We start from the raw sequence: 144,179 nt of genomic DNA, 5'->3' as shown, positions 1-144,179 counted from the left end.
TAACATTTAGTGATTATTGTTATGTTTAATCATTTAAATAAATTTGCAATCGTAACAGTATTTTGATATATATACTCAAAAAAAATTATAATTAAAATTAAATTAAATTTTTCTTGGTATATTATTTAAATAAATACTTAAAATATATTATAGGCAAAGTACGTACCATACGCACGAGAAAAAAATTATTAATAAAGAAATTTTACAAGGAAATTATAGATTGTACAGTGCGGAAACAAGATATGTTAATATTCACAATATGTAATTGTCGCAAGATACTTAAAATGAGAAATTTATCAAATATATTTCCGCCAATGACTATAATATACATATTTAATAAGTTAATTTTAATGCATGAATTAATAACATAATATAACATTTATTTAAAAAATCAAATCTGTAATTAATTAAAAAAGTATTTTTGAAGTACGTCAAATTTTGCGAAAAAAATATGATTTTAACAAAATTAAGAACTTTTTGATAATGTTTTTTTATTAAATTTATTAAAAAAATAAGTTTAGTAATAAATAATTTTAGTGTACTAATCGTCAGAATATAATTTTGATGTTACCGAAATCGATGGCAAATTACGTTTATATTAAAAATCAAGTTCCAATAAACATTTTAATACGAATAAAAAAATTAATAAAAAAATGTTTTTTATCATATAAGAAAAAATAAATTAACTACAGGCATAAACTATGTTTATAATTGATTCTAATTATTTATTGCAGAATGTAATTTAGAAATTTTTCTGCAAATATTTAACATAAATTCGTAAAATATGTCCAATATCAAACTGAGAACGAGGTAAAATATTTCGTTTTGCGGATTCTGATTTCGTAATAACCATCGATAATTCCAAATCCTGAATATTTCGCAATAATTTTCATAATATACTCGCAATTTTGTAATATTATAAACATTAAATTTCCAGCGATAGCGGATATTAAAATTCGCGAGCGAGAAGCTAATATTTGATCATCGATTTAGCACTTATTAATAAAAAGTGATAATTTTTCAACAAGTTTTGGATTGTATAAACTAAAAATTGTTAATCATCTCACAATATTTAAAATAAAGCTACAAAATATTTTATAAAAAAGAATTTTTTAAAAAACATTATATAGAATGGCTAAATTAGAATTTTTTAAATATGAATTACACGTTAATTAGTGAATTTGGTCTTATCATATGCATACTACACATAAAGTATGAAGTTGTTTGATTATTGATTTGTCATTCATTACATGACATATCCCTAAAATTTGGTACCACTTTTAGGAACACTCTGTATATGTATATACATATTTATATGTATATGTGTGTGTGTATATATATATGTATATATATAATATGTGTTTTGTCAATTTTGTGTATAATTAAAACAAATTCTGTCAATATCAAACAGATATTCAATAAATTTAAATATTTTAATTCAAATATTAAATACATATATTTGACTAATAACTGTACGGCAATTAAAATCCAAATTTAATTTACCTTTGCACATAATATCTTTGAATTAGATATTATCAGAATTTATGTGTTTACAATTAGCATTACATAATTGATTGCATATTTCGTTTCTCACGTAAATAATAGTTTCATTAATATTTTATGTACAATATATGTAATTTATAAATTTCATAAAAAATATATATTTATGCCTAAAATAAAATTCACCTAATTACTGTATTAAATTTTATGAAATTGTATTTAAATTTCTATAAATAAAATTTTATATTAATAGGTATCATGTTAAAATTTTATCTGATTATTAAATAACTACTTCATATTTCTTTGTGATATGGGTAATTTTCGTTCAAATCAAAATTCTTTCTCAAATATTTCAAGGAAAAAACAATTTCGATCACGAATATCAAAATTATTTCGTGAATGTCAAGGATTAAATTTTTCAATATGAAAACGGATATATGAATATTCAAACACTAATAAAAATTGCAAAACGCAAATCAAAAGAATCTTAAATCCTTATAACATCGTTACTATCGTTACGTATGCCTTCGTACTCGTATATTCATGCCCGTATATAATCCATATGTAATGTCCGTTATTCGAATCTCACTAAAAGTACTTTAGGTGAGAAATGCATAATATCTGTGAATGACGTGAGATCCGAAAGGGATAATGAATTCCGCTCATAATATTAATATTGCTGTCAGGAGAGCAATATACATGCAATATACGTCTTTATGAATTTGAAAATTAATGAACTTTGTTAGGATTATACATTCTTAAAAGTATTTTTCTATAATATGTAAGGATGTATTATATGTCAGATTAAATTGTAGTATTTTTTCAATACAAAACTGATTGATTTTTAAATAATCTTTTATATCATCTAAAAGATTCTTCTATTTCACGTCAAAACATTTACGAAATCTCATGTCATATTATTATATATTCTATTTTTTTCTCTAATCATTTTGTAAATTCCAGATAAAATGATTCAAGCAAACAATTAATTTTATGGAAGTAACAAATTAAACTCACCTCAAGGTTGCTCCGCCGGTGCATGATGTCTGCCAAATCTCTTCTCAAAATTGAGTTGATATCCTCTCGAACAGAACACTCGCGTAAAACATTTACGAATAATACGTGCACTACAATCGCGCACGAACTAATTATAATTATTAATAAATCTTACTTGAGAACGTTGTAATGGTCATCTATAACAACGTCTCAATGAGATCTTATACTATCAAGACATTGAAGATGTAATTCCCTCTCCTCAAATAGGAATTCAATTGAATATAAGTTTTTGAAAAAAGTTTATTACTTCGATAACTTAAACGGCAAATAAAATTATATTTCCCATTACGCAGAACACTATTGCCTACGTTTGAATGATCTGAATGTCACTATGCGAATCATGGAATAGCGACCTTGGAGGGCTTGAGATAATAGCGCGTAAATCGTGCGCGGCACAAACAGCGGTCAAAGTCACATACCTTTGTCAAAACATGTAACGTATAATAAAATAGATACCAAACATTCTGTTTTCTTTGACAAACGATTATAGACATGATTTCGCAATATCATATCATTTCTCCGATAATTTCTTTGAACGAGTACGTGCGCGAAGTTAGTAGTTGACGCCATTATGCGCGCGCGAATCGTGAAGTCAGTTGCTCTCGCACGGAATGATCGTAACCGCCGCCGTGGCGCCTGCCGTTTTCTGGTTTGAATGTCGGCGCGCGGACATAAAGTATCGAGGTCGTATACCAGTCAATGTTGTCATAAAATTTTTAAACCTTTTTAATACGTTTAGTTAAAATATTCAGTTCATATCATTTCATTAATTTCGGTAAACATTGTTATTATAAACTAAGAATCCTATTTCTTAATGACATTATTACACATTGTCTTTGCGCAGCTTTTTTGCCATGTACAAAATTTGCGCATTGTAACGATATTGTTGTAGTCATTAAAAATGATACATAGAATAGAGTCCTAAATTTAACGCTTATTTGAAAAATAAAACTTATATTATTGAGATGGAAGAAAAAATTTATGAATAAATTTATTTTTATTTTAAGTCAAGTTTTTATAAAATTGCCTAATTTTAATAAAGAAAATGTAATTTTATTTCTGCAAAATGTAACGATGTTTTTAATATATTAATCATAAAATTTCACTTTTCTTGTGACGTAAAAATTTAAAAGAGAGAAATATGTAAGAAAACTATGAGACTATGTCCAAAGTAAACGCTAATATACGAGAACTATGTGAATATGTCGAAAATAAACTATATGACTATGTCGAAAATAAACGATAATAATAAGTTCGCAGCTACGAGAGAAGAATGCGCGCGGAATATAGATCGTCGCTGTTTATATACACCTGCCGCGTCGCGCCGCGCCCCGCTATACAATAGATCATCGATGATCCGTTTCTCCTGGCGCTGATCCGTGCGTCACCAATTCGCCGTTTTCTTACAAATAATAATTTAATTATGCGAGTTTAATTTTCCAATCCTGAAAAAAGATAGAGATAGATTTAGATTCTTAGATTTGTAATGTATTTACTAATTTTTAATTTAAGATTTTAAATAGAGCATAATTACCTCAAATATTTAAATTTTTACTAAGCACACAATAGATTAAAATTTGCTATTAATTCTATCAGAATCAACTGAATATTTTAATATTCATATGTATACCATATGTATAACATGTAAAAGAATGAAAGATAAAGTCACTGAATTAAAAATCTATATAACTGAATTGCAAATATTAATAATAGTTGATAAATTTATAATTGTGCTGAAAATAGAATATTTGGTATATATGTATGTATTAATCATATAAATGCGCATTCATGAGCACGAATACGTGAGCTCTATTTGGATTATTTTTAAGTTAAAAGCTTTTCTCGATATTTTTATGTTAAGATTTTCGATAATAATCTCCAAAATACGTTATTAAAATGTAATATTTTATAATATATATAATATCGAACATCTTGCGTACATATTATTTTACTACATAGCATCAATACTAAACGGAATATTAAATCTAATGGATAAATCGATAACTCTTGAATCGTATTTCCGTATGATTACCTAAGCGTGCAGCAAGTAACTGAGGGTGCTTAAAATATCGCACTTGCCAAGCCTTTTTACATACAATTGGCATTTATTACTGGTCATCATAAATAACAGCAGCACCTGATGGCGGCGTGTTAGTATGAGAAAGAAAGAGAAAGTCTCTTATACCATTACGTTTATTACCGCAATTATCGTTATCTGCTCATTACTGCAGGAAGCGACCGAGGGGGTGGTTTATAAAACAGCGATCGTATACATGCACGTAGTTTCACAAAGTACCGGCCGTCATGGCGATAAATCAGAATTTATACTGAGCACGAATACCTCATATGCACCTCCTTCTTCTGTTGAATGTTAAACCAAGCATTACTTTCCCTAATTTTCAACGAAAAAATTTAACGCAAAAAAAAACTATTATACACGAAAAAAAGAAATTAGCTTTCCAATTGTTTAAATTTATTTTAGTATCTATATATTTTTGATGTACCAGTAACTGATATGTTTATTTCTCGCTGTAATTATATTAATTGCATAAATTTATATTAATATTTATATCTATGTGTAAATATTATGGAAATTAAACCATTAAAAGTGACGTAATTACAATTTCATTACGTCGTTTGTGTATTATTTATTAATTTGTATAGTTTGTAAGCTCTAATTTGGTATTCGGTGATGAAGTCAGACAATGTATACTGCTGTATACCTATCAATCCTTTAATTGCGACAAATAGGAACTAACAAGCTTTATAGTTGTACGTGCTGCGTATGCGAAACAATGGCAATCTCTATAGAACAAACATGCTGAGCTACGGTTATTGTTCATCGTTCAATTAGTCTTCAACATACTGGAGGAGAAATTATTGATCCTTTACAATCTTTCGCTTTGTAAATAACCGTCATTACTTTTCCTTTTTTCGGTTAATAAAGATTTTGGATAAAAATGATCTATTTACTAATCTCGTACACTCGTCAAGTCCGTCATTGTTTACGATGCAAGTTTATATTATCGAGATTGTGAGAACAGTCGCACATGGTGGTCAGGGACTAATTCCAACTTAATACCCTAGAAATGATGCGACATTGACAACGAATTAAATGGAATTAGCGAGTAAATTACATATCGATTGCCCGCGATCCTTTACGATGTATGCTGTACACGAACCAATAAATACAATATATGTATGTGTTTAAAATTTAAAAAGATTAGTGTGATAGATTTGATTGTATAATTCTTTTAAAGCTGATATTCATGTAAAGCAATAAAATATTTTAAATTATAAATGAATACGACGTGTATGGAATATTAATTTTTTTATTTTGATTGCGGACTTTAGCCAGTATCAAATTATTTAAATTTCATTTTGTAATGTTTATGAATTGTTCTTATAAAAGTTTAATGCAATAATAAAAAAATGTTGTATATAAATTGTACAATAAGATACATTTAAACGTAATAAAATAATTTAGCATTTTAATTATACATTTTTAATTTATGCATTTATAAAAATTAATATACACATACAAAAAAATATCATTTTATATTGCTAAAAAAGTAATTACTCAATTTACTTTCTTTCTTTTTAAAAAAGTAAATTATATAACAAGCAAATCGAATTTATTTCAATTTCATAATTTGGATTGAAGTATTAAAGTTATTATAGGATTCAGAATATATTTTAAATTGATACTTTGATTTATGATGGATTTGTGGATACAAAAACTTTTAAAATACTTGAAACAATTATTACTCGCGTATAGTATATATTTGTTGCATGTAGCTATAGTTAATAATACGCATATGCATCAAAAAAGTAAATATTTCACTATTCCGACGTCATACGTCTATACGTATGTACATGACTTGCAACAGGAACGAGGAGAACGGAATGGCGTGGCTCGAACGCGACAAACGAAGGAGAACGGAGTCTGGGTACAAGAAGGGAGTAGACTCCAATTACGACGTTTAGGGGTGGCAGGCACGAAGGGGCATCCATGAAGCCAGCCTCAGAGCCCCGAGGCTGTTCCCGATTTTCAGAAAGGGAGCGACCGACAGTCGGCAGGCAGCAGCAGCCGCCTTGCTCGATCTCAGCAGCCGAGTCGAGCTCGTTAGATTTTCCCTGTTCCCTTATATCCACGTTATCCGCGTATCAGCACGATCCGCTCCTTTTTTCGCGACTGGCATTGTCTGCCGTTTTGCATCCTGCTAATATAACGTGAATCTCGCTACGCTGCACTGTCGTGTCTCCGGGAAGACACGTACCTTCATTTTTATCTGCCCTCGAGTCATGTCGATATGCATGTACGCTGCCCGATGTCATTTATTTATATATTCGGATTTCATAAATAAAGACTGCACGAAAAGAACAGTTTTGCTGAATTATATCTGAAAATTTAACTGGATAAAAATAATTTTATTGTCCCATCAAAATTAATTATGTATGTCACTGCTAGAACATTAAAAAATGTTTTTTGCAGAATTGCTCATCAATCTCATCTTACTTTGATGATTCAACAAAATTATTTTTAGATCTGTGTCTACCTGGATTTTTAGATAGATATTGCAAAATCGTTCCTTCCGTGGGAGAAATAAAAGATTGCTGTGATTAAGGAATTGTCTGCAAAAAGCTGCTATATTGTTCAATCAATTATTAAACAAATTGTAATTATTGCGCGCGTATTTATAACAATTAGAGCTAGAATTTCTGAGAGCGAGCGAAATAATAAATAATATAGATTTTTATGAAAAATCTTGGATATCATTGGCAGCTTGTAAAAATAATAAATCCTTCTATCGTCTCGAAACGAAACCCGATTGATATCTATACAATTTTCAACATGCGCAAGTTTCATCTCGCGTGCTTATATTTTTAGTTTCCAGTTGTTCGAACGGATAAAGAGAAAAATCAGAGAACGGAGAATGGTAAATTTTCCATCGGTTTGGTAAAAAATCGATAGAGCTGGCAATAGCAGATATTATTTCATGCTTCATCCACTATCCAGTGTTTTGCATGTAAAACGAAAAGCGCGGAAGCGCGTCGTCGTTCATATACGATCGTTCAATCTTTGCCATTATTTTGCATATGGACTGTGTTATCGATACTTGCAGGTTCTCTTGGTATTACGCTATGTCTACCTTGCACAGCAACCTGCTGTGTCCGTACCTCTCGTCTCATTCGAGCGTCTGAATAAAGACGAGATGATGATCGACATGGCTGGAGATCGCGTTACAAGATCTCGGCGATGCGTCGTCGACTGAGAGATGAGGAGGTTACACGGCGTAGTCCGAGAACAAGGCGCTCCTTGAATACCATCACGACGGATCTCGATCCTCGCTAAATTGTGCTACTCGTTTAAATTTGCATTATCCGATCGTCGGCACGACACTACCATCCTCTGTCGTTCCTCGTGCGGATCGATGTGCGTGATTAAGATAAAGAGATTCACAAGCCTACGGGTATATACAGAAGCACCTCGACACGGTAATCAGCTTTTGCGCGAAAGACGGAAAGTCGATCGACGAAACACGACGCATTTATCATAATATTCAGATTCGAATAGGAATGAGACCTTAAACTTACTTTTAGTTAGAACTTCCGGAGGATGAAATATTGTCAATCGATAATCTTGCCATCAATACGTGCTCTCATTCTCATTAATTCTCCATAGAAACTGCACACAGAAGGAATGATTTAGCAGTTTAACTAAAGTATTTAAAATAAAAATTACAGCTAGAAATTTTTTTAATTGTCTAAAAATTTAATTAAATACAGATCTGAAAATAATTTTGTTGGTTCATCACAATAATTATATAGGACACTCACATTGGTTGCCAGAATGTCAAAACCTTTTGCATAATTGCTCATCATATTTAAGATTCTGCATAATTATTTAATTGTTCCATCTATTTATTCTTTGACTTGTTTCTAAATTTTGTGCATACATAGTATAATACTTTTTGTTATTACACATATTTATAAAAAATGGCATTTTTTTATACATTATAAATTATGATATATAATTTAATTCTTATTTCACGATCTTTTTGCTCAAAATTAATTTGCACACGTCCGTTGCAGCGCATATTTTGACATATGTCGCTCCGTTTATTAGGTAACGCCAAAAAAGCGTAATTATTCCTCGTTTATTAGCTCTTTTTAACTGCTTTTAATGTCGCTGTCATATCACGCGACGTGCAGTAAATCCGTAAATAATAATCGAATTGTCGCTGGTGTTTTTGACGCATTAACGAACGCAGTCGTAAACTTTCATTGAATCACTGCTGCTTTCACCCACCCGTTTGTTCCTCGTCTCGGCATAGATTCCGCGAGAAATAAAGTTATTACACCCTCGTGACTTTTATCCCCTTTCTTCCTTTTTCTGCATCTGCGAGAACCGCATTCTCGATCTCGGCACAAGCGTCGTTATTATTCGCGTGTCAGCCCGCGGACTTTTTATCTCCTTTCCGCGAGACTCAGCGATGTATCCTACTTACACCAACTTATGTTGTTCCTCGCAGTAGAAAGCATCTTGGCGTCTTATTGCTCCGTTTCGACGCCATTTATACTTTTTTCTGCATACTCTTCAATAAGAACAACGCCGATGCAGCTAAAATTACATTATGCTACGGGAATGAAAAACGACGAGAAACGCGAAGGGTGTAAGAGTGTGGCGGCGCGCCACCAGAGGTCCAAAAAGGAAAAGATTCAAAGGAAGAGACTCGCGCCAATTCTCGCATGTACTCGAGATACGTGAGGTCAATTCATATAGCACCTCGCTCTAAGACACCTCCAGGCGTCTAAGGCAGGCTCTACAATGTCTTACTGATGAGTCCAGTAGTGAGAGCCGGGTTGAAACACAGCAGTGGAAGACAACAATATTTTCGCATAAACTATTACACGGAGTCAAAATACAATTACAGTATAACTTTGAACCTCACCTATACATTTCCCCTTTATTAGCAGATATAACGCACATATTCCATCAATGGTAAATTATGTGTTACTGTAATTGTATTTTGACTCCATGTGATAGTTTATGCGAAAATATTGTTGTCATCCACTGCTGCGTTTCGTCCCGGCTCCCACTACTGGACTCATATCAGTAAGGCATTGTAGTGGGAGCCTGCCTTAGACGCCTGGAGGTGTCTTAGAACGAGGTGCTATATGTATAGATCTCACGTATCTCGAGTACATGCGAAAATTGGCGCGAGTCTCTTCCTTTGAATCTTTTCCTTTTTGGACCTTTGGTGGCGGGCCGCCACAAGAGAAAGGATACAGCGAACTACGCGAAAAACGCGATTTTCGATAAATCTTCCTTTTGTGTCCTTAGAAATATTCACGTTTTCGTGGCAGAATTGTGCTGGTTAATAAAAAACTGCTACAAAGAATAACTTCGAGCGATATTATGAAACAATACCGTTTCAAAAATATGTAAAATGACATCGTATTATTAGTTCAATTACTGTAAATACATCAAAAGTAGTCATTAAAAATAGTTTAAATTATAAAAAAATTGACCAATTATAATCGAGCATTCGACTATAGTTAAAATACAGTAGTAAAATAGTACACATTAATAATGTGTGAAGAAGTCATATGAAGTAAACTTAAAGAAAATAAAATTATAATCTTGAATTTGAAGCAAACGAAGATATACTCGTATAAAGATATATTAATTAATGCAGTGTGTTTAACATTAATCATGTATGTGTACTTAATAAAAAAGAAAAAATAACCGTATTTTTTGTATATCACATGTTAAAACAAAAATTATTTCTTAAGTTTTACGAGTAAAAATCAACAAATTATCAGTAATGAATTTCATATAAAGTCAAATTTACGACTATTTAAAAATTAAAACATCGTTAAAAGTTTGCCTTGTAATACCAAAATTCCTCGACAGGTACGTTGCACGCAACTTCGCTGAAGTTACGATCGTCGATGTCTTCACTGGAGTTGAACGTGGCCATGTACGCAAGCGTAATCGTGATCAGGGCTGCGTTCGGGCAGCGCGCTATCAGTGCCATTTGTGTAGTACTATCCTTGTCTCACGTCTAATGGACGAAAATATGAATGAAAATAGAATGACACAAATAGCGCTAATAGCGTCTCCCCGAATCCAGCCCTCGTCATTTGTCTTCTGAGCATTTATCGCGAGCTAATAATAATAATATGATTAGCTAGTAATATATGATTAAACATGTTAACAGTAATAACACGTGTACTGTTATAAAAAAAATGCTTCGTTTGTACTTACGATGAATAATACGAGTAGATTGTATATTTAGGTAGGTGGTATATTTCACAATTTCTTTCACTTTCCAATTACGTCTACGTTTTCGTCTTTACCATCGTTTCGCTGAAATATTAAATTAATTTGTAGCTAATCATATAGAATATAATAATTACCTTCTCTGTGTGTGTGATGTGTGTTCGCGCGCGCGCGTGTGTGTATGTGATATAGATGCCAGGCTTGCAGCATATTAATGCATGTGCAGCTGGTGCAGCATGCTAATAAGATATAGAGGTTATAGGTTGGTACACACATTAAGCATGAGTCGTGTTCATATATACATATATATATAGAGCTCACGCTTAGTATGTGTAAAGGTATAATCTCTTCATGCTGTTAGCATGCTGTAGGCGGCTGCCACCTGGCATCTATGCCACGTATTTGGAAAATTCTTGTACTTACGTCTCAATATAAGCTCTGCTGATTTGTTTGATTGGGGACTTCAGATTACGATGGCATTATGTTAACAGAATAGCAACAGAATTGATATAGAATTAGATATAAACATATGCTGTTGACAAAATGTGTTAAAAGAAATATAACAGAATGCACAAATAAAACTACTTAAATGACAAACGCAAAAGAAACAGAACAGATCTGTGATATACTCTGACAGCAGATTGTTGATAGAAACCAGACAGACCCTACTCACAATGTGAAGCTAAACTATCACTACAAATGAAACGGAATCTGTTCTGACACAATTTGACGGCAGAAACCAAGCATGCCAGTAGAACTGCTCCATTTCTGCTGACAATCTGCTATCAATTCACGTCGACAAGCTATGTAAGCAGAATATGAGCCTAACAATAGATTTGAAGCAGACTGTTATCATGTTCTATACGAATCTGCTGGTAGTCTGTTAACAAGCTGATATTTTGCTGACTTCGGCCGACATTTTGTAATTGTTGCAGCTGCGGTTGGAGTAGAGGTCTTGGTTGCGTTTACTCTTGCAGTTGTTGCTTTTGATTGGGTTGCTGCCATTGCTATTCTCGCAGTTGCTGCTGTTGCTGTTCTCATGGCTGCAGCAGCTGCTGTAGCTGTTGCAATGTTATTTCATTAATTTTAATTCTCCAGCAATCACATCTAATTTATTGTGTATTTGTGTAGTAATAAGTATATTCCTGTAACACATATATATTTACATATATAATAGATAATGTAATAAATATTATTAAATGTGTGTGTGTGTGTGTGTGTGTGTGTGTGTGTGTATGTGTGTGTGTGTGTGTGTGAAAGTGGACCGAGAAACGTTGCTAGCATGATTGATTGTATCCATAGGTATAGACTATGGGTATTGATATTCTGCTAATAGCATTTTCGACCCTACCGGATTTGTACTAACCTGGATTGAATTAATGACGTTTCGTACTCTCCTATTGGTAAAGCATGTAACATCAACCAGTAGCAAAACATTTCCAACCCAGGTTGGTGTAAACTCTGTCGGACCGAAAATGCTATAAGATCAAGATCGCTTTGATAATAAGGAAGGCATGACGTTCATCACTGCACCATGTAACTTTTACACGAATGACTCCCGCGCAAGTATAACTGCAGCACAGTATTCGTGTTTGAATTACATCAAGTATTCGTGAATTACATATTAATAAAATATTTAATATATTATTTACGTGGGAAAGGAAACGGCCGTTCATGTAATAACTGATATACGTTGACGTTGCTGTTTGTTCGATAATTAATTAAATGTATATGCCGAACTATCGTGCGCGATCGCCTAATTCAGCCACGACATGTGTCGTGCGTTATGGTACAGATGTGAAAATGTTGATACAGCGAATTACGACAGCAGTTTATTAACGCTACCGCAATTAACAAATTACAGCTGACAGCCTGGAGAAGTGCGAAATTTCTAATCTGGCATTTAACGGTTAAAAATCTTGCCTCCTCATGTAATACGCGTTAATAATAATTTCTCTTAAATTTCTTTTCTATTATTTAAAAATATAAATAAAATGCAGAGTACCTTCGGAATTATTTGTAATGGTCACCATATTTTTTGTGTTAACTTGTAGAAATATTTCTAAGAGGCACATTTTCTCGTACCAAATCTTTCCCCGTGCCAGAAGGCCATGTAACTTTTTGCTGTTTCTCCTCGGCGTTATTCGCCATTTCTCTCAACACTTCCCTTCCGCGTCCGTGGTCGAGAACTCCTCGTTTCTATCGCATGGGAAATGTAACGGCGATTATTTTATGAGACCTCGTTAGCGTACTCTCCTCACAATTTTCTTGCGAACGAGATTACAGATAATTATGTCAATTAATAGCACGTTATTAAAAGCAAAATCTATTTACTGCTTAATTCCATGCTTTTCCTCCCAGATTTATATAGCTGTAATAAATATATTTCAAAAATATAAATTAAAGCTAGTAAAATCGGTTGGTGATAAAGTGGAACAAAAGTGGAGTAATATACTTGTTTTATAAAAGCTTAATATTATACTGTTAATTAAAATCTTGTTATACAATATTGCTTTTGTCTGCATAGCAGGATGCTTGACAAAAGAATCATATTAGAAATTGTTTTAATAAAGATAACCAAATTATAATAGACAAGATTTATATAAATTCTAAATTATTCTTAGGATGCAAAAATTCTACGAAAAATTATTTTTTCTAAAAAAATATCTAATACCACCTAATGTTTTTAAGTAATAAAATATTTATTTTTATTCAACAATTACTAATAAATAATAAAGATATTACTTTTGCAGAACAAAATTTAAAAGTATTTTTTTACAGCGTGTATTCAATCTTACATTTTTTCCTTAACATTTGTTATATTTCATTATCTCTCTCATTTTATTATATTCTTTATCTCAAAATATGATATTATTTCAGTATGACTATATAATAGTTTTTTTATCTTATAAAGACTAAATTTATAAAATATTGATGAATTTCTACATATATCTCATATAAAAATGACTCACTCTGTTTGAACTTTTTGCGCATTAAGAAAAATATTTCTCAACATATATTCGAATAAAAAACCCAATAAATTTAAAGAATTTATCATTAATGTTAACAATCAGACTTATGCAATAGTTTGTACAACAGAAACCGCATACGTACATTTGACGTACACGATGAGATGTTAGAACAGCTTATGAAGTGAAACATACGTTTGGGAACTGCAAATTTTCTTGAAAACCGCTATCTGTAACTTACGCTTAATGAAATGAAAACGTATATTACAAGGATAATAGTCACCTTGTATATGTACTGAGCCCCTTATATTTCTAACGGATATAACCAATGTATATATCACTAATTCCGAGTGTTTAATCTTAATCCGGCGGAGAATGAATAATGATTTTTGCGCCGCGTATTACATTATTCATATGCGTAATCCGCTTTTATATTCTGCAATAACAAACTGTATTTTCTCAACAGAAAATACGGCTATACAACCTCACAATTGTACATCTATGGATTTTCTATTATTATTTTTTTTCTTCTCTTACAATTAGTATAATAAATAATATTGTTTCTAACTGTGAGAATATTTAATGGCTTTGATAATAAAAATTAGTTCTCGTATTTTTACTATTATATTTATCACATTTTTATACTAAAAAAATTTTTGATTGAAAATGGACAAATCAGAATCTTTTGGTTAAATTTATTAGAATTTTGGTTAAGATAACCGCAATTATCTCTCTATCTCTCTCTCTCTCTGGTTGTGTAAAACAATATTTCTGGTAAAGTTTACAATTCTTATTTTTACCAGAATAGTTATCATTTCTAGTTATCTCGAATATATTCAACTAGAAAATTCTAATTTATCATTTTTCCACAATTATTATTTATTATTTAATTAAACTAGACTATTTTTCTTATATATGACATAATTACTGGAAAAAATCGTTATTTTAATTAGGATCCCAAGTGTCATTAACAACGACTAAATATACAATTTCCTCTCTCTCTTTCTCTCTTAACAAGCATCAATACCTGAATGCAAAGCGCATGATGAAGGCGTGACGTCTTCAGGAAACAATAGCATACCGTCGAGTATGCGAACTGGGGAAGGGGGTGATTCGAGTCGACGGAGTGCAATTGACACGAGAGCCACTTTGGTAATGAACTTACGGGGAAACATGCTGATTAACCGGAGCAGGACAATTCCCTCGCAAACTAGTATAATAAAGCAGAGTTGCTCTTTGCCCTGCGCGCTAAATGCGTATAATTGCAGTTCGCCATTCTATCGCAAACACTACTGACTACACGTTTAACGTAAGGAAAGTTTATTTTACCTGCCAGTGGTACAGCTCGAATGTTTTCTTTCTCCATATATTTATTATTTAAGCTGACACATCGGATATGCGTATAGCAACTTCGGTCAAGTCCCCGTGGGGATTTGTGAAAAAACGTTTTTCAGGGATGAGTCTTTTTTTTTTTATGTAATGAGACATTTCAAAAACTCGCGAATTACATTTTAGCGGTTTCGAAATAAAATTTCCTTACCAAGGAAAACCGCGTACCTTCCGTTGTGTCCCGGAAAAACGTTAGGGCTCTCGCAAAAAAATGTTCTCCGGAGAGATGCCCTTTTTTGCGTCATTTTAGCGGAGTCTGAGAATCTACTTTCCGTGCCTCAATCAAAAATTTCCGTTAGCCGTCTCGTTTGAGAAGATTCGAAGAACTTTACCTGCAGAACTTTATATGCTAGCAGTGTAATCTTTGGAGAGATTATTACAAGAATAGTTTTTTCCTCAGAAAGAGAGAAAGACATCCCTAGCAAAAGAACGTGAAGGAAGAGCACAAAAGCAAAAACGTAAGCAAACGTTCTAAGGAGCGTAGATTGGAACAATCGAATGTAAACGAAGATAAAACGTTTACAAAGCATTTTAACGCTTCTTTTACTTCCCATTGTTCCAAACTATGCTTCTTAAAACGTTTGATTACACTTCTGTCACTCTCTCTTTACATTCAACTCATATTTCGTTTTGCTTTACACTTTATTTTCGCAAGGGATTCTCCAAAATAATGTCTTGTCTACGTTTGGTGCATGATGATTGAAAACAACTTTACCTTTTTCTTAAATAAATACTCGTATTTTTTATAAAACCAAATATATCTTTTTATGTATGTATATCTCTTGCCTATATAAATTGCATCGATAAATTGTCTGTTACATTTTAATCTCGTATTGAAATAATAAATTAAATAAATCAACAAATAAATTTCCACGTTGAGATATACTATAACTAAGTCGTAAGTAAAGAATTAAATTTTGAAATAAACTCGTTTAATTACGTAGATGCGCTTTGCGTTGAATGGTTTTGCTGAAATTTAATTTCAATCAATATCGCTTCATTATTCGTTTCTTTCCTTTCGTTTCATTCTTTTCATTATACAAAACAACTACATCTTATTAAAATTAAATGTTTATTCTGTAAACAATCAAATTTTCTTTCTTTTTTTAACGCGTCTTTTTACAAGATAAATATTACATATAAGAAGTGAATTATTGTGTATATTCATTAATAACGTCATATTCTATTAAATGATTAATTCTTTTTAAGATTTTACGTTCCATCTGTTTACTTATTATTAATAAATCGACGGCATTGTTATTAAATCGACGACCAATTAATTTAATTGTATGAGATTATTATTCTAGTGAGATTGTTATGAGATTATTATTTCATGATGTGTTTTAAGTCGACAAATCTAATCGAAGTGCGGTCTGTAGAACTGATAATTGCATATTTGTGTATTCACATGAATATTATAATACTATAATAATAAGCATAAAAAAAGATCCGTTTTGACTAAAAATGATATTTCTCATCATCTTTGTATTTATTTATTATCTAAGAATTTAAACATTATGGATTTTATATGTCATAAGCAATTGAAGATCCAAGCTAGACTGTTATAGGCTTCGTATTCGTATTAGTTACATGTTATAAATATTTTATAAAATTACTTTATCATGATAAAACCTCAATTATTATACTTTGAATATTTGATTAATATTTGGGCTGTCTTGCATGCAGTGACGTAATTATCTCCCGCTAACGCCGATTCGAGCTTCCTTTTGCCCTAAAAGCGGAACGAAGATACTTGTTCACGAACTTTGTCCTTTTTCTTCGATGTACGTATTACTCTCAGGAAAGTTTGCCGGGGATTCAACGACGGTGGCGGCGGCGCAGCACTAAGTTCCTCTTGTTCCTATCGGAAGCTTCCGAGTTTCGAGTACACGGCGTAGTTTAAGCCGTAGCATCGATTTCCCCATTTGTGCTTTGATACGGTCACTACACGAATTCGACGCCGTCTGGCCATTTGTAATCCTATCCGTGTAACATACACGTTCGACGCGGCGCGCATATATCTCGCATTCGATCGCGTAATTACGAACTTCAAAACGTATTGCTTGTCAGATCGAGGATTTATCGCGTATAAAATACTCAGTTACCGTGGCGGAAACTGCCGGAAATAATCCGATCTAATAAATAAACGCGCATCAAAGAAAAAAAAAAACGTGTGTTTGAACCTATGATATAAATTTTAGAATTGATTATTCTGCACATTTATTCGAGAAGAACTCAAAAAATTTTAGTTTCCCAAACCGTCTACCTTTTTGGTGGCGACGGTGGCGTAACGATAATTTTACTGATTTTTTTTTTACAAACTTGACGGGATTAAGGGATTGGAATATTTAACGACGGGGTTGTTATTACCGGGTGTTGAGTTTTAATAAAATACCGCATTACGATTATAATGCGTCGCGTCATATAGTTAATGTTTTTCGTTTTAACAACGCGCGCTTCTGTGTTCCCCCGGCGGAGTGAGGAACGACTCGAAAAGCGTCGGATTTAATCCGCGTACGTGTAAACGATTAAATAAGATTTACCAGCGGTGCGGTCGAAAAATCATTCGGGTCGCTGCACGCGCCGTTCCGCGCCGCGTAACGCCGAGCCGGCAATATCGGGGCTTTTAATTGAAAACGCGTGTTACCGTGTTTTCCAGGGATTTCCCGGATTCCGGAATAATAACGCGGCTCATCGGCGCCCGATAATTATTTCGCACTCGACCCGGTTATCGGCTCGAAAATTCGCGCTAATTCCGCTCGTGTGGCTCTCTCCACAAATGACGCTTGCTCCATTGGGCGAGGCCTCGTTAACCCGGAAATTGCGTTTCGAAATACCGCTCCTCTAACATCCCTGCTCGCTCGTCCATTTTGCAACGACAATTGTCGGCGACGCAGGAAGGAAGGGTTAATTTGATGGCGATCTCTCTTCGAAAGGCGTAATCGCACTGTTCGCGTAGTAACAGTCCGCTGTTAATCGCATTTCTTTAGAAATATGTCTCGTGCAGCTTGATAAAAGAGTAAATTGTTGAATCTTTAAAAACTACTTCAATTCCTTAAATAGTTTAACTTATTCTGTATTTGTGAAGCGATTATCTTCCTCCATTGACTTACATTTGTGTACGGAAAATATATAGGAATGTTTGCAATATATTAATTCAGAAATAACATCTTAACTTGAGTTTACATGTTCAAAACTGTAACAGTTGAATATAAAAATGTAATATATATGATATAAAAGATATTTATTTTGTATACGATAATGATTTTTTAATTAAATTAAACTAAATTTTAATTTATTGTTTATCTAAAAAATTATATTTGAGGTACACAGGAATAAATATAATAAATACACAAATAGTGAAGCACTAGCCCTATTCTGTTCTTAGTAGATTACATAAACGTATAGAATATTTAATATATATAATATACGTGTCAAAATTTATTATAATTCTATGAAGAATTTTATAGCATACGATAAGTAAACGATTGCTGCAATTTTTACGTTGGTACATAGTTTTATTAAAATATGTATCTTAGGTAGTAACATTTATAGGCCCACAAAATATCGCTTTTCTGCAAGGCGACTTCATGTCTTTTCATCTATTCAGCTACGTCGTAAACATGTGACACATTATTTATCGACTGAATGAAAAATGTTAGAGGAATAAATATAACGTAATAAAAAATACCGTTTTATAAAAGACACCTAAAATATTGAAGTTACAGGAGCAGCCATTTCCGGTTTACTTTCTGAGTCTACAGTTAACAACGTTAATGAAGTGCACTTAGACTCCGCGGATTACGTAGGCACGCACAGATATTCTACCGAGATACTTTGCGACCTCTCGGAGCTTAAAAGCCACCGTAAGTTCGGTATCGCGCCGCTGCCGAAAAGCTCCCGTCGTTGCTTATTTAAATTTTCATGGTCCTAACTGCAGTAAAAATACTTCCTTACCAGCGGCTTAACTCTTGAAGATATGTACTCGACACTCCCGCGGATCGATACCGGCCAGGTACATATTTATGAGCGTAATGCTGAATTATTGCGAGATTCCTTGAGAACTCAGTTACGAGCTCTAAAGTCTGCGCGGCGGCAATGACTAAAATAGTTAAAGTCGCGACTTATTAAAAATTATGAAGGGAAGAGAAGCTCTGTATCACAATAATTATTAATTAATAATGATTCAAAATAAAAGTATAACTAAGGTAAACGTCCCAGTGACCCCGTACACTTAAATAAAATTTATTATTAATCTCAATTCCTTTTTAATTACAGCATCATAATTTAATTGTATTTAAAGATTACAATTAAATTATATTATATAAAAAAGCATTTGACATAATTTTACTTGCATTCTTCTTCTATTCTTTCCAAATCGACTTGTTTATCGAAGAAAACTGTGGCATTAGAAAGTTCCTTGCCTTCCTTGGTCTGAATTTAACGAATCCATTTTCTTTCCACATCTTTTCATCTCTTTTTTTTAATAGACTCGCCAATACGAGAGTACGCACGGCTACGCGATTAGGCGACCCTCCTGTACGCTTCGGCGATCACGCACCGATGTAGTTCTGCTTAATCTCGCGGGGATAAATAAGGAATCGTGCGCAGGAGAACAGGTCGCGAACAGGGAGTTAAGCGACGTGCCCGGGCCCTTCTCGTCCTGGATCGAAACGAGCGTCACGTTTCCACGCTCCACGTCCCGAGAATTCGAGTTCGAGCCATTACCAGCCAGAGATAGCGCACGGACCGCCAAAAAGAACGCTGGATTTACGTCCCGGCAGATGGCTACCCTTTTTTCCTTCCGGACGGCCTACTACGAATAAAACTAAACGGAAACGCGCGTTTCCCTCGGTTTTACCATTGTCACTATCGTTACCGGGCACGTTGGATTATCGCAGAAACTGTGGCAATAGGCTAAATGAGTCCTATTAACTATTTAGAAAATTAAATATTATTCAAAGACTATGACATTTGATCAAATTTATTTTAAAAGAAATTCCGTTTCTAAATTAATTAAGAAATGCACTTCCAAAATTTCTACCTAATTTCTGAATTAAATTGAATCAAATTAAATTATAAATTGAAATAACTTGTTGAATTTTTCATTAATGAATAATCAAATAAGAAATATCACATTTTACCATTTCTCATAGCAATATTTTAAATAATTCCTTTCCATAACTATCCTTTTTAATTATTTGAAAAATATTTTTTTGATATTATCTATGAAAAGATATTTTAAAAATCGTTACAAAAAATAGTAATATCATGTCATATTTATTTGATTATTCATTAACAAAAAATTCAAGAGCCTCTTTCTGTTTATATATAGTTTAATTTAATTTTAGTTTTAATCAGAACTTAGATAGCAATCTTTAGAAATACATTTTTTAATTAATTAGAAATAGAACTTTTTAGAATAAATTTGATCAAATACAATTCTTCGCATAAAAATAGTAAATTTTTATTATTAAACACCTTGGTTGCATGAAAAACTTTAGCTAAAGATAAAACTTAAAACTAAATTTCTTGGTAAATAAAGTGCTCTTAAAATAAATAAACTAAATTAATATTTGTCCTTGTTAAACTCCTAATATTTCGTGAAATTTGTAAAAATTTTCATTGAATTATTTTTAAATTAGTTAAATCGTTCTTAAATAAGTGTTTTCCGTATGATAGTCTTGTTTTATCGTACTCAAGATATTTAAATTTCATTGTAATACGAACGAGTTTCATATAATTCTATAATTAAACGCAAAAATGGAAAGTTTAAATGGATATGTGTAACTTATATTATAGTAAGATACAGATAATAAAACGCTAAAATTTTACTAGCATTTTGCACAATCTCTTGGAATCGTGCGGAACATTTTGAAAATGCTCGGATTTACACGATAGCGACGTTTAAGATACTTTTATTTAACGGGATATAAGATTTCGTCTTTATATAAATCTATACCGTTACAACGCATATACGTGGTCCGCCGATTTTCTCTGAGACTAACTTTTAAGCTCGCATAAGCTGCAGTATACTTTCCCCAAAGAGGAATCGTAAAAAAGCAAAACTTCTATACTTCCAAATCCCTGTTGCGTTATTGTCAACGAGCGAGTAGAATACATAGACTTACCTACAATTTCCTAATCCAGAACTCGATATCCTTTTGTAGCGTGACTTGCGTCAAACATCTTCGTGGAAGATTACTCTTAGGATTAAAATTTCATCTTTAGGAGTGCATTTTCTTAATTTCTTTTAGAATAAATTCGATCGAATACACAATTCTTTGTGCAATTTATATAAATTTTTAACATTAAATATCTTGGATGCTTATAAAACTTCTTTTCAAAGTAAATTTCTTTGAAAATAAATGCTTTTAAAAGTATCAAGAAGAACGTTCCGTTATATAGTCATTATTATCTTTAAAGCTTAATTCATTAAATATTATTTAATTTTCAAAGTTGTAAAAGTTCGTAATATGATATATACTTCGGCCTAAATTTCTGCGAAGAAGCGCTCCAACTTTGTCAAGAAATTATGTTCCGAAACTTTGTTCTTTACCAAATATTCTATATATCAGATAGTTATAAGAATAACGATGAATTATTTATTGCTAATATCGTAAAATAGTAACGGTTTGGATTCATCCTTTTTTTCTCATAAGAACAAACGAATAATAATAATATTCTGGGAAAGTCTTCTTCGCGCGACACTCGATGCTTTCTTTTTTCTTTCTACTTTAACCCCAACTTACATCCATGACCATCTTTCTTCCCAACAGCACTGCTGGCTGTAATTTGTGGAGGACAAGAACTTCCCAGAGAGGCATTGAACAACTTTTATAATGTTTTTTTGCACGTCGTAAACCGACGTGATCTTAACTTTTTCTCATATTATCGCTTTTCTAAAGGTTATATAGGTGCGCAAAAAGATAAGCAGAAATTATCCTTCTTGGGTCAATTTCGCTATTTATGACGTTATTTTATACAACAAAAGACAAAACTTGTTCATTAAACATATTTAATTGAAACAAGAAAAATAGAACATGTAAAGGATTATCAAACATTTTTAATAATCGTCTAGATAATCAATTAATTATTCGTGTAATTTGAGCCTTTTTTGACACAAGTAAAATTCACTCAAACATCCTTATTTGTGCTCAATTTTTATAAACATTTAAAGTTAAAAAATTATTCGTTAATGTAATTCTGGAAAGAGAGAGAAATTTTTAATTTTTCCACATCTTTAAAAGCATAGAATAGTAAAATAACTTGGGCTAGACAAAAACGAACGAGGTTGCAGACGAAGAGATTAAAAATATGACTACAGATAAAAGATTAAAGAGTTAAATACTTTGTATACAGTTTTGTTAAAAATTTTCGTAAAATCTAAATTGTATTTTATTTTAATTTCCCTGTGTATACACGTAGTGATTTTCCAGATGTTTTATCATTATATACACGAACATTTTCCAGTATTTTCGCCCGCAATTTTATTTAGAGGAAAACGCTATTGGCGACAAAAGGACTGCTACATCCTGCACCGGAGAAACGACGGCCAGGGGAAAAAGAAGGAAATCGATTAGCCCTAAACGTGGCCGCGCGACTTCGTCCTTCCTCCAATCTCCGAATCGAATCATGCGCCATGCTTGAACGAACTTACGGCACAGGCGATATAAAATAACGCCCGAAGGGGAAAAATGATCCTGCACCGCAGCCACAGCCGCGACAGCTAATTGCATTCGTTAAAGGGGCCCGCCCAGACCGCGTTAGTGCTTTCTTCGCCGAGCGGAGCACTCTCTTCCTCTCGGACCACTCGTCGCCCTTTGCTTCCTTTTTTCTTCCATCTTCAGACTACGTATTGCGCTCTCCGCCGGCCTTTTCCTCCGCCGCGCCGTTTGGCCACTCGTCGCAATTTGCGGGAGCCGGCGCAACGGCGAGAGAACTTCCTGAAGAGGTGTTACGAAAGTTTCGGATCAAATGAATGAAAAACGGTGGAGAAGAAGAGAAAACGGTTGGAGAACAGTGGTGGATTATCGCACAAGGGTATCAATTCGCAAGCTTCCTTTTAAAATTTCAAACTCAAAATACAAATTTCTATTTCATGAAAATTGATTAATCAAATATAAATATTAGAACGTCAAAAATATTAATATGTAACGTCAAAAAATGATGTTTAACATTTTTCAAAAGAGATCTTTTTGATGTGGTGCTTTGTCTGAAATTCTGCAGACTGCAGAGAATTTCTGACTAGATTTAATCCAGCATCGCTAGAAGAGAGAAGGGCGAATCGAAGGGGAGAATCGAGGGATCATACACAAGTATGGCACGTCGTGTGGGCGTTTTCGTTGCGTTTTATTGATCCGATACAGTCGTAAATGGTACAATCGGCAAATTCATCGGCGGTACAATCGATATAGTTATATGTATATATACATTTATGTACATGGCGCCAAAAGGCGTGCGCGCTCGCAGAAACGATACCCGGCGCAGAATAATGCTTCCGGATTATCGTTACATCGGAATATAACAGCGAGATCGAGCGCGAAGACCAAACGTCCTATGACTCCTGACCGAATCGAAAGATACAAAGTTGTAAAAAAGAACCGGCGGGGATATGAAAAGGGAAGGAAGAAATGACGGAGTAAGGGCAAAAGGAGCTGTGTCGATTGGGTCTCTAGAAGACTAGAAAACGTATACTCATTATTGTACACTAAAGCCGTGGCAGCATTGTTTTATACCTTATCTATCTATACGCTTTAACTCTCTGCGAACCAGGTGGGGTGTGACATACTCCAGCCAGATGAACGTCCATAACTTCTTAAAAAGTATACTGTGCGCAAGTTGCCGTTTCGTACAGCTGAAGAGTAGCATCGTTACCAGTCATACTAAATTAGTATATTTATGATGAAGTATAGCATGGAACATGAGACACCCCATATATAATCCATTTTAATTTTCCACCTGGTTTGCGGAAGGTTAATGGAACTTAACGCCTACAACGCGATTACACTTATACGTGTGTCGATATGGATAATGGGTGGATGATCGAGCGATCCGTCGATCGCTTCAAGCAGGACGAAGAATCTGTCCATGTCAGCGTGCTCTAATAACATGAGGTTTCGATTCTCCGTCCTGTAGGATAATTATCGGCCTTACCGTGGTCGATCTTCCCTCTCCTCATCGTCGATCGCGCCTCGTCAGCCTTCGATCTGAAACCCCACGCTTCGCACGGTCATTAACTGTCTGACAAATCCTGTTTCGATTTCATTCGGTTAGAAAAAATGCGTCTCATTATTTTCTGAAAAATTAAATCGTCTAACATCAGTTACACAAATATGTATTTTATTTATTTATCATAAAAGAAATATATTTTTCGAAATGATTCATAATATTTCCACTATTTTCCTTTAATTTCTATTAGAAAAATTATTTTACAATAAAAATCGTCATTAAATCATCACATACACATATGTTGAAATACAAAGATTTTCAGAAATTTTCTGCTTAATTTCGTAGCAAGTGAAACTCTGCTGTAATATAAAGAATCGTTGAAGGTGAATGCTGTATAACAGCAGGTGCTAAAAAAAGTTAATTACATTACACGATCGACAAAACTGCGGCAAATGCCGCCCGGTGGGACTGTGGTCATCGACTTTCTTTACTGACTATCCGGAGCACGCTACAGGAAAGGCTACTCGAGGCCCTTCTCGATGTTCTGTGTCCTTCTTCGCGCACTTCGGCTCTACTCTCCCCAGAGTAAGAAGTTACCGAGTACCAATGCCCCGTCATGGATATTGAGAAAGGTTGCTATCGAACGAGACTATTTCTCACTCATATATTTCTCTCTATCGAGCGGTGAATTTCGCAAGAGATTCCTCTCTATTCCTCGGCTCTCTCAACGCGATCTCTCGAACCAATCGATTGATCGTTTCTATTCGGACACAGTCTTCGACAAAGTTTGTCGTCGACGATACTTGGCTATTTGCTAATGGACGTCTCCCTGCTTCCGAGGACCGGTCGTTCCACCTTCGGTTAAGTGTCCGATAATTTCCCCCACGCCTCTTTCTGGATCACAGCATTGGCTATAGTGTGAACAGGAAACTCAAGGTAATTGACCGAAGGTCGGACGTACCGATCCTCAGAAGTGCGTTAAGTCTTCGTCGAGGTAATTATTCGAGAAACAAATTGAGGAAGCGTGTAAGAAAAAATATTTTCATTTCTCCGCTTTTAATATACAGTACGGTATAAATAGAAAATGGACTGATTGCCAGCGGAGGGAACTTTTATCTTAGCTTTCGTGGCTTCCTAATGGGAGACATTATTTATGGATCGCGTGACGTGTGCGCGAATTATGTCAGTCTCGTTAATTCTTCGGGATGAAGTAACTTTTCACTCTTCGAGTGATTTTACTTCTCTATTTCGAAACATGCGCTTCGATTGATATTATTGGTGATTCCATTTAATACGATTATCGTGTGGATGAAGTAGGAAAATACAAATCCTGATTTTCCAACTGAAATCTGAATTCTAAGTTTCAGTTTTCCAAACAAAGCGGATTCAAAAGGGTCCATGGTTAGCGCCTCCCTCGGAAACCTCGCCAAAGTTTCTGGACCTGTTGAATCGTTATTCCTTGTGGAGCCCGCTTATATTCAGACAAATAGCGCGAGGCGAATTTTGCCCGGATTAACATCCCCAGGGACCACGTATTTCTCAATTACAAATAAAAAACCATTCTTATTTATAGTATACCAAATTTAGAACACAAAATATGTGCCACAATTGCGAAATTGGAAAATACTTCCCACAAAATATTACTTCTAAATAAATATATAACTATTCTAAATAAATAAAATATTCAGACAAAATACGCAAAACGTATATTGCGTTTCTGAATCCCTAAGGAGATTAAACCGCTCTCATTTCGCTGCACAATTGCGGAAGGATTAAAGCGTCCTCATTAATATTATGATATCTCAGAGCACTTTCAAATGTTTTCGTGTATACGTTTTTTCCTAATGCTTTGTGCCAAGTAGATTCATAGAAAACGGACTACGATCCCTCTAAATTTATCTTCAAAAGATCTACCGATTAGTTAACGTCAACCGGGCTCTCCTCGATAATCTTCTCCAGCAATTGACCCGACTCAAAGTCTCTGCACCTGTCTGTGACGTACATCGTTGGGCCTAAAGGTGAGCCGATCTCCTGTGGCAGACCTTTCTTGAGGACGTTAAGGTACCCCTAGCTCTGAATCATATCGCTAATATACTCCTCGTGAAGTGCAAGGAGATGACGCGGCACGTCGAGAGCAGTATGAAGGGTTACGGTTACGCCGCGATTCAGACTGATCGCCGGATAAAAGACGCCATAGAGATCGCGGAAGGCGATACCGCCCTGCGGCTGGTCGTTGACGAAGAAGCGTAGCGTATGCGTGGTGTCCAGGTCGAGGAGGACACCGACAGTCGAACCCTGCTGAACGCCACCCTCCGTACGCTGTGCATGACCACCGCCGTGCATGAACCACGACCGCTGACGATCTATGTACATGCTCCAGCCTTTGTCGTCCTTACCTGTGAACAAAATGATTCTCAAGATTACAAGTGGGCTGCCTTCAGAGAATAGTCTAAAGCCGGCGGCACACGATGTTTATTTTCTTGCCGGATTGCTAGCTGGATTAAATTCTTGCCGCACCATATTGGTTGCTATGCTGGGCACTGTCGGCACCGCAGCCAATATGGTGGCAAGATTCTAATCCAGCTAGCAATCCAGTAGGAAAACAAACATCGTGGGTCGCTGGCTTAACTGGATTTTATCTCGAATTGCATGCCATATAAACGACAGTACTCGTACAATAAATAACGTGTAAAACTTGTTAAAAATAGTTAGAGATAGTGAAATTATTTGTAATGTTAAAAATATTTGAAATTTAATTAATCCTAATCGATATTTGCGCCAAAATTCCTTAACCGATATTCGCGAGTTCAGTATGCTTTGAATTAAATATATCGTTACTTAAAATTACATAATTGCACGACTTTGTTTCATTTTAAAAGTTAAAATCTGAGGAATAAGATTATATATAACTCTTAAAATTATATAAGATTATGAAAAAATATTTGTTATAAGCAATTTTTCATAAAGATAGTTAAAAGAAATGATCCACTGGATCCACTAGATCTTTCGAAAACTGATTAAAGCTATAATAATAGTAACAGCGGAAATGATATTTTAGATACTTGTATTAATGTATTTCTTTATTCGTTTAAAATAATTGGGACAGGTGAACGAATAGCTATTATTAAATGCATCGCGGAGAGTATTTCAAAAGAATCGTAAGAAAAAGAAGATGATACATGACACGATTGCAGACCCTATCCATAAATTTTCGCTGTGTTTACCAGGCAGCACACAATCGATTTCCGAATTTCATCAGTTCTAAGAGCATTGACCCGGTTTCCACACGTGTCCAAGGGTTAAAATACCCTCTTCTTCCAGTATGTTGCACAACCACGGTCGCGCACTTTGCGATCTCTCGGAATCTCTTGGCTGTCGTTTTCTCTCATCCGAGGCGATGTATAGAGACAAAAGCAAAGAGACAGAGACGAAAAGAGACAGAAAGATAGAGGGACAAAGGGAGAAAGAAATATGGTGAAAACACTACATACGTCTCTCGCCTCCGAATTTCCGAACAAACCAGGGATCTCCGGGGTGTACCGGGTGGCGCATGAATATTTCATCGAGACCGGATAAACCGCACGATATTTTCCGTAGAGGAGGACCTAGTAGAGATGGAGAACTTACCCAGCATCTGATCACGCGACACGTCGGCCCGAGCGATTCCAAAGGCCGGATCGGTGTCACTGTGGTATCGATCTATGGTCAGCTCCCAATAGTGTACGCCTCGCGAGAAGCCCACGCTCGAGAGGACCACGCGGTGTTCGTAACCCTCGCAGGATGCGCTCATCGCGTCCTCGGATATGGACACCTCCTGCGGTATGCCAGCTGCGCCGGTGGCCCACGAAAACCACGCCACTGCGAGAGACCAGAGGATACGGTTTGCTGTATAGCTTCGATTAATATTCCGCGGACTCGGATCCGCAAGCACGCTTAACGAACTACACGTTCAGGCACGAACGTTGGGTTATCGAGAGCCGGGGGTTATTGGGAATTCGATGTCGTAGCCGCACTCGATGTTAATAACGACGTGACGGGATTGTGGAATCTTAATATGAGAAGAGGAGAATGGGGGGATCTGATTTTCTGTGCGGCTAAATAATTTAAGAATTTGATATGGAAAGTCGACGTGAGCTGACTGCGGAAGTTCAATGCAAAAACGAAGGAATGTTTTATCTTTTGCGGCGTGTTAAATAATTTAAAACTTTGATATGGAATTTCTTACATAGCACGATTGTTGAATTGAAGTTTAATATTTAACTTCCACCTGATTATTATATAGTATATAAGTTACGATTTAAGAATTCAAAACAGAAATTTTTTTCTTAATAACACATTTGGAAAAATGTGAAGAGATGCAAATGAGAGAGATTTAACATAAAATTTAGTCATATGGAACATGAGCACCAAAAAGTTTTTAATTAGATTATAGACTATAAATAATATGATTTGCCGGATCATTGTATCTATTTGTCGTATTCTATATCTGTCATGTTAGTCGAAACACTGTTTAAAAATGTAAGACAAAACATTTAATTATATTGAATAATTAAGTATTTCCGTTCATGGAAAAAACAATTTAGTTAAAGTATTTGTAAATTTAAATACAGATTTGAAAATAACTTTGTTAAACTATCAAAATAATTACGTAGAAAGCTTAAATATTAATAATAATACTGCAAAAAGTTTTAACATTTTACACTAAAAATTTACTAAATCTTAATACTTATAGTATTTTTAAACTAATAATAATAATAAAGTGAAGATTTACTTGCAGTAAATAAAAATTTACTCGATAAAGAAAATTATAACTAAATCAAATTAATAGTTCTTGTGTTAAATAGATACATATTATTTATATTTAATAAATATTTATTAAAATTGAACATTTTTTTAACAATCAATTTGAGCGTCCTATATAATTATTTCGACAGTCTAAACAAAATTATTTTAATCGTATAGTAAAATTTGTGATAATAAAATGAAATTTTTGGAAGAAAAATTTCGTTTTCTTTCGTAACGCAAAGGTAAAAATGTCTCCTCAAAGTCATTTGTAATTGTCGCCCGCATTATTCCGCAAACGCCACACGGATGGGCATTCTATCGCGGCTATTTCTGTGCATCTACCGTCCATCTCATCGATCACACGATCGTGCCGCGGAAAAAAAATACGTGCGACCGGAAAATCGACGTCGCTTACGATCGTTCGTCTTCCACGCGACACCGACGCCGATTTTCCAACCGAGGCCTCTGCGCGTTTTGCCCAGGAAATCGTAAAGAAAAAAAGAAGAAAACTCTCACCCTCGGCGGTCTGAAGGCCGATCAGCTCCGAGTATTCGCCCTCACCGGCGCTGTTAAAGGCCCGCACCCTGGCGTTGTAGAGCGAGTTGAAGTGTAGCCCGTCTACCGTGCAAATCGTCTCGCGGCCACAGTACACCTCCTGCGAATCAGATTTCAAACAAGACACATCAATTTGCGGGTTGCAATTATAGCCGGATAACCTATCCTTACCTATTAGATAATAGAAAGAGAGAGAGAGAGAGAGAGAGAGAGAGAGAGAGAGAGAGAGAGTAATTTTCATGAAAATTATGATTGTAGTAGAAAGAACTTTTACATTTTAAAATCTTTTTCAGAAAATGCAAAAAATATTTGATAGTATGAAATTCTATAATAATATTTCATTACTACTTCTATATCTATCATAATAATTAAATTCTTTTTACGCTGAAGTGAATGTAAAACACTCAGCATGATAATAATAATAATTATTATTTTAATTAAAAGACCTTTTTTAAATTATTATACCTATTTTAAATAGCTTTTTAAAAAATTACGTAAAATAATAATATTATAAATTAGAAATTTGTGAAAATAAAAATAATTAAATTAATTTATCTAGAAACATGGAAAAATCAAAAATGCCAACTTCTATTGGGTAAATCTGGAGTAATGACAAAAGTAAGTTGAAATATCTAACTTGGCTCGAAAACACTCGTTCAGCGAGTATTGACGTTGCTCGTTTGAGTAGTGGATAAACGAGAATTGTGGATAAAGTGAGGAGTTTACCTCTTATGTCGACTTTCCTCAAAGAAACGGCAAGATAGCATCGATTGGTCGACCAACAGATAAACAAGCACGAGATACATTATTAGATTTAATATTGAAATAGAAGTTTCTTGAAACCGATGAAATATATGATACAAAGTCAACGGTTACAATTTTTCCTTTCAATATCATTTTCGATACAATTTTATGTATATTTCTTGATAAAAGACAATCAATTTCCAACTAACACATATTAAATATAAAAGACTATAATACAAGATATTAGTAATAGAAAAATAATATAACATAATAATAGATATATACTAAAATATGTAAAGTTTGCTAATATATTTTTGTATTTCTTTTCAGAACCGGGAATTACAATTTAGCATATTTTGCATTTTCTCTAAATAAAATCACACAGAAGATGCGAAATTAATTCCAGATTAGCATGAATCTTCTGGCAAACCCGATCCTTTTCGTCAAAGGAGCTCTCACGATTCCTCCTGCGAGCTCAACGAGCGACACTGCGGAAACGGAAACCAGAAACCGGGAAACCCGAGGCACATCGTGCTGCGCGAACGAGCTCGATTTAAATATTAAAAGGAGGAGGATGGACCGTGCTATCTACATAGATGGCCACCAAGAGGACTGGCGATAGGTCGGACAAGGGACGGTAGAAAGGACGAAGAGAGCACCGGCAACGAGGACGATTTATATTCGCGGTATCGCTCCGTTCGTTAACGAGCACCATATCGCAACGCCGCCGCGCCGGGTGCATTATTAACAAAGCATGAAAATTTAGACGCGCGATTTACAAGCCCGACCTAAAACACGTTTGTGCAGCGAACAAGAATTCATACGCGGCACGGCGATACATATTCTCATCGATTTTACTGCGGATTTAGCATATTATTCCTGCGTGAGTCATTTGAGTGAAATCTTCATGAAAATACAAAACTACTTTAATGATGTGTTACAATATACATATAAATGAAAAATGCTCGAATCAATCGTGCGAGATGAAATTAACATTTGTATACACGCTGTTAAATTTATTCAATTCAAATGTCAAATTATACCCAATTTAAATTATTTTTATAATCATTTCTATAGATTTTGTTTCTATTGAATATATCATTTTTAACTAAAACAATGGAGTTACACAATTCAAAAGAAAATGTATTAATTATATTTGACTAAAGTTTATTATTTACTAAGCGCACACATATATTAATATTTACTTTAAACTATAACTACAGAAATGGATTGATTTACAGTTTGACATATACAGAAGTTAAAAATGATAAAATGCGTTATTTAATTGAAGAGATTGAATACTATTACTCCTTTAATATTTAATAGTGTATGTACAATAATATTGAAGAAAAACAGTCTTTCTCTTTTGTATATTTAATTTTTATACTTTTTTAACTTAAGTGTATTTTATTCTGTATTACATTCACGTAGCATACAAATATTTCAAAGAGTTAAGTCCAACAATATTAAAATAATTCCGTGTAAAAATGTTAAAACTTTATGATATCATTCTCTCTTTCACTTTGTGCGATTTTATTTCCTCGTGCGCTGGCGGAAGACAAAAACCCTATGAAACTCTACAACCGCCGGAAAATTACCTCACATTAATATCGTGGATTATGTGGCAAACGACGGTTCGAACTGCCGTCATTTGATAAAAACTTCTAATGAACGGGACGATATCGCTGGAAGCAATTAATAATTGCCATCGCCCGAGAAGATCGCTCATTTCTCACGTATAAGCCCGGAATCTTAGAGTTATAGACTTCAATTAACGCTCTCAATACCGAATCTTCATTTACCAGAAGAATTCTACTTCACAAACTGTTTCTCAACTGACACATGAAATATTAGCTTAGGAAAAGAGAGAGAGAGAGAGAGAGAGAGAGAGATAGATAGAGAGAGAGAGAGAGAGATCTTTATAAACGTACATAAAAAAAAAAATTTTTAATATTTAGGTAGATGCAGATCTGCAAATAATTTTTTGTTTAACCATCAAAATATTTATGTAGAAAACTTAAGCAAAAATTTTAACACTCTAGCAATCAACTTGAGTGCCCTATGTAATTTATTTTGACTCAACAAAAATACTTTCAGATATACATTTAACTAAATTTTAGATGCTTCCGTTCTTTCTGTATACAATTTTCTTATCAGACAATTAGAGATATTATCACCCACTTAGAAAGCCGCAAACAGATTAATGTAATGCATTAAACTGTTTTTATTCAACACGCTAATCTCCAAATTTTTCAAACTCGCACCACGAATTCGCTCCACGAGGCTACCTTTTTAATCCCGTCTTTTACGTCGTGGCTCACGTGCTCTATTTAGGCTGAATTATTAGCCGCAATCGTTACCGCGTTTCAGGGTGCTCGCTGCCACCCGCGTTTACGATCAATAAAACGTGAAAGACGGTGTTTCGAATCCGGTCGAGTAGAGAGACCAACCCGAGAATAAATGTGACGAACGACCTCGCCGGTCCGAAAACACACTCCAAATGGATACACCAGCCGACCCTTTTATGAAGGGTAGTATTGGCGCGCGAGTGATTCGTTTCAGTTCTTGGTACAATGTGCTGAACGCGCGTACAACTCGTAACAAAGATCTCTACGAAAAAAATCAACTTCACGGACGATCGGCATCAATATTCATCTCGCGGTGTGCAGAGACAAATTCTCAACAAAGAGGGTTTTTATGATCCTGACGTTTTTTCTGATCCCCTTTGCACTTCGATGTCACGCCGATAGCTGGTATTATACCTTCAGTAAATTGAAAGGCGGGTTTCGTGCGTCCCCGCGCAGTTTTATTAAACGCTCGTATCCGGAAATTGATCCGCATATAAGATTCATCTTGATGTCACTACGTGTAGTATGTATTATTACGGGACGGAAATTGTAGCGATGAAATTTGAAACAAAGCTAAACGACAACGACAAAATTGTATTTAAGTACACGGTTATTCCTGTATATCGTAATTTAGAAATAATAGCAGACAAATATTTAATACAATAATATCACAAAGTTTAACACAAATTTTACTCAAATTAAGTTAATAAAGTAATAACTATTAAATCAGGAAGATCAAAAGAATATTTTCAGTCTCTAAAGCATTCTGGCAACCAATTTTACACATGTGCGAATATGTAACTAAGGATTTAAAAAATAGCCGAAAAGGGAACTACTGTAGAATTTTAACGAATGTATTTCACAGGTAAACTTACATCTCTTTTCCCTCGGGTTACACTGTCACGTTTAGTTCAACATACACAACGAATCTTTTAGAGTTTCCTGCCACGTTCGTACAACTCATCCTTTTTTTTTTACTATTTTTACGTTACGAGTAACTTTCTTTTGCCCGAGCGTGAGGAAACCTCGTCTTAACTTTTCGAAAGCGCAAAACGAATGAACAGTTCCTCAGTCCAATAAAATTAGTATCACTACATTTGTAATAACATTTGGTATTAAATGGTGTTAATTTCAAATAAGAATGAGTGGAGAACTGAAAACACCCTAATTGAGAAGTTTAATATAAAGCCAATAATTGTTTATAATATTAATTATAGAAGTCTTTATTCAAAAGAGAGATACAGTTATTTATCTTTAAATTACAATAATTAACACTCATATATTATCAATATAAACTGTAATTTTCAACAAAAAACAAATTTCCGTTCAGAATTATTTGCTACAAGCAGACATCGAATGGGTTTTGTCCTTTGTTTAAAGTTATAATTTATATTAACTATGAATGTGTTAATTATACTGTAGTTTAGAGCCGAATAATTGTTGAATAAAGACTTCTACAATTAATAAGTAATTGTCAGCTTCATTTAACATTATTTCCTTAGTTATTCGCAATCACTACATTTTTCTTTACATCAAAAACATCGGAAACATAATGGTATTTATTTTAAACAACATGTGTCTTTTATATTGCATGTTATATCGTGGCACGAATTGAGAATGAATCGGATTATCGCTCGATGCGAGAAATGAAGGGATATCACTATTCTTACAATATACTACAATAGTATTGTTCGCATTTAGTTCCCGTGTTCCAAATTTCTCCACTCCTCTAATGATCAGTAAATATTTTTTTTAAATCAATTAAGAAAAAATAAAACCTATTTTCAACCAAATAGATTCTAGTGCTTAAATATTTCAGAGTATACACAGTCAATTTTTTTAAATATTGCAATTTTTTAGGATATGTATATCTAATATATGAAAACATTGAAAACACACTGAAATATTTAAGCTAAGATCCGCTTTGACCGATAATACGATTTCTCTTACTTAATTGGATTATTCTCATCCGTCCAATTTAAAATTATAATTATTGCAATTTCTCTTTTTCATTTAAATTCCTTCAAAAGCAGAGAATAAATTCTTATCCGTTTAGATAATCTGTTTTCTCACTTAGCTTTTAAAAGAAACTGTATTAAAAAGAGAAAAGCTGTGAAATGCTCGGAAAAAATATTTACTATCGAAAGAAAATCTACACGCGTTGCTTTCGAGATCCCTATGGGAGAAATAACAGACGTCAAATATTATTTAATGCCAGCGAGAGTCTTTCCTTCTCGGTGTCATCTCGTTCGCGCCGGATCGAAGGACAATTGTACGGAAGACATCGTGAGAACGTCAAAGTGTCCCATTGTTGGATAAAGTCGTATCGTCGCGGGACGATACGGTCGAAGAAAAGCGCGGCAAAGAAACACCGGAACCGGACGTCGCCTCGGCAAAGAAACGAGAACGACGGAGAGTCCCGACGAGTGAAGTGCCATCGAAGAATTCGTGGGCGATCTCAAGAAAGCCTCGAGATCCGAGCCTAGCGTTCAATAGCCATCTCTCCCGACACTGGGAGTACAATTTCTTCAGGATATACGAGAGTATATCTGAGAGTGTTTACTCACCCTGAACTCCCCGGCGCAGCCATCGTCCAGCTCCAAGAGATATCCCTCGATGGCGGGGCCTCTCTGTCCAGCGCAGCCCATAATTCCGTGGCCGGGAGGCGGCTGCCAGGCAACGGTGACGCTGTTGTTCTCGGCGCTGCACTCTTCGGGGATCAGTAAAGGAGCTCCGGGTGCTGGAAATGCGTACGTCGAGACGGTTTAACAGCGCTCCGCGTTATTGCAATCGCCAGCGTTGCGTAGAAACGCGGCAGTAAAGTAATGAGCTAGATTTAATGTCTTTCAGGTGTGTGCGATTTCAAGCTCGAGAGAGTTTGAAGTCAATTCTAACTACGATAATTGCAGTAACGTTAGTTTGAGATATTAGTTATATTAAATGTATGAACTCTCTAAATTCTCTTTGTGGAATGAAATCACATTCTATATAGTGAAAATTGAGTAAATCTTGAAAAAGAGTAGGTCAATTTTCAATTTTTAAAAGTGCGATTTTACTTTTTATACACAGTGAGATAAAAGTTTTAAGGAGAAAATAAACGAAAATTTCAATTCTTCTCTCTCGATTAACTTGAAATAAAATCCTTCGTTTGTTAATGCAATGAACTTCGTTCGCGTGATGGAAAAGTAGATAGGGTTGCTTTGAAGTTGTCTCGTAAAAATAAAGTTATAAGCAGACTATAAATCAATGTTGTACTTGCTTAAGGACGGAAGCTTCCAATACTAAAATTTTCTACTTCGGTAAAACTTTGTACACACTTAAGAAGTTTCTCGAGTAAGTAACTAAACATTTCGTATTTTCGTAACGAAAGGATTGAGGTAAAGGCATTTAACTTTGGAGATTTTGAGCCAACGAAGTTTGCTTGTAAATCATTTTACAGGCGAATGAGTTTACAAATAAGTAAAAAATTGTAAATGCAAATATAGATTAAAATGTAATCAATAAAAAAAAGAAAAATCCCTGATAAAAATATACACGTGCGTGTTTAAATAAGTACATGTATATCTTTGTACAAGTAATAAACTTATATACATACTTCCTATATTTTTTAAAATAAACTCTCACTCTAAAAGACTAAAAATTAAATTTGTCTTGATAAAAAAGGGTGAAAATATTTTCATTTTCAAACAAAAGTAGCAGATTTTCACTTTTTAGGAGTGAGATTTCTTTCTATTGGAGTAAGATTTCCCTTTTTCGGAGTGAAAATCACTCTAAGACTTTTATTCCAAAAAAAGAAGTAAAATTTTATTCCTTTGGAATGGATCTTACTCCAAAATAGTAAATTCTTACTCCAAAAGAGTAAAAATCTGCCACTATTGTTCAAGAATAAAAAGTTTTCATTCTTTTTTTTAAGACTGGCTCAATTTTTATTCCAACAGATTTAAAGAGTACATATAAAATCATAAATTAAAAATACTGTGGAGAAAATAGAACAAATTCACAGATAGACAATTTCATTTGACAGTTTTAATTACCGCTAGCCGACTTCAATACGATATGATTTGAAACCGCGCTGGGTATTTGGCTCCAATCCGATTTGCCTCGAAGCCGGCTTGCCGGTGATGACCTTCGGTGGCAATAATTTCACGATTTAAACAGGCTTCGGACTGCCGAATTTGTTGCGAGTTTCCTAACGACGGATGGAACTTGGTCGTTGCCGCAACAACCGCAATTGTATTCGATTCTGACTGTCTAAGGTACAAGTTAAAGCCGCGGAAATTACTGTGCGCTATCCAGATTTCTGTTCCGCAGAAATGTACTGAGCTGTCAATACAGAGCGTCGTATCTCAATTTGCCAAACCGATCGGAATACGTATAACTCCTTCGACAAAATGCTAAAACCAAACTGTTGGAACCTAAAATAAAATTAACAATCAATATTGATTTCTTTTGAAGCTGCAATACTGTGTGTAAAAGAAGTAATCATTTAACTCCAATTTTGGCTCTTTTTTGACACAAGCAACAAAATTTCACTTTTAAATTTCTCCGAAATAAAAAAGATTCAGTTTCTTTATTGCTAATTAAGTTATACATTTTTAAACGAATTTTGATTTTTCCCCATTTTTGTTAAAATTTAAATTTTTATTAAATAAACATTTTGGGCAATACAAATATAGGAAATAAAGTTGATAAACAATCAAGCTGGATTTTTAGAGCTTAAATAATTCGGTGTGAATTTATATACTATACATACATATCCGATTCTGCAAACAGCGCGTCGAATTTAATTTTCAGTCTTAAAAACGCAATTCTAACAGAACTAGAGTAGTAATATTACAAATTAAATTAACAAGCAATATAATACTAATATTGTAGGGGCCAAGGAAAAAATTAACGGAATCTATTGAGATTTAAAATTCGAGATCTCAATCTTAATATTCAGAGTGCTGTGCCAATGACGCTCCACTGTTATCATACTTATTCTGATCGTCCATACTTTTAAAATCTTTCAAATCTCTTCATTTTCCTACAATATTGATGTTTATAAGCACCTCAAAAAGATTTTAATAATTTGATAATCTGATATTAATAAACATTTGTGTTAAAACACTTGATAATGTAATATAGAGATGTTGAAAAGTAATACTGAACTTTTCTATTTTTTGAAAGCATAGAACAATAAACAAAAACTTCGGCCGAACAAAAAAGGACTGGATTGGCCGTAAGGGATTAAAAAGAAAAAAGGAATGTTTCAAATGTCCAGACACTTTCGTTTAAAATGAGACATTACATTAAAATGCTAACTCGCATAGGTATGTACATATGTTTCTTCTCTTACGGGAAATTACATTAATCTATTTGATGAATGTAGATAATCCGCGCTCGTTGCTTTCATCGTAAAAGAGCGATCATTCAGAGCGATACTGATCACTTTGGACCAAGCGTTCATTACGGATCACGTAAATGTTAGGAATAGTCCGCTTTCAAGAGCGTTAACACGCGCTGTAGGCGGTCGTTGATGCTTCTACATGCAATTATCTGGCTTTCAGTGGAAGCTCGCCGCGTCGCGACGCGAGTCGTCGGTTAACTTGTTGGCATGCTAATAAACCAAAAGCATTTCCTCTCGGTGCGCGCTGCCCACTGGCGACGTGCGGTTTCGCGCAAACTTATCTCTCGAAAACGTTGTCGACTCGACACGGTGACCGTCGACTTCCTGTCCGTTTCAGTCGTCGATTCCCGGATACGTCGACGGCATAATCCGATCGGACGGACGCCACCGCGACCGAGGAGTAAACACGTGTCAAAAAGGCGAAAGACGGAAAAGGCCAAGGCTTGGCAAATACGTCACGATGTGCAGTCAGATAAAAAGAGATGTGTCCCGAAAGTTTACCGTACTGTTTTTGCCATGTCGGTAGATACCGTTGAATCATAAAAACCGCGATTAAGCTTTTTGACAAAATTGTTTTATACATGGCGTCTCATTTCTATCGCATTACTTTTTTTTTTAGCGACAATACATGCGTTTGGCTAGCAAAACAGGTCGGTGAGCGCTTAAGTCTAAAATACATTTCAAAAATGTAAGACATAAGCGATAAACGAATCGACTAATCACGGTAAAAACTACTTTATATATTCTTTACTATAATTAGCCAATTTGCTTATCTGTCTCTTATATACTTAAGTCTCATTGCCTTACATTTTTGAATGTGTTTTTAGCTTTAGTAATATTTTTATTTTCATACTTCGTTGAATGTAACCAACTTTTTGATCAATTCAAGATCGATTTTTACTTTGCACTCTTTGCAGTACATTTACAATTAATCTACAATAGAAATCATATTGCTCGATTTCGATTATAAATCAGATTATAAATCAGAAAGAAATTTGCTTTCTATAATAAATAAAAAGATAAACGAGTCGGTGATCGAGTGATTGGAATCGTGATAACAACGTATAGAAATATATTTTTGCAGGACGAAAAGAGGAACTTCAATGGCGTCCCATACATTCATACAGATGAAAAAGTATTCTCTTCCATAATTTTCTAGAATAAAAGCCGTGGAAGCTACGATTCCGCACAAAACTAATCACCTTTCCGATTTCGGACGAAATTGACTCGTGAATTCAATGATGTACGAAACATAATACGTTTTTTTCAATATATATGATGTGGGAAAAATCGCATTTTTCTGTACAAAAGATATAATCTTTTATATAGAAAAATATCATTTCACGCATGGGATTAAAAAATGCAATATTTATCATATAGGCAACTACAAAGATTTAAACAAACGTACTGCGATACATAAAGAGAAACAAAAAATGATCCATGATGCGTCAACATGAGATTCAATTTTATTTCAAAATATTGAATATTTTTGTTATATCGCGCCGCGAAAAGACTATAATAGTAAAAGAATTAAACTGCACATTGTGTTGTAAAATTATATAGCTTAAGTTCAGATTTGAAAAATTTCTAATAGTTGACGGGAGTGAGTTTTGAGAGAGAGAGAGGTGTTTAACAAAATTTATTAACTCTATTTTACATGTATAAACAGACGCAGAACACTAAGAATAATGTTTCGCCTACTTGCAACGTCAGGACTTAACATGTGTATGTATAATTAACTGGCTTCATGCCTGACAGCGAATCGTCATGCGGAGTTCAGCATATCCTTGGAGAGAGCCGTTCCGCTCTACAGTACGAGAGCTCTAAGGTCTCTGCGGCATTCGCATTATGAAATTAGGCTAATGGCACCAATGTTACATAACTATGTTTAGCGTCAAACCGCCAGAGCTTTAATGCAAATTAAGATCGTCTTGAGAAACATTTATCATTCTGTATTTTCATTTCCAATTAAATGGCAAGCAAAAAGGAAACGTTACTTTTCATTTGAACACGTCGAACAAGTAGGACATTACAAATAACGATGCTCGTTTATTTAACTTGGGAATAATCATTCTTTTTATGTAAATAGTTACACTTGGAATATTTTATACTTCAGTTATAAAATCATTATTATTATACATACTGTATAATAATAATGATAATAATAAAGATATTATATGTACATATAGCTGTTCCCGGCTTAAATATCTTGCTATATCGAGAGTTTAGTAAAGCTAATAGCTTTCTTAATTAAAATGCAAAATATTTGCAGATAAAAAATTATTAAAATTATGATATAAGAATTCGAAGTGTTATTTTCGGGACGGTGTGAAGTGAGATCGCATAATTTACATGACACGTGACGTGATGAAAATCGAAGAGGGAAAAGTCGTTTATGTCAAATAGGAAAAGAGCAACGCGGCGTAGAATAAACTCTCTTCCTGTTACACCGCTTATCGCGATTCAAAAACTCGTATAATCCGACATGGAACCTCGATAGAACCGTTCACACGGTAAATTCCGTTGCACCACGCTCCGTCGCTCTATGTCGTCGACATTACAATCGATTATCCTGGATTTCGTCGGATTTTATGTCGGCGCTATCAACGTGCGAGTCCATAATCTCCAGATATTATAGCCAGCATGGATGATTATTTTGATATTATCTCTAATGACAAACATAAGAAACTAATAAAAATTAATTAAAAGTATTATTACTAACGTTTAATTAATCTTCCACTCGCAAAACGTTAGACTTTAAAGTTAAAGGCATAATCGATTTTTCATTATGTGAATTTTAACAGTTAAATTTTAGTCTGTAAAAAATAAATAAAATATCTAACTTTTATGATAATAAAAACGGCAAAAACTTATTAAAAGTATGTAAGATTTTTTTCAATATATACAGTCTGGAATAATATAAAAATCTGCACTGAAGTTCGAAGACCCAAGTTGCAGGCAAAGGGTGAAAATTTCATATTGCTGACGGAGGGTGAAATTCGAACGAATCGTCGCGTAACAAACTCAGAGACGAAAAGAGAGAGAAAGATAGAAAGAGAGAGAGAGAGAGAGAGAGAAAGAAAGAGAATACCGATACTCTGCGCTTGTAACGTTTACGATCCGACCGAATAACGACAAGAATCCGGACGTAGCGAGAAGCGTAATGGTTACCGCGGCGTCAATTAAAGCCGGCTAAAAAAGTCGCGAGGGAACACGTGAAATATCGATCATCCGCCTTTTATGAGGGTGCGCTCGTAAAAGTGGAAATTAATGGACAGAACAGGTGCACGCGAGTGACTCGAAGATCTCCACTTTCGAAGGAGCGGCGCGCGGTCTCGACAGAGACGCGTGGAAACAACGTACGCGGATAAAAAACTGTTACGATCGCTCTTTTTACAGCTTTACAATGGGGTCCGACGTGAATCGACACACCGGCGAAACTTTATGCCCATATCGGAATGATTTATCGAACGGCGCGAGACGCGTCGCGCCACGTACGTCGCGCCGATATCCGATACGTATCTCTCCCTTTTCCTCCTCCTCTCTCTTACTCTTTCTCTCTCGTTCTGTTTTCTCTGTTAGGAAAACGTGGAAAAAGAATGCACCGATAAGGGTTATATACAGTGGAGAAGAAAAGAGAGAGAGAGAGAGAGAGTCATGACGAAGCGGAGAATGCGCCGATAGCCCGTTTAAATGTATCGCGTGCGAAATATATCTCGCTGATAAAACTTAGCGACAGGTGAAAATAAACTTCGCAAAGGACGGACCGGTTCTTGACTTGGCGAAAAATGGTCTTCTCGCGAGACTCGACAGTGATCTTGACGAAGTTCGCAGAGAAGACGATCTTTCACGCTTCACTCCAAGCGCAGAAGCATTCTTGAAATAATCACGTGCACTTCGGCACTTTCTGAAAATGCGAGGCAATTATTTGCACGCGAGAAACTTCTTTCAAACTCTTGAGAATCTTCGATTATATTTTTTTATTTAAATTTGATACGATGCGATAATTCCTTTGCTCATATTACATTCGCAAGTAGAAGTATTTATTTTCTTTGTCATATTTCTTTGTGGTTCATCGTTACTATAAGAATTGTAATTAGATAAAAAAAAAAAGAAACTGGCAGACTCGGCTTATGAAGTTCATTAAATTCTACTTTTTATGTAAATTGTTAACTCTTCAGAATCTTGTATGAAATTTATTATACATACTAATATAATGCCTACAATGAACTCATTAGGTTTTAAAGAGTATTATTTTTAAATAATGTGTGTTATTATATTTGTTTTAAAACACACAATATGATAAAGTTACATATCTCATGAATTTCTATCTCTCTCTGTGTAAAATTAAACATCCTTTAAATAAAATATTCCCATTAAAAGTTACTTCTCAATCACAATATATGTATAGTAATTATAGAATTGAGCGTTAAAAGAATCAGAGTTGTTATTGAAAGAACGATCACTGCGCAAAAGAAGCAGAAATTATCATCAGAACTATTGTATCTAAAAATTAATTTTTCAAAAATTTTTAATTTTTTTTTAATATTCGAAAATTTTTTTTACATATCAGGAACTCTAGGCAATCGTAAATTGAAGCTATTAAGCCGCTCAGAACTATTCCACCTCGAAATTCGATAAAAAGTTAGCAACCCATTTAAAAAAAATGTTTATTGAACGGAACTCTTGTTATTAACTATAGGGAACTCTTCGTCCCGTCAAAAGGAAGTGGGAACTCTAATCAGAACTCCTGAGTACTATAGTTGGGGTGCTAACTTAACATACCCCATTTGTTTTGTGTAAAAACACGTTGAATGAATCTAATTTCGTCAAGATTGAATACAGAGTGACTAAACTTAACATTTACCTTTAGTCTCTCCTTTCTCTCTCGGAGAGTGAAATTATTCACTCTTAGTAGAAATTGAAAATTGACTCTCGCTTGAAATGATTCACTCTTTAAGAGTAATTCTTTATTCTCTAAGAGTAAAAATTCCATTCTCTAATTTTAAAGTGTAAGGGCCACCACACACAAAACGGCATACATAACCGTAGCATAAAGCCGCTAGACCAATGAGCATCCGACATAAAAACGCCATATCAGTTTACATGAGATGCTTGATTGGTCCAGCGGCTTTATTCAGCTTATGTTATTTTGTACGTGATAATCCTAAGAAAAAACACTATCAGTATTCACTCTCCGCTAAATCCCGGATGCGATAGATACAATCTTCATTTTACATCCGTAATATATTTATATTACATTTACGACATGGTAAATGTAACATTTTACCAGGTAATAATAATTCGCGCTGATAATCGGTGCGCCGAGCTATAAAATGAAATACGATAAGCCACACGAATTTCGCAGTGACAAATTTTTAACTTCAGAACGGCCCGGTCGCCTTTAAATCCACGGAGGCAGATAATAACAAGATTTAGCAGCGGCCCGAGAAATTCAACAATTTTTCGTGTCGTAAAACTCGTGATATTGGCGATCGCGTTAAGTTGAAACCGCAATAAAGTCGAAATTTAAAAAAGTGGAGCACCTGTTCAGGAATATCAACTCATCGTCATTCATCGTCGATTGCTTGTCTCTCCCTCGTCTTAATATGACGGAATTTTTATGTTCGATTAAGTTTGTTCCACCGAAATCGAAATGGCGCTGGACGCGCGTACGTAATGGCCTCGTAAAATACGAAAATGAATTTCATATTTTCTCTTGGTCCACCGTTCACCATCGCTATAAACTGCTAAACAGCTGTTGCAACTGCGATAGCAAATTTTCCTATTTTCACCGTATTGCTTCGTGCAAAATAATTGCAATTAATGATCGGTTACTCACTACTAATTTCATTTTTACTCATTATCCCGATTTTTCCGGAAGTGTCCATTAACTATCTAAATTTCTCTCTTTCTTATATACAATAAAATTTAAAACCTAAAACTTCTTAAGAGATTTCGAAAGAAAAGAATTATTAATCGCGAATTGATTGCAAATATTAATATTATACATATTGTTTAATTCGAGTTTAATTTGAAGAATAGTGATGTAAAAAATGTCCCACTTTAGTGCTTGAACGTGCATGGTGGACATTATTCGTATTATCTTTAAATCGTAAAATTATTAAAAACATAGAATATAATTAATTATATAACTCTCCTTATAATTAATTATATAAGTAATTGTTTTTATTATTTCGTAAAATTTCGTACTCCAAATAATTAAAATAAAACTATTTTGTCACAGTTTATAAAAGTAATTTCTGTACAACAAGAATTTTTTCGTTGTAAAATTCTGTGCTTTAGTCTTAAGTCAGCACAGCCACACCGTGGATCGAATCCTTCGACGTAAACGATGAGCAAAAAAAATCGGATTCTGGATATTTTTAGAGCAAATAATTCTAGAAACATTTTGAGACCAAAATGATCCCGGCAATTGATTGCTTTAATGTATTTTACTCTTGTACGCGAACCAGCACAACTACACTGTGGGTCGAATTTTTCGACATAAACGGTGAATAAAAAAATTAACTAAATATTGTTTATCAAAATGGTAGAATTAATGTGGCGATCGAAAACAATAATGAAATTCTAAAGGTTTTCAAATTTCAGGGAAATTTTGTATTAGTAGGAATTAGAGGAGTTGATTTTAAAACAAGTTTCAAAGAAACATAATTCATAATATTTAAAAAGAGTATAATAGACCATCGCGCGCGTAGCGCGCGCAAGAAATGTGCTAGTTAAAGAAAAAAGACATTCGTAATCCAACGAAATGCATATACTTTTCTAATGTATTACATTCGTTAGATTCTGGGAAATGCGCTCGAGTGATTTCGTTGAAAACTTTACGCGAAATTCCCGCGAACTTGAAAGTTTCCACGGGGCACATTCCTCGCTTTGCTATTTGCAAAGCCGGGTTAAGTAAATGAAATTCCGTGTGACTGCCGATCGCAGATTTTAACGAACCGAGACGTGCCACTCTTTGACGAGCAAACTGCGAGTAATGAAGAAACTTTCTGATATCATCGTATGATTTGTATCAAGATTTTACGAAAGTGAAATGTCTTGAGAAACGAGTTTACATCTTTCTCGACGATGATCGTTTATTGGGTTAGATTTGTATTTTATTACATCTCCTGTCCTAATTTCAATCAGAACGCGCGGTTGCAAATTTGTTAAAATAGTGAGTGAATATAACGTATCTCCCACATGCGGTCCTTAATTTTAATGGCGAATGCTTTGACCAATTCTGGATTGATTCCATCGTCAAATTGAGTCGACGAAATCGATAATTTTATTTCCCACTCGAGTGAATTGAATTTCAAGTTTGCGTCTGTCTTGTGACTCCCGTGCTTCTATCCGTACATTATTAAGTTATCCATACATCCGTAAACACGTTAATCAGATGTGATTAACGTTTTCCGATCTGACATCGGTCCGTAACACCCGGCATCATGTAACGGAGAGCCGTGTATACCCAACGAGCGGTAAGGAGAGGTTGTCTCCTTGTAACGAGTTAATACCTCCAGATCGTTATAGCAGTTACTGCAAAGCCGGTACCTAATTAATCCGCTTTTGAAACGTTTTAGTGTACGGCAAAGCTATGGCGAGCAAGGAGGCATACTTAAAGGAGTCGTTGCCGGGGGCTACGTAAAATTATTAAGCGGACCCCCCTACGCTCTCCCCTCGTCATCTCTCGGCTGTCTAGACGACTTTGGCGGGTGAGATTGACGCCTCCTTCATCTCTTTTAATTATTTTTTTTTTCATCTCTTTTTTTCCTTTCCCGTGTCGCTAGTATTTAAATATATGTCTGCAACTGCTATTGAGTATTTTACCTGCTGTAGGAAATCGCTCTTCTCCCTCTGATGCTGCGTCCAACAATAGAGTAATTTATAATCGGTGAAAATATTTGCATCCATATGTATGTACATTGCACGCAAATACAACGTCAAACGAAACTCGCTCGAAAGTCTCTCTTATCGGAATATCAGATACCTATCTTTTCTTTTGGTCTCTCTATTAATTTGCAATCATTGTTTGTAAAAAATCATTGTTCCTTTCACGCGACTATTATCAAGTCTGTAGATATCTCAAAATTATAATTAATAAAAACAAGATACGAATCGTGTGATTCAGAGCGTAAAATTGTAACTAGTCTAAATAATTTACATAAGAGAACTCTAATTGTCATTGCTAGTCGTTTCAGGAGTAACAAGAAAGTCAAAGCTTACAGTAGCGTGTATAACCTCCGTTTCACCCATTTGAGAGGTAAACGACTATCAACGAACAAGACTTGCACAAAGTTGCGCGATCAGCGCGGTCCCGTAAAGATAAATCGCCCTACAAAATCTCGGTAGTCGCGGAACGAGAAGCTACGAGTCAATTAAGCGTGGACGAAGTTGTCTTTCGAACGAGTTTGCACCGCTTTTACGTTCGTTGTTTTATCGCGGGTACATGCATATAGGTACGCAATGCGAGCTAGGATTCGACGAACCATCATGAACAATTCAGTTCACGTAACGAACCAAGCGGATGAGTTCGCGATGAGGACGTGGAGCCAACGAGATATTTTACGAACTATCTCAATCATCACAGTGTGTGAAGAAATATCTAATTTATTCAAACGATTGTTGCGGCGATTTTTCAGAGAGATTGAAAAGTCTCACAAAATGTTTGCAAAATCATTAAATTATTAAAACATATTTGTGAACTTATTTGAATGAGAAATAATATTTTAAATGTCAAAAAAAGCTTTTCAGAGAGGCTTTATCTTAAGCAATATTTTTTTACCTCCTAATTTTAACAGAATTTTATCGTAATTGTCATTCTTTATCTTTATTTGTAACCAATGCAAATTTAACCAAAACACGAGATGAAATCTCCGTGTTTTAAATTATATATTATACTTTTGTTTGTACGATTCTATTTCTAAATGGATATATTTATTTACCAAACTAATTGTAAATAGATATATACTACTGTAATGAAATTATCTATTGGTTAGCTAATCACGTCGGCTCCTGAGTAACTTCCTCTTTAGTACACGCGATAGATCTACGATACTTTGACTGAGTTCCGTAGCAATTAATTAAGCTGTACTTTGTGGAAGTGCAATGAAATCAATAACATCAACAGCCAAGTTCTACAAGTTTATCCCGGAACATCTTATTTAGTTCAAAAAGTTGTAAAAAGTTGAAGTTTTTCATTCGTTCAAGCATAAATTTAATATTTAATATCGATTTCTTTTTTCAAAGTAACGTGTACACCGGAACGTTACATAAGTCTAACCGATCAAGCGAAAATGGTAGCGTGTAAAAAGCTCATTTACTTCACGTACATCGTGGGTAAAAATTCATGTCATTTCTCATTTCGTCTTAATACGATGTAGTTGCTATCGGAAACCCGAACCCGTCCGCACGATAAAATTTATTCGCGATCATTGCCGGATGGATCGCCGGTTCAATCTACGCTCGCACACAGATATCACACAACCACATAAACCACATTCGCCTATCACAGCGGACTCACGTTTGAGTTGGACGAAGGTGAGTTGATCGATGGCACGGCGCAGCGGCTTGTCGTCCAGGGTAAGATCGAGCAACGGCAAACGAGCGATCTCCTGCACACCCTCGGCGCCGCCCCAGGAGCCGGCGGCCGTCGCTGCTCGGACTGCCAACATACCGCCGATTTGCAAGAAGGCCGCGCTGTCGGTCTCCTTCAGCGCCTCGATGCAAAACGTTAGCAACGCCGTGGTCGCCTGTAGGTGTGTGGCGCATCTCGCCACCTGGTCTCGTAACGACCGCACCCTGGCCTCCCTGGTCTGTCGAGCGGCTTCGATCAACCGTGACTTTCTCGCTTGCAGAAGACTCACCAGGTTCGTCACCCGATCCTCAACCTCCTCTTCAAGCGCCACGCATTCCTCCTGGAATGAATAATTCTCTTTGATTATAATATCGAGAAATATCTTGCTCGATATTACTTTTATATATAATATTATCTGTGCGCGACAGAATTTCATAATTCTTTCTATAGAGAACTTAATATATTTAATGTATAGGAGAAATTATGCATTATATTCAATACTTATATTTCATTATAGAAAATTGGAAAAATAACTGGGACAAAAATAATAATTTATTTTTAGAAAAATATAGTAATTTTTTTACCAAAAGTATCTTTCTATATTATATCTCTACTTACTTTCACGCGCGCGGAATAAGTTTAATTTTCAATACTTCAATTTTTTTTTTATTTTGCACACTTTTAATACTTGCACACACACACACATATTTGAACCTAGAAGACAATGTTTATACAGACATTGTACGAGAAATCTAATATCAAACTGATTACGTATAGTCGTGTATGAAGAAGGGAAAAGATTATATCAAAAGGAATCTCTGTCGGCTTTCAGAGTTTGGTTCACCGATTGTAAGCTATGCTTTGTACATCCAAATTATCCCTTCGGCCATCAGAGATGAATGCACGGTGGGTTTCTATCCCGCAAAGAACTGATGTAATTAACGCCATATCTTTTCGCAATTTCACGGCACCATACCGCGTTGACACGTCCGTCGACACGGAATTTAAAACGGACGCCAAAGGCGCCTATACTCACATGTACTTTATCCGTCATTCCTTTGAGCCTTTGAATGAACTCCGTTGTTGAGCGGGCTCTCTCCGATAGCTGCTGCAGATTCTGCGACAGCTCCGTCTGTAACAGCAGAAATTCACGACACGTGAAGGAACGTGCGATACTCGGAGAACGTGATACGTAGACGTTTATACTGAGGGTAACTAAAGATATCAATATGAAATAAAAACGACTTTGCTTTTCTTAAAAAAAAAAAAAAAATACTGTAAAGATATTGATTTGGAATAAGAAAAAAACCTTACGTTTTTTTTTTTTTAAGACAAGAAACAATAAATGATAAAGTTCTAAAACCATAGTATATATTAGAAATTAAATTATGTAGTATTGAAAAATAGAATAATATATATTATGTAATATATATTAAAAATACATATTTTTATACACTGAAAAAAATTTTACGAAATTTTAATAAATGTCTGTTTGAAAAGTGTTAGCTAAATATTTACTATTCACTAAATGTAAAACATATACTTATTTGGTACAAGTAGAAATTTAAGTATTTTTTTAATAAATATTAATTTATTGTAAGTAAATGTTTAATTATTACTATATTCAAACAAATATTTATTAAAATTTAGTAAATCTTTTCTCAGTGTATATAATATGTGCGCTTCTATGTATACATATGTAGAGCAAAACAGAGATTACATGCTAGTAAAATGTACATAGATAGATAGAGGTACTGATGACTAATGAAGACGAATTATGTGCAGCACAAACGTTCGATGTTGGATCGATATGTCACGCTGGTTCCAATGGATAAACAGTTCCCATATGTAGAGAGTTTGTACCATACATAGGCGTATAGTCACGCTTTCGTGAATGAGCTCGAATTAAGTACATATGGTTGTTTGTTCAATAACGACATAAAGTGCTCTTCTTTCGCGTTATGGAAAGAGTGAATACATATACAGCGTCATTTCTTCCCGAGAAAATCTCGAAAACTAAACTCGAGATATAGTGTAAACATATCTTATTTTAGCATTTGTGATGTACAAACAACAACATTCAAAATACAAACACAATTCAAAATATTATCTTCTATTTTAAAACATTACGGGAAAAATATGTATAAATTCAAGATAATATTTTCTTAAATAATATTAACATTTCTTTTCTGCAATAAATATTTATTTAAAAAGAAAGAAAGTTATATTGAAATCAAATAATCTATGTTTACATTTAGTAAATATTTATTTATAATAAAAAAATGTTTACTTGATATTATTCAAGAAAATATTACTTAGATTTAGAAATTTTTTTTGGAGTTCAAACGGGAAGAAGTAAAATAAAATTCAGATTTCATAAAAATAACCATTTTACATTACATATTTCTTATTAATGATTCTATCTTCGTTTGTAAAACGGTTTAAAACTTGTTTCATCAAACTCAATCTCTTCATTCATTTATGTAAAATCCTTTATAGCGTTCAAGATTAATATTATGGCGAGCATCGAAGAGAAATGGCATTCTTATAATCCGGCACGCATTTACAACTGCGATTTAATTTATCATTTTACACCGAGTGAGAATGCGGCATCGTCTCGCAATATCGCGAATCGTTCCCACAGTTCTCGTTTATCATTTTCCTCATTTCTCGACTTTCCTCGCCGGACAATACCTTCAGATCGATCGAGCGGACGGACGGGTGTACTTCGTCGAATTCACCGGAGACCAACGCGCGTCGCGTCGTCGTCGGCAGTTTCCATTTAACACGACAATGTGTGCTAGTCGAAATGGGATGCGATCGCGTATGCAGTATGCACACGATACCGACAGCGTCGGCATTCATCAGGGAAGACGCGGATTTACTCGTGCAAGTTCGCGATAAAGCCTCGACGGATTACAGGAAAATATCAGGCGACGTTCGATGTGAATGTCATCCATTTCCTTGCATTCTTGACTACTAAACGATCAGTGAAATCGCACACGAGAATTTACATTTCGTGTAACTAATATTTATCTGTTACACATCAGCCTAGACTTTCCGGACGTTATAAGACTTATAAGATGTCTATTATATTTGATTTCACAATAGCTTCACTTTTTCCAAGTTTAATGATGAAAAGAATGATTTTGTTGAAGTGTCTAAAAATTTAGCTAGATACAAATCTGCAGAAAATAATTTTGAAGTAATTATGTAGAACACGCGCGTTTAAGCTGGTTGCTAGAATTTTTTTGCAAATTGCTCATTATTTTTGAGTTTCCTACATAATTATTTTGATAGTCCAATAAAGGTATTTTCAGACCTCCGTATGTACAGCTTTTTTAGATATTTTAATAAAATCGTTTTTTCCATGTATAACACTCTGATAAACACGAAAATACAAAGCACTAAACGAATTAAGAGATAGAAACAGTCTTCTGCTAAGATAAACAAAACGCGCTACAACTATTTATGAAGTCATCAATTTAATCTATAAATACATAAAATGCAAATACCTTGAATTATAAAATACATATTTCACCAAACAGCACACTAAAGATTATTGATATTTCGGTTTATCTGTTTTTGTATTTATATTAAACATACATCTTTACATCAATATGTATATCTAATTTGTATAATTAATGTATACTGAGTGCGCACTAATGCGAATTTGCTATTAAATACGCATATCTGTTTAGACGACTTTATATTCGTTGATGGAAAATGGACTTGAAAATTAATTTCGTCAGATAGGCCACATGTTCCTGAATCCGTTTACAGGAAAACTCATTATTTTTCTCACCTGCGGCATCGCGCTCAAAATATCGAATTATAGCGCCAACATAAAAGTACCATGTCGAGGGATTCCCCCGTTCGGCTGTACCGAGACGCCGTATCCCTTTGTACATTTCTCTTTCTCTCAGTGTCTCTTTCGTGCCGAACGCGACGGCGGCGGCGGTACGATGCCTTTCTCTCGCGCTTTGGCGCGTATCCATTGGGCGCGACCGGCGAAATCTTATTAGCATGAAAAGAGCTCTCGGGGATTTCATCAGGGCGACGAGCTATCGTCCGACCTTCCCCCTCGCAGTCGCAGGCGAGATGTTCCCTCGATCGATTATCCCGCAAACATCTCCGGAACTTCTCCGCCAATTGTTAGTTGATCAAAAAATCCCCGCAACCCTCCACAGTACATTGAGATATCGTAAAATTCGTCACAAAGTGCAAAAAAGAAAGAAGGGGACGTACATATTTAATTTAATTTAATGTATTTGGATGAAAATATAAAAAGCCTCGGATTTCTGGTAATTTGCGATGATAATACCGGAGGCTTACAGAGTTTAATACAAATTTAACAAGATGGCTAAAAGAACTGTCGTCGTCTAAATAGTTTGTTTGGAATTTCTATAAGTGTAAGACTGTATTAATGTTGATGTAGTTGGTCGCTCTTCTCGTCGCAAGCGCGCGCATACTAATTCCGAGACTCGCGAGGTATTTCCTGTGTCGTAACTTTCAAGAATAATTTGTTTAAACTTCTCGTTCGACGAGTCTAATGCGAAATGCGCCCCAGGAATTGTCTCAGTTGTGGGAAGCGCTCGACTTTCTTGGCGATGTTAATTGGCCAAGAGTCGATCCACAAAGACTTCGTTAACATCAGTCAGCTCGTTATAATAGTCATAAAAGTCTGCAGAAAGAATCCAGCGAAACCTTAACTTCTTCAGAATATGCCAACATATATAATACCGAAATATTCACAAAAAAAAAGCAGTCTGAGTTTATTCAACTCGTGAAGAGATCACCGGAGAAGACTTTCAGCCGTGTCGGATGAAAGCTTCGTTAAAATCCTAACGAACAGCACGCGAAAGCTTATTAAATCTAGCCGATGCTTTTCAGCAAACACTTTTCAGAAAACGTCGTATTTACAGGGCAAACGGTAACGAACGAGAAAAGGTGGAAAGATTCTCGTACCGGAAAGGTACTCGTGTCGATTAATTTCAACGAGGTAAGGCGTGATGTACAACCAGCTCGAAAGAACATAAATTAAAAAAAAGGAACATGTCAAATACGGAATACTGATATTTCTATCGAGCGAACCAGAGACCGATTAATCTCGCAATTATTCTTGCGGTTGTACCGATCGGTGATCGTCACCCGACCGCTTTCAATTTACATCGAAACGAGCGTATCTCGCGAACGGCATGTACGAGATAACCCAAAAGCAGTCCACCGCGATAATGGAATCGTGTCCTCCGTAAAGTTTCGAGCACCGCGCGCGGCTCGGATTAATTTTCGATTAAGCTCTCACGATCATAATCGGCGAATTTTTTCGGTCTTGGACACGCGAGTGTCCAGTCTGTTTTGGCGAAATCTTTCTTGTTCCTTTATTTTTCAAATATTAAAAATGTAATCAGGTGATACATCCTTAACATCTAATCAATATAGTGACTTTGCAAAAAGCGACTGGAATTGAAAATTTCCATATGAAATGAATGTTACATGTAAACACACAGTTCAATAAAATTAATATTTATATTTAAAAACATTACAGTTTAAGTGAAAATTTTCTCATTTTAATTTAATTATTATTTAAAAGTTGGTTTTTAAATAATTGTTTTTCAATCATTACTGTGTTTTTCAATAACATACTTTCTCATTAAAATAATTTTTAATTCAGATTCTGAATTACCGCCAAACTTTTTGTATTATTATTTTCAAATACAACATAGAAAAATTTGTTTTATCATTTTTTCATTTTATTGAAAAATACATATATCCTTAAAATCCATTACTATAAAAAATTATCCGCTTATAGCCATTGATAAAAAAATTATTTTAGCGCTAATTTTCAAAAATGTGTTTGGCTAAATAATATTTCGCGTAAAGTCATGACGTCACCCCGAGAGATATATAAGAGGATATAATAATACTCAAAAGGAAATATTAACATTGTACTACATTCACACACACACACAAACACAAACTCTTAATTCACAACAACAAAGCTACGAATTAAGGGCTTGTCAGAGCTCATTATCGCTATAATGGCGAGCTAAAATGAATTTTTGCCCGTATAAAGTTCGCGGAAGTATCTCCGTTGCCTTGGGCGTTCTCCGCCGAGCCCTTTGCCACCCGCGTACACAAGTACACGCGGATCCACGTGCGCGCACACGCACAGGCACAAACGAAAAGTTTGCAATGGCGATTCGTGCTCGAGCGTAATTAAGTTACTCCTTTCGAGTTAACGTCGGCCGCGCCCGGTAATTTCCGCAGTTTTCAGTGCAACTTTCCACCAAGTTCGAGTCGCGCGCGAGACGACCGCCACCCGATAGAGAATGCCGCGAGATTGTTCCCGACATGCGGTCCCTTTAACGCCCCCGACCCTTTGTTATATTAATTACCGCAGTCACCGCGTTGTACACCTATAAAGGGAAGCCGCGAGGGGGAGACTTCGTCAGATTCGTGGCAAGGGCGGTGCGATCTCGCTTTAATAATCGATCCTTAATACTTTCACGCGGTTCACGCGTAATTCCATTAAAGTCCGCCAAGGTCCCTCCAGCACTTTTGTTACTTTAGCCGAATTCAACGCGGTTGAAAAGAAGCGAGGGGAGAATCTACGAAAATTTAGGCATACCAGGTGTATCTAATTTGACAGCATCGGATCGGGGTATTCTTCCGAATACGTTCGTTGTATTCTTGTAACCCTTTGACGTCACACTTAGTTTCACATGCGAACAAAGAAAGGACCATCACGGACTCGTCACGGATTTTGTTCCCTTTCAACATAGTGAATCTATATCGAAACTAAGTTGTGTGCCATATCCGAGCGTTTTATTGAAGGCGGTTTGTAAATAGTATTTTTTTTTGTTTAATATATCATGTAGTAGAGAACGTTTAAAAGATATACGGCACGTTTGGGTATAATATACTCAGTACGAGCTTTCAATCGTTGTTGTTTAAAAATTATTCATATATTAATGTTGTCTTTTACGCTAAAGAAAATAATACTCTTCAATTTTGCTAGATATACATTAGCTAACTTCCTAAATTATAGAAGAACCAACTTCGGAAAAAAACTGGACATGTTATCAAAAAGCGTTTAAGAGTTTATAATTGAGCTCTTCATTTATTCGATATTAGTAAGTCATTATCATACTCTATACAGTGCAACTAACAAAAAAATTAATATCAACATTGCGAATCAGCTGTAGAGATGCATGGTAAAGAACTCAATTCTTATCCCATTCGTTCGCTGTCCTTTTGCATATTAAAAATTCACCTTTTGAAGTCACGGCGGGAAAACACGCTATAATAAACAAATATTACGCGATGATATATTCCATTTTCCATGGCTTAAATAATTCGGTCCTCGTGTAGTCCTGCGCGATATGGCCTCCCCACAGAGAATAACGTTTCGCACAGAGTACTATGAATTTTCATGATTCTCCTTTGGCTGGGAGTTTTAATACTGGATTTTGCCAAATAGAGCTAGGTGCAAAAGCAAAAAGTCGCCGATCGGCAGATGATGTCTATTCCATAATCAAGCGAAATAATCATGATGGCCAGAATCGCGGAAGTAAGTCTGGCGGGAGCAAGCCTCACGGTAAGTCAGGTCTCGTCGAGACAATGCACGTCTAGCTGCAGCTCAGAATGCAACGAATGCACTTGTTAATTAAGGACGCCAATCAAACCGTACGACGGCGCGAGCATAATTACAAAAGTCGAGGGTGCTCCGAAGCGACCCTCGAGGCGCTTTCACACGGAGCAACGTACCAAAAGCACCCTTGTACTTATTAAGCTAGAGAACCTCGCCATTGTTTCCAAGATCGATCGCGATCTGCCTAAAACACTTGGGATCTCTTTGACCCAGCTATTGTTGCGTAACATACCACCTACTGTTTGCAGTAGCAACGCTGCATCGGTTTTAGATAAACGCGAATATTGTCTTCCATTCAAGACATCATGATATAAAGATGCAACATTCCAGTGGATAGTCGTTTAATTAAATTCTCGTGACAGAAATTAACTTAAATTCAATTAAATTGCCATTATGCGCAACATTACATCGGGTATTCTTACACAGCAAGAACGATTTTCATAAAGTATTCAAATATTTAGCTAAATACAGGTTTAAAAATAATATTGTTGAAAACAAAATAATTACAGGTAGAAATTTCAGGCATGATGAGAAATGCTGCAAAAAGTTTTGACATTCTAATAACCAGCTTGAATATTCTACATAATTATTTTGATAGAGTCCAACAAAATTTTGTCTAACTAAATTTTTAGATACTTCAGCAAAACTGTCATTTCCGTGTACATCTTGCTTATAACTACAACTTGAATGATTATACTTATACAAAAAACATTCTTTTTTCCCCTATTGTAATAGCAAAAATTAAATTGAATCGGGGTAAATTCACTCTTCTCGACAGTGTCAGATATTGAAGAATTATCCGTCAAAGTATGAAGTCAAAGTTAGTTAGTTCCGAAATGAAGTTACTACAATATAAAACGAGAGTGCATTGCTCGGCAAGTGCGCGCGATATTAAGTTAAAAAGTGCTGGGCACATTTTATCCCGGCTATAGCGTTAATAGAGCACATGGCGCGCGGGAATACATTTCGCCATTCCTGACTGCAGCGTCGTTTCATCACGTGCCCCAAGTCATTCGCTGAAATGGAAGCGGATGCCTGCTTTTATCACCGTTGTCCCTCATTGTCTACGCCAGGCGTGGCCCGACGTCGTAGAGAATCGGTTTCGTGTGCCGGAATAATTGGTCACTCGAATGCAGCCCTCTCCCCCTACATCAACCTTGATTTCTAGCCTTTCGCCCTCTCCCCGTTCCACGGTGAGATATTCATTCTCACCGCGCGCATATATATTTCGCCGTCCAACGTAAGATCGCGCACGAGCCCGTTATCATATAGTCGCAGCCCACGCGATTCGCCCCTCGACTCAAGGGGTGGTTGGCGCGGCAGGAAAGGCGAAGATAGTGCCACCCTCCTTGTACAGGGTCATCTGTCTGAAGTGATTTTCGCTGTTCACTCGAGGGTGAAAATAGGGAAGTACGTGGAATAGATTATTTTCGAGAGAGTAGGTGTAAAAATAAAGTAGAAGAAGTAGAGGACGATCGAACAAGTCGACATACAAGATACTTCTAGCGGAAAATGTTGTTGTTAACATTTATGGGATTAATATGAAAAAAGTGTCCAATGAAATAAAAACTAATACCGTAATATTTAAATAAAATCTCTTTGCCCGAGAGATTCTCCCCGTTTAATCTATCAACTACTGCCTACCGATATCGATCCAGTTTTTATGGCTTAAATAACGAGAACCATGTTATATTGACTTTCAAAATAATACTCTGGTTTCACCCCGAGGGTACCATCCTGCACATCCATTTATCGTCACGGAGGCTCGTTTATCCGCGCCCTTACCGGGACATGTTATGTTCGAGTCTGCTGTAAGGGACGAGCGGAATCGCGATGGATACCATCCTACGTAAACACGATAGGCCTATCGCCGCGTCGAATGCACCGAATAGTGAGCTTGCATGAATGCAATGGTTGGATGCACACGCGACATCGAAACCGCACGGCACACGCATGTCGAATCAGAGAAACTGATGCATTATATCTGTCACGAGGATGATGGCATGAAAATTGCTTTGAAGCTTTATTACTTTATTCAAAGGTTCATTACAGTCCTCTTTATATTTGATAATTTTGATACACTGCTGTATTAAAAAAAAAAAAAAAGCTCTCCATCAACAATATGAAATTTTCATCCTTCGTTCGCAAAATGGGATCTTAAAATTTCAGTATAGATTTTTTTATTATATTATCCAGGAGGTGGGGATTGTATATAAAAATAAAAAAAATCTTACACTCTTGTAAAAGCTTCAACAACGAGGTTTTATTATCACAGAAGAGAGTTGAATTGTATTTTACTTAGTTTGCTGTAAAATTAAATTTATCTATCAGAATTTACAATCAAAAAATCGATTGTACCTTTAAAATCAAATATTACCGGCGGAGAACTAATTTAATTATATTATTGAATTCTATCTATCTTTCTTTTATTTAATTTTACATGTTCTCTTAACAGAGATCTTTTTTTTTATCGTTACGTTTGCACCGCTTGTATTTTACGATGTCATTCCACGATGAAGCGTTGTAAAACAAGGAATGGGTTGCAGGATTCACGGATAATTTCAAGTTCACCATGAGTCGACTGTTAAAGCGCCATTATGTTCCCTACGAACCGCGCCAAAAACGTTGCTTGCTTTCATTGCACTGAGCGCGTTGCACCCTCGGTATATACAAGGAAAGCACCCTCTGAATTACTGCCTCACGATCACCATCGAGAGACCCCGTCAGACCTGCGTCCCCTTTCCCCTGGTCACAGTATCTACGTTTTTTAATCAACTACGAAGCAAAAACCTCGTCCCTTCTCGCAAACAACGCGTCGAAGCGCATAAATGGTGATGAAGGTGTATAAACTCTGCGCTTTTTTCCAACCAAAATACACAATTGCAATTTCACAAAAGCACAAAAGATACTTTTCTCGCGTTAGTTAAAAAAATTGTTAGCTTTAGATATTATTGCGCTGAGCTTTTTTTGTAGCTTTATTGTTCGGATACTGGATAATTTCAGCGAAACTTAGTTATTGTCGCTAAAATAAATTTCCAAAGTTGATTTCACGAAATGTCGTAACTTTCGCGTATAAAAGATGTTCACAAATCTACGTAACGTATTCACTGCGAGGGAGAAAAAGAATGGAAGAGAACAATATGATGATGCAGAATCGGACGAATAAAAGAGGAATCCACGATGGCGCAACGACGAGACAATTTACGTCCATTAGGAAATGTCGTGTTCTTTTAGCAGGATGAGCGAAAAGCAGGGGAACGCCAGGGGATACAGCTAATACTCTCTGCAATCCACTATCTGCAATGTCTGGCCGACCGCAATATTATATGCAGCGAAACCCTTTTAAATTCACTGTTGCGTTTCCGTGACATTCCCCGATTGTAAACCCGCATTTTGCATTGACCGTGACCTCGGCAACGGAAGCATATGTCTGCGAGCATGGATTAAACAGATCGAAACGGGCGAGTTATTCCGTTCTATCTACGCGTCCGGTTTTAATTATAAATTAGCATTAACTATACTGAGGACCATTAAAATACTGAGAGAAAAACATTTAATATTTATAGCTAAATTCCATGGTAAAGTTATTATTGTTAGAAGCAGAATTTTTATAGTTATTCCTGCTATATAATATTAGTAATAATATAATTATATTTATAGTTTTATATATAAAAATATATATATAATTGATATACTGAAATAATGTAATTGTTTTCAAGAACTATATTATATTTTTATATATAAGATTATTTGTTAATATATTTATGATTGTTACACACTATAAATATAATAATTACTAGATATTATTAATTAATAATAATTGCTATTATATACACTCTTAAATCTATAAAGTATAAAAATGGAACTCCTAATAATTATTTTAATAATACAATTATAATCACACAACATATCATCAAACACTTTTCTCTCAGTGAGTAATTCTTTCAAAATGTAATTTATATTTTAAACTACATCGAAACAAGTATAGATAAACGCAATAAATACAAACTGCCGATCATCGGAGATGAATATTATCGCTTTGACATGACACATCGTATTTCGTTCCTCATACCAGATCAGATTAAGAACGACGTTCACGCAAACGCTGTTTTTCCCTCTGTCGTATCGCGTATCGTGTTGCACGAGGCAAAGACTTTTTTGTCGGCTACGTCATGTGTCCGAGCTCTCTGAATGCGATAGCGTCGTATGAACTCACGTAAAAGATGATGACCGATTTCAGGACGACTACGAATTTCCAATATCCCAAGTTATAGAAAACGATCCCTTCTGGGAGCAAAAATATGATCGAACACGAAATACTGTCGTTAAATTATTCTCTATTTGCTGGTTCTTGATACACGCAATCAATCCTTCGCTGAAAACCATTGAAACTTAGAATTCAAGTATATAAAAGTAATGCAAGAACTTCTGAGTATATTATATGAGCCCGTCGTCCCTTCACGTACTTCAATTCTCATGGCAGTCAACGAAATAGCCCACAAGGAAATATCGACCACTCAGCGATTCAGGAATGCAGAAGCAAAACTCGTATTGTCCATTCTCCAAGATTTATGAGAGAAAGCAAAGTTGGGGAAAGAGTTCTGGCACACACACGGAGATTCGGGCTCTTTTTGTTTCCGGATCACAGAGCGAGCGCTTTTAATTCAACATTGAAAGAGATCTTGAGGCTCGCTCCTACATCTCGCAATTGTTTTCACGTCAGATCAAATACGTAAAAAAAAGGTGCTTCTATATAATTCGCAAATCGCGAAATGTAGTCCGCAAATGCATATGTCTTGCGTGCAATCATCCATTCTGTATCAGCATTTGTGAGCTACGTTTTGCGATTTACGAACTATGTACCTGCCCTAAAGCTGCCTCTACATAATTCACAAATCGCAAAACGTAGTTCGTAAATGGAAAATAAAGAACTATATTTTATGAATAGATGACCTTAGATGATCAACTGAATTATGGATGGTCAGGCTAATGTGTGGTACTTTAGTAATCAAATTACTTATAGAAATGTCTAATTTCTATATATTATATAATGAAATATTTATATTGGAGTATCCAACTTGATGCGTACAAAATTTTAGGATAAGTTAACGATGAAATAAAAGAGATAAAATGTAACTTCCAACCTTTTTATAAATTTTCGTGATACGGAAAATATGAGACACATAATAAGTTTCTCTAATTTAAATTAAAATGTCGAAGCTTCAAAATGTTAATATAGTCGCAGTTCAATTCATTGCGTGTGTTGATCACCAAACGACCACCAAACGAATGGTCATGGTCATTTTTAGATTTGTAATAGTGGGGGGGCCAACTTCACATAGCCCATTCTGCGTCTGCATTTGTAAACTATGTTTTACGAATTATAAATTCTGTAGAGTCAGCTTAAGATAAGTAAGAAAATATCGGTCAAACCACCCGTATCATGCCGCGCACAGCGTCACATGTAAATACGCAATATCACGCTTCTATCACGATGCAAACAACGCGCTCATAAATACCAACGGGCATTGATAAATCCGAAATATCGGTCGGTCTGATACGAGAACGCGCGGGTGAACTTTGGTGCTCGGGAGCGTTCCCGCGTTTCGACTTATAAATCCGACGCTCAATGTCGACTGGGTACGACGATATCTCGCTGGGGCGCCGTGTCACTAAATCACGGTCGTTCCTGCGTTTCGCGCGCAAAAAAAAAAAAAACGGAAAACAGGAAAAAAATAGAAAAAAAATTGTACATGCCGCGCTGCAGCGTGGTTACAAATCGTAAGTGAGAGCCGCAACGTTCAACTATAGGGGTTACCGCCCGTAAACTGTGAGTTTTAAAATCGGATACTGGAATTTTTCGAAAATCCGTCATCAACATTTCGTCAAACTTTCGGAATTTTTTCCTTCGGCTTCCGACATTGTCGGATATCACGCGTTTTATCGTTATGTTTGATGTTATATTATAACTCCGACAAATCCGAGGAAAATTAGATCTATTGATATTTGATACACTCTAACTATATTATTATATAATTACATATTATTCTCTCTCGTTTTAACTGTGTACATAATCATTACTATTCAAGTAATTAAGTTATTAGCAATACAATATTGCGCATACATAACGGAATTTCATTTACATTAATATACTATTTTTATTACACCGTTGAGAAATCATTAAGGGAAATTTTTCCTAATTCTCGTATTTTATCAACTTTTTTGGCTACGATTTCATCGCCTCGTAACTTTAAAATTTACAACGGAGATTTAGCGAACAGGTATAAAGAAACCCTACGTACCCCGAGGAACATGACCGATAACATATTTCTTTCAAGAAGCGGCGCTTTGCATGCATGCGAACGCGTACAACTTGCACTGAGAAAAAAATTACGATCGTAACCGTATGTTCAAGACTTTATGGGCTTGTGTACCCGTGGCTTATGCCATTCTAGAGATAAAAGAAACTATCCGTATGTTTGAATACACTATTCGTGTCGTCACGTGATCAAATTTTTCAAATAAGAGTTGCACAAGAGATTTATAAATTATTAAAAAATGTTAAGAGTGATATGTAAATATTATAAATAGTACAAATACTACAAGATATATCTTCAAAAATGTCAGTCGTAGTTTTTTATAAATTAAACATCTAAAAGTATAAATTAAAATTTAATATAATACTATAATACAGATCTTTAGAAATTTCGATAATAAATGCAATTTTTCTTACAAATTAAATGTTTAAAGGAGATTAAAATTTGATGTAATACAGAAAGATTCTAAATACTACCCGTGTGAAGCTGGTCCCTCAATATTAAGAAATAGATTTTTTAATATTGTGGGCTAGTGTGAAGTTGGCCCCCCAAATCATAATTTTCGTATATCTTTTGAACTAAGGGTGAGCAAACGATGAGCAAACGAATGCATGAAGAAAAAAATCGATTTTTTAATATAGGGGGACCAGCTTCACACAGATCTAAATATTGTATTATTTCCTAAACGCTATATTACTTCTAGACAATAAAATGTACGATTACTATGTTTTCATTACTTTCGGATATCTCGCTCTACACATTTTTGCTAACCCAACTTATTAAACTGTCGTGGAGCTTTGCTGATGAAATCCCCTGTTGAAGAATCTATGAGGCATAAAATAATTCTCACTTAACTCGCAGATACATATTTACCATCATGATACCGAGGGTGAAACGCTGCTCGGAAGCCGCATTCGGATAGGCGAGGACATCGAATTTGCATAATCCTACATAAATGCGTCGAAGCCTTTAAATTCTGCTTCTGAATGCAAATTAACGTTCACTTTCTACGATTTCAGCAAGTTTTCAGGATAACGTCCAAATCGAGCACTTTGTTCGAATAAATAACAGCACATCGTACTTAAAATTGTTCAATAAAAACTCGTAATAATACACTGAACCGTCTAATTAGTGTATTAATTAGTCGCGTCTCCTGAGACTGTCGCGATCCAAGGGACGCAACGTTAAATTTCCTTCCAACCACTCCTTGAAGGAAGGAAGACGTTGTTCAATTAACAGCCTGTAATAGGAGTCGCATATTCTCCTGGGAGATGGAAATTATCACGATCGACGCGTTCATCTCCAGGTGCAGCTGAGTGCAGCTGCGCGGAATTAATTGTGTTACGGCTCACGAAACTACCGTGTTTCTTACCAGATTTTCCTCGAGAAAAATCGGCGGTACCTACACCGTGTAAACTAACAAAATACCTACATAATGCATAGAATAATATTTTGCAGAGAATTTCGATAAAAACTTCTTTTCTCGTACAGCATATTTGAAATATTTAAAATGAGGAAATACCATTATATTTTAATTTTTATAGAGAAATAAAAAAATATGATAAGAGATACATAAAATTTAAACATTTTTAATAAAGGGAAAAAGAAAAGAAAAAGAACAATTTCAATCTTTCAAATATTGTATGGCAAATTCAATTGTTCTTTTCTAAATAATTTTTTCAAAATAATTCTCTGTCTTATTTCAAGTAGAGGCATTTCTGAACTTATACAAAACGCCTTATATGTACATGGTACTCGCGAAATAATCATGCAGAATTGATTTTCAGCGCGAAAGCTGTGGAAAGCCTCGGCTTTCTCGACGCGACCGCAGATAGCGTTGTGTTGAAGCAGTCGTAGAAACCAGTTGCGAAGGGATGGAATGGTACGAAAGGGTGCAAGGAGCTCATTACGGCGCGAATCGACGCGACGCGTGGCTTTTGTATCGCAGGGGCGCATCTTACTCTCGCCTTTCCATCCTTTGTTTCTCTCACTTTGTCATTGAGTAGAACGAAGACAGCTATGAATCGAACGGGAAAAGCAGAAACGGAATACGTGTCTCATACGAGAATACATAAAAAAACCGGAGCTATTGTGCTTCAAATATAGAAAGAAAATAGGAAACACCATCCTCCGATATCTCTCTCCGGTGGCGTTTTCTTTTCCTTCTTCGAGTATTTTTAAAGAGCGAACGGACCAAACGAAATCAGTCGCGTCATCTCGCTGTTTTATATTTGCATTATATTTACTGGCGTCTGCGTCTCTTCTGAAAATTGCAAGGAAATCGATATCACATATTATTTTATCGTTACATCAGCAGACACTCGGCAATAAATAGAGCATATTATTAAATTTCACGCGATAAAATATCTTCAGACATTCTATACTTTGTAAACATAGCTAAAATGTATACGAATTTTTTCTTCTTTTCAAATCGTCTATCTTCTAATGTTTTAAAGATTAGCATCATTATATCAGTAACTTTAAACTACTTGTTAATTTAATTTGTGATATTATTTTAATACGTACTCCAACTTCAGTTTCGTTTCAAGACCGACAAATAATCGACGTGCAGTTTGCTTAAATATATATAGAAATTATATAAAAATTCTCACAAAAATATTAATATAATCAGGATCAAGACTCGTTTTGACTTTCCTTATTTGTTTGTGTTGAACTTTACTTTCCTTTTAATAATTATTTCTCGCAACGCAACGTTTCATGCATGCCAAACTGCAAAATGAATTGCATTAGCTGACAGGTGAGATATCTGATCTCCAGCTACACGAGACGCGTCACGAGAAATACGTTGAGCTCGCTTCTCAGACGTCATCAGGGAATAGAGAACCCGGGGGATAATCATTTTTCTTGAGATGACTGGTGGACGCGGTACATTATCTGAGATCGGCCTGCGGAATACCGTAAGTTAAGTACACCGAGAGAACATGTTTTCCGGACATTTACGGCCGGTACGTGCAGGAAATAAATTCTCCACGTCGTTTTCCGTCAGCTCCCCGTATACTTTTGTACATTCAAAGTGAACTGCCCGCATTTAATTGTGAATATTAAGATGTGCCGATCGCTTGCTTCAACGCAATACGAGATTTTAAACTAAAAAAAATTCTAAATATATCGGTAATAGATTTGTTCAGGTTCGGATACAAGTCATGCCGCCTCTATGCAATTAAATCATTGCCGTCCTTATTTGTACTATAATACATATACCTATAATACACAATTATCATGGAGAGGACAAATAAAAAATTTAGTTATAGATACAGATCTGAAAATGATTTTATTAAACACCATCAGAATTTTTAGGTAGAACACTCAAACTGATTGCTAAAAAAAATGACATTCTGGCAATCAATTTGAGTGTCCTATCCAAAAATTTTGATGGTTTAACAAAATTATTTTCAGATCTATATCTAGCAAAATTTTTGGATACTTCAACAAAACGTTCGCTCCATGATAGACAATTTTTTTTAAATTCTTTTCAAAAATGCCACTCCCCTAAATTTACCGTTCCCATGCATAGCTTAGATTAGTCTAGACGTTAATACATCACTGAGTCTGTTCGCATAGCTTGAAATACTCCAAAATTTGTGCACATAAAATGAGATGGATATATACTCAGGCGCTGAAAATAGAGTCAATAAGGATAGCAAAAATGCTGAGTGCAAAAAGTGCAAGCGACGTGAACAGACCTAATGTCAGAGCAACATTTCGTATCTGCAAAAAATATAACGTTTCAGAAGAGGAGACTAAAGCTTTGTAAACGTGACTGGAACGCATACTGTGTAATATTACGTTTGAAATAGTTACAATATGCCGTTATACAGACGCGTTTAACACGGAAGTATAAAACGTGAAAGCCCTTCTGAAAATACTTCACCGAGTGGAATTATTAATAAATAACGAGAGGTCCATCGCTAAAGCATCAACGAAGTATTGGAACGTACCGTTTTTATATGTAATGTAAATATTAATTACCATCTCGTTGATTACGGTCGAATCAAAGAGCCGCCGCATATGATATCGCGTTGATAACACTAACGGAATACAAATCGTTTCGAACGAAATGTAAATAAAATACTCGTATCAGTGCGCGGTCTCCAAGTTCAATTTATTCTCTGCATGACGTGGATTACGATAAATTGAAAACATGCTTCGATACAAATGTATAATCGTAAATATGCGTTCACTGAGTCCAGGATACTCCGCAATCTAATAAATTATAGCTTGATCCGTTAATACGGAAGCGTTAATTCGCACAGAATTTGACAATCGTCTCAAAATCGCGAGATATCTTTATACATGTTTCTATCTTTTTATTTTTCCGAATTAACAAGAATAAAGTTTGACTGGTGCAAATTATATATCTTCTATTTTTGGAATTATTATAAAAATATTAATAATAGAATAAATTACAACAATACAAGACAAAGAAATAAATTAAATAAATAATTACATTATATAAAATGCGTGGTGTAATTTTCAGTATAAATTTTAATAATGTTTATAGTGTAATATGCACAGTATAATTTAATATGTATAGTGTAATTTTCGATATACAATTTTAATAATATTTAAATTTCTGTCTATCGTTGCCGTAAGTTCTAAAAAATTCATGTTACACTAATAATTATTAAAATAGAATGAGAGAAATAAAAGAGAGAGAGACCTATTTTATTTTTTCAATGCTTGCATGTCGTATGTATTTTGGATATCTAATAGCTCTTTACGACAAACTGTATGTCTGCACTGTGCACTCGTAATTACACAATATTACTCGCGAAAAAGAACGAGCGGTATTTCGCCCTCACGCGAGAGCAACATCGGGAATATTATTGTTACATGTGCGAATACGTGGAAAATGTCGGAAAAATGGAACTCCACCGGTACTCGAACATCACCGTCGCGTCCCGGTCGTGTTCGAATTAATTCCCCGCGAGAGTTGTAATTTTCACGAGTGCTGGGGTGCGATCGTGTTATCGCGCACCCGCACCGTCCAAAAAACAGACGGTACCTTAATCTAGAGCGGCGCAATAAATCTCCGCGGAGTGCGTCTCTGCACGGCACAAAAGAATCCCCCCCGCTAATCCCGACGAATTAATGGTAATTTGCGCACGATTAATTAGCACCGTCGCGGAGAGGATTAGTAAGATTCTCAGCGATAAGTCGAGTCATTTGGCGTCGCGACGCGTCGTTAAAAAACGTACCGATTATCACCAAACGTGATGCGATCAAACTGATAACTTAAAATTTATTCTTCGAAGATCAGAAACAGAATATTACTTTCAAGCAATTTGCAGTGGATTCAGTGTTCCATGATTAAATGTCGTGAAAAGTATTATCGGAATATATTAAAAGTTTGTGATAATATTGATCAGATAAATTAGTTAATATTACTAAAATAAAAGACTTGTATATAATTTTTATCACAAATATGCATGCATATATTTTTTGTCAAGTAAGTAGAAAACGGTAAGAAAACGGAAGGAAACTATGATAAATCAGCCATGTTAAACGTCCGGAAGGTTCGAGGGTAAAATATTTTCTGTCGACATTCGTGAAAAATTAAAGGAGACATTGGTTACAGTATATAGTACGCGTTTGATGAAAAATTTAGTCGTAAAAATCGCGCGACACATGCACGCGATTACGCATTGCAAATTGCAGAAAATTTTCGACTAATCCCACCAGACGGCATTACTCCGCGTCACTGACATAATTATCAATTATTAATGTCCGTTAGCGCGGAACAGCTGTCCTTTATCGCGACTCATTTGCCAAATTGGCCCTTCCCGACCCGAGAGGAGGGTCAACGTCGCACGCATTTAAAGAGCGCGGAGGATTATACTCCGCGGGTGAAATTAAAACGCGAATGCATAATAGCCACGTAACCGGCTCCGTTATTAATTCCTTCCACGCAATGAATAATTTCGCAAAGCTTAAAAATATTTTCACCAGTACTTTTGTACGCGTTTATTATTTTCGATGGTATATTCATGCGTCGAACGAAACTATACCTGGCAATCGTTTGCATTAACAGAGATTCAAGAAACATTTTATCGTAATTACTAAAATGTATAATATACACGGTACACATTGTTATATGATACGTCACATCGACAACAGGAATATCGTTATACACAATAATTGTTGTCATTTATTTTATTATACAAGCGACATTTCGTGCGCAATTCAATCTAAATGTTATTTAATCGATAAAATTCTCTCTCAGTCGGCTAAAGATTCACACAACGGGTAAACATGAAAAAAGAAAATCTGATCAAAAAGTCACGGAACGACCTTTATAATTCGCTATGCACTTTATCCAGGTAATACAACCTTGATTATAACAAACGCAGTGATGTACTATATCTAGATAAAATGTAGTATAAAATACGTTCCGAGTGATGCGATATAGCCTTCTTAAATTGCAAAATTGCTATATGTAAAATATCCTATTTTAGAATCCACAAAAACAGTCTCAATTATATACAATTTAATTGTAATTAACCGTTTTTGCTGTAAATAATCGTTTAGCATTATTATAACAAGCTCCTCAGATTTTCGCATAAAAAAAATTTAACACAAGTTCAAACGAGGAGCAAATTGCGTATATAACGGTCGAAATCCCTCGATTGTAACAAACAGTTAGTAGTAATGTAATATCCAAAATATCGCGTAAAATACGTTTCGTGTAATGAGATCTAACTTTTTTTAATTGCAACATTTTGCTGTATGCAGACTATCCTATTTTAGAATCCACGAAAATAATTTCAGTTATACATTCAGAAATATAAGTTAATTGTAATTAAACATTTTAACTATAATTAATCATTTAGTATTGTTATAACGAGCTTTTCAGATATTAAAAGCTCAGAGCAAACTGTCTGGCGGTTCCAAGTTTTGGGATCGTCCCTGCGCAAACGAGACTCCCTCGACTCGTTACTTCCCAATCGCGATAATTACTCTAATACGTGTTAATAGGGCACAGGTACACCAGATGCCCTTTATCACATACCATTTTCTAAATTATCTGACGAGGATCGTCTGAAAATGCCTCTATTACCAAGGGAGTGTTTCTCTTTAACCCCTTCGAGTTCTCGCCGGACGAACATTTATGCGTTTCGCGGCGCAGGAGGAACCATCAAGGGGCGCGTCGCGTCGGAGGAGAGTTAATTATATATTTATTCTACCTATCTTGAGTAAGCCAGACACGAGGCTATTATCCTCCCCCGAAGTCGTCGGGCTCAGGAGAAGCTAAGTAACGTGGTTACGCTCTCACGGGCACGTTTCTCTCTGCGATTTGAATTTAAACGCCGTCACCCGCATCGCGAACCGATTTGCAACGTGATACTACAGTCCTTAAACCGTTAAGCGACCATCCACTCAGATAACACGAAGAAAAGATAATAAGATTGCAATTACGGAATAACTAGTCCGCAGATATGAAAAATATTCCGAAAACCGAATGGCGTGCGCCTTTTGTTTTACCGGATAAATCCTTGCGACGGAAACAATGGTTTTCAGTCGCCGCGACAATTATCAGCGCGCTTAATTGCGAATACAGCGGCAGGTGTTTCTTATCCCAGCTCATTTTCCAAATTGTCCGAAGAACCGCGCGAGGATAAGTTCGGATAATGCCGGATAAGGCTGGTGCATTAAGGACGTCGGATAAACTCGCGGCGAACAAGGGCGGACGAAAGTGCTTCGTTAACGGCGGCAAGCAACTCACTTTAATTTCCACCGCTTTCCATGGCCCACCTGCTATTTGATTGAAATATGAATCCCTAAAGGAGAATATCGATCATTCTACGCAGCGTAAACGGTGAAATTTACTTGAGACACGTGCAATTGGGAAGATATATAATACTCTACTACTTATTTCAAGATTTTGAGAAACAATCACATAGCAGGTTTGCGTAAAGACATAAGCAAGACTTGACGATAGGATTCCTTTCTCTAATACAATGAATGAATTTCTCAAAGCCGAAAAAAGTTACGCGAAGAGATAAAAAGTGCCACATTAGGGCGATATGACGCCGCTGTCATGGTGAGAATGAGCGATGGCGGATCTCAATCACGCTAAAACATTGCTGGAGACAGCTCGTGTCCATAACAGATGTGAGCTATTGAATTTTGTGACTACACTCAATTCGGATTTTGCTTCCAAATTCTGATACCAAAGATCACATTTAATTTTTGCGCGTATCTAATAATGATTATATTTTTATCAGCGATACGTCGATGACATCATTTACCTTTCACTTCTCGCACCTTTCATTTCTAGCACCTAGCGATAATCCGATGTACCACCACATGTAATATGCTATAACACATAATCGTAGAAGACACACACTGTTTAACTCTGTTATTCTATTCGAGTCCATTGACTCATAATACAGTTTCTTTTCTTACTGATTTTTTATTTAAAAACTTTTCTCTAATATTTGATGATTTCGCGTGTTAGTGTAAAATCTTTTTATATGATAATAATTATTCACTTTTTATTTTCGAAAGCTTTTAATATCATATTAACCCAAATACATATCTTGGATATTTTTTATATAAGGGAGTGCACCACACAAATATCTAAATAAAAATAATAAATTTAGCGATAAGAGAGAAATATAAGTTCTTTTACTTCGCAAATATTTTTTTCCTAAAATGTGAAATTAATTTTATAACGTAAGAGTTAGATTATTAATGAAGACGTCGTGAAATCACCTCGATGTATACGTTATTACACGATAATTCCGGCCCAAATCATTTTCGAGAATGCCATTCGATTATCTCGAAGAGATGGCATAAAGATGCCCGTTACAGACAGAATTGCCCGCGTTTTCCAGCGTTCTTGGAGGAGTTCCCGAAGCACAAGGTGCAATTGGTTCCTCGACTTCATGGAACGAGAGACTGGAATGACCCTGCACGTCGTTACTTTATGACACGAACACGCGAGCACAGAGAAACACGGATGGTCGGAATGATCTTTGGAAGCGATTGTAGGAGCCACGAAAGGCACGGCTCGATGCATAACGACGGTAGTACGAGGGTACGTAATGAGCGCTTTATAAAAATAAATTGGCGACCGGGAACTCTCGCGGGGTGGCACTAGCTATAAAACACACATTATACAAATCCCTTACGAAGACATTTTCCTTGCAAAGAAAAGCCTTGTAAAGAAAATATAGTTGTCTTTGTATGATCTTTGTTTACAAAAAATATTCAATAACTTGTACATTATATGAATATGAATTGGTTCTTGCGGAAATATCTTGCGTACATAATTATTTGATCCAACAAAATTATTATATTTTTAGATGTCTACCTATGTAAATTTTTAAATACTTCAGCAAAATCGTTCCGTGTAGAAAACTCTTTCTCGAAAATGACTCCGCTAGTAAAAATACTTAATACGATAGATATCGATGAAAATGACTGTAATCTCGAAATTTACTTATAGTTTGCACTCAATTTTTACTCCAGTCGATTCTGTAACGAGTTGAAGCTTATCCCGTTTGTTTGAGGTTGTTGCTAGGGTTGCTATTTATTATGTCGGATGAAAAGTTGCACGGTAAACTTGAGAGGCGAAATACTCGGGGTTGCTTCGTGGAGTGGCATTAGGCGTTTGCGAGGTGGTAATTGGCTGTGTTACGACTGCGCTTCCGTCGTCAACATAACATGGGAGATGTTACGTCCGGAATGAAATGATTTATGAGCATCATGTCGGGGAGAAGTAAATTACAAACGTCGGATTGAAATCGCAATAATTCAAGAAATATCACGATGTCGCGTAGGTTGCAAGCTCGCTGTCTCGCACGGCGGAACTAGTATTAGGCACGAGTCCAACGATATACACGTATGGTAATATTATGACGCCTGAACAATTCACTGACATTCATGCACAGTATGCTTCAGATTCATTAATTAATCTCCTCATTTTTTATATAATAACAGTTGTAAAGAAAATGAAACGAGCAAATTATAATGTGCCAAATTGTAATACAGAATTGTAAGCTACTGAACATTGAATAGCTATTATTCGATATTGGCGATTGAAGTCGGCCGGTAAAAGGAGTGTTGCTTCAAAACACTGTATGTGTGTGTGTGTGTGTATATATATATATATATATAGAGAGAGAGAGAGAGAGAGAGAGAGAGAGTTAGATTAGCTATTCTTACATGGAAACGTGCTTTACCTATGTACTTGCTGTTCTTATTTTCGCGTTTAGCATGCACCCGGAGTTCCGTCGAGTGTCCTGGACTCCTTCTTTCGCTTTCCTTCGCTTTTCTGACGGTTCAACCCTAAACGTTCGTCCGTCACGTATTCTTGCTATGTAAAGTCTTCTTAGTGGCGAAAGCTGCATGGACGTGCACGAAAAGATTCCTTGCTTGAGAAGAGAAAAGTGTAGGGAAGTCTACCGAAACTATCTGTGAAGGAGTCTGCCCATTGTGCTCCTTCAACAAGAACACTTTTTAGAGGAATTTATCTGTTATAATAATTATTACCAACTACGGAATTAATGCGTTTAATTAAATTATATATTTTGGAAATATAATTTTAATAATTTTGAAGTTATCTTTTTTTCACGTATATACCATCTAATATCTAAAATGAACATTCAACATTTCTCTTCTTTTCGTTATTAGCAATAACTGCATTGAATTAACTGAAACCAATTGTAAATGTATGACTAATCATTACATTTTTCTCACTTTTGCACTGTTAAATCTATCTTGACACGCAACGTGATCGACTGCAGAGACCGGCCAAACATAAGCACTGTCTATCCAAAGAAATAGCGTGGATTCCGGCTATATAAAGAAATAAGTATAGAAATATTCTAGGGACAAAAGCGGCATTTCCTAGTGTTTGTGTAGCATTCTCCGTCAAAACGTATTCTCGAACTCTAATCAAACGTTTATCCAATTCAGCGGTCCTCGATCTGAAGCAAACGCAATCCTCTTTCTGTATTTTCCAACAAAAATTTATCTATGTGCTAGAATTTGAAAAGGAATACACTTAGTCTCTTTACCTATGACAAATGCACTTCTGTATATGCAACAATATTATTACATAATATATGATACATAATAATTAAAAATTGCTATCTACAAGATATACGGGAAAACTATTTAAATATTGTGTGCAAAATAATAAAAAGAATATTTTATACAATAAAATATTGTAAATCTCTATTTGAACGCATAAAAATAAAGTAAATAAATAAATTATGTATATATATAATAGCATTTATTAAATTATTTGAATTATTATTTAAAAAATAATAATTTAGAAAAAGAAGAATTGCGTATATATCAATTTCCTACTGTAAGAAACTTTAAAAGGAAACGGTGAACCTCTCAACGACATTAACAGAGTTTCATAAATAGAAGACAATAAGTTTTTGCAAATTCTCGCATGTCCCAAAATATTGACATATTTCCTGATGAGACCGTACGAGCGCACAACCGTGTCTCTCAAGTTTCTCTATTGTCTTAACGTCTTTCGGAGCATTCAGTTTGACTTCACTGTGGCTGTTTCAAGTGTACGTGAACTATTTGTAACGATTGAATCTGACGGCTTGGACACACTATTGAAATCTTCAAGTGAATATATACGGCAATTAAATACAGTTAGAGCAGTAAGCCGTTCCATATGCAGCATATCAATCGAGTCTCCGATAACTGGTTTAGTGACCGAAAACGCCAGTGGAACCGCTCTTAACAGTTTATAAATCTCAGCCGCTAAGCAGTTCTCAGCAGAGAATTTACTTCTCGGAATTAAACGGAATTTTCTGTAAATTGGATCATAGGTAACAAGCTTGCAATTCTGCTTGAACTATCGATGCACATGCTATTGTTTTTTAATAACGTTCGCGCTTTGTTTATCATCGTCTCTCCCACCTTCCTTCCTCCCCCCCCCCTCTCTCTCTCTCTCTCTCTCTCTCTCTCTCTCTCTCTCTCTCTCTCTCTTTCTCTCCTTCTAACTTAATTATATCTGTATCGACAGGTTACCATTTCCATAATAAACTTTAGTGGTCGTCAACTCAAGTAACTCGCTGACATTTTCTTCGTCTCCACGATGCAGAAAGAAAAAGATTGTGTATCATATCCTTTTGGCACAATAAGGGATAATCGTTGCAAATACTGCTTAAAATCGATAAACAATTTAGAGATTCGTTGCAATGGTTACTGCAACACTATGGCACATTTCGAATGCACAAAGCATGCTCAACAAAAGATAGAAATAAAATTACAGTCTAATCATTTCCTTTGCCTTTGGTGCAGTGTCTATAAATTTGAGGAGAATGCTTGCCAGCAATTTCAAGAACTTATTGCTCAAACTGAGGATTTAAGTATAAATAATGATGGAAATTTCAATCAGAATTTCGTGAAACCAGAAACATCGTGGACTACGTCTAAAATTTCTACTTCCGGATCACCTAAAAATTCTAATATAAGATCCTTCAAATCGGCTCCTCCTAGTCCAAATAGGACTATTTATGCAGAGCTCTTTTTTCCCCCTTCTTCTAAATCATCTAGTATGAAACCCCTCAAAATCGACAATCTTACTACTACACAACAATCCTCGAATGTGATGTCTAGGAGTCCTACTCCCGAGTTACCTGAAGATTTTAATTTATTCAGATATGACATTCCTACTACTTCTACTACATCGAAGAGTGAAGGCATTTTTCGGACAAAATCCGTTTCTCCTCATAGTCCAGGTGTGAGTTCTTCCAAACCACGTTGCCCTTCGCCTCAGTCAAAATCCGTTTCTCCTTGTCTTTCAAGAGTGAGTTCTCCCCTCAAACCACGTTGCCCTTCGCCTCAGACAAAGACAGACTCTTACAAAAAAGATCTACAACCTGTCCTTTCACCACGATATAATCAAGAAGTATATTCTAAATCGCCTGTTTTGCACGAAATATTGCGGGAGCTTAAACAATGTACGATATTACTGAATGAAAGAGTATTATATCAAAAAACGACAAGTTTGTTTGAACGAGATAAAGGAAGCTACTTAAAAAGTCTGAACAATCTAATGCAATCAAATATTGATGCTCTCCGTACAATTCAAACACAAATTCGTGACGTTCAAGCCCAATGTAACGAGCTCTGTAATTTTTCCAAAAATATTTTAAAGGATAGTCAGACCACCTATCTCTGAAAAGCAAAAAACTGAATTTGTATGTAATATGTTAGATATTTAGGTCGTATGTCTAAAGAGAGATAAGGAAGACGTTAAGCAATTATCTGCTATAATTTTACGAATAAGAAATTATAATCACAATATATATTGCCGTTTTGGAAGTTAATATTATTATTATGTATAGTTTTGAAAATACAATTCCTTGCATGATCTTATTCCTTCCGATAAGCGAAACAACAAATTTTAAAATTTTGTTTTTTTTCTCTTTGTAATAAAAGTTCGACAAAAAAATTTCGCGATGTCTTCATATCTTTAAAATTAAACAAATCGTCTGAATCGATGCAAAGATTTTTCTTAACATCGCGATAACTGCTGTTAATCGTAGATTCATCGATATTATGTATTTTAATTAAAAGTAACATTTTTTTTTTACTGAAAAATATTTTGCAATATATTATCCTGAAAGTTCACAGCACTGATGTAGTACATGTATGAATATTTAAATTATTTTTATTTATATTTCATATGTGCATTTTTTAATAAGTATCTTGACGATACTTACGTTCCAACTATTCTTTTACAGGAGAAAGAAGACAGAATTAGAAATGCCATTATCGAAAAGTATAAAATTATGTTTTAATAAGATATGACTTAAGTATATCATGTGCGTTCTTAATTATTTAATCGATGAAGTTTGATCTAATATGTTTTACATACTCTACAAGGATTGTTTGACGCACTGTTATTCGCACTTCGTGTTTCATTTGTATCATGTGAATATTGTATAAGAATTCTACAAATAGGTATATTGTTCCAAAACGCATTACACAAATATTATATAATTATAAGAATCATTAGACAAATAATTATATTCTATAGCTCTGAATTTCGTAAAACTGTTTTCGTACATAAAAAGAACAGTTTCACTGAAAAAAAGTACCTAAAAAAATTTAACTAATTTGAAAATAAATTGAATTATCAAAAAAACTACGTAAGCTACTCAATTAAAGTTAGATTATCAAAAAATTTTCTTGTGTTGTTCATTATGCTTGAGTTTTTTTACGTAATTATTTTGATTGAAAAATTATTTTCAAATTTATATCTAGAGAGAGAGTTAAAAAATTTTAGATATTTTAATCTTTCTTTTCGTGTAAGATCAGTTTTTGAAATAACATGCCTCTCATAACACTTTCAAACGTGTTCAAATATAACATCAATAACATTGTGCGTCAATATAATTATTTGAATTTAGAAACACTTTTTCATAAGATTCGGTTCCCTTTTTTATGTTTTATTACTGACTATATTTGAACAAATAGGTATGTTTCACCAATGTAACATATTTATTTTTCGTTCTGTTATTATGGTTATGAAAAACGCGACGAACTCCGTTAAGAATAATTTTAACAAATTTAATCACTATCATAAGAATGTTATCAATGAAATACGTACTAAATATTTTACCATAATACAGTAACGCCAAATAACAACAATATTTGGTACATATTGTAGTAGTATTTCATGAGATAACTGACATCGCATGACAGCGTGAAGTCGATCTTTGTATCACATATATACGAATATATGGCACCCGCAGCCTCAACCACTGGGAAGTAAATATCTCTCTACTGTGTCCTAGTTATCCAAAATATCTCAAATTACAAAATGACAAATTTACAAAAATGTAAAAGTGGTATATATAAATATTCGTATTGATTGTATGTTAGTCAAACTTAGAAAACAGTATATAGTTCTGTTATATAAGAAAGTTTATTCACGACGTGCTCTCAAAACTGGAAAATATTTAAATTTTTTATTTACAAGATATTTGATGTTAAACTAACTTTAAAAATATGTAATAAAAATAGGCACGAGATTCAAATCCTATCACTTTTAACATATACATATATATAAACTTGGTACATATATTTATATACATATTATATATACACTTAAGGAAGTATTGCATGTTATTTATCAAATGTATATAATTCTTAAGTGTAACTTTAAAATGGATATTGAAATTTTTCATGTGAAGTATCAATTAAAGATCTTCCTAATACTTATATACATATAATAAATATTATGTTTTTAATGCTCTTATAATAATCCAGTAACTTATAGTAATCCAGCAACTTTTTTATATCTATAATATTATAAAATTATACTATATATGTCATGCACAGTATAATTTTATAATATTTTGAATGAATATATATATATATATATATAAATAATTACTATGAACGTATCTAAAGAGTGCTGATGAACTGCAAAACTTTACTGATAATGTCGATATACCTTTTTTCAAAATGAATATATTAAATACTAACTTTTTATAAGAATTGTATGCAAGAGCTTTCTTTTTATAAAAAAAAATATATTTTGTATAATTATAAATTCTACTGTCATTGTGTACATATTATTTTTCCTTTCTTTGAAATGTCACGTTTCATTAATTAAAAACAAGGAATATAGAAAGAAGCATCCAAGCTAGGAAGCCGAAGTTGTAAATAGAATAAAAACATATAAAACGTTCCCACGAGAGTAAAGTACCAGTGTGTGTATATTCGCGTATACGCGATTATAATATATTATATATGCGAATGAATTACATACATACAAAAGAAATAAACAGTAAATTCTATTTTTGTTAAATGTAACATTCAGGTTAAGTTTATGTATTATTTTCAAATTATCATTACCTGTACGTCTATTCTTATATATTAATTGTCACGGTAGTGTCTCCGGCCATGTTCAAAAAACTACTAGTTATAACTTTACGGTTATAGTTTTATAGTTTTTCTTATTCGATGTAGTAGCGCCAAGTATTTTTACATAAAAAATTTTTCTATTTAAATTAATTTTTTTCATTTTGTACTGTTACTTCTTTAATTTTTTATGGTAACACTTGAGATAAATAAAGTCATATGTGATACACCATGCAACACTGGTCTGCTGGTTAGATATAGATAGATAGAGTGAGATAACACATAAAGTCAAAGGCCCTCTATTATCGAAAAAACGAGATGGACATTTCTCTGGTCGACGACGTTAATAACGACGACGTATCTTAAAAACGATGTGAAAAGTTACAAATTCGGACTTTGCGTCGCGATATCTCCGCTCGTAGGGCACGTAAAAAAAAAAAAATAAAAACACTTTTATTATACAATTTTAAGTATTTGCTATCGATTGAGCGTATGTAGAACTTGATCGGTTCAGCCGTTACTGAAATCTGATCATCTCAATCCCCCGAAATTCTCAGATTCGCGTAAAGGAGGCACGGCAGTGTCGCTGCGCCTGGCTTAGCGCCGAGACACTACCAGATAGTGTCAAATTTAACAACGTGAGTGTCACCGCGCCTACTAAATACATATATCGCTATTTTATACTAAAACGATAATTATATTTGACACTATATCGGTTAATTCAAGACTGTATATAATATCAAATATAACTATAGTTTTAATATAAAATAACAATGTAATTGAGTAGAATCAGTGGTGACTCGCGTTAGGTTAGGTTAAATTTGACACTATATGTATAATAGATTTAAAAGAGTACGAGTATGTCTAGTCTTTTTTTCCGCGGTTGTTCGCTTTTGCGATCCATCTTCGATTGTCAGGCCACAATCGCAATTGGCGGTTCGTGCGGCGTGAGTTTTCACCATCCTGATCGTCGCGGTGTGTCATATAAATGTACGCCGTCACGCGAGCAAGCCGCGGGCCGCAAATCGCGCGTCCGCGTGTGGCACATTATCCAATTACCTGCGCAAACGAAGTTTGTGCCGGATGATTTACGTCGTGCTATTACGTCGCCCCGACGCGACGCGTCCTTTGAACTCTTCGGGAAAAGGGTCTGCGACGGAGATTAGATTTTTGCTTTGTCACCGTTCTACACGATACGTCAGTGTGATGACCGGCCGTTTTGCGTGCCGGACGATTGGATGACCTTTACATAACGAAAACGAAATGTTGACGTCGTTTTCACTTTTCAGTCTTTTAAGCAGAACATTTCTCGCGAAGCATTATACCTAATTATCGTTATTGATAGCGCAATTTTTATAAAATAATCCATTTAATAATCTCTCGAAAACCATGTATAAATAAACTTTTAATTAAACCTTGATTAAATTTATTGTCCACCAACAATGAATTTTTACTCTTCGTCAGCAAAACATGCAGTTAAATTCATAATGTCAAGTTATATCCAATTTGAGTTATTTTTAATCATTTATGTAGGTCGCTACTGTTTTTATTCAACACATCGTTAATTTAATTAAAATAATGGAGTTAAACGATATAACTCAAGAAAATGTATTAAATGTAGCATATTATTTGCATATGTTAATTTGGACGTTGTTTACTTTGAAACTGAAACTTCAGAAATAGATTGATTTGTTTTGACATATATAACAGTTAAAATGTTATTTAATTCGAGAAATTGGATCACCACTGTTCTTTTAATATTTAAGAATGCAAGAGTCTTCGACATATACAAAAAATATAATTATTGATAAGTCAAAAATTTCAGAATCCTATCTTTTACATAGAAATGCAATATTGATCTAAAACAAATAGAAATGATTAATAATGACCGTTCGATACTTCTAGTGTTAATCTTGAAAAACAAAGAACGTATTTACTCATTAAAATATCGTAACTTCCCTATCTCTAAATTCTGAAATGATATCTGACAGTTACGTAAGCCTGAAATATACATGTATAAACCCAGCAGAACATTAATCCTTCACCGAGAGACACATTGTCTCCGAAGTCCCGAAAGCGTAGAAGACAGATCGTCGAAGAAAATCGCGGGGAAGTCACGCGGTGATACTCGCGAGGCAAACTGCAAACGGTGCAATGCACGACAACAGGCCCCAAGTCGTTACTCAGCGCTTATCGAACACCGGCCATTACTCCGCAAGCTCTCGATTTTCCGCGCAAGAGTCGCGCCAACATCGTAAAACATTCCCGTAACTTACGTAGTTAAGGACAAACCGATAGCGAACCGACCGGGCAAACTCCAAGTAAGAACAAATAAGCACAAAGGAACGCGACCGTTTCGGTATTTACGCGATGCTAAGCCGAGCGCGTGATGCGAAATTAAATGCAGCGCAAGAGCTTTTCTATTGCCGACGTGTTGCGAGACATGTCGAACAGTTGGAAGGTGCTTCGGTGGAGAAAAGGCGGAATTCTTGGCAAATTCTTAAATTTCAAGTTCACTCGCGTAGAAATTAATCACGCGATTGTTTATAAATTACGCAAACATCAAGGTCTACTTTATGAGAAGCGAGAAAGAAAAAAATATATATATATTATTAAAATTATATTAGCTATATACAGTACCAGCAAATTGTATAATTAGAAATGTAATAAATACGAAATCTATGTATGTACATATGAAACAATTAAGTTTCAATTTATTAAGCTTATTTACTAAATTATTACTATTTTTTGTTGTTTTAATATATTTTAACGTAAAAAATGAAATAAACAAAAATTTCATGTTTTTGTACAAGTATTTTGAATGATCAAGATTATTTATATAAAGTTTTATTGTACAATTCATTACGTAGTTATGCTATAAATAGTGTTTACTTTATTTATTAAATTTTATTTATTTATAAAAAAACTAATTAGTAAATAGCAATATAACTTTACATAAATAATGTTAATCATTCAAAATACTTATACAAAAAAATTACAATTTTACTATCATTTCTTATGTTAACATATTATAACAACAAAAAATAATAATTAAATAAATAAATTATAAAAATGTATAATGGTTAAATATATCTTATTATTCACTTAACAGATTCATATGTACATAATTAATTTTATATGAAAAGTATAAATACATTTCCAATTTCAAAATTTTGCAGGGACTGTACAGCCAATACAACCTTAACGTTTGATTATCGAAGCTGAGTGAACCGATTTCGTGTTCAAACGAAGATGAGATCTAACACACGTTACGTTTTGCACACGGCATAAAATTATTTATACATAGCTGACGGAGGTATAAAGCGAACTAACCGACGGTATAAAATTTTCACGACCACACGGATTTTTCCGGTCAGCCATAGAGGCGTATAAAATAACCTTTTTGAAACACGTCCTTTGGGTTTTGATTACTTTTACGTGTAACGCAAACAAACGAAATGCATTCGACCGATAGAATGCCAGGACTTTGGATGCAATTTGCTTGTTGCACCGACAAGCTGAGACCGCGCGTGAATGCATAGAACAGTAATTAACGATAAATTGTTTTCTCCATCTACGCGTTTCGCGATCTACCGACAGCTATACTCTAATAAAAATAAACTTTTCGCGTTAAAAACAGTTGTCGCTATATTTGTGAAAATTATCGCTATGTACAATTTTCTCGAATAAACATTTATCTTTTTTACGTGACATCTGTCACTTGTCAAAAAAGTATCTGACAGATATATTTGTCAAATAAACATTCAAAAGTGTGTATTCGATTATTTGTTGCGTATTTTCGAAATTCCAGATAAAATTTCAATATAAATTTTGCGCGTCATTTGAAAAATATTTGCTTTTGAATACAGAACAGTGTACTCGCAAAGCACTGGTGTATATTTGAAGCTACCCATATCTGTTCATCGCAGCAATTTATCATAGCAAGATGTGCTTAAAACGTTTATAATTGTAACGGGGCGATACATCAAACGCACTCGTGGTCGTTTTCGACCGGTCGCGTTTGACGGAGCGCCGCAAATCCACCGGTATCGCCGCCAGTAAACGTAAAAATATTTCATTTCGCTTGTGTGCACCCACCTCTCTTGTAACCTCGCCCCCGACAGACTGTAACGCAAATGGCCGCGTGGGTAATACGCGGTCATATAAACAAACGCGTGCGTGCATAAAAGCGCGTGTCATGTGCAACGACGGTCACGGAGAGTCCACCGAATGCATTTTTAATGCATCCCCGCGCTTCGACACCCAGCCGATACCCCTTCGAGGGGTGGCCCCGTAACCCGAGGTACCCCCTGTAATTGCACGAGTGTATCTGCGACTACGGCTGTATTTTTCGCGCCAATGCGGAAGGGATATTCGTGTCGGTAACGGAAGGGACGCACCCTATTCGAGAGGAAAAAAGAGAAAAGAGAAAGAGAGAACCCCGCGGGGCCCTTCGAGCCTTCGAGCTCGATATTAGCGCACCAGGCACGTTTTTCACGGTTAGATACCCCTCGCACACCGATCGATGCGGAGGAAACTCGGATCGCTGCATTTATTTCCGCAATAATTACGGCGTTCGTCTGCACGACTTGTGAACGTGTGTTCGAGCAAGCGAGTCGACCGGAGACATTTAGTTTATTCTTATCTAATTAATGAAAGTTTAATGTTTTCGGAATACTATAAATTAATGACTTTTGTATTAAAAAATTAATATATGTTTACATTTAGTAAGTACTCCTATTTAGAGCTAGTAATATTCAAACAAATTTAGTAAAATTAAATAAATTTTTTCAATGTATACATTTAAATAAAAAATATTTAAAAAATACTTTTTATTAAAATAGAAAGAAATATTTATATTAATTTTTTATGTAAATATTTTATTCCATACAAATGTGTGACCATTTACATTAATCTGTTTCAAATTTATCAGCATTTCAATATAAAGCGTAAAGCTTGTGATTAAAATTTTATTTATATAAAACTTATATATCCAAGTATCATTCAAATATAAATTAAATTATATAATAACAAGGAAAATCATGTTGTTTAAAATACAGGTTATCTTTTAATAGCGTTATATCTGCGATCACGACTGAATTTACTTTAATTACTACGAGAATGAAAAAAATTATCTGTATGTGCAGCCATTTGTCTAAGGCTGTATCTTTGGCTCCAACACCGGAAACTTTTAAAACAAGAAGGGTATTTCAAAGTAATAGCGAACACATAATCGAAAGTTTCGAAACGTGAACTTTTATTCGTGCTTAACGAAAGATTTTTTTTAAGTAGTAGTTTGTCTTAATAATCTCGAGACCGTACGCTGAGGCAGGGTCGGATTAAGGTTTTTGCCGCCCCTAAGCAGTGAAATTCTTGCCACTCCCATTCAACTGTCCAATAACCATATTGGCGTAAAGAACAAAAAAGGTCATTTATAGGGATTGAGGAACCTTATCTTTATTGCACGTTTACGTCTGATAAAAAAAAATGGTTATCCTTAAAATTTAACTTTTTTTTTTAAAAATGCCACCCTCCTAAACTTACCGTCCCTAAGCAATAGCCTAGGTTAGTCTCTAATGCTAATATGGCACTGCTCTGAGGGAAATATTTTATACGATATGTGTACTTACAAAATCTTTTATATTTTTTAATTTAAACATTTTGTTCTAATCAAACTTTGGTTATTCTAATCAAAATTATTTGGTTAGAATAATCAAATTTTGATTAGAATAAAAAATTTTAATTAGAAAATAAGAAAGTTTTTGTAAGTTAAGTAAATTAAAAAATTGTTTTAATCAAAATGTAGTTATTTTGAGTTTGGTTAAAATGACATCTTTGATTAGAACAATTCTTAAACTAAAGAAAAAGTTATTGTAAAAATGTAAGAAAGTTAAATATGATACCAAATATTTCTCGCAATGTGATGTGTGTGTGTATATATATATATATATATATATATAATATAAGACATACATGTTTCCAACGTGGCACACAGTGAGGAGCTAAAATTAGTGTTCTGTAGTAATCGGTTCGACTTTCTCCTACTATACACCCAGTGTCACGGGCGAACGTGAGGTAAAAGCTGATTCTCGCGACGCGACGCCGTGTTTCGAGAAAGAACACAATTCGCGAAATATAGCTGTTCTATTTTTCGATCGACGATGCGGAACACGGGCGTCGTAAAGAGAAGCGCAAACGTCGTAAACGAACGCACACGTCTTGGCATATATCCGTTAGATTTGTAAGCAGAGACGTCATAAAACCGTCGGCGAAAAGACGTGACCTCGTTTCGTAACGACCGATCTATTGCATCATCAATACCGAATGACGCATCTTATTTATGTGCTAAATCTTCTTCTCGATCATGCCAGTTATTTCCACCCTTTCACACGACGGATCTGCAATGCACGATCCCCCGCGCGCGGTTATTAGACTGTATCCTGCTCAATCTTAAAACAATTTGGTGACTTTCAAGTCTTCTATAAATGAGACCGAACGTAATATTTGAGAATCGTGATCGATCAGGCGACCGTTCGTTGCGAAATTTTAGACGACGCGAAACTTCCGTAGTTGCAGAACTTGATGGAAATTCTCCCGCAAAATGCATTTCTGCAGGATGTCTCGCAAGCTTCCCAACAAAGTTCGAGAGACCGCATCGGCGCATCGCGACTTTTATGGATGAGATCGTAGTATTCACGATCGTACAATTCTTCAATGTGAAATGTTGGAAAACTCAAAAGTTCAGGACCTGATGGAAATTTCCTCGTGAAGTGTATTTTCAGAGAATCAGGATAATGAAATTATTATTATATAATAAATAAGTACCAAGTATCTCTCTTTAGCTACCAATATTTAGTGCAATTTTACAAAAACGTTAGCCTGTATCCGGGCGATGACAGACTATAAATTAATCGTGAAATTTGGAATATACGCTGTTAAAGATCAAAGGAGCAAAGCAATCCAAAATCTCTTGACTTATATAACATTTTCTTATTATTTTTAACTTCTATGTATGACACAATGTAAATCAATCTATTTGATTTTAAAAAGTAAATAATACCATATTAACTCGTATGTATTTAATAAACAATAATCTAAATTTTAATTTTATTTTAATATACTTATTTCCTTAAGTTAAATTGTTTAACTCCCTATTATTTTAGATAAATCAATGATATATTGAGGTGTTTCATATACACAAGTTTTATGTTTTATAATACTATAACTATCGGTCTAAATTTACATAAATAAATGAATTTTTTAAATCAGGTTTAGATATGAAAGATTAATTATACAAGTTAAAAAAATTCGTATATGTAATTGTACATTTGTATGCGTGTGTTATTGAATAGTAATGTATCAATAGACTTTAGGATTTCCTTAAAGAAGTGTTCTATAATAACATAACCATCGAAAATCGGTGATCACGTCAGACTCGTCGACCTCGAGAGATTGCGGATCAGCAAGTCGATTCTTTATGGTATGCACGTCGTCCATCTAGGGGGATGCGATGGCATCGCACCGCGAGATACATCAGGTTGAAACGAACAGGGAGAATAGTCGCGCAAATGAAATTCCGCGCTCGCGATTTTCATCGGACTCTCTTTCTCTTTTTCTCTTTCTGTTCGATCTTTTCCTCTTTTTTTACTAGCTTCTTTTATTTCAGCCCGTCGACAGACCACGTCCGCGGCAGCGGAGAGCATTTCCGGTCGGCAAGGCCCGGCCGACATTGCGCCAGCGAATATTTAAGCGAGAGGAAAACTAACTCTCTCTCTCTCTCTCTCTCTCTCTCTCTATATCCAGCCCTCTCCCCCTTTCACTCTCGCATTGAGGGAGGAACGCGGGGGTGGCGGTGCGGTTTGTTTGCGGAAAAAAGTCACTCCGTCGGGAGAGCCGCAGCTGCGCGCATCACATTGTTTGTGCGGGGGTGGCCCAGAGCAGGATGCTGCGAGGGGAAAAGAAGAAGATAGGATACGAGAGCAAAAAACACCGGGCACACACGCGCCGAACTTCGGCAAACATCTAGCGAACAACCGCCGATCTTTTTCTCTTCTCCCCCCCCCCCCCCCCCGCCTCTTGATAGCGTTGGAAAAAGTTGCCGTCGCGTTATGAAAATGCTTCCCCCTCGCGCGCTTATCGGCCACAACTGCGGATAGCGGAGCGTTTTGCACGCGGCGTGCACTTGTGCGCTAAGCGTACTTACAGTGAGTATAACGCACATTTCGTAATAAGATAAAAACGTCTTTGTGTTCGGAGATTTTTTCCGTATATCCCATGATTATCGCGTTAATGTATGCATGTAGTCGGAATGAAACTTACGCCGAGTTAGTTCCAACGAATCACCGGCAACCTTCAAATCCGGAACATTACATGCCGCAAAGCTTGTACGTTTCTCTTTCTATATACTTAACGAGGACTCGGCTGATTTTTGCCGATGCAATTCTCGATCTAGACATACTTCTATGTTATTATCCGCTCTTCGGACTAGTTTATTCGTACGGAGCCATGCAAATATCCGACGATATTCTCCCCGAGCGGCGGTGTTTGCAGAATTCCGTACGAGTAAAATAGTACAAAGCTGACTCGCAATTGCACCCTGCGTATACAACGGAATGCGTACTGAGTGGAAGTCAGGAAGGGAAAACTAAATAGACGCGGCCGATGGAAAACACGCGCGGCATATTATATTGACCGTCCAGGTTGCGCGATATACGTGCAATGCAATGGGTACTACGCGTTCTCCCTTTGATTAATTTTGGTAATTAATGACATTTACTCGGTGGATCGAATTAACTTTGTACCCCTATATATAAATGCGAATTTGTGGTGATAATAATTTGTAACAACATCTAACTCCCCCTCCCTCCCTACCCTCCGCAATAGTTTATTACAGAAAATATATATGCGCGATATTAACAGTATAAATTATAGTTCAATCGGGAAGTCCAGATATAAATTAGTTATGAGAAACAAAAGGAATATAATCATTTCAGCGTGATCAATTTGTACGGTATTTTTTCATCTTTCATTAAACTTTTCTATCAAGTGTGTAATTATTAACTCTTATTGTTTCACCATGTCGAATTTTCTATATCAATTCTGGATTAACTCATACTGTTTCTCTGTACTGTAAATTAATTAAAGTTTGAAAGCTAATCTTTTAACTATATATATATATATATATATATATGTGTGTATATATAGAAGACAAAAGAACAAATTACTCACATAAACTATTAAATTAATTAAGGTTTAATTGATTCCCCATCTTTTTCTCTTTGTAAAGGAAATGATTTCTATCTCTCTCTCTTTAGTAAGGGAGAGAATTTTGTAAAGGAAAAGCGGCAGTCACTCTCAAGTAATGTTCATGGGAACGCTTCTATATAATTTTCCCTTTGCCGACGACTTTTCTCTCATGCACCATTCGAATTCGACCTCGCGCACAATTCCCGCTTTTCCCTCGGCGATTCGCGATCGAAGTCGCAAAATTCGCTTGCGATATATTCGCGTCTCGTTGTTTCGATTTCCTCGCAAAGATACTAATGTCCCACGACATCCCGACCGTGGCCCGCTTTCTCCATAAAGTCGCGCGATGGACTCTATCCCGTGACAGCCGGGATTCGTATAATCTGCCGGAATACAAATGCATCGTCAGTGCGGCACGATTGGAAACTCTTCGAATTCGCCGGTGTGGCACGAGAACGCGGTAGTGCCTCGTAAATACGCCTCGTAAAAGCAACGTTACACGGTCGCGCGCTTCGAATTGGGACGCAGCTGCCGTTGCCGGCCTTAAAACTTCAGCGTCAGGATGGCGGATTGCCCCGGGTCGCCTCCTCGTTGCGGACGTTCTCGAAATTACCGCAAGCTAATACTCATGCGGACTAGAGAATCCAGCGCACGTGTTGCAAGCAACAGGATTCAAAAGAGAAAATCCGACTGCAGGGAATTGTCATTATCGCTGTGGCTTTCGTGTCGTTTAAAGACAATGCGATGTTTGATAACATAAAAGTTTAAAAATAACAGTACCCACACATACGATCGTACATGATCGTTCCAAGAAATATAAGATAAATGATTATATTCTAGCATAAAATATGGTTAATGTAAAAATGTGATTTAAATATAATATTAGTTACATCGATTAATTATTATTGAAATAAATTTAAATGTTGTCCACAAAAGAAAAGACATTCTATTTAAGAACAGTTATAGCAAAAGCAGCCTATAATTTGCACACAAATAATTTGTTATTTTTTTTTGTAAAATATTTTGAAGTATCTACTCATATAAACATCAAAGTTGTCATGATAGTTATCAACAATTTTGTCAGACAAGCGTGTAGTCAATTATAACATTCATGTCACATCATACGAATGCTTTAATTTCAAGCGAAAACAAATGCTCCGAAATTCTTACCCATATTTTTTCAAGCATTTGCGATTCCTTGTTTTGCAACCGTTTCTCGAAAGTCTGGAAAAGGCATAGCATCGTGAGTAATTATAGTAATGTCTCTCTTAATCGGAAAATCAGAGCGCGTTTGTAATAGGTGACAATTTTGTTGCTGGAAGTAAATTGACAAGTTGCTAAAGGCAATTATAGAGACCGTCAAAAATAGCCCGTGATTCGTACAGTTGTTATCTGCGATAAATCCATCAACGCGTCTCCCAGAACCAAATTCGGATAGAGCGATGTGTCTCGACATTGATTTCATTAAGTATTGATTTTCCGGAGGGTGTGGATTCGGGGCCGAATATATGAATGTTGATGGCGAAACGTAGCTCTCTCCTATCATACTATGCCACAGACTTTGTGCATAATGTACAGCTTACCTTGAAGCTGCTTGTATCTACTTATCAGTGTCTTATCATTGTTAGACCACGGTATCGCAGACATAATAATTCTGTTCGCAAATCATTCTTATTTGTTTGAAAATTTTACGCACCGAAGAAATATTATACTAGATATCTCGTGTTTTTCAACTGGATTACGTCAGTTTGCTAGTTTACTATTAAATATGATGCGCTATCATCGCTGTAACGCATTTAAACAAAATCATTGTGCTGAAGTATCTAAAAATTATACAGATTTGAAAATAATTATTAAACTGTCAAAATTATTATGTAGGATGCTCAAGCATAATGGCCAATACTTCAAAAAGTGACACTTTAGGAATTAAAAAGTACAATGTAAAAAGTGCAATGTTTAAAACGTTTACACTTCAAACAAATTTCCTAAAACAAACGTTTAATAAAAAAAAATATTTCAGCTTTATATAAATGTTATTGTGTTTTAAATTTAAACATTATAGTGTTTAACTATTTCAACGGTATTTATTTTCTTTCTTAAACAAAAGTAGTTTTATTATGGCAATTAAATGTTTGTTTCCTTCGTAAGTTTAAAAACATCTTATCGATAATAAACGTTTACGGAAGTAAAACATTTTGAAACATAAGAACGTTATTGTTATTCTTGAAACGCTAAAAACGTTTTGGTATAGAAAACACGAGAGACGAGGTCGAGTTGAAAAATTTTTTCGTAAAGAAGATTCGACACACACCTGTATATATATTGTGGCCAACAAAACTGGCGAATTTAATGAAATAAAAGTAATTGGTTTTAATAGGAACTAAAACCATTACTTAAAGTAAAACAGCTTCCGGCGTTTTCAAAAGCTAAACATTATTCAAAGTAAAACAGTTTTTAGCGTTTTTAAAATACTTCAAAATTAGACATTCTTGAGTTTTTCAAAATAATATATACTTTAACAATTAAGTTAAACATTTTTATATCTTTTCAAGTAAGACACTTTTCAGTATTTTTTCGTTTAAAACTAAAATATCTTTAAGTATACTATTTAAAAAACAGAGATAAAAAATATAAAAAATATTTAAATATTTAAATTAAACATCTTATTTTATGAGTAAAATTTGTAATACACAAAAATTACAAAATAGTATAAAAAATCGATCATTAGATAGATAGAGCTAAATTCTTAACACTGTTTTACTTTAAGAAAATCGTTCTCTAGTGCGTGCACACACACACATACGCACATAAATGCATTATTATTTTCATTTGACTCGAACACAAATTTTAAATTCTTCAAACAATGCTTATACGATAATATTTCAGATAACTCACGTAGATTGGAAAGGATGAAATTTTAATCTATTCGAATACAAAAAAAAAAAGATGTATCATGAATATTCATCAAGCTTAATGCAGCATCGTAAGGTAGCGTAGAGATTTCAAACGCGGAAGAGCCGCAGACGGTAACGCACGCGTCGAAACTCAAAACTGCGTCGACGTAAATTTCCTCCATCAGCGGCGAACAAACGGTTCGTTTCAATCGTCAGTCCGGGCATTTTGCAATATTTTTATGGCCACGTCCGCGCGCTCATCACTCCCACATCGAACGGTTATATCTCGGAACAACACGGGCCATTAATTGAAAAAATTCCGGCCGGCCGGCGCAACTCCGTGATTGGCGGACGCTCGTTTATACATTGTACGCCGCCGGCGAAAAGGAGAAATAAAGCTCCTCTTCCAGGAGCTCGATTCAAATTAAACTCACTTGGAGGTTAATGCGGTATGAAATGAAAATTGTAAATCGCGCGAGCCATGGCAATGAAAAAGTTTCGCGTGGCCGACCGCGCGTCGATGAGATTCGTTCGCTAGCGCGAACAAACGATATTTCTTCCTCGTTCTCGCGCAAACACCCGGTGACTATACGCTGCTTTTCCTTTTTTTTTTTTTTTTTCATGAAAGCGTCAAACGAGCGCAATTTCGTCGCGGGATATTTATCGGCGTTGACAGTCCCACGCTATATCCCTTCGTTACTGTTCCCTTCGCGTTTTCCCGCGAATTTTTCATTCAAACGATGCTGAAATACATGCTTTGTAAGCAACATAATACCGCGGAGACCACCCTTTATACGAAGATATAGAATATTTTCCGCATATACCTACGTCTTTTTACTTTAACACTAAAATGTCGACAATATTTTGCTAGGTGCCAATCTGGTGATAATTTTCTATCTTTATTTTCCGTTATAATGAAAATTTATTTTGATATTATTTGTACAATTAAAATTATTTGTATTAATTTCAATATTCTTTACTATATATATATATTTGATACAAAAAAGAAAAAATTGATTGATTAACAAAACCAAAATGGCAACGACGGTTTTAGTGTAAAATGCAATCTTCGTTTCAATTATTTTTTACAATTGTCGAAACTTGTCGGCCGATCAATCTACACTGAAAAGAGTCTTGTAATAGCTATCAAATGTTGAATGAAATAATTTCAATCGAATGTTCAATTAATAAAAAATAATTATATTTTTCAATATATTTATAATAGTAATTATTATCAAATAATTGGTTATTATTATTTATGGTAATATTTATTAAATATTTAAAATAAAACGAATATACAGGACTCTTAGTATTAAAAATTGTCAATGAAATAAATATTTAAAAGAGTAAAATTATTTTTGATAAAAATAGTAAAATTGTATTAACCAAACATTTGATTGAAATTATTTCACTCAATCTTTGACAACTATTACCGAACTCTTTTTCTGCGTATAACGTTCGCGTGCGGTAATTTAATTCATAATCAGTAAGAAATAGAGAATATTTCTCGTACAGTGCGTTAAAGCAGCATTTCTCAATGCACAGAGCTCGACGATAAATGGCTGCAGTCAAAACGATCGGCGTATCTTGAGATGATTGGCGCACGTGCGTGACGAGCAGGAAAGAGAGAACGACGAAAGAGACGAAAGAAAGGGTTCGTTCGGCCCGGCCCTTTCTTCTCGAACTTCTTTTCTTCATCGTTCCACCTCCGACGCTTTGCTGCCCTTTGTGCCACGTTACGAAATCACGTTGAAACTGGAACGATGCGCGCTGTCATCCTACCTTCTTCGCCACGCGTGCACTTTCACGAGAGCTTTTGGCAGCTGACGGCCCGCGGACTTGACGGCCGCGGCTAAATTTGGAGGGCCGAAAAGGTGATGTATAAGCTCTTCGCTGTCGCGCACGTGTTTTGCCTGCGAACATCGCGCAGTGTAAGAGACGCAGCCGTTGGATATATATAAATACTCGGCTGCGGTAAAAACGGGGAAGAGCAGCGGGTTGAGAGGGAGAGTGAGTCATCCCTTTGCGCATGCCGATGCTCATTCATGATTTTTTTCCTTCCGTGTTCGGGAACCGATAACCATAGAAAAATACCTGTGCCGTTATCATAACAGCATCCCATAATAAAATAAATATAGCGACGAAGAAAACGATCGATTTTACGGACACAATAAAAAATATAATCTCGAATTTGAGCTTCGTTAACGTTATATATAAATGTATATTTCAGATTCATCTAGAATAAACTAACAATGAAAAATAATGGAAATATATTCAAAATGTACATATTTAAAGTAAGAAAAATTGAAGATTAATGATAAATAATTTCTTCGATATTTTTACAAGAAAAAATAAATATAAATTTGCAAAGATAAAAATATATGTGGATAGAAAAATAAATGCAAAACAAAAGCTAATTCTATAATTGATTTCTGTCATATTAAAAAAAAAGGTACAAGTTCAAGACGTATTTAAAGTAAAAAATGAAAGGTTAGTAAAAATAATGTCTCTAATGTTTCTACAAAAAAATAAATAAAAACCTTACAAAAGCAAAAAATGTCGATTATATATATATACATATATATATAAAAGACCTTTAAAAGTGTATGCATTATTAAATAAAAAATTAACTGTTTAAAAATAGATTTTATAAGAAAAAAGAGACATACCTTTGTGAGAACTTGGCACTCCCGACTTTTAATAAAAATTTTTTCCACAAAATGATAGTATTTCATTTGTAGTTATTTTTGTAGTAACAATAATTTCGTTTGTAGTTTCTTATATTAAAAAATATAAGTTTTTAAAAAAATTATTGTCACCCGATTTTAAGGTAAAAGAATTGTTAATATGTTTCGATTCAGATTCGTTTGTAACTTTTAAATGGTGCAACTACAAACAACTGGAAAATCTCACTGCAAACAATTACAACCAATTCTAAATCGAAACATAATAACAATTTTTTTTACCTTAAAGTCCGGATAACAGTCACTTTTTTTAAATCTTCATATTTTTTAATATAAAAAACTACAAACGAAATTATTGTTACTACAAACATCTACAAACTCTTACTTTGTGTATAAAAATTTTAATTTATTAAAAGTCAGGTGCCGAGTTCACAAAGATAAAGGATATATAAAACAAAAGATAATTCTATAATTGATTTACGTCACAATCGAGAAGAAGCTCTACGGTGCATAAAGATTCCTCTAACCGTACACGCAACTTGTAAACTATAAAGAGAGATTATTCATGGTACTGACAACGGCTACGTTTCAAATATTCTTACACATCCATCGCAAAGCTGGATCCGAGATTTGGAGCAAGCGGGAGCAACAATGCGATCTGAATCAGACGAAACGTCCGGGTTCTTTCGACTCTCAAAGAGAAATCTACCGTACTGTGTATGCATGCCTGACAATGACGGCACGTGGATTCAACTGTGTATACCTTACAGAACAGCTCACTACATGGCGTCTGATCCTGATGCTGGAGATCGAAAGAAGCATGGCAAATAGAAATGCTTTGTATCTGTGTGCATGACGTAGCGGAGTATCGTATTTTTGGCTTGGAAAGTAGGAAATGGAAAAAATATTTGAAACATCTAGCAAAATGTAAAAGTAACATTTCACATGTAAAAGGAATTTACACAAAACTGTTACTGTTATTTTCATCGATATTGTTTAAGAAACAAGTTAAGAAATAATTATTTAAAAAATTATATTATTTCGGGATCTCACAGAGATATTCTGAGATAAAAAGGATAAAATGGGAGCAACAAATAGAGCAAAAGGTAATGGAAGAACCGTAGAAGTCGCGATTTTTCGTAAAAGACCGAGGAAAACTGTGAAAAATGTACGATAAGCAGTTGCATGTGAATATACGGTGGATTGCGTTGAAATACTGATTTTCACACGGTAGATAGAAATAATAAAAAAAAAAAGTGTCGTAAAGTGATATAAACGGCCACCCGATGAAACGCGCTAAATATACACCGCCCCGTGCCGAGAGGTGGTTGATAACTCCCACTGTTTTTAATCTTAATGCCACGTGATTTACTCCTCGTGAACTCTTGCACTTTGGCGACCTTATTCTCGCTCGCTCGCGTAAAACACCGACTGCACAAAGGGTTTCGAAAGCCACTTCACTGGCTTGATAGTGCAACACAATTGCATTAAAAAAAGTCATCCCGCCACTCTTTTCCTTCGTCCACGCATTCACTTTGCTCCAATAAATGCCCTATACGCGACGTGACCTTTATTTTTCGTTCTTGAACGCGCTGAGCAAAGGGATATGTCTCTTTTCCAAACAAAACTAAATACTCCGAATCAGAAGAACCGGTTGATCAAAGTAACTGACTTATCTACCACGATATTTTTAACAGCGGCGCAATAACTGCGGTCTACTGGTATTTTCGGCGCCTCAATTAAAGCCGTTGCCAAGCGATTGCCTGCGGCTTCCTTGGAATCGCTCCTGAATCGCACGGTCCATGATTGTCAGAAACGAGTACGTGGAAACGAGGCTTGATTTTGGCACGGAGACTAGTTTAACGATATCCATCGCGCGCGCATGGAACCGAGCAAAACGAAAAGCGATGCCACGGTGCTCCGGTATTTTCGAATCCATGGGCAAGGGATACGCGAACACAACCCTGTTATTTTTAGAAGATGAAAGGGAAGGCACAGATGAGCCTCGCGTCCGAACGACACGCGAGATGGCTCGCAAAGCTTATACGCAGATCGTAAACCGTACGTGAGCTTTCAAATTCGGTTTTATATCACACATTTTCCCGGAGACATCGAAGATAAAAGCAAGGAAGATCGAGTTTTTCAAAGATACATCCTCTTGTTTATTCTTAAAAAAAAAAACATAAAAAAGTATATAGTTTCTCCTATAAAAATGACTAAAAGTTTTAACATTGTCCATAAAATAATATATAAACCTTTCTATTAGAGGAGAACATTAACAATTGGTATACAAATGTCCAGAAATTTAAAAATCACTCATGCGTTTATCTATGTGATATCTGCTCAAAGCTGATATTTAAAGGAGAGTGTGTTAAACTAGTCTCTCTAACAAAGTAAGCATTTATTATGTAAATTTTCGTGGAAGATAATGTGAAGATAAAAATGACTTCCAACAAAGAAATTCTTGGGTCCTTATAAATAAATAAGTGCGCCATGAGAGAGAAATTGAGAGAACGTAAGACAAAGGCACCCAGGTTGCGGTCTCTGTTCGCACGACAGGAATTTTCTGAATCCTTTTCATGAAGCACCCTTTTGATGGTAAGAATACTAGACAACTTCCCCGATTCCTGAAGAAAGAGGAACTTACGTTCTCCACGAAATCGCTTTCTCTCGGGGCAATTCAAGGCATAGTCAAGTGCGGGCCTATTCTCACTCTCAATATATGGCACAATATATACGTCCAAAAGCGAAATGTAAAGCCAGCATCAGGATACAAATTGCTTTCGGTCTCCCCTCGTTCCTTGCGGCACGTTGAATGCACTGGCGTAGAAAAAGTTTCATCGTGACAAACGCATTGTCACGTCGTCAACATTCTTTCATCACCGAACCGCGAAAAAACCGCAAGTTCCATCAAAGTGCAATTTGTGTCGTCCTCGGTAAACAAATAAAACTTTTGTTCTTGTGACGGCAACATTATTAACCTACGTAACGCGTCTCAAATTAACCATAATCGTATATTAGTTCTAGTTTCGATCAATAAACTCAATCTGTTATCGAATGATAAAATCGTCAAATTATCTTGTAAAAATAAAAACAAGAAGAAAATAGAACGGTTGAAACCATATGGCTCTTTTCACTATTCTCTTCAAATAACGGTAACCCTTTCATCGCGCTCGTGTAATAACGCTCAAGAAGATACAGGGACTGTGCACGTGGGGATTTAAATATAAATCACCTCCGCACATATTATCTGACTACGCTATTGCGTACGAGCGAGGACAAGCTACATACTAGGCAGGCAACGAGAATGGGGCCCCGTAGAATCGTGGGGGACGACTTATTGACTTTGGCTGGCTGAATTTTCCGCCATTAAATTCGGAAAGAGAAAGAAAGAGAGAGAAAGGGGCAGGACGGAAGAGCAGCGGAATAGGATAAGATAGAAAGAGAAACGGCAATGCAATGGGGGTTGGCTGCCAAGCGGGGGTGGTCGGATGGCGGGACACAAACGTCACGACATATGTCGTGTGCCGCGGTACTATGTAACACGCTCTCGTCCTTATGTATCCTGCAACCCTTGCGGGGGTTTTACTCACTCGTGCAGTACAGTGCACTCGTACCATAGCGACCGTGCATCATAAATATCTTAGATACCGCCCTGATATAGCCCGTCGCGGTGTCGACCGACACACTCTGGCGCAAATCAACTCGCAATCTTGCGCGGATCGACGAAATGCGAAAATACTCTCTGCGGGCCGAACCGCAGCGGTTGACCGTCAAACCGAACAAAATCCTGAAGGGATCGCGACTTTTTTTACCACGCAACTTTGATTACATTTTGTTGTTGAATTAATTACAATATCTCGGGTTAGATGACACCAACTGTACAATTTTCCTAAACGCTTTTCTATATTTCATCCTTCGTTTGCAATCGTATTTTAATTATTCCTTCTATCTACAATCTCTTTTGTTTTTTTTCTTTACTATTCTTAACTCTTTTAAAAAAAGTGAAGAAATTCCGAGTTGCTTTTCAAGATCTCTACATTATCTCTTACATTACCAAAACAGTTCTTTAACTCAAATGTTAAAACTTTTAAATTAAACTTTGAGTAAAATTGAGAAAGAAAATTAAGAGTCAAACTTCTTAAAAAAAAAAAAAAAAACCTGAAATTGCAGATGGAGAGTTAAGTTTCGCAATTATTTTGTTTATGCGATCTGACATAATTATTTTTTATAGGTATTTCTTCAATTTTTATGTTCTTATTTCTTCAGAAGCTCTGTATTAAATGCATAATTTTACTCGTATAATTGGATAAAGATTTATTTGGGTATCAGTATAATTTTCGAAGTTATTTCGGAACATGTTACATTCATGCACGTGAACATTTGCAAGCAAGGTAACTAGAATATGTAGTTCGACATTAGGGCCATGAAACTTAGTAGCGCAAAGGGTAGCAACTTCTCTGCGATAATATACATGTACTCTCGACGTAATCTCTAGAATTAAACATTGAACGGGACGAGATGATAAAATGAGCTAACCGGAGTTTCTCATCGTGTACATTTACTGAAGAGCCATTCCCTGAAATTTTTAATGACATTGCACGCGCTTGCTCTAACGCATAACGAACCTAAAACTATACGTTGTGTAATCGTATTAAGCGTAACTATAATTGCGTATACACGCGATAACAATTTCCTCGCTATACATACCATGATAACGGCAAAAATAGTAAAGCTGCAGAGAAGTGCTGCAATACCAGTATTATCTACGGTATGGAGCGTGTATGTGTTTTTCAAATGAGATGTTTCCACCAATCTGCAAGACTTATAAATATTTGAGAATACCGCAGAAATATACTGCGCTCTTCTGGCAAACAGCAGCATGCACCGACAAGAGTCTACCCATTTCTTTCTGCAAATAAAGCGCCCTACCGCCTCTCTTACGTCGTACCAGCAAGAGATTTACGTGCCTGCAAATTATAATTTGCTCCGAAAGATCTCCCCAATCCCGTGTCTTCTTCAATATTTATTCGCCTACGCTGCTTCCGAAGTCAGCTAATTGTAATCAAATAACATAAGATTGATATAATAAGGGCAGTCTAGATGAATTATTGTAGTCATACTCTAGAAAAAATTAAAAGTAAACTCGCGTAAAATTCTCTTTAGGAAAAAGACTGTGTACTGCGCCATAAAAAAAAAGAACAACTTTTCTAGTGCATGAATATAACGTTGCCGAGAGAAAAATGTTTGACGTTTATGACTATAATTGCATGGTGAAATAATTAGGGACTCCATTTTTATAGTTATTATTGCTATAATGTTAATAATAATATTTATCGTTCTATATATGCTTATAAAAATATATAGTTAGCATTGAAAGTGATTATAATTTATAGTAACATTTATTTTGTTATCTAAATAACTATAAATATTATTATTATTATTATTACTAATATCACAGCAATAATAACTATATAAATGGAACTATTAACCATAATTATTTTACCATGCAATTATAGTCATAAATACCACTTTTCTCTCGCAATTAATGTACATTCAAAGTATAGTTTCTGGAATAAAGTCTGATTAAATATATGTCTATCGAATCGCTCAATTGCCTCGCATGCTTTTTAGTACTAACTTTTGTTATAGTATTAGAATAGCGTTGACCAAGCAAATATTTACCGATCGAAAGTTAGCGACATGGTAACGGTATTACGATACTTCAGCTCGGAACCTTTTGTAGCTGGGTTTCGGATCCTATGCTTCTGTAGTCGATTAATTAATTCACCTATACTTACAATAATCAAGTGCCGTCTCACGGTGAAACGATAACAGCGTGAACACCACTCTTGTTCATGACTGATAAACTAAACATCCGTAGAATTTGCAATTCAAATATGTAATTCCAATAATATATTCAATAGTATTATACACAGACAGAAAAAAATATATTAACAGTGTTAACTGACAGCAGTCTGTCTAAAAAAAATTTGTAATACTTGGCATAATAATGCAAGTATTAATAAAATAAAAAAGAACCTTTCATGTTCTCTCTTATATTAATAAAATATCGTCTGTTTTATTAATTTCGTTATTTAAGATTATTTTCAATTACATTGTTATTAGTACTGCCGATTCTAGTTTCGTAAAAGAAGTAGGATACAAGCTGCATTTAAAATTGGATAAAGTACATACATGAAATGTAAATGCAAAACCTACTTCATCAAATTTGACTTTTACTCGCTGGTTTGGTAAAGAAGAATCTCTCTCGAGCTTTCATACAATCTCGTAACCGTTTGAATACGTAAATATCGTGACATCCAAAAGCTCTCAGAGAACGGTACCAGCAGAAACTTGCGGAAGAAACGACGAAGCACTCTCTCGCTACCGGAGTTAATAATTTATTCGGCACTATTCGACGTTCTCCAGGCATTTACCTAGCAATGGATGAGTACGCGTGTACTTTTCGCACGCGCGGCGTTTATTTAGGAACGTGAGTACACGCGTACGCCCGCGGTATCAAAGGTTGGCGATGTTTCAAGAACTATTTTCGTTTTCAGGGTGTCCCCCGAACCCGCGTTGCTCACCACACTCCGGTGTTCCCTTTTACCACAGTTGCGTTCTCGCACGAAGATAAGATGCGAAGATACGCCACGTATCTCGTAATGTATTTCCCAGACGCAAGAGGCAACCCGCTGGTGTAAATTATCGTCCATATGAGAAGAAAAATTTGGTGACTGTAGGGAGAGAATGGTTAATTTACAAAAGCTTCTTATCTGCCGTAACCTAATTTTGTCACGTATAGTTTGGAGATCAACTAAATGTGATTGAATTGAAATAATCGTCAATATTGCCCCTATATATTAATATAGTATATAAGAACAATCTATAAAAGAACGTTAAATGTGTACAGATTTTTTCTATTTGCCATATTCCGCTTTAAAAGTGAAAATTGAACTAACACAAACCGATTACTTTTATTGATATATATATATAACGTTATTAATCTTTTGAAGACAAAGAAACTTAAAGAAGACCTTGTTTTCTAAGGATTTTCAGGGCTGAATTCGAAATTCTGACCTAGAAATTATAATTATAATTATCGTTAAACTCAACTTTAGGAAACTTTTAGTATTACTGAGTTTGAATATATGAAAATGTTGAAATGCGAAAAGGAAGTAATCTTCAATAAAGAAGGATTTAGAATAAAACCCTAAAACCAAGTTTTATGATAATTAAATTTTATTACGGATAATATCTAATTGTAAGTGAATCGTAAATCTAGAAAACAAGTAATTTTTTTTATACCTACTTAAGATTGCTATACATATATTTATGCGGAGATATAATTTAAATGTAAAACAATCGTTAATATATTGTTATTTCCGTCCAAATTTTATCGCGGAACAGAATACCTTGCGGTATAACCGTCCATATATCTCAAATGCGTCATAAATTCGGAAAGCCTAAATAAATCCTATACGAACGTATAAAAATGACAAAGAGGGCGGTTCTTTGTCCTTGACAATCTGACCAGGAATCGGGCAGCAGTATTTCGGTCTCGAGTCCAGCAGCGATTACCTCACCTCTTCGTCCCTATATACGTCTCGCTTTGAGGGTGGTGTCGTAGAGATTTATCAACTACTTACCCTCGGCCTCTCTACGACGCGTGCGACCGAAATTACCATTTCATACGCCGATTTGCCTCTGTCCAGGCAAATTTATCGGCGTCCCATCGACTTTTTTCTTTGTGTTCGTCGACTTATCGCCACCCTTTTTTCGCTTTTATCGTAATCGCCGATACACCCCTGTACCTATCCCTACTGGAATAGATCGGCGTGAACTATAAGAATCACACTCGAGGAAGAGAGAACTCTTATAAAAATTTCTGTGCAGGACCAGGAAACACGAATCACTCGCATGGTCTCGTAGAGACAGCCATTCATTACCCTCTTCTCTCTATGATGACATGGAAATATTCTCTTGGCTCGTAGAATCGGGAATCCAAACACTCTTCCAACGTATATCGATCTCGGCCGCAGTATTGTAATAGAGAAGTGATCCGCGTTTGAAATTCCAAATAACGTGAATGCCACGGTGAGATATGCGATACCAACTGGCCGTATAAATTAGTAGAGCTTAAATATTGCAAATTGGTTGTTTCATTGTAAACTTCAGTCATCAGATAATGTTGTGCCGGTAACGGTTTTGCGGTTTACAAATACAGAGAACGCGGTGAACCTATAATTCCTATTTTATTGTAAATTTATCTTCTAAAATTGCTGCTATGTTCAATGTGTGTTTCGAAATGAAATAAACGAAACAAAACTAAACAGGAATATTGAACCCGCAAACAATAGCTTTAGACAATTAATCCAATTTTGTACGCTTTTATATATCGTAGATACCTATAATTTACATGAACATACACTATCATATCGCGGTGTAAAAAATATTCTATTTTAAAAAGTTTTCATTATCTCTGTACGCCAAAAATATAAACGTGTAAAATAAAATTCCCACGCAGATTTTTCTGTATAATGATCTTTCTCGTCAACTCTTGTCGCACATTAAAGCGACTAAAATACTCCACGCTATGCAGAAACCGAAGAAGTACCCATCCTACTGAGACGAGCCATAAATGTCAGACGGTTCACTTATTTCGTCGTGCACCCTCGCGTTCGCTCGCCGATTTTCCACCACTTTAAGGCGCAATTTGCAAGCGCCCCGTCCGACGATCCTACTCGTCGTCGCTCCAAAGACGAATTCGTCCTGTTCTTTCTTTCTTTTTCTATCGTGCGCGCCCTCGTCGTCTCTGACGACCCTCGACAACCGTAGTTTATCATTCCGCGTCCACCGTTCGCATCTTCGCATACCGACGACGACGAACCGCCATCTCTATGTCGCGATCAGTGGCGTAATAACGAAAGGGGAACTCACCAAGATGAATCTCTCGCGATTGACGAAGCTGTGAAGTCTCAATGAGAGTTCAGATCTTCGAAGAAACGTAAAAACGCGAGTAGATCAGAAGAATCAAGTATTATTGGTCGGGAGCATTAAGGACATTCATCAATTTTTAATGGTTGACATATCTAAGCGAAATTGATTTCAATTCTACTGATTGTGAGTCTATAGTGATGACGGATTCTTTAATTAGTTTACAATTGATTCTTCTTGAAAAGAATTTAAAGATGAAAAATGATCGAGGAAGAGTGAAAATATTCTCTATATCGAATACACGAATCAGTTTTGATATTAATTTATGATCATAGTAAATATAATACAGTTTGAATAAACAAAGTTTGCTAATAGAAGCTTATTATGTGTTTCATAATTGGATATTATATTGATAAACTAGTAAAATTATCAGAATAAATCTTGTTCTAATTAAAGTTTTCCTGCATATTATATATTATACGTATACAATTTAAAATCAAAATGGTATGTCGTTCTTTAATTAAAGATATAAAAAATATTTTTCCTTTTTTTTAAATTAAAAAAATTACAAGATATTTTTTAATTGTATAAGGAAAATCGAATTTCGTTTTGGCCAAAGCAAATTAATATAGTATGACCATTAAAAATGCGTAATTAAAATATGATAAGATTCACGTTAAATATTTTTCGAGATAAATAATTTAGTTATCACTATACTATTTTCATTAAACATTTAAATCCATATGTCGCGTTTTGGGAGGGTAAGAATTCGTTAAATCGATATCAGGCAAACATCATTAACGAAAAGGGTACAATTAACAGAGAATCTGAGTGAGCCAAGCATCCGGCTCATCCCCTTGCCGTAATTATAAACGGGAATGGAATTCGTAGAATCAGCCGTTACGCCACTGTTACCCTATGCAACAACACAGCAGTGCCGCCCCTCGCTTTCCCTTTCCATTTACTTTCATCTGACGAATTTACCTCGCGTCGAATCAGCCTCGATTACTCGCTACCGATTAAAGCCTCTTTCCCTCTGCAGTCCTTGACACACGGTAGGTCGATAAACATTTCCAAACTTACCCTCCTGTATTAGGCGATGTCGGAAACGAGTATGTCGTTGAAAATGGGGACATGGGGACATATTTCTTAAGCAAGTAAAAATAAAAGACGTTTCACAAACGAGATTTCTTGTGCTAGAAATATAAAATATAAAATTCTGTATTCCAATATAAGAGAAATCTCGCTAGAAATAAATTCTACCTTTATTAAAGGTACATAAGAGAGCGAGGATTGCAAGTCAGGAGAAAGTAAAGATGAAGTAACATGATAAAACATAGAATCTGTGTTATAGATATAGGATCTATAATAACGCTTCTTGTCTCAAGAGAGAATCAAGATCAAATCAATACTTCACTCTTAAGCTCTGTGGGACCAATCATATTTTCTTCCGCTTCTTTTTTATTGTTGTTGAATCATACATACAAATATTTGTCTATTTTCAAGATTTTTTTATATAAGGCATCTCTCTCAATTAAATATTATTAATAAAGATATTATATAAATACGTTTTATGTTATAAACTATTAAAGAAACTTTGAGAAGAAAAATAAAAGAAGAGAAAAACAACACTTTAAATTTTATACTTAATTTTGAGATTAACGTGCCAATTTTACACACAGTTAGTTCTTCGACCTCTGCTATTTAAATTTACTACTAGGTTTCAATTAAATAAAAACATTCTCTAAGTTTCTCTTGGTCAAACAAAGTTCTATTTCCTTTCTTTTAAAATAAGCTCTTTTATATTCGGGATAGATCGTTTACGTTCGTGACTTTAATTTCTTGAAAACGATTACTTTAGATAGCTCTGACGTAAAAATAGAGATACGTCGTCGGATCGTTTGTACGCGGTCGGTTCACCGTTTAAATATTTAGAACTCTTCAAAGGAGTTTCGAGGGCGCGCCAAAGCAATTCTGGCATAGGGGGAATCAAGAAAATTTCTCCTCGTCTCCCCCTTCCTCTAGTAATTAAAAAATTCCAAGCCACAACGGTTTTTATTGCGTGCTTGCTGCTTCGTCAAGAGCTTGTTGTCGTGCAGCCGGCCAGAAAGAATTGTTTAATTGCGACATCACTTGTAACGAAATGCGCGTGGAGAACAATTTTAATACCCTGTGTAAGTCACTGGTTGATGGAACAGAACAAGCGAATTATGAAGATTCTTACAATTAGCCAGCCAGATAAAGATTACTTGAAATTACACTGCAATGCTCTTCTTTGACAGCATATATATGTTCTTTAATTGAAGATTTTTAGGGATCAAGAAAAATATTTTGATAAACGAAAAAAATCTCTTCTATAAATGTAAACAGTTAGTTAAATTTTTTCGATAAATGTGTATTTAATAACAGCTGCAATTAATGTAGCAAATAATTTTCTTTCTGTCGTTGTTTTGCAATAAAATAAAATCAAGTTTTATTGTGTATATTTTTATTCCAATAACTTTTAATCTTGTTAATTTTAATTTATTTTCATGTCCTGAAATTCTATTATATAACAGTATAACTCAAAGGCTATTTATATTTCGACATTTTTATTAGAAAAAAATAATTACTATTTCACTTTATTTCAAAAAAGATACTTCTTGCTCGCAGCGTTCACCGTATTTATATCCGCATGGGATATGTTCGAGTGATCGAAACAAATTGAAGCGCCACAGGAAAATATCTATATATCAGTATCAAAATTCTCAAATAGTATCGATCGTGCGGAAAGATTTCTTCTATCGAGGAACACTATCCGGTTTCGCTTGATCACCTCCACTGCATGGAAGCACGATTTCATCGGTATAGGTTTCATTTCCGGGCACAGTATTAATGGCGCAATTTAGCGAATCGACGCGGTGTTAACGCGATCCCTCTCGTGCATTCCGTAATACGATATCAGTCTTAAGGAGTATGTCAAGGGTACGGCTGAAATGGATACGGTATATCACTAGTTATCTATTACTCGCAGGATCGCCGATCACTGTTTCCGGACTTTATCTCGGCACGCCGCAAATTTGACCGCAGTTTGACAGCGGTGTTAGAATTGACATTCACATTAAACAGGATACGAGAAACTAGAGACTCTGTAATACAGTGTCCGGTCACGAGCAATTTTGTCAAAATCCTACGACTGAGAAAGATATGTATACCGTCTCTCTGTATATACCTCATTCTAATTTATACTGTTTCACTCTGCAACATTAATTAAGATTATAGAGTAACCTTAATTAGGATTACAGAGTGAGACAGCATGGAAAGAACGGTTTGTTTCATGGTGTATTTTACTGAAGTATTTAAAAATTTAATAAACTGAAAATAATTTTGTTAAATTACTCGAATAATTATGTAGGATGCTCAAACTAATTGTTAGAATATTAAAACTTTTTGCAGCATTACTCATTATATTTGAATTTCGTACATAATTATTTTGATAGTCAAATAAAATTTTTACATCTAGCTAAATTTTTAGATATTTCAGTAAAATCGTTTTTTTAAGTAGTAGATAGTAATTATTATGACATAATGTATATATATAAAACTTTCTTTCAAATTTATTAAGATATGTAATTTAAAGTGTAATTAGTAAAGATAAAAGTAGTTAAGAAATAAGATGCAATATAAGTATAGTATAGGTTTTAAATAGATATAAGATAAAAGAATGTTAAAGGGTGCGTTAAAGAGAAAATTGTAAAAGTAAAAATACTGCCCTCCTCCCCGATGGCTTGTAATATAATAGATAATAGATAAGATATAGTTTTGTTTAAATTTAAGAATAAGAAAATATAGAACAGAGAGAGGTGGGTATATGTGAATAAATGGATGAGGATGGTTATACTTTTTGTAAACCAAATTTCCTTCTTGGCTGATATAAAGCTTCAAATAAATAAAATTTCTTCTTCTATATATCTTTCTGTCTCGTAGGATTTTGACAAAATCGCTGACCAGACTTTATTACAGGACCTCTACAAGAACTGTACTTTGCTGCAAAACGAATTTTATATTTTATTATCATCCCGCATATCTCTTTATGTCCCTATTTTTCTTTACAGCATTCATGTTTCATACTTCGTCTCGCAAAAAAATTATAGAAACACAAAAGCTTTGTGTCACAACAATTACTTTAACGATTGCGACTAGCAATTAACAAATTCGTTCAACGTTTATATGTTGCTTTATCGCGTTTTTATTATGTCGCGACAGATTTAAACGTATTGTGCAGCGAAAACATATTTCGTATTAATATTTCAATCTCACGTCGATTCACTTGTGAATCGTCCTGTAAAGTTAATTGGAGCCCGAAGGGTCGTAAACGCGTTGATTATCATCGACCAAACAGTCACCCTCACATGTCGTTGCGTCGAACAGGCATGCTCAAACAAACTCGAATATTTTCATACGTTTTTCGAATGCCCGAGCATTCTTCGGACGCCGATCGCAGAGCTTGTTAATTAAAGCGCTGCCGTGTGCCGCGTATATAAAGTTCATATATCCCGATATTGTCCGCGAGCATAGTCATTATGACGTGCATGATATACAACGCGAAACGTATAATAAAGCGTGACACACCGCCGCGATAAAGAAGTGACGGCTGTCCACCGATTAGGGATTAAATGCCAGGGGAAACGACACTAATGCACATGCAACGAGGATCGCATAGCATAAATATTCGCACGACCGCATACGCCGCGGCCATTCCGAATATTTTCGCGTGCGGTGCAAGTCGGACGCGTACAGAATAAAAAGTTTTGGCCAGCGAGAGATATATATCACGCCCACGGACGCAGAAGATTTTCATTAATTCGAAATACGAATTCCATACGGGGGCGAAAAAGAAAAAAAAAGAAAATAGTTCCCTGAAATTCCAATCTGACGAGTCGCATTTTTACGTTATTCTTAGCAGTCGCTTTATTAAATCATATAATGCATATAAAAGGTGCGACAAGCTACTGGAATATTATCGCAATTAAAGAATTATCTTGTATTCAAATTGTGTACAATAATTATGAGGAGACATGTTATTTTGCATTCACATCGAATTTCGCGTATTCCGAGGTGGATTTTAATGTAGCCTCAGCCAAAAGCGGAACGGAGTTAATCTAAATATTATATGGTGTATTTGAATATATTTTTATAATTCGAGTTGATACCCGTGTATAAAAGTTACTCACGAGAGCCGCGCTAATTAGCGAATGCAATTACGGGAAATTTATGAAATGCGAGTAACAATGAACTAACTAATATGCGAATTAAGTTTGTCGTCCTTTAATAACTCGGGAGTGTACAAAATGTTCAAAATTGTATTATATTTCGATGGGACTACATGCGCTGCTCACACAAATGGAGAAAGAACAAGCATTATTAATTAGTAATCAATGAGCATCGCATTACAAGTTCGGAGTATGAAAATCGGAAAATTCTATAAGACTTAATGGTCGGTATTACGAGAGCGCGTCCGTAACAATAAATTATTACGCGTGTATTGTAAGCATTACTTTTAATGCCCGAGATTCGGCCATTATCGGACCATTATGTTCGCACGGATTGCGAATCGCAATGTGCTCTTTAATGTACAATCAATGTTGGATCTCGTGCGCACTATGAAATCCACGAAACAAAGGGATCGACAATGTTGCCAGGTATAATAAGCGAAAATTGATCGCCAGGATCGTTCTAGCGAGAATATCCGATAGGCCACGTCGGAATAGTCATATTTGCTATTACGTACGATCGTTGGGATAAATATTTGCCGTGGTATCCCCCCGGGAGAACCTATTCCGGCGAGTCTGTTGCTTCTATATTCCTAGAGCGAAGCCAATCCGTAGGACAAACTAATTTTATTAAAGCGATGTTGCCCGACGAACTGATTCCTCTCTGTTTTTCCTTTTTGAAGGCTCGCCTATCACTTTTTAGCCATTTGCAAATAAGTGTAATTTCATCGAAGTAGAAAAGTCAAAGCACAAACAAACAGGAAAGCAGAGAATATAAAGTTAAAATTTTCGCAACTTAAATGGATATAAATACATTCTATTTTATAATATTCAAATATTCTTCCTTCTTTAAGATTACTTAGATTAAGTATACAGTGAAAGAATGACTTTGCTGAACATATAAAATTTAGAAATAAATGTGAAATAAGTTTGTTGAACCATCTAAAATAAATTATGTAGGAGATCCAAGCAAGATGAGCAATGCTGCAAAAGAGTTTTGAAATTTTAACAATCTGCTTGAATATTCTTTTTAATTACTTTAATATTCCAACAAAATTATTTTCAGATCTAAATTTGAAGTTAAATTTTTAGATACTTCAACAAAATAATTCTTTTCATTTGAACTTAGAATACAAATTTATATAAAAAGTATCGAGATAATTTTATATGCAAATGGAAAAAATGTTGGATATCGAAAAATTATGTGGAAAATAAAGGAGATAAGTATCGAATGCTGAAAGAGTAAAATCTTATATTTCTGAATATTTTTCACAAAATATTTTTAAACACCGGTAGAATTGATGGCAGATAAATTTGTGTTGAAAAACGAGCGCTTAACAATAGAAACGTAATAACATTTGTTCTGTGCTAGTGAAGAGAAATTTCTTCGAGATTCATCTATAAATTATTTCGAGTTGGGATTCGGAAGATTCGCTCACTGCAGTACCAGCGATTCATAAAACTTTAATTCGAATCTTGACTCCTTTCTTCACTTTTCCACTATCCTTTACATTCTACAACAAATAGTTATAAGACTATTATCTTTTTACTGCACATCCAATCCCCTATTAAGATTTTCAAAAAATTATATTTGAAATTCCGGAGAAATAACATTTTACATTAACTGGTTAAACTATGTCTTCAAATTCCCGGAATTGGGGATTTTCGCAATATCCTGTTAATTCGACCGAAGCGAAGAGGCTGAAAATGTTGGAATTGAAGTTGGTAAGCCATTTCTAGTACATGTTATAGGAGAGATGAGTGAGAGCGTTTTCTTGGCACCGAACTTCATCCCCCAATGAATTTTTAAACGTAATACCGCGTCGAGACGGCGCAGAGAGATGCTTTCCAGAGGCGCGGGTGAGTAAGGATTTTCGTGCGTAGAGCATCGAGCATCCTCTTTGCGGCGTTCAAACTCTGGGCCGGCCAAACATGGCATTATTATTCCATGTTAAGCACGGTTAATGCTCTCCCGACGGTGTTGCCAACCATACTTGTTCAGAGAGAGAAGAAAGTGTGAATAATCGTCGGACAAGGCCATTCGCGCTCGAGACGAGCAAGAGTCCATTTTTAACGAGAGCCTAACAACCGCCTATTGTTATTAGATTGCCCGTGATTGATGAACATTCCTAAAGAAAACGCGTACACAATATGAAAAATAACTATCGAATGTATAGGATACAATTTCGAACGAAATAAGATTTGAATCCAATTTTCGAAGTTTGACTTTTCTTGTTTGGTATGCCTCAATATCCGCACAATGACATGATTATTAAACTTGAATCTCGAAAATTGGATTCAAATTTTATTTCGTTCAAAACTGTACCTATGTTCGAAATTGTACCATCTTATCCTATTCATTTATTTAGACGCATTTTCTTATCGAAAGTGGAAATCACTTTTCTGCAATAAACATAGTATTGTAAGTAATTTCCAAACTATTCGAGTGTACCTTGTAACTACAAGAGAAATCGCATTAATCCTCCTCAATCGCGACGATTTGACTACATTTGCATAATGTGCAACCGGTGATCAGTCCATTAGGCGATGCGACCAGCTACGCGGAAGAAAGAGAGGAGACGCCATTGAATTCATTTGCAAAACAAAACGGGAAAAGGTTAATGAAGAGCAAAGTTGACTTCTATCTTTCCACGCCTATCCTTCCCTACGGCGCGGCGTCTATCTTGCTGCATGATGACCATACACGTGAAAGGTGCTTTATTCCACGCCACGTCCGGGGCCATTTGCCGGCAAGTTTCCATTTACGGAATCTAATAGTACAAGCCCTCTAGAAAGTCTCGCGTTTCGCTTAACCCTCAGGTTACCCTGATAAGACACAGTAATATTGACTTCAGTAATAATTAACCCTACTCTTCAAATAGTATTTAAAAGGGACATTCGCACACACTTTTGCGAGATAAATATATTCTATCATATATATTATAATTGGTTCCTCTAAAATTGCAAATACATTTACGTAAAATATCTATATTTATAAACTTTATAACATAAACATCGGATTCAAAATAAAAACTTGTTGGAAATAATACAATACGAACAAATTATAAGGGGAAACCGAGAAGAATAAATTAAATAAGAGAAAGAATCCCAAGACACTCGTCTTGGAAAGTCGGGAATCCAAATTTAAATCCTGACTGAAATGATATTTTTCACAATAAGTATTTCTCTCAAGTTGTGTTTATTAAAATGCTAATCAAAAATTTGTAATATTATTTCCAACTTCAGTTTATGATTGTGTTTCAAGTCCAATAAATCAAATTGACACGCAATTTACAAAACCAGAAAAATGTATTTACAAATTTGCATATGAATATTATGAAGCATCAAGATTCACTGATATTAAATAGAAAATTCTTTTTCTCTTTATATAATATTAAAAGTTCCATTATTTTATCAATCTGCAATATGAGATATCTTTCATGTTGACTTATATATTTTGTATTAATAACATACGTTTGTTAATACGTGATGTAACATTATTAGGACTAACGCGATCGGAAATGTCGATCTATCTTCCTTCTGTGTAATTTTTGTTCGAACTATTTCGAACGTTGTCTGTTAATAACACACGCGAATCGACAAAATCTACGGTCGTCAGGCGGCGTCGTCTAACAAGATGAGCGTCATTCTTAATTAGCTCGTCAGGTAATATAACCAAGTTTTTCGGAGTGTGGCTGTAGTCCTTATTAAAGTCCGATAATTAATTACGCGCACGCAGACAAGTAAGAATAGCGGAGTCAGCATGCATCCGCAAACGGAGATTTCCGGTAACCGACGTAAATTATATAATAATATTTGATCAACGATCTAAACGTGGAATTTTCCATCTGTGTTGCGCGAATCCATTATTAAAATCTGGAATTGTTTGCGGAAATACACATCGGTTAGCAACGTTGTAGCTCGCGTTTGTATAATATACTATAGAGATACTCGAGAATTAGTGTATCGAATATGCCAAAACAATTACCTGTTGTTTCGTCTGGAAACTACCCGACGCAAGATGTATTAAATTTGACATATTATGTCTTCACAAATATAATAATTATATCTTAGGCAATGTTATTACAAAATAAATTACAACAACTGCAAATTTGTTAAGGAATTTATTAATTAAAAGAGAAATAGCAATCTATTCGATAAATATCTATTTTAATTACCGCGTATTTCGGAATATGATTATTACAGTCTGATGGAGATCTTTCTGAACCCAGAGCAAAATAAGCCTTCCTGGCACAGGACAGCTTTTCCCACGCGAGTCACTCGCACGCAAACGATCGATACGCGTTGCGCCTGGCGCCAAAACATGCGTGTTTAGTGTGCCTCTCTAAGAGCACCTGCCAAATCGTGGTCGTTCCACTCTCGTTCGTTTCTCGGCTCCATTTGCCAGCTATAGGGCCGGGCTGGGTCAAGTGATCCGGCCACTTGAGACCGCGTCCGAGATGCCACGGCGCCGACAGCTCAGCTAGCTAACAGAAATTGGACCAAAAATATTTCCCAAGCTCCGAGACACTTGGTAAAAAGTGGATGGTACACTCGTCCCAATGCGACCAATTTAATCCCTCGAAATAATCCAATTCGATACAAGTGGAGAGTTATTACGCGTCATTCTACATACTCATTTTTTAGAACTCTTGCCATTGAATTACACTGAATTCGATTAATATAATAAAAGAAAACAAATTAGACTAACGTCTAAAATATATGCACGAGTAATATTATAATTTAGAATAAAGCGAAGTAATTTAGACAGGATAATACAAATTGTTAATTGTATAAAAGATCGATTGAGGGTGCATGGTATATTCAATTGGCGATATGCATGTTTTGTATGTTTGACTGAATACACTATACAAAGTAATACGACAGGTAATACGACTGCGTGCATCATTGCCTGGGTGAGATATTAATGTGGTAGTAAAAGATTTGTCGATGTATTGTAAAACAGCGACATCTGACGATTTCGTTAGAGTTCGAGTTTTGCTTTAAGATCTCCTTAATGCTCAACAGAAGCAACATTAATACTAGAGTTACACAAAGGACTAACCCGATATTCGAATGATCCAGATCGACAAACGATAACGCTCCGTTAGTGGACACTAAGCCGGGGAGCAAATGCTCAGCTTTGATGAGAAAAAGACGATGAAGGGGGGCTCATCCCGACGTGATGGCGGGAATCATCGTTTTTGCGAACTCCAAGGAAACCGATTTCCCGAACATTGCGCAAGCAGTCGCCTTCTTAGGCGCGATTTCCTGGAAAAGTAATTTCCCGTAGGAAATCCTCCCGACTCACCTCGAGTCGAATAACAGTGGCTGAAAGAATCTCCGCCAGTGTGGAAGGACCTCTTGGCCATCCAGTCTAAGGGAACCCGCCAGCACTCTTGAGTAATACCGCTGAAAGGAGATTATCCACTTCGTGTATTTACCTCGAGACTTTCATCCTCCTTGTATTTACTGGAAAATTATCAACAATGTGACAAGAATTTTCGAGCGATATCCAAATAGTGGCATTAATGTCTCTTTACCGTAGAAATTAAAAATTATGATACAAATGCCACAAAGTTTTAAACAAGAAACATTCTTTTCATTTACTTTCTCTTCATAATATTCTGATTTCATAATTCAATAATATTAAATGATGGCAATATAGATCGAATAATTGTTTTTAATAGTATAAAAATACCATATTAAAGATTTAATTATAAATTACTGACGCACTAAAAAGGTACATGTTTATTAAGTATTATAATTCAAATAAAGTTCAACTTTAAAGCACTACAATTTCGTTAGATAAAAGAAAAGGAACCTATTAAATTCGCGTCGTATGACGGTGAAAAGGAAAACACGCCTTGTGATTTTAGCAAAATAAATGCTCGATCATATTTCGAAAAGGAGAACTACTTCCGGCGACATTATCGTCGCCATTATGAAGGTACTTCTACAAATTGGAAGTACTCCCGATATCGGGCCCTGCGACCATCGCCGATCGATATCGCCTCATTAATTAAAAGTCGCAAGGAGGGGAAGTGGAGGTGAAACGTGAGGTTAGGTACTGCGTTGCCTACTCGAACGTTTAATAAGCTTCGGGAATTCCGAAGGGAGATGCTAAAAAGGCGGCAACAAGGATGACGTCGTCGTTCTCTTTCCGAACGAGGACGAGAGAAGAAAGCCCGGTAGTCCTAATAAAATTAAGAGGCGCGGGAGAACTTCAAGAAAGCTGCTCCCCCAAACGGTATCCGGAGGATAAAATATTTGTATGCACAAAAAAGGTATGCTACGAACAATCAGACAGTTGTCCCGTGCCTGAAGAGAGTGCTAAACTTTACATTTCAATCTCGTCCATCTCGGTAGCTCCCTCAAACGTTCTCATTTCCTTCAAGTGTTATACCGAATAATAAAAAAAGATCTGCAGTATATATAACATACCTAAATAGAAAAATTAATCCATACTACTGTACTTTCAACAAATTGTAATTTGGTTATAACTGAGAATAAATATTTGATATATTTCTTGAATCTAAATTTGACATAAAAACTCAAATTAGACTAGCAACTTTTTCACTTACAATTAGAGTTCATGAAAAAGTTTTTTCTCTCTAATTAAATTAGGATTATTAAATATATGTAACATATGTAACGTAATGTAAAAAATATGTAGTATATATAATTTCAATTTTGATGGTAATTTCATTAAACATTCTCGTTTCCTTTATCGTGTTTTTATATCAAATAATTTATGCAATGTATCATGAATAGAAAAAATAATCCACGAAAATACTTTATATATTTAAAACAAATTGTGATTTGATTGTAACTGAGAATGCAAATCTATATTTTTATTGACATATATATATTTTTTCGATCCAAATCCGATATAAAAATTCACTAGATTAATATTTTATGAAAGTATATCTCTAATTATTACAGTGTCATACAATATAATATAAGAAATATATTATTTCTAAAAATCTACGTGAGAGTCATTTTCACGACTCAGAGAATCTTGCAGCTTTTCCACAAGCATGCCATACGTTCACACGATTCTAAATCGTCGGTCGATCAAACGGAACTTTGAATGGGGCAAAATTCTCTCTTAACATTTCGTTCTCGCGTGTCACGCAACGCACGCAACAAGTAACTCAATCGACGACACGTCGGGAAAGTGTCAAAAGCTCGCGTGAGCTGAAAAATTTCAGCGATAGCTTTTTCAGGCGCGACAGCGAAAAAGATCGGCATGGTGCGACTGGAAATCGAGCGCGGACGCCCATAGTTATTCTATTTTGGCGCTCGCGCTTTAATTTCCCACGAGGAATCGCCTTTTAAAATTGCCCCCCGGTGCGGGTAACACGTGCCGCATATATTATACGCGTGCAGCGCACTCTCGATGTAGCAGACTAGATAAGCAATCGATGCCGCGGCACGATAAAACCATTCGCGAATCGCTCGTGCTCGTATATTACCGTTGATTGCCGATAGAAAAGATGATAATAATGCACGTTGAAAGCGCAATAATTTATGTCGACGTATCCTGTATATAATTTTGATCCTTAACTGATCCAACGAAATGGAGTTTTGTTCATTATTGATGGAGTCTCGGCGGACAGCTTGATATAAATTATGAAAAATAATACTTTAGAAGATAAAACACATCTCTGCGATATCAACTATATAATATACATAAATGTAGAAGTTTTGTTAACGTATTTTAAGCGTTTCTCTCACCAATTGAAATTATACAGCGGAAAATTATCAAGATTTCTATGGATGGAAAAAACGTTTTTGCTGAAGTATTATCTAAAAATTCAACCAGATACGGATCTGATAATAATTTTGTTGGAATCAATAAATAACTGGCTAACAAAATAATTATGTAGGGACACACAAGCGTGATGATAATGTTATAAAAAGTTTTAACATTCTAACTTGTTCAATATATCTATAGATATACGGAACAATAATTATCTATTTAGATAGTCTAATAAAATTATTTTCAGATCTGTATCTGGCTAATTTTATAGATATACTTCAGCAAAACCGCTTCCATGTGGTGTATGAAGTTTAGATTCCATGAAACAAAATAGATTTTATATATATATATATATTATATATAATATTATTATAAAAGATTAATTGAAAGATCGAAGTTTGAAAATATAATACATTAATTTATGAAATTCCATCTTTGCCAAAGCCAAAAAAATTGAGCTTAAATATATTTCCCAAATTAGCCTAACTTTTATCTTGCCATTCTATCTAATAGAGACCACATATCTCCTAACTGTCAGAACCCCTTATTGAATCAACAAAAAGTGATGGTTCGTGGGGTTATTATCCTCGTTGTTACAACGAACTTTATTTCGGCATTTAGGACGTGGAATCAAGAAATCGATATTTAATACATCGCGTATTAAATAATATAACACACACGTGACGGCAATTCTGTTATTCTTCATCGGGATAATATTTCTATAGCTATTAGAATTCCAATAGATTTAACCAAGAATTTTTTAATGTTATTTCAACGAGAATTTAGAGAAGTAGATTTAATCAGAATTCTAAATCGTGTATTTCCCACTAGAATTCCAGTTAATTCGATTAAACACTTTTTCCGTGTGTGATTTTAAACCTATTTCCTAATATATCTTCTAAAACATTTTCAATTTTAGAAATAATTTAAAAGCATCGTAATCGATCTTTCACATACATATACACGGACACATATCTTTTTCTCTCAAACATACCATACTTTACTCGTGAAAAATCGTTACCCTGACATTTCCAATGGTTCTTCAATCCCAAGACGAAATCACTACTACGTGTCTATAGGATGCACCTCAACCGGATGATTAATGCCCTGCTGTTCCGTGTTACCAAACTTTACGTAGCAATTTATTCGTAGGAAGCTACTTCGCGTAGTTGATCTCACGGCGAGAATCGAGATAGACGAAGTATCACGGCAGTGAATGCGAAAGTTCAATTGCCACGTACACGGCGTCGCGATGTATATAAAGTAGCTTGCACGCTATACGTATGGGAAACACAGTCGGAGAGACCCTCCGTTGGATCAAGGGAAAATAATGGCTCGTGGGCCGACTGATCCCTGGCCGTTACGGCGTACTTTATTCTCGTTTCCGTGACACGCTCGTCGACGAGTCGTACGTACATACGTACCGTACGTACGTACGTACACCTCGTAAACGACTCGCCGAACGCGCTCGGTCGTAGCGGAAGCGAGTGGAAGTAAATTTCGCGCTGAATTAGCAATGACTCATTAATCGGACCGGGACGGATAAAGCCGCCATAAGCCCACCGCATTGCGCGCTGCACGCTTTTGTGCGCAAATTTATTTTTCACGAAACGTCACTGTTTGTCAAATTGCACGATAAATGCGATCAAAAAACGATCGCGCGCGAAATCATTCGCGCGGAAATATAAATAACGTTTGTGCTGTATTTGCGATTTGATTCCCACAAATTTATATATTTATGTGTACGCGGGGTAGAGTAGGTTATATTTTGTTGTCGAGAACGCATTTAAACCATAAATAATTAAAAACTAAAAAATTGTCAGCATTATTCTAAAACGTGAATGAAGCATAATCCATTGCTTGTCTTGTTACAAAAAATTACTTTTAACAATTCAGTCGTTGTATATACACGGGAATTACCATTTTGCCTAAAGTATCCAAACATACAGATTTAAAAATAGTTTCGCTGGACAATTATCGAAATAATTATATGAGAAATTCAAGCGTGATTGTAAAAAGTCTTGACATTTCAGCAACTAACTTGAGCGTTGAATACAAATTATTATAATAGTCCAACAAAATTATTTAAGATGTATATCTAAATTTTTAGGTACAGCAAAAACTTTCTGTATACTTTACTGAAACAAAGTATTGGCAGGTTTAGCAGCCGTGTACTTTGCAAAATAGAAACACATTTGACGCAAATACATTTCTGAACACCTCACCGAGGTCAGCCCCCGAGTATAGGGATTATGCAGTTCTGGAGGAGGGCGGGATTGCTCGATGAAAAATTAAGCAGCATGTATTAAAAAGGGCACGGAAAGAGCTTTCGGAAGGGGGCTTTTATCCCGGCCCGTTGTAAGCCACCGTAGATTCGAGTGGCATCGCAGACTTCGACGAGGCGACATAAAGAAGGAAGTGAGCTGCAGGATGGGGAAATAATAATGGGAGGACAAACTTCCTGCGCCGCGAAGAGAACTAGCAGGAGGTGGAGAATTAGAGAAGAGGCTCCATTCCGCGAGACGGCGAGGAGGTTAAAGACGAGATCCCAAGGTACCGTGGGAACGGGGATGAAAATGTCCGCGGGTGGATTCGAGGGCGACAGATGCCGAGAGAAAAGACAGGCATAATAAGGACACTCGTCGAACACAGGACAATGATTATGTATAGGTATATACTAACAGCGAGGCGCGCGGGAGAACCACACGTGTCTTTTTAACCCGTTTTATTCAATGACGCTTTTCTATCTCGCAGATGCGGAACAATGTGAGATAAACAATGCGCGCTCAAGGGATCCGGAATGATCTACGAACGCGGAGCGGACGTGAATTATGAAGCTTTGCCGGTGATCCACGATTATAAGCTCGGTTAACACGGCTTGCAAAATATCAAAATGTCTGAATAGCAAATCACCCGTCATTGCGAAATTTTCACGAATATTCCGTACGCAGACACGCGAATAAAACGGACATCGAGATGATCGTAAATATTTTAGTAACATATTGGATCATATAAAGTATCTCTATCCCATCCCACCTTATAACATTGTTCCTCGTCAATATGTCAATAATCTCGTATCTGTCATGTCAGATAACTTTTAAATATCGTTTTTATCTCAAAATGTCCGACGCAATTGTCGTTACGGATTCTACGAATACTGCAACAGGCTGTTAACTCGACTGACGCGTTATTAAGAAGCTTTTGACGCAAGTAATAAGGACAGTACGCCGCCGCAATTAAGTTTGATTGAAAGAGGAGATGAAGGAGAGACCGCGGGAGGTAAAGTAACCGCGTTTCGTCCGTCGACTTCCATCGATTCACCAGATATTTCCTATTACTGTCCAAGGTGAGAAGTTCTCGGGAATGGAAACGCAACTTCGCGTTCGGATAAACGTCAAGAAGTTTAATAAGCCCATGAGAGGGAAAGGAATGGAGGCGCCGAATTGGCATCGTGACCTAAGAGGTTCGATCGCCGATGCAGTTGTTTACGATCGAACACGCGGAAGCAATTAACGATAGCCCGTGATTTGATTACGAACTTCTGAGACTCGAGGGTCTCTGTCGATCTGCGGCGAACTCCTGTTACTAGCGCGAGACCAAATGATTCAATTTCAGCGCGTCAGATCCGTCCGGACGTTAATTGAATGATCGAACTTTCCAACACGTCCGACAGGAATCGAGCGGTTGGCTCCTGCAAGCGACAGACCGAAAATAAAATTTCATCGTCGTGTCGATGGATGAACGTCTCTAAAGCACAAGGAATTTACAGACAAATTGATACTTATACAATTGGCCATAAGATTATAACAATCGCGAACGAATTTTACCATTTGAGAACTGGAGCTTTTTATCAAAGTAATTTATGGAAGATCTTGTTTTCTAATAGAATTCGATTCTGGTCTCAAAATTCTAAAATTTAAATTTCAAAAAAGATCTGGTTATCGTCAAACTTGGTTTAGAATTGTTAGTCAAACTTGGTATCTCTGAGTATATAATCCGAAAATATCGAATTTCGAAAGGAGTAACTTTCATGAAGGAGAATCTAGTGTCACAGAGTGTCACACGAAGTTTGAAAATCAGTTTGGAAACCAATACTAATACTGTTTACACGTATAACATTGCTTTAAATAAAGCGAAACTGGAAACTTAATGTTATATATTATACTTCGTAATTGAAAACTCCTTAAAATCGAGTTTTTATTATAAACCAAATTATTTCTTTTTTTAATTCTGCCCATTTTTTATTTTTATTTTTTACTTCATTTCGAATAAAGCATTATGAATTTATCCCATGGACCAAGTTTCATAAAAATTGAGCGAGCAGTTTGTTAAGTAAAAGGGGTGACCCCAAACAAAGAATTAATAGGAAAGCTTAAAAGGCGTGATCTTTTTGTATGCGAAAATGAGGCGTTTCCTTGGGTTAGCCAATGGACAAAATCTACATGCGCGCTTTTGTACAAACTTTTCTAAGGTGTACACTTAGTATGTGCGCCAGAATGTACGATTTAAATACGCTCTCGTGCATTTTCTTTCACAGAGCTTTTCTTCTCAGTGCTACATTGTCCGCCTTTTACTTTAAGCAAACGAGTTGCCAACGGATGGAAATTAAGCAGGTTTCTTTGACAACCCTATTCTGACAAAACGTATCATAAACTTGCATGAAAAATGTGAGCCGTCGTTATCCTTAAAATTCGTTAAACTTGATATATTTTCTTAAAAAGCCATTTAAAAGTATCTATGGTATACAGTTGTACGATTCGGTTTCTACAATTTCCTAATTAGACTTTCCGCTGAATACATTACGCTCATTATGATAGTCGGATGCATTAATACGTCAAAGCTTTTGCATCCCGTTGCAACAGTTTCCGAGAATAACACCGCGCTTGCAAATCCCTCGGGCGTCACACGTCCCGCAAGCGCCTTCTCCACGAAACGCTAAGCTCTAATAAGAGAGAAGTGTATTTCGAGGCTGTGAATCGTGACAGCTATGTCGAGACGAGGGCCGCGGAAAGGCGGTCTAGAGAGAAATTCGCCCAGAGTTACTCTTGGCGAATCCACTAAGACGAAATTTGCGCGTCAGACGTTCACGCAATACGCGCAAAACCCCGTACGGCCAGAGTCGTGAAGAAAAATTGCATCGACCATGCGTTCCGCGGGGATTTCATCTGGGCACGAACGAACTCACGAACTGTAATATTCCATGTACAAAGAGGACTCTTTCGTTTTGATCCGACAGAAAAATATAAGCGTATTTGTATTAAAAGAGCGAGTTTTGTTCGCTTTTAATATTTCTACAAAATATTAAAATTAATATACATTTGTTTTCAACGAAAATTAATTTCCTCATAACAACGTTATGAATTTTCAAATATTATTTGTTAAACGAGAACAGAATTGAAAATCGGAATTATTGCAGATGAAATAAAAATCAACCGATCGCCAAAATAATTAAAATTTCTTAAAAACTCATATCTGCTAATATATTTAATTTGATATTTTTTTTATATTAATTTATACCTTTAAATAAGAAAAAAAACCTTGAAACTGGGTTCGAATTCCAACTAATGTAAGATGATATTTTTCACTATAGGTAAATTCTATAGTTTTATGAGCTTATTAGCACTATTAAATTAACGATCAATATAATTAGTAATATTATTCTTACTTTTAGTTTATGATTGCGTTTCAAATCCGACAAATAAAATTAGCGCGTTGTTTAAAGAACTAAAAAATGTATTTGCGTATATATAAATATAACCGGGCATCAAAATCTACTTCATGTAGCCGAAAATATTTTGTCTCTTATATTTATTCTTATATAAACTTTACGTATAATAATTTAATGTTTGTTTTATTATATGGAAAATATTTTCAATGTTATTGTTTGTAGTTATTTAATTACACGTATATAAAAAATCGACAAGTTTATTACGATTTTATGACTAGAATGTTTATTACACACATCTTTGAAGAATTTAATTATCGCGAAGAGAGTGCTACTGCATTATATTTTATTAAAGAGACATGTATGTTAATTAATCCGTTAGAAAAGCACAACCACCACAGGAAGAGAAAACTTATGATACGCTAGCATTCCGCAGTTCAACGAACTCGAATACCGGCAAGCAAATAATGTCAAGAATGCGATGCAAAATTTCTTAGCGCGCAAACACAAATTTCATACTAACATTGTCACAGCGGCTTTTTTAAAATTAAACTATGATTAAAATCAAAATAATTTTAAACGCTCATTTATAGTCAAATATTTAACTCATATTTTGTTATTTATTTTTTAATTTATAACGTATGACTGTACATACAACACTCTTTAATCACTTGGGTTATAAAAAGTCTCGTCATATTTTTCTCAATAAATACCTCTATGTTTATGAATAGCTAATTCCAAGTGCTATTTAATCGCACAGGTAATTGTTAATGTAAAAAAAAACTCGTTCAGTATCTCCATAAATAATCAGCACATCCATTTCACTATATCGCAAAAAACAAACGCAATTCAACACAACATTTTGAAACATTATCTCTTGCAGGGTATAAAACATATTTTACACAGTACATGAAATAAATACACAACGAATACACTATTCTTTGGAAATAAAACGCTAATTTCTATTCCTTATCCTGTTCTATTTTTATTCCTACTTTGAAAGAAGAAATCACACAAATCATATGTCTCGGAAAATATTCGCTTTGTTGACCGTTTACGTAAGAAATAATCGCAAGAGTTATTCAATCGTGCACTAATAATTGTTAATTATATAGAAAAGAAAATCACGTCTTGCGGTACTTGTTCACACGTTCCCGTCGTAAGTGATAATGTGACGTTACACGAAGTCACATTGTCTATTTGGATACGTACAAATAACGACAGCACGTCGACTTCACGTGAACACAGCGCCGTATACCATGATTGCATTGAGCAGAAAATGCAACTGTTGTAAGATATTTTTCGTATGACTGATTGTATACATTTATATTCACAGTGAGAAACTATAAGGGTAAGATCAATTATTTTGATATAATCTGACAAATTTTTTTTTCAAATTTATATCTATATAATAGTTAAATTTTTAGATACTTCGCAAAACCATTCCCTTCCCTATATGGCTGTAGTTATTAAAAATTAATTATTGAACTGCCAAGAATAAAACTCGCCCTATCACAAAACTAATTTCATCCGAAGAGAAGTCACAGTTTCAGATATGTCGTAAAGAATACTTAATTGACTTTCTAGATCTGGCCTTTCAAGATGGAACGTTTCAACGTCACTGATTTCCGAGGGAATAATCACTATCTGAAATATTGTCCCACAGATTACATGATTTTACTTAATTTTATATAATTTTATTTGATGACAAATAATTTTCTTCACTATGTATGCGGTTATTTGGTAAAATAAACAATTTTGTCTATTACACAATTATTTCTTGTAGTTGCATATGTAATTATCGGATTATATATCGGAATTTCATATAAATTTTATAATGATTTCAGGGACTCCGTCCAACGATTACATTAAGTGATTACCCCCTCGCTGATTTCGATCGAATTTCTCAGCGGACGTGTGATTATAGATACAAGTCGTATCTTATCTCGGGCCTTATTGCTATTATTTATATCAAATTATACCTTCGAAAAATTTCAATTTTAAAATTCTGTCCCTTAAAATTCAATTTATTTCTCATAACATAGACGAGAATCACGAGATTTATTTAGACGATACATTAGATTTTTCGAAAAGTCTCTCTCTCTCTCTCTCTCTCTCTCTCTCTCTCTCTCTCTCTCTGCTTTCTCTTTCTTTTTCCCTCTCTTCTTGATGTACTTGAGCCACGTCTTCCAGCAAAGTGCAGTCGGATAAACTGCATCGCTGTCTGGTCGCACGTGTCTCCCACGTCCGACCTCGACACTTTGTTCGCCGAGGCGGATTATTCTCGACGGTTCGAGCCGCTTCCCTTTCGGAGTGCGTTCGACCGTTTCGGACGACGAGCGCGCACGTGAAAGCCACCACAATTCCCTTCGATAAACAGCAAACGCGCACAAATGTCCATCCCCTCGCTTTCACCCGCCCTTCGCGCGCGCCCTTAGTTTTCATCAATCTGAAGGTACTCTCAGCGAATCGTTTGCGGCACTCGAGAGTGCTATCACTTGCTATCGTTTACCACTGGGCAAGATAAAAGGGCAAACAGAGGAAAAGTAAAGTACCACCGAATTCATCTCCAGCGTATTTCACCAAATAAAACCCAAACTCTTCGTTAAAAGTGAATACCTTATTATATAGATTGGAAGTGGAAAAGTAATTGGGCTCGAAGGATCTGCCGAAAAATGTTTACCTTCTTCTGTTGATCCATGTCTCTTACATGAAAAAAAATATAGTAGGTATACGGTAATAGAATAGAGAAATATAATAGAAATATTGTATAATAGTAGAATTAAAGAAAAAAGTGGAACAGTGTGAGAGATTTTAAAATTAAAACTGTGTACTACGTAATATCCAGCATAAAATATGTTTTCGCACTTATTTCTTGCATGGAAAAAATAGAATATTATAACAGAACAAATACATAATATAGTAATAAAAATAAAATTTAAAAAAAATAAAACAATGCAAAAAATTTAAAAATTGTGTATTGTATGGCATACAACGTAAAATATGAATAGGTACATCTTTGTATCTGTGTATATAGTCTACTACTGTCTAATTGCATATGCAAAAGTTGCACACATATAAAAAATTCCAAGAACATTTGTGTAAGGCAAAACCCACCGCAAATAGTCGTGCAAGTACGGGAAAGTCCAACGCATGCAAGAGACAGTACTCGGGTATTCGCGACGACGATGGTAAAGAGTTAATTTCGCGAAAATGCATTAAATACGCGACGACGCGGGGCAGAAGGTGGGTGGAAGGACCAAGGAACGCAATAAAGGCACTCGACTGCGGGCGCAACAGAATAAGGGGGACCAAAAGAGAGAGAGAGAGAGAGAGAGAGAGACACACACAAACGGCAAGAAACGCACGGAGATTATTATCCTTCGTTTCCACGTAGAGTTTCAGTATCGCGCGCGCAAGAAATACGATCCTCCCTCCCCTCCCCCCTCATCACTCTCTTTCTTTATATATTACCCGCAAAAATTGTCACTGACCCGTCCTACTGGGATTCCGCGGTTCACTGCACCACACTCGTGCAACCAAACAGTACGATATCCACGCGTGCAAATATCTGATCGCGACGCCGTACACGCTTACGCGTTCTCCCCGATCTTCTCTGCATTGGATACTGCAGCTTTAAAGACCGTAGCGGTACCGCAGACCGCTATTTCGACCCGAAATATCGGTTTCATCCGCGAAGAAGCGCCCGTTTATTGAAATGCTTTCGTTTTAATGAGTATACGCGAGAAAAAATCAAAATTGCTGATCTCGACCGATCTTTTTCAAAATAATACACAAAAAACAAATATATCTTAAAATATTAATTAAAATACTGATTTTTATTGACTCTATAGAATGTAAGAAATTGTTCTTCTTTGCTCGGTATAATATGTAATAATAGAACTTACGTATAATATGTTCTATAATATTCTAATTTTAATTCTTAACTCTCCCTTATTAATGACGTAAGAGTTTCTGAAAAGACTTCAATCTAAAAATATTAAAAATCGATTTTCTTTTATGTTAAGATACATCTATATTGAAAAGATTCCAATCTAGTCTAATAATTGATAAAGTAGGTATAATAAAATGTCCTTATCAATTGTGATAACGCTAACAAATATAGTTTATATTAAATATTTAAAAATAAGAATTTTCGAATTATATAAAATCTTTCTATAAAATACTCGATTTAATCATACATTTTTATAAAATAAAAAATTAACGTTTCTCTCTACATTTTCAACTATGAAAAAGCCCAGCTATATATTGTATCGCCAGTTAAATGGCAAACGAGTAACAAGATAGCGATCGCCCGTTGCTCGATTGCACAGCCAGTGTCGTTACAGTCAATAAAATAGAGAAAGATAGAGAGGTCGTTACTCCACGATGGGCTTCCCTCGCATCTTTAAGACTGGCCACCGTATGCAATACACTCCAGAGAGAGTGTACCGCGTGTCTGTATTTAAGTACGCGCTGCAAACGATCTGACTCTGGGGTATGCGCGCGAGAGAGACTCGAGTTCCCGCGGCAAAAAGAAGACGAGCTACAGCCTTTCGCGATGGTGGGTGGTTGGAGGACACGAGGAGTGAGAGAAAGAAGGACGAGAGTGGAGAGAAGCAGAAGGAAAGGGAGAGAAAAAGGGAGAAAAGAAAATACCGAGAGCGGTGTGTTATGGCTGTTCCCTGTGCACGTACACACATAGTTAAATACACATGCACACAGCAGACAGACATGTATCGGCACCGTGATACGTAATACGTGATATCGGAGAATCACCCAGTCCTGGGCCGGTTTGTGCCTCACCGCCTCTATCTCACCCTCGCCTCCTACATCGTCCATGAACCCGGCTCTACCCCTCTCGCGCGCGTTTCTTCCTTTCTTTCGTCCGTGTGCCCCGAGGCACTTTGAACCTTTCCTACGCCACGCGATATCACGAACAGCGCCGTGGCACACTAGCAATCGAGCGTGGTACTACCTTCGGATCCCTCTGTACAGCTGTGTCCCTTCCTTCCCCGTACTGTGTTTCTCCGTTCCTCGGCCGCGTCGACTTAAGCCCCGTTTAGACCTAACGATTATAAATGAGCGGCCGACACGTGATATGCAAAAATCTGCACGTGATTTTGTTGCGATGTGGTGATAAAAATAATAATAATATGTTATTGTCAGAATATATACACGCTGTACACATTTTATAATTAGTTAAATATTTTTATCTCTAAAGATTGTTGTATAAAGTAGTTTCGTTGAATGGATCGTGAAAGGTACGTTAACACCATATGGTATATATAATACAGTGAAAACAAGAAATACAAATATATTATACATTAAGAGAAATAGTCATAAGGGGTATAATTATTATAATTTAATTACATGTGGACAATTTGAGAAGTCAGTGACTTTTTAAAAGGTAACCATGTTGAAAAGTAAGTCAAATTTTGATTGAAAAACACTGACTTGTTAAACTATCCACAAAATTTATAGACATTTTTTGGGATAATTGTATACTTATAGTTATTTTAATCATGCATAGATACATAGTATATATGCATATATATATAGTCTATTGTGCTATTAATAATAGTCACATACACTGCTTCAAAATCTTTAATTTTTTAAAATATATTTAATGACTATTAATAAATAAATAATAAGCAAATTTAAGAAAATAATTACATTCACTATATAATTGCGATTACTGAATAAAAATGATTATTTTATTTACAATTGATATCTTTTAATATCTCTTTATTTTAATTATTATTTGTAATTAATATAATTTGTAGTATAATTTTTTCATGTTTGAGATAATTATCAAACATGATTGTCATTATTATTAACATCAGCAATAATCATAAAAATGGAGCTTGTAACCATAATTATTTTACCATACAATTATTACAAATACAAAGACTTTCCTCTCGGTGTACTTTTCTAGCATTTGACCATCTGTCGGTTTTGTATCAAACTACTCTGGTAATATGGAAATGAAATATATTTAATGGAGATATTTTCAATCACATTTTTCGCAACGCGGATTTGATAACTTCATTTCAATAAAATACGAGATTCATCCAAGTGAAAAGGATTGAAAATCAAATATAATTCCGCATCGTTGTAGCTCCGATATTGAATTCTGCAAGATAATTAAAACTGGCGTTCACTGTGTTCCCTTTATGTGAATGCCATCCCACTTAACGAGCGAAATTTCAAAAGGTAAATGTGGCATACTCTTTTCTATGTTATGGAAATGATCACGCTCATCTCAGCTCGCGCGACTTTCCCTTTCTGAAAAGAAATCTCTTTTTGAAAAAGCCCGGTCGCGGAATCTATGAAGATCGTTTTGTTTAAACGGGCCTTTATCCGTTTCTCGCGCTTGCTCGGTCGCTTGTATTCGTTCGCTCTACTTGCCCGCTCTCGTCTCGTACTCGCGCTCTCATCTTCGCTCGCTCTCAACCTCCTTTACTCCCGCGCTACCTCGTCCAACTTTTCCGCCGCTTTAAGGGGCCACGGTACGCGGATACGCTCTTTGTGACACGCGAATCGAGGCGTGGCTGTTTAAGGCAGACAGGCAGGCAGGCAAGCAAGCGAGTAGGCAGGTGGGTAGACGCGACTCCGTCAACGCGACGTTTCCCCCACGGTCAGGAAATTGCGAACGTCGCAGCGCGCTTACCGTACCTTGATTTTTCGACAGCGATTTTCCCCTTTCTCGTCGGCTTCCGGCGTCTCTTTTACCTGCCTGCTCTCCCGCCGCGTTGAAGAAAGAGCAGACAGATTTCACTCGCCTCGAGGACGTTTCTAGACGGCGCCACGACAATGCAAGAAGACTGGATGAGGTCTCGCGTGCCTGACTTCTTCTCTCGCTCGACAAACGCTGCACACAGCGGCGTGAAGAAAAGGAACTCGAAAATTTAAAGGCGTGAAATACACACCTCAAAGAAGAGAATACCAACTCAATTCGCTCGGAAATAAAAGGCACCCTCAGTTTAATTAAGGTTACAGTTTGTAAAATTTAATATAATTTCTATACATTAAAAATAATGTGTGAGAAAATTATTTACTATATTTTACAAATTACTTAATCACAAAAGGTAAAGATTTCAAAGAAATAAATCAAAATATTCTAATAAAAAAACCCATAGTAGATGATGGATCTGTGAAGTTAGAATGAAGTTCTATTAATATAAAAAAAATATAATAGCAAATCTAATAGCATTTTTTATCATTTTTATTATAATTCTACAGTTTCTTATAAAAATCAAAAAAAAGTTCCGCGTTTCTTATATTAAAAGGCTAAAACTGAAAATATGGCGTACTAACTCGCAAATTTAGTACAGTCCTACTTTTTCTCTTTTTGTAATTATTCAATTTGACAATCTAATGGTTTACTTACTTTACTATAATAGAACAAAATTACTATTTGACTAACTCAATCAAGTATTATTAAAAAAAGACTAAACTGAGGATAAAAATATCTGCATTTGATATTTCAAATAATATACTTTCTACATACATTAATCTTATCGGTTCTTATCGACTTTATTGGAATTGTTTGATTTAAGTCCAAATTCACAATTCACGATTAACTCTTAACCAAGGTTCAACTTATTTCTCATCTCTTACTAATTTAAAAATTAGAAAGAGATCAAGAATAAATTAAACCTCGGATAATAGTTAACTATGAATTGTGAAACTGGACCTTATAGATTTTTTATTTATATATAGTACATAAGTTATATACCACAAGTAAAAAAAATAAGACAATTACAAAATTGTTAAGTATCCCAAAGTGTGTAAAAGTGTTTCCCGTTACTTAACAATTTCCGCAAACTATTTTCTCTTTTGCCCGTAATAATTCTTGCCAAACACACACACCACACACACACGCACGCGCACGCAATCTACCGCGGCAATTTTCAGACCTAAAGAGGCTGCGTGATGATGTCTGCAGAATGGCGGGATATACTCTTCGCAAACAATCGATTCCACGCGAGCAAACTTGACACAGAGGATCAGGGTCAACCCTTGTCTATTTGCCGTTAACAACTAAGTAATCGAATCTTGTAATACATTGTCGAGACTTAGACCATTAGGTACATAGCGATATGCATATTTATGCATATTTACGCAAACCCATGCAAGATTCATGAAGCTTGCAAATGTGATATTCGACTGGGAGCACACGCACAGTTAGAGTTCCCTATGTACCTCCGGAGTTCTTAGAAGAATCGTAAAACAAACTCTACACCTTATAAAAGATAGATTATCTCAATGAAAAGATCATATAACTCAACTCGGTGTATATTTTCTTAAACATATACTTCTTTTATAGAAAAGAAATTGATTTTTATGTCTGACAGATTAGATAAGTTCTAATCTTCTTCTAATTTCCACATATCTTCAGGACTTTTCTAATATTATTATTGACGTATCTATGATGATAAAAGCAAGAATTTGTAATATCCCTAAGAAATTCAATAAAGACACCGTTTTCACAGGTCTTAAATACTCAGAAAATTAATGGAAATAGAGAGCGACGTTCCAACACCGCGCGTCAGACATCTATTAAAACGTGGTCTCTTATCGATTAAGCGGATTTATAATCAATTATAACCGAGAACGCGGCTGTGATCGAGTTATCGATTATTATTATTATTATTATTATTATTATTGTGGTCGTAGCCCACTCATCATTCAGCCGTGTTAGCCTCTGTTTAAAACCAATCAAGACTATCGGCCATAGTTATTAGCGTGTCGATTAAGCGCCAACGTGCAACTTACTCGACACGGTGATTTTATCGTTGCGATACGATACAGGCGATAAACGCTACGGCAATTTTCCGATGCCGGAATAAGGACGATCGTTATCCGACTGACAGTTGTTTTTTTTTTTTTTTTTACAAAATCGCGAGGAAACGTATTATTACGCGATATAACGTGCTTCGATCGGTTATTATGAAATCGCTAAATTATACAGATTAAAGTCTCGGTCGTAGACTAGAAGCTTGAGTTGAGCGCGGAGTGGTATAACCGCGGGCGCCGGAAAATAACTCTCTTAACGCGCGCGTGCGCCGAAAGAATGCCGACTGATTAAGCGCGCAGATTATTTCCTATTATTTGCATCTCAAGTCCGACAAGTACTGCTTACGCACGTTCGCTCAGCGGATTGCATTATCGCGATTGCAGACACGAACACCCGTGCGGCACATGCACGCGGCATTCCCGTGATTAGCCGACGAGCAGGCAGACTAATTACCGAAATATCGGGTGCAACACGCGAGTATTACCACGTACGTCAACATTAATGTGTAATAATGGCCAGGATATCGTTGCGCAAACTCCGATACATGTGCGCGAAGCGTGGCAGAGGAGGAGGACGGTAGCCAGGGACGCGAAGGGCGGGGGAGAAATAGAGAAGACAAAGTGACGGATGATTACGTGTCAAAACGCGACATAACGTTTCGCGTCGGGGAATGGGATCGCAGCTGACATGATTGCGATCCGCACCCGTATATAGCCTATACGATCGGCTTGCGACTCGGTATCTTCGCAGCCCCCGTTGATAAACGAGCCTGTTGCAAATTACTTTATCGCGACTGCACTTTCAGCGGGCTCCCTCCGCACCGCTCCGACCTCGATAAACGCCCCCGGCGAGATGCATTATTCAGAAGACGTTATTCGGCTCAATTGTGTACCGACTAACCGGTGAAAATGCTTACCGACGTGATTGACAAATAATCGGATTATTTACAATTACGTAAATCACGATTGTACAGCAGCTGATATTTAAAGTGGAGTTGTAAATATTCATAATTGCTTTTGAAGCCACATAGAAAAACGCAAGACGTAAATAGCAAGTGATCGACAAATCGTAGTAGAGAATATGAAGGTTAAGCACAAAAAAATTAAACAGTAAAGGCCGAAGCACAGACCTTCGCATAATGCTTAAAGCATAGAAAAATTAACCATCAAAGTCCTTCACGGAAAGAAAAAACTCTAATTGGTCAATTCTCTTATGTTTTATGCATTATGCGTTATGCAAAGATTTGCTTCAACCTTAAACGCCGCAGTACAAACTTTTGCACGAGTTTTGCACAACGCATAGTGCATAAGCGATAAATAAATTAATATTTTCAGTTTGTTACTTACGGTATTGTCTTATACTGTAATTAGTCGATTCCTTTATTGCTTACGTCTTGCCTCACGTTTTTCTGCACTATGATTCTAAAGCAATATAAGATTGCGTTAGAACAATTGCTAATCCAAATTGATTTGCTAACTGTTTAAATTTGTGTGTGTGTGCCATAGAGGTTTTAAAGTGTCGTCTGCAATGCGATAATATTGTAGAGTAAACCGTAAGAAAATAATTAATAATCTATTATTTTCTTCACATTTTTGCAGACTATATAATTGGTCAATTTTTTAGGTTTACATCGTTACTCCCATTGTAAACTTTTAAGACTGTCATAGAGATCGTATAAGACAATGATGTGACTGCTGTTTTTTTTTGCGTGCCATACTCTCGTCTGCTGCCAACCGAAGATTGGCACAACACAGAAAATATTATCAATTTCGATACTAATGTAAATTAAATTAAATTTTAATTTAACGTACTTTTTATCTTTTTCTCGAGTTCCAAGAATTAGAAAAAGATAAATAAAGAATAAATTAAATCAAGATCAAATTAGTTAATTTATAATATTTTTTTTGGTAGAAACGGGCATACGTGTTTCTTCAAGATCGATCGGTTGTTACTTTAGTTCTTACGACCAGTAACCGAGCTTGGTTCAAAGCTTGTTGAATAGTTATTGAAATGTGATATTTATCCCGTAAATACAGTGCATACAAAACGAACGAAGGGTGAAACCCCGAAGCGATTCTTCGTTTTCATCGAACCAACCTCGATCGACTCGCCAGGAGCGATTAGCATACGGCCACAGCCGGATGTCGACGATTTTCTTGACGGCGTGCGAACTCTATCGATCTTTAACACCGAGGTCGACACACACATACACACACATCGGGTCGTCTCGAGATCAATGGGCGGCGAGTGCAAACAAAAGCGAACGTCCACGCGCCTGTCTAACGGCAATCAATTACGGAATTGCTGGAGTCAGGCGGTTTTGACTGAGCCGCGCGAGCAATTTATCAGATTAATCGTGGAGGAAGTGATTCCCGGCGGATGATGGAAACCAACGCGGCGAGCGAGCGAGTTCCATATGTCAGGAAGTGACCAGGTGTCGGCGTCCAGGCCGATCGGCCTGGAGAGGCGAAACGCAACGGTGGTAACGTGTGTAACACAGAGGAGGGGGTGGCACAATGGGGACACGCGATATCGAAACCAGCTGTCGATCGCGGATATATCCCGAGTATCGTGTCGTTGCGCTGCAACGTGTCCGCTGCGCGTCCCGTCCGTTGCATTCCCAGGGAGAATGCAGACGAGCGCGCGTTCAAAGGCGATATATCGTCGCGAGACCATCGCCCTTGCCACCGCAATTCCGCCGTCGGTACGCAATTTGCGCGGGTGTTATCTCGCGGCGACGACAACGGAGAGACAAGATAACGCTCGGTGGCGCTTTGAAGTATGAAAAGTGCGATAGTACTGCGTTAATATGACGTTAGAAGTTGTATCTATTGTGGCGTTATGAAATACGTTCCCGATAAAGTGGATGTATTCTGACTAACGATATCATAAACGATAACGGTGCAATGGAGAGGTAAAGCAGATTAAAGATTATATATACCCAGCGAGAGATTATATATATGTATGCCTACATTGAGAAAAGTGTGTTTGGTATTTGTGACTATAATTGCTTGGTAAAATAATTCTGGTTAAAAGCTCCATTTTTACGATCATTATTGTTATAACGTTAATAATAATAATAACCATATATGATAGTTCTCTCAACAAACATGAGAAAATTGTACATCAAATTGTGATAATATATTAAATATTAATATATAATATCAAGATATAAATTGTAAATAAAATAAACATTTTTATCCAAGTAAATGCAACCGCAATTATTGTGGATATAACTATTTCCTTAAATTCACTTACTGTTTATATAGTAACAATAACTAAAAAAAATATGTTAAGAAAAAACTGAAGATTTTTAAGTAGCATGTGTGACTATTATTAGTAACAAAATTGAAGCTATTTGCATAGTTAATAACTATAAATATATAGTCCAAAAATGAGACTATAAATTACAATTAAATTACAGTAATTTCAACTGTTGTATTTCTTTCTCTCAGTGCAGTATACTGTATAGTATATATAATAATAATTGATCCATACGCAGAAGTTTGAAAATTTAACGACCTCAATTACGCGGGATAATGTCTAATCATCCGCGCAATTATATGAACATCTAATTATGATCAATTATGTGATATATTTTACGCCCGTTTAGTTGCGTTTACACTCCAATTTTAGTTAGAGAGAGAGAGAAAGAGAGAGAGAGATAGGCAATATGCACAAATACGTATGATTGATTAGCAGAACGGCAATGTATTTTTCATCGTCGATTCCGCTAATGACTCGCACATAGAAACGTGAGATCCCGTGGCATGCAAAATGCTATAGAACAACGGGGGCTCGGTACAAAACTATAGTTCCAAACGCGTCGAAGTGTGTATAGTGTACGTACGAACGGGTAGATTGAAACTCAATTATTGGTCGTGTTAACGGGCTTGGCACCGCATCATCCATTATTTTCGGATTTTGTTCATGCAGCTAGGCACATAAATTACGCGCCGGAGTTCATCATCAAATATACATATATTATCGCACCGCGTATTTCAGTACAACATTATTCTTCAGTATATAGAAAATCTATATCCCTTTGGTCCCTACTGCTGTCCCCTGTGCAACTACCCGAACACGATACCTGGCGTTAACCGCTTGAGGTTTTGTTTTCAGTACTGTCGCTTATTGCAAAGCACGATCGTTGATTGCGGATGTGATAGTAATCCGAATTACCTAATCTTTGTATCCTACCTTTCTTGCAATTTTCGTAATTTTTTTCTTTCTTTTGTGTATAATCTTCACATTAAGGTAAAATTCCAGCAATGTAAATTAACTGTAATCTTGATTTTAAGAATTGAAAGAAATGAAGGGTAAGTTGAACAGAGATTAAAGTTAATCTACATGAATAGAAAAAAGCATAAGAGAAAGGTTCTTGCGGTACATTGAGAAAAAAATTTATTAAATCTTAATATAATTTTGTTCAATAATACTAACTAGATATTTGCTTGCAATATAAATAACTATTTATTATATTTAAAATATTAAATAAATATTTATTAAAATTTAACCTTTCGCATATAGTAAAATATTAATGGTTAATGGTACTATTTTTATGGCTATTGTTGTCATGTGTTAATAATAATAACTATATTCATATAGACATTCATACACAATATTCTATCCAAATCATTATTTTATGAAATTATAATCACCAGTGCTGATAAATTTTTTTCTCAGTGCATATTTTAAATCATTTTTTTTATCTAACGTTCGTTCACGATCATTCACTTACCTTTTGCGCTTTGCAAGCAGCGGCCAACGGCAGAACATCATGAGGATGTGCGGCGTGACGATCACGAAGACATAGAGCGCATATCGCGATTTTGCAAAGGGCGCAGTAGAGAGTCACCGCTTCACCATTGTGATCGTTGCAGATCGGCGTGCCCTCGGGCCGAGATCCCTTATTTCCACTTGATTGCCAGCTGCCTCTCGGTGGTCCCAGATTGTGGGCTGCCAATGGGCCCCTCTTCGGATGGCAGGACTCTCTGCAGGCGTCGCAGTATAAAACCTAAAAGAGGAATCGCCAAATTTTAAATTCGCGAAATATTACAGAGAAATGTTTAAAATACGAGAGAGAACACACGATATCCACTTTTAAACATTTCAATATTTAGAATATCTGATGGATGTCTAGAGAAAAAATTGTCGCTATAAAAAATACCGATAAAGTTTCTGCAGCGTTCGAAATTTTTTCTCTTCGTTTTTTTTTTTACTGTATTTTTTTGTTAAATAATAAATGCATAGATATACATTTGTCGATAAAATTTTCTTATTTACGTCAAGCGTCAAATAGACTTTATTTTATCGAACTTATACTAAAGTGAGTATAGACTGAATTCGCTAATAAATCATTAATTTCAATATTTTTTTTCTATGAAGCAATTTTTACGATATTATTCGACGTCATCAAATATTCCTCATTTCGTTAGGTATTTCCTTTTCGAAAATAATATCATTTCGATTATCGATAACCAAGATATTGTCGTCGCGCGGAAATGTTGCCGGCAACGAATGAAATTGCAGGCGCTATCGATTCTCTTTTTTTTTTCCACGTACCTAGGAGCGACCGGCGCGACGGACGCGAGTGTAAAATCACAGAAAAAATATCCGCCACTTGTCTCGGAACGCGGTATACCCGAGGGACCGCCACGAGAGGGCCGAAAATGAAATTTAACACTTTGGAGGAAAGCGAGCAAGAGAGGAGGCGAGACGAGGATGCGCGATTGGCGAATGTTGTCGCGCAACGAGATATTTCATGCGACGCGACACTCCGAAGCGCGGTAACTCGATCTTTTCAAACAGAACGCCGAACAATATAAAATCGCTCTCTTTGTCACAGTGTGAATGCAACGTGGCGACGATTTGCGTGAATACATTGTGCAAACAAGTGTTGCGCGAGCCGGAACTGACAATTGTCCAGAAAATATCATTTCCTATGTAGTTCAAAATTAAGAAACATTTGTTTTAATTATATTATAATAAAAATACATAGATTTTAGAGAGACAAGTCAAAATTATCCGTTTTTTAAGTTATAATTTTTAAAATCCAAGATATAATTTTCAGGTCTTATAAACAAATTATCTTAATGATAAATTATGAGAGATAAAATATAATTTATTTTATGGATAGACATATATCATAGAAAGAATAGTTTTGCTAAAATTAGCTTGATATAAATCTAAAAATAATTTTGTTTGGACCATCGAAATAATTATGCCGGAAATTTAAACTGCCTATTAAAATGTGAAAACTTTTTGTAGCATTGCCATCAATATTTAAGTGATCTATATAATATTTTGATAATTTTTTTTCAACAAAATCACTTTGAAATCTGTATCTAGCTAAAAATTTTTAGATACTTCAGAAAAACGTTCGTTCCTGTTAAATTCATAATTTCAAAAATTATATCCAATTTGAGTGATTTTTAATCATTTCTATAAATCGCCACTGTTCTCACTCAATACGTCGTTAATTTAATTAAAACAGTAAAGTTATATAATTTAACTCAAAATATAATTTGACTAAAATGTAATTCATTATTTACTAATAATAAGTGCATACGTTAATGTATGGAAGTTGTTTACTTTGAAACTAACCCCAGAAATGGATTGATTTACACACAAAGTTAATAAACGTATGGAAGTTAAAAGTAACAAAATGTTATTTAATCCAATCTCTTGGGAGATTGGATTACCATTATTCCTTTGATATCTAACAGTGTATTGAGAGTGCGTATTATTTTACATTCGACAAAACGGAGCAGTATATTCGAAACAATGTTGTATTTTATTACATTGCATCCAGGAAGAATTACAATAAAAGCGAGATAGAAATATCTACTCTCATAAACAACCGTGACGTTTGACACATCTGTTCAAATGTTAAAATTAACAGAGAACATCTGTTTAGTCACGAGAGTTAAGTGAACATATTCGTTGCGTCTCCCATACAAGATTTGTCCTTCGTACTTGAAATTTCGACCAACAAAAATTCTCTGTTGTTCGTAGAAGACACGACACACCCATGATACCCGATATTAATATCGATAAAGATATAGACGGCGACTCTTGATAGCCGAGAGCGACTCAAGCACGCTTATATCACGAAGAGAAAAGTTATGAAGTGGACTTCGAGGAAGAACGAGGGGAAGTTAACGAGCCTCTGGATGAGGAAAGCACACAAGAGAAATAAACACGACTGATGCCGCGGTCGTTAAGAATAGTAGCTCTGGGAAACTTTTGCCGTTGCCGATCTTACGACGCAGCAGAAGTTTTCCTAGAGAGTGATCGAATCAGCGCCAGGATAGAAATATCGAAAAGCGAAAATGACAAGAGACGTATTAGGCATTATCCTTTGGCGAAAATAACCTCGCATTCCGCAAAAGCACGTTTTATATTGTGACAAGATGAAATACGCTAAATAAACACGATAACTATCGCACGCATTGATAAAACACGAAAATTAACTTTCTATTAATTTTTTTATCATTATAAATTTGTTTTGTTCTATTGTTTGCGATAAGTTATTACAGATTTTTAAGATTATTATCAAATCGATCATCAATTTAATTATGATACATTTTTAAATGTCAAATTATAATAACTTGAGTTATTTTAAATCATTTTTGGACTGCTCGTATTCAATATGTCGTTAATTCAACTAAAACAGTGAAGTTAAATAATTTATCTCAAGAAAATGTATGAAATTAGATTTCAATTTAGTTCATTATTTACTAAATACATACGTTATTATGGACATTGCTAATTTGAAACTAATCACAGAAATGGATTGATTAATACATGCAGAAGTTAAACATAACAAAATGTTATTTGACTCAAGGGTCACTATTGCTTCTTTGATATCTAACAGTATATTATTTCAGCTTTAGTTTATGATTACATTTCAAGTCTAACTGCAGTAAGCAGCACGTAGTTTATATACGAAGATGTATTTAGAATTTGCATATAAAAATATTTTTAAGCATTAAGGTCTAGTCTCGACGTGACTCTTTTCTTACATATTTGATCAATTTTTCTTTTGTTCAGATTTCAATTAAAAATATCAATTTTCAACATTTTGATAACATCCTATATATTTATTCTTGTGTATATTGTTTTTAACAAAGCCGATGAGTGTCTTAGACTTTTTCCTTTTCGTTTTCTGCTGAAGAGAGGAAAGCTTTCTATAGAATCAAAAGCGGAAAAATGAAAATAATGAAAAGCTCGCACGGATATTACACTTTGTGATCTTCTGTTTGATCCGAAGCTACAGATACTTCTATATACGTATACATTCGTAGAACTACAAGTAAATAAAACTCGTGGAGACGAGAAACAAAGAACAGAATTGATAATTTCATCAAAAGGTGAAATTATCGTGTTCTTTTCACAAAATGATCACATCAATTATGCATTTACATAAAGTAAGCAATTATTAGTTATTATCACTTCTTTAATTTAGCTATAAAAATTTGTGAAACTTTAACGAGTTGCCTAACTTTGAAATGCTAACAGAATTCGTTAAAAGAAATATTCAGTTCTTTAATTACATGAAATACCTTCCTCAAAGTTTCTTAAAAATTAAATAGTAATAATCCACAACTGCAACGTACTGTTATACGGTTTTCTTATCAATCAAAATAAAATAAAATAAATATGACAAAACTTTCGTTTTAGTATAATTTTAAATAAGTCATAATACTTAACGCAAGTTAAATTAAACTGCTCATATGAATAAATCAAATAAAGTAAAGAAACATTAAATGCGGTCAAGGCTATATCCTAGTATCTAATAATACCTTTAAAAGAACATTTAAATGACAAAAATATTGAAAATACTGAAAAACATATAAGACAGTATTTAGCGCGTTTTTACTTAATTTATTTTAAATAGTCGTTTATCTACAGGATGTGTTATTGTGATATTTATTGTCATAAAAGTTAAAAAAAAAACTATTAAATAAAAGTTAGAAATAAAAAATAAATCAAAAAAGATAATAATAATTTCTATCAATAGTCAACTAATAGATAAAATGCTTGATAAAGTATTAAAAGATTAGAAAAAGATTATTAATGATGCAACTAACAAGCAGCTTTAGTAGAATTATATTAGAACTTTTTTATTACACTTTATCCTGCTATTCCTGTAAAAAGTTCTCGGTTAAACGTATATAAGTACATAAGGCGGCGTTCACCTACGAAGGATTAGATCAATATTAATGTGCCAAGAATTCTCCAATTACTCCTCCATCCTAACTTAAATGACTATTTAATCAAAAATTCGTTTTTATGCGCCTTGCCATTTTTATACCTCTCATTCTCCTCATCTTATCATTTAATCGTCAAATCCCTAATCCGTAATCCTGCGCTAATCAGACGCGTTTCAGGGAAAATCACGCTTGCGGTGCGACAACCTGCTGTATCACTTTACATGTGTTTTACCGTTCCTCGCACCCTCGTTTATCAATTCCGACCATATGCCCGTTTCTACAATCAGGATTCTCAAGCGCTAACCTCGCACTGCTCGCACGCGACAGTCGCGTCGCGCGGCTCTCCCTCGCACATCTGGCACTGCAGCCGTGAGTTCCGCGATTCCTGGTACTTGTCGACGATGTGCTGCATCGCACGGTACTTGGGTAGATTGTGGGCGCCGCCCTCGTCAAAGTACACGGTCTTCTGACAGACCGGGCATGAGAGACAGAGAGTACCACCGGACGGCGGGAAACCACCGTTTCCCGGAGTGCCGACGTAGCTGCCTGGCCGCGAGCTGGTGGACGTGCTGCTGCAAACCACGCCGGAGTCGGTCTCCGATAGGATCGACAATTTGTCGGCTTCCTGATCGGAGCCTGGTGCGTTGGATGAGTCGGCGGTGGACTCCGGCGGCGAGTCCGGCGGTGCCTGCAAATTTACCGCACAGGCCAGGCATAGCGCGTGCCAGCAAGGCAACAGCACCGGCTCCACGAACAACTCCTTGCAGCTGGGACATCGTAGCTCGTCCTCCATCGCGAATGTACCGGCGGTACGTCGTTTGCCGATCGTCCTGGTGTCCGTGAGTTGTTCCTCGTGGATCTTTTCGAGCCGCGGCAGCTCGCTCGATCGCCTCGTTCGGGTCTGCAGGATTCCTTCAGGATGCCGAACAACGTGGCCGATGCAGTCGAAGGTCACCGTTGATCTCCTTTCACCGTCGCGTTCGAACGCACTGCACGTTATTTCTAATACGATAAAACGCGATTTACGGAGGTATTCAAAATTCGTCGCTGCACTTTCTCGCAGAATATTCCGATTCGCTGAGAAAAATGGCACTCGAAGATTTCTTCGAAAAAAAGGTCTATCGGAAAGCGGTACTCATAAACTGTGACGCTTTCAAACGGTCGTGTAAAAACGATTGTAAAAAAATAGTCCAACACAATAAGAGCTTGAGTCTTACAGATGTTCTTCAAAAAGATTCTTGTGGGACATAAATCGGATAGCCTTTACTTTCAATCGGCATGAAAAGACTTTCAAGCAGGCCAAAGGAAAAACTCAACTGTCGCTTATATTAGCTCGATCTCGACTCAGAGATCGCACATGTTTCCTACTTTCATCGTGCCGCAAGTATAGATTCACAATTTGAATCCCACATTCGCACGCGGAACACGCGCGACGGATTCGTATCGATCGCGCTGGAAAAAAAATCCCTCGGTCCGCTCACCGATGCTCTCGTTGACGATGCATCGCGCAACAGAATGCACTTTACGATACAATGGACAGATTGAAATCTCTTCCACGTTTCAGTGAGGACGTGTCACCTGTCGACCGCGCGCATCGCGGGCTTTTTGCATTTTCGGAAGAAGCGCCCGGCGTTCTATGTCGACGCGTTTTCTCTCACGTGCGACGCGATCCCGACGTTGAAATCACCGAGACTCGATTGTCGATCCCGCTGGTCGATCGTTAGGCTTAGGTACGGTATGCAATTCCACTCACGTTGATATCTGACGTGTGTTTAACACACGTACATACACACGCGACGCGCGCGTCTTGGCTCGGACTCGTGAGCACGGAGAACCACACTCGGCAGAGACCAGCAACGCGCAGCCTACAAGCCGTCACCGGGTTGACTGACTCCCGGCACCGAGTCAAAGAACCGTCGCGCACCACGGCCACGCACACTCAGGAGCGTGATCGTAAAGGGGAACGAAAGGTGTCGTACGAAGACAGACACCTTTCCTAAACTTCTTTTAACTACTTAGATATTAAAGGAGCGATGGTAACCCAATTTCTCTCTAAATATTTTATTATTTTTAACTTCTATGTGTGTGAAAATATAAGTCAATCCATTTCTGTAGTTATAGTTTCAAAGTAGTCTATATTAATATATATATATATATATACACACACACACACTTGGTAAATAATAAACTAAATTTTAGTTGAATTTAATACATTTTCTTGAGTTACATTGTTTAACTTCATTGTTTTAATTAAATTAATGATATATTGAGTAGAAACAGTGGCGATCAATGGAAATAATTAAAAATAACTCAAATTGAGTATATAATTTTTGACATTAAGAATTTAACTGGATAAAGTGTTATTTGTTTATATACGATCCAATTAATTGGCCGATGCGGCTAGAACTCCATTACGCAAGAGTCTGTACTCCTTTTATTTCAATTTTTAAAAACTTTTTCGTATCAGTACAACCGTATTTAAAAAACTCCCGTCCATTCTAGATGATATGTTAAAAAAAAAGCAAATTTTTAAACACCGTATATAGAGATGGAAAAAATTTTGTATTAATATACAAACGTTAGAGATCTGATTAGAAATATTAATTCAAGAACAGTATTATATTCAATTCTATCAATGTAAAATATGTAAATTAACTTTAATTTCGATTCAATTTACTTTTTATCTTTTACTAATGTTTAAAAGGTAAAAATTAAATGGAGCAAAATAAATTATACCAATTTAGTTAGTTAATCTGCTTTAATAAAAATTTGACGTTTGTGAAACTTGTTTTATTAAAAAAAAGAGCATAACCTATAAATTTCGTGGATTAAAACTCTTTATGACATAAAGCACTAAAAGTCTTCCAACAATACTGCAACGACATTGCAATAACATTGCAAATATTGCAACAATGTTGTTACAAATTTCTGTGCGTGTGGAAAGAGACTGAATCGACAAGATTATTTCCAGTTCAGTTAATGCTGTTAATAATTTTTTCTATAAGTAGGGAGAAATATATTTCATGCAAGTTTACTTTGTGAATGTACTCTTAAAATAGTATCTGGAACTAATAATATATTATCGATTATTGGCACTCGGGAGTATTTTTAAACAGGAACAAGGTTTGTAAAATATATAAAATATGTATCGTATATATGTGTATATAATTTTTTTAACAGGTTTCTTAAAAAAAAATATTCTTATTTTGCTTTCAACCCCAACAGGAATCCATTTCTTTGCAACGTAAGTCTTATTTTCGTATAAACTATGTTAGGTACATTGTGAAATTACTCGCCATATGGAACCGGTTTCACGCTCTGAGCGCATATTTCAGGGACGCGCCTACATAAGGCACTTAATCGAGGCCACTCGAGAATCGAGCACGCGGACTTCGTTTAAAGCAAATGTATACATGCCCGGAAACATTTATTGTATAATTATATCCATATCTGATACTGAAACGTATTAATTAAATTTGTAATTATTTTAGATACGTATTTTTCTTCATAGGAGAGAGAAATGAGCGACTGTACTTATATATTATTAATCTTTATGTATATCTTAAGTATCTTTGAACTACTTCAGTATTTAATTACGAAAAGTTTGGATTGCGAATACTCATTATAAAGGAACCCGTCGTTTCTTTCGGCTGAAAGAGGAAATGGTTATTTGAATAAAAGTTACGACATTCTCACTTCAACGAAGACGTTGCTGTTGAAATCATCTTAGTAAGGATGAAGCACTCGCGGTATATATCTGCAATAACTTCTTACAGGCCGCAAGTAACTTTGCGACAATACCTTCTCGCGAGACGTCGCGACAGAAGTATCTCGCTCTGACGTACGAGATAATAAAGCGGAAAGACAGCCAGTTTCTCTGTCACCGCGAGATGCGTGAGAGAATTCCGGTTCTCCGGAGGGGAAAGGAACGGGACAATGGACAGAGGGTTGGAAAGGGCAGGGATCCTAGATCCTCGATATAATACCGCAGCCAGGTGCGACATGATTCGTATGCGGTGTACAGCCAGTTGCGTGCAATCATTCGTATTTACGCTGCTTTTCGGCTAAAACGTCTCTTTGTAATGCCCGTTTCTGCCAATATAGATTAACTTTAAACAGGGCTGGGCGTGTATTTGAAATACAGTATTTGTAATACACAAGTATATTTTGTATTTCAGCGGAGCACATATACATAAAAGTATTATGTACACTGAAAAAAAAATGCATGTAATTTTACATGGAAATTACATGTTCATAACCGGAAAATTACCTAAATATGACTGAAAATTACCTTTTTTAGATTTTTTTAAAGTAAAAATAATGGTCTTATAGTGATAACTTTAAAAATTATTCACTACAAAATCATGAACTTAGTATTAACCATATATATAGCTAGAAAAATACAATTTTTACTATAATATGAGATACTTAGCTAATTACGGTTAAAGATTGATGTTTCAAATATATTACACATTACTATGTATTTATTAAATAAATTCATTTCATGACTGTGCAGCGACAACTTTCAGACTTTCAACACAATCAATCCGAAACGTTAATAAACCCCTCTAAATTAAATTAGCAAATCTGTAAAAAATTTGTTGCAAAAAATATTACAATTTTTACATTATCATCAGGTTAAGACCTGACCATAAGTTAACTAGAAAATGAAAAATCGCCTTAATATCAAACCAAACGGATTCGCTGTTCATTCGCGTAGGTGAACGACCCCAGGGAGATCCCGCGGGTGAACTTCCGTGAAACTCTATCGTAAGCTTCGCTCGCGTAATGCACCCTTCCCCGGCCCATCCGCGAAACGGGAATAACGAAACGTACCTCTAATATCGTGAAACCACACCACAGATCACCACCGCATCGAAATTGTTTACCGGGCACCATGCCAGCGCTATTAAGCGATCGTTTATTTATATCTCCGCTCGACCACGCGCGGGCGTGCCTTGAAAATAATGCTCCTGATACTACGAGCGTACACGGATTATAGATGGTGAGATTAAGGGCGTTGCTTAGAAAGTGCACGAGTTGCATTTTAGAACGATGAAATATTAATGCGCGCGCGATACAAATAATGGCTGGCTTTGTACATGGCTTGTTTTTCTCCCGTCACGTGTTCGAAGTCTACAGATTCATTTCTAGATAAGTTGGTGTTATCGATTTTTCTTTAATGAAGCTAGTTGGTCGTTAATAATCCTCAAGGCACAGGCAATTGAAGTCGGAGGATTTTTTTTCTAACGAATCAAACCGTTTGCGTAGCAAAATATGTTGCAGACGCACGTGTCTTTAATCTTATAGAGTCGACGTCAAAACACAGTTATACTGACGCTAGGTTTATGAAATCCATTTAATTTGTGATTAAAAGGCACTAACTAATTTTAAAGAAATAAAATGATGTAATTTGTATAAAAGAAAATGAATAAGTTTATTTTAATAATAATTTTAATAATAATATTTAATTTATTTGCAGATAAAGAATATATACTATTAAATGGAAATGGACCGAGAAAAAGTTTCAATAAGTGAAGAGAATCATATTCGAATGAAGGAGATTTATAATAGATTCAAATCCCGGCTGAAATGATATTTTTTGCAATAAATTATTATATTAATAAATATTAAATTACTTACATCAATTTAATGAGTGATACGTACTCCGGCTTTAATCTAGAATTGTGTTTTAAGATAAACAATCAACGCATAGTTTGTTTGAATTAAAAATTGTAAAAATTTACATATATCTCTTTACATTATTACTACTATCAGTTATAAAAATCCGCCTTGATTGAATATAGCCTTTTTCTCTATTTAAACATTTCTCTGTTTATTTTTAGTTAATATCTATTGTAAAGATAAAATTGCTATACCACATAAAATTTTAAATTTAGTATATTTAGTATTACTTTTTTTCCATATGTATTTAGAAAAATCACGTGGCTCATTTCAGTTCTCAGAATTATTTTGTAGGTACAGTTTTTCATAATAATGCTTTATTAATTTATAATATTTTAAATAAATTGTGTACCGAATTTGAATGTAAAATTATACTATGCTACAAATCTTTTCTCAAAACA

The 144,179-nt window shown here is 35.5% G+C and overlaps 1 protein-coding gene across 1 annotated transcript; it reads right to left on the bottom strand.

Moving 5' to 3' along the window:
- Nucleotides 1-26,206: 26,206 nt before the first annotated feature.
- On the bottom strand, nucleotides 26,207-138,946 carry Trim9 (E3 ubiquitin-protein ligase Trim9). The gene is made up of 8 exons (XM_018537620.1): nucleotides 138,398-138,946; nucleotides 133,617-133,892; nucleotides 48,816-48,911; nucleotides 47,726-48,119; nucleotides 35,375-35,547; nucleotides 29,677-29,815; nucleotides 28,003-28,233; nucleotides 26,207-26,771 (listed from the first exon to the last, which is right to left on the bottom strand). The coding sequence occupies exons 1-8, from the start codon at nucleotides 138,884-138,886 to the stop codon at nucleotides 26,443-26,445; spliced, it is 2,127 nt and encodes a 708-aa protein (XP_018393122.1). The 5' UTR covers nucleotides 138,887-138,946; the 3' UTR covers nucleotides 26,207-26,442.
- Between the last annotated feature and the right edge of the window lie 5,233 nt (nucleotides 138,947-144,179).

This window comes from Cyphomyrmex costatus, unplaced genomic scaffold (assembly GCF_001594065.2).
Source record: "Cyphomyrmex costatus isolate MS0001 unplaced genomic scaffold, Ccosl1.0 scaffold18, whole genome shotgun sequence".
Taxonomy (NCBI): domain Eukaryota; kingdom Metazoa; phylum Arthropoda; class Insecta; order Hymenoptera; family Formicidae; genus Cyphomyrmex; species Cyphomyrmex costatus.
The sequence above is the reverse complement of the archived record's forward strand: the minus strand, read 5'-3'. Positions and strand labels throughout refer to the sequence as shown.

Coding starts and splice junctions, on each gene's coding strand:
- Trim9 (XM_018537620.1), bottom strand. CDS start 138,886: ATGGAGGACGAGCTACGATGTCCCAGCTGCAAGGAGTTGTTCGTGGAG. Junction 48,912..133,616: donor CTGCTTGCAAAGCGCAAAAG/GTAAGTGAATGA, acceptor CTGCTGTTACAG/ACGGAGCTGTCGCAGAATCT. Junction 28,234..29,676: donor CGGCCTTCAGACCGCCGAGG/GTGAGAGTTTTC, acceptor GGTCTCTCGCAG/TGGCGTGGTTTTCGTGGGCC.